This window comes from Sciurus carolinensis, chromosome 18 (assembly GCF_902686445.1).
Source record: "Sciurus carolinensis chromosome 18, mSciCar1.2, whole genome shotgun sequence".
NCBI lineage: Eukaryota > Metazoa > Chordata > Mammalia > Rodentia > Sciuridae > Sciurus > Sciurus carolinensis.
In genome coordinates, this window is record NC_062230.1 from 40,816,411 (window position 1) to 40,949,136 (window position 132,726).

A 132,726-nucleotide genomic window follows, 5' to 3' on the forward strand; every position below is an offset into this window, starting at 1 on the left:
CAGTGGAAAGAGCCTTGGCCTGGCTGGTTTCTCTGGAGCAACCAGCATGTGTAGAGGTGTCTCCTCCCTGCCCGGGCCCGTCCAGTGGCTGTTGCTGGCAGCCTCTGGTTTCCATGTCTCAGCCAGGCCTGTTTCCAGGGCTCTCTCTGGTTGTGGATGGGAGGCACTTAGTGCTGAGGGGTCTCCACCGTCTGGCCTCCAGTGACCTCCTCCTTTACCGGGCATCCTCCATGGTCCTCGGAGCTGCTGCTGCCTCTGGCTGTCATGTTACGGCCTCACATTTGAGACTGCGAGACCCAGCCCCTCGTCCCCAGCAAGGCTGTGGGGGATGCACTGAACTGGGGCTGCCAGAGAGGGCCCTGGTCTTGCCTGCAGAAGGGGCGGCTGGCTGGCCTTGCTCAGCAACAGCTGGGCCTGAATCAGCTGCTGACCAAGGACATGTTGCATGGACAGGGCCCAGGCTGGCCAGCCGGCACTGTATGCACAGCCAGGTCCAGTCAGGCTTCCCACCCCAGTCCCCAGTTTCCTCTCATGTCCACCCTGAGGGGCAGCATCCCCGCCCCCAAGTGTGTCCCGACAGGCTGCTGTGGGACTGCTGCCCTGCTCCTCCCGCCAGAGTCCAGGGCCCGGGTGGGAGGGCCCTGCATGGCCCCCACTCCTCGTGTGGGAAGGAAGCCGCTTGCTGGACTTGAGCAGGGAGGTTGTGGGCATTAGGAGGGGACAGTTGGCGCCCACCCCCAGTTGTTTGCACCAAGCCTAAGCCTGCCCTGGGCCGAGTTCCAGTTACCTGGGCCTGGCAGGGCTGCTGTGGGTCTGGGCACGTCCATCCTCGGGCGCCCACGCCCTCCCTGTGTGGACACCGAGAGCTATTTCAGACTCCTGGTGGAGACATGGGCCGTCTGGCCAGACCCGGCATGGCCACCGCCCATGGGCCTCCCCGCCAGGTGACTCATGCCTGCTGCGAGTGGAGGGCGGCCCCAAGGACCCCACTCTCCTGCCCGGATGGCGAGGGGCCCCTCCCTGCACTCAGTGCTGAGTGGGGAGTGGGCCAGGAGCAGCTGGCTGGGAGACCTTCCTCAGCCTCCCCAGGCCCCACGGCCTCTGTGAGGCTGCTCCCCAGGGGCTGCGAGGAGCCGGGATGGTCTCTGGAGGCCCATGGGGGTGGTTTGGTGAATGGGCCAGTGAGGCCTGTCCTCCCTGGGCATTGACGCCTGTTCCCACCTGGAGGAGGCTGATACTCTGGTGGCACTTAGTGTCCCCCAGGGGTCCCCTCCACCCTCCTCTCTCACTCTGCTATCCTGCTGTGGGCTAGGGCCTCAACGCCCCCCACTGTTCAGCAATTGAGCAGTGATGGCCATCAGTCCAGGATGTGGTCAGATGCGGGAAGCAGATGCTGAGACTGGGCCAGGGTGGTCCCCATGCCACAGGGACAAGACCCTGGGCAGGAGAGGGGTCATCTCAGGGGTCCCAGGGCCCAAGTCCTCTGCAGGAGCTGGGAGCTGGTGACAGTTCAGAGCTCTGCTCTCCTACTCCAAATGCCTCCCACGTGCTCAGCAACGCACCCCACACGTGCCTTATTCTCTGGAGCTGATTCTGGACCCAGCCAAGGCCCCTCCATCTGGGGATGCTTCTCAGAGTTGGCGTCACTACCTGGTCCCAGCGGGAGATGAGGTGGTCCAGTCCACAGATGGCACAGAGCCACTTCCTTGCCACCCAGCACCATTTTCCAAAAGACCAAATCCACATGGAATCCAGACATGTAATGACCACTGCTCATTTCAAATCAAAACCCCTTCCCACTGGTCCACTGGCTACTGGAGAGTGGTGGCCTTACCCAGCAGTCTTTGTTCTAGGAGAATCTGAAAGTACGGTGCAGAGCAGACCTCCGTGTCTCCAGCACCCCCGGAGGCTTTCTGCATGGTAGGGTCTCCTCTCAGCAGGGCCCTAATTCAGGGCTCTGAATCCTGGGCTGGAACTGCTGTAACCTGCCACCTTGAGGTAATAGCCACCTGTCCTGTGCTGGGACCTGGGGGTCTGTCTCCAAAGCAGAGCCCTCAGGTGAGTTGTAGGCAGACTCTCTCCAGCCTCTCTCCGAAGAAATTCTGAACCCTATGTCCCCACTTAAAATCCCTCCAGTCACCCACTCACCACTCACCACTCATTCATGCACCCACTCACCCACTCACCACTCATTCATGCACCCACTCACCACTCACCCACTCACCACTCATTCATGCACCCACTCACCACTCACCCACTCACCACTCATTCATGCACCCACTACCACTCACCACTCATTCATGCACCCACTCACCACTCACCCACTCATTCATGCACCCACTCACCACTCACCACTCACCCACTCATTCATGCACCCACTCACCCACTCACCACTCATTCATGCACCCACTCACCACTCACCACTCATTCATGCACCCACTCACCACTCACCCACTCACCACTCATTCATGCACCCACTCATCCACTCACCACTCACCACTCATTCATGCACCCACTCACACACTCACTCATTCACCCACTCATTCATGCACCCACTCACCCACTCACTCATTTACCCACTCATTCATGCACCCACTCACCCACTCATTCATGTACCCAACACCCACTCACTCATTCGCCCACTCATTCATGCACCCACTCACCACTCACTCATTCACCCACTCATTCATGCACCCACTCACCACTCACCCACTCACCACTCATTCATGCACCCACTCACCCACTCACCCACTCACCACTCATTCATGCACCCACTCACCACTCACCACTCATTCATGCACCCACTCACACACTCTTTCATGTACCCACTCACCCACTCACCCACTCACCACTCATTCATGCACCCACTCACCCACTCACCCACTCACCACTCATTCATGCACCCACTCACCACTCACTCATTCACCCACTCATTCATGCACCCACTCACCACTCACCCACTCACCACTCATTCATGTACCCACTCACCCACTCACCACTCATTCATGCACCCACTCACCACTCACTCATTCACCCACTCATTCATGCACCCACTCACCCACTTACTCACCCACTCATTCACCCACTCATTCATTCACCTATTCACCCATTCACTCACCCATTCACCCACTCATTCATTCACTCATTCATTCACCCACTTGCCCACTTACTCACTCACTCACTCACTCACCACTCATCCTCTCATTCATTCACCTTCTCATCCTCTCATTCACTCACCCACTCATTCATTCACCCACTGACTCATGCACCCACTCACCCACTCACTCACTCATTGGTTCACCTACTCACTGGGCACCATGTGGGGCAAGCCATGGTAACTGGAGATTTTTCAGACATGCCTGACTCTTGCCCCAGGTGAAAAGGAGGACAGCTGAAGGAAGAGGGAAAAATCAGAGAAACATTGCCATCCTCCAAATCTTCCAATGCCAGGCTGGCTCCCCTTGGAGCAGCAAGTTTTGGGGACCAGGTCTGCACGTGGAATGGAGCCTGCTTTTCCTCCTTCCAATAGCAAGAATTTGTAAGGAGCTAGCAGGCCAGGCCTAGGAAGGTGGGAGCTTGAACCAAGACACAGCCCACACTCAAGATAGCCCACTACCCTGCCTCGGTGGGTTTGCAAGGCTCACGGTTTGGAAGCTTGATGACTATTTGAGAGATGGTCCCTCCTCAACCACCTGTTGAAGGAGAGGGTCTGAAACCAGAAAGGCTCTTGGAGAGTGAGCAGAAGGTAGACACTCCTCCTGGGGTAGTCAGGTCCCTCTGAGGAAGGCAGATGCCCCAAACCCTCCTGTGGTGATAACCACAGTTGTTTCCTCAGGCGCAGTGGACTCTGAGTATGAGGCTCCCTCCTGGGACTGGTGGTCCAGCAACCCACCCAGAGGTGTCTGTCAGGACACGCAGCACCCATGATGCTTACATAGGACAAGGAGACATCCAGGGACCCCCACCAGCGGTGCCTACAGCAGGACTCTAGGACCCAGGAGGCCAATGGCCTGGGGCCACAGGCTGCGCAGCACTAGATGCACTTCCATGCAGGCAAGGGTTAGTGGCCTGCTGCTGACACTGCCGACTCCAGGAAACTCTGCTCCCCACCTTGTCCCCTTGCTGTCCCCAGTCTTGGATCCTAAACTGTGCAATGGGAAGAGAGCTTCTAATGAGAATATCAGAGATGCTGTGCACTCCAGCTGGGGAGCTGGGGAGGGAGGCCACCAGATGGTCCTTGCACTTGGGCCCTGCGTCTATCTGGAATGCCACAAAGTGCTCCTGGCCTGCTGAAAATACTGGGGAAGGAACTGAGACGTACGGGGACCTGGAAAGGGGAATTCTCAGCTCCGTGGTTCTGCAAAGTAAGCAAATCACCCTGCTGTATGCATGGGTGGGCCAGGAACTGAGCAGATCTCCTGGCAGGCCCACCTCTGCCCACAGCCATTCTGCCCACAGCCCACCTCTGCCCACAGCCCATCTGTGCCCACAGTCCATCTCTGTCCACAGCCCATCTCTGCCCACAGCCCATCTCTGCCCACAGCCCACCTCTGCCCACAACCCATCTCTACCCAAAGCCCATATCTGCCCACAGCCCATCTCTACCCACAGCCCATCTCTGCCCACACCCCATCACTACCCACAGCCCATATCTGCCCACAGCCAATCTCTGCCCACAGCCCATCTCTGCCCACAGCCCATCTCTGCCCACAGCCCATCTCTGCCCACAGCCAATCTCTGCCCACAGCCCATCTCTGGCCACAGCCCATCTCTGCCCACAGCCCATCTCTGCCCACAGACCATCTCTACCCACAGCCCATCTCTGCCCACAGCATATCTCTGCCCACATCCCATCTCTGCCCACAGCCCATCTCTACCAACAGCCCATCTCTGCCCACAGCCCATCTGTGCCCACAGTCCATCTCTGTCCACAGCCCATCTCTGCCCACAGCCCATCTCTACCCACAGCCCATCTCTGCCCACAGCCCATCTCTGCCCACAGCCTCATCTCTGCCCACAGCCAATCTCTGCCCACAGCCCATCTCTACCAACAGCCCATCTCTGCCCACAGCCCATCTCTGCCCACACCCCATCTCTGCCCACAACCCATCTCTGCCCACAGCCCATCTGTGCCCACAGCCCATCTCTATCCACAGCCCATCTCTACCCACAGCCCATCTCTGCCCACAGCCCATCTCTACCCACAGCCCACCTCTGACCATAGCCAATCTCTGCCCACAGCCCATCTCTGTCCACAAACCATCTCTGGCCACAGCCCATCTCTGTCCACAAACCATCTCTGCCCACAGCCCATCTCTATCCACAGCCCATCTCTGCCCACAGCCTCATCTCTGCCCACAGCCCATCTCTACCCACAGCCCATCTCTGGCCACAGCCAATCTCTGCCCACAGCCAATCTCTGTCCACAAACCATCTCTACCCACAGCCCACCTCTGACCACAGCCAATCTCTGCCCACAGCCTCATCTCTGCCCACAGCCCATCTCTACCCACAGCCCACCTCTGACCACAGCCAATCTCTGCCCACAGCCTCATCTCTGCCCACAGCCCATCTCTACCCACAGCCCATCTCTGGCCACAGCCAATCTCTGCCCACAGCCCATCTCTATCCACAGCCCATCTCTGCCCACAGCCTCATCTCTGCCCACAGCCCATCTCTACCCACAGCCCATCTCTGGCCACAGCCCATCTCTACCCACAGCCCATCTCTGGCCACAGCCAATCTCTGCCCACAGCCCATCTCTGTCCACAAACCATCTCTACCCACAGCCCACCTCTGACCACAGCCAATCTCTGCCCACAGCCTCATCTCTGCCCACAGCCCATCTCTACCCACAGCCCACCTCTGACCACAGCCAATCTCTGCCCACAGCCTCATCTCTGCCCACAGCCCATCTCTACCCACAGCCCACCTCTGACCACAGCCAATCTCTGCCCACAGCCCATCTCTGTCCACAAACCATCTCTGGTCACAGCCCATCTCTGTCCACAAACCATCTCTGCCCACAGCCCATCTCTGTCTACATCCCATCTCTGCCCACAGCCTCATCTCTGCCCACAGCCCATCTCTACCCACAGCCCATCTCTGGCCACAGCCAATCTCTGCCCACAGCCAATCTCTGTCCACAAACCATCTCTGCCCACAGCCCATCTCTGTCCACAAACCATTTCTGGCCACAGCCTACCTCTGACCACAGCCAATCTCTGCCCACAGCCAATCTCGTCCACAAACCATCACTGCCCACAGCCCATCTCTGCCCACAGCATATCTCTGCCCACAGCCTCATCTCTGCCCACAGCCCATCTCTACCCACAGCCCACCTCTGACCACAGCCAATCTCTGCCCACAGCCTCATCTCTGCCCACAGCCCATCTCTACCCACAGCCCACCTCTGACCACAGCCAATCTCTGCCCACAGCCCATCTCTGTCCACAAACCATCTCTGCCCACAGCCCATCTCTGTCCACAAACCATCTCTGGCCACAGCCCATCTCTGGCCACAAACCATCTCTGCCCACAGCCCATCTCTGTCCACAAACCATCTCTGGCCACAGCCCATCTCTGGCCACAAACCATCTGTGCCCACAGCCTCATCTCTGCCCACAGCCCATCTGTGCCCACAGCCCATCTCTGCCCACAGCCCCATCTCTGCCCACAGCCTCATCTCTACCCACAGCCCATCTCCACCCACAGCCCACCTCTGCCCACAGCCCATCTCTGCCCACAGCCCATCTCCACCCACAGCCCATCTCTGCCCTTAGCCAATCTCTGCCCACTGCCCATCTCTGTCCATAGCCCATCTCTGCCCACTCCCCATCTCTGCCCACATCCCATCTCTGCCCACAGCCTACCTCTGCCCCAGCCTGAGTTCTTGCTGGAACAGGCTCCAGGAGCCAATCTTGGCAGCCCCCCTGGGAGCCCTGACTCCCTTGGCCATGGGCTGACTGGTCTCCTTGACTTGAATCAGTCTTGACCAGCTCCGGAGCCTGCCTGAGGGCTGGACTCCAATGGCACAGCACAGGGGCCCACCTGCTGGGAAGTCCTGAAACCGCCCTAGCTCCGGGAGGGCACTCCTCTCCTCTTGGGAAAATCAACTTTTTAATACTAGAGACATTTACTAGTGGCTTCTGGGGCCAGGGACCTTGGGATTAGACCTCTCAGTGGAACTTACTGCTGTGTGCTACGCTGCGGGCAGGCAGTGCCAAGGGCGGTACCCCACTCACCCGGGCATCTCTTGCACAGGTCCCTGGGGATTTCAATCAAGGGTTTGACTTGGGGAGGGACCTGCAGGGAGAACAGCTTCCTGTATACACCATCTTGGGCTTTGTACATGGACAGCACAAAATTCAAATGGACCTTGTCCCCACAGAGGGACAGGAAACAAACCCAAGGGCTGAGAAGTCTCTGAGGCTGTCCACCTGCACACGCTCTCGCTGGGGCTGCAGGGACCATGGCGGGCACAGGGCACCTGCTGCCCCCCGCCTGGAAGGTGGAGGTCCTGGCAGGTGTTGCATGCAGGTGGCTCCTCCCTATCAGCCTCTCCATCGACCTGACCCCCTGCTTGCCTGCTGGATTAGGGGCCGCCCATCGGTCTCCCTTTGCCTCAGTTGCCTCCCCCAATGCCACATGTCCACATACGGTCAGGCTCTGAGGTCCTAGGGGGCCAGGACTTCTCCAAGCGATTCCTGGGGGCTGCTGCTCAGCCCAGAGCCGTGTCCATCTCTGATGACCTCCCAGTGGTGGTGTCTGCTAGCAGACTCTAGTCTCCCTCTGACCTGGGCAGGGACCTGCTAGTGTCCAGCAGGAGGTGCAGAAAAGGCACGTCCACTGGTTATGATTTTCCAGGCCTCCTGCCCATGGCAAGAGAGCAGGGTGGTGGGAGACTCCTGAAACTGGATTTTAATGCACCCCCACCTCCAGGTTCTGGTGCAGCGCCTGAGCTCGGGTTGCCCTTCTGTGGAATGGGCATAACCAGAGTCTCCACAAGGTGCAGTGAGGCTGAGCTTTGGGTGTGTCTAGGGCAGAGTGAGGCTGCTGAGCCTGTCTGCTATTAGGACCAGTGACCTCATGGATCAGGAACCGATGTCTGGACAGACGAGCCCACTGTGCCTGGATTGAGCCCCTAGCCACAGTAGCACCAGAACAGACCTGAGCAATAGGCACCTCAAGCCCCTCTTGCCTCCCCCTTTGAGAGACCGCCTGCTGCCCAGGCCTCTTATAGAGTTTGCAGGGTGCTGGACCTCCTGGCCCCTGCCCACTGGGTCTGCCTGGGGCTGGTCGCCTGCTGGGCCCATGCCCCTGGTTCCCCTTGGGATCACCTGCTTTGGGAAGAGACAAAGCTGCTGCCAGCCAGAGGGCTGCCCAATACTGAGGCCTGACAACCGTTGATCACTTGCTGAAGATGGACCTTATGTGGGTGGACTCTCCAGGGCACATTTGCCTTGTGCAGTGTCCAGGTGTTCTGTCTGAGGGTACAGGGCCTGGGAGCTCTGGGCTTTTCCCAGGAAGATGACCTGGAGCCCTCCAGGGCCGTGTCTGGGCTCTTGGCCCAGCAGGGCAGTATGAGGGCCCCTCCTGGACCCGGCTGGGTAGCACTTTCCCAGAGCTGGAAAATCTGCCTGGTGTGTGGCTATGGGGGTGTGAGCCCGAGCCCTGGGCCACGTGTGGGCAGGAGTGTGCGGGTGGGCTAAGGAGGGGCGGCCCTGGGTCCAGCTCAGCTCCACACTCTGAGCCTCTGTCCCTGCTCCCCTGTAGGGCTGCTGCACCAGGGTCCCCAGAGTGCTCCCCAGGCAGTTGTCCAACCCAGGAAAGCCAGCCCCTGCTGCAGCCGCTACGGCTTTCCTGACCAGCCCCTCTGTGCTGCAACAGTGGCTCAGGGAAGGCCAGGGCTGATGGCTACCCTGGCCCCCAGCGCAGCCTCCATCCTGGCCCAGGCCCTGGGATCCCACCCCACTGGCCAGCGCTGACAGCAGACCTGTTTCTCTAAACTGGAAGTGCCCCTGGCCTGGGAAGGCTGGCCCCTAACCTGTCAGCTGACCTGAGGGCGGGCGGGTCAACGTCCCCTGCGCCTTGGAAGCAAGCAGCCACAGAGCAACGCTCCCTCCCACTGGCCCTCTTCCTTGGCAAAAGCTTTGGGGAACGTCAGGCCTCCCTGTGACGGCAGGGTCAGTGGTCCTGGCGGGCCACCAGCAGTCACCCTCGCAAGTGGACCTTGGTGGGTATGGGGGTGAGATCCACGTCACATGGAGTCAGCTTTCCAAAGAGAAAACGGGGCCTCTGCATGTGTAGTGTCACAGGAATGCTGGTTGCTGGGCTCAACACGTTCCTGGGGCTGGTCCGTGAAGTGGCCTGCGTCTGAGCTGCTCTCCTTTTCGCATCTGAGTGATATTCCATGTTTGTCCATCCATCCTAGTGACGCTCGCGGGGTTTCTGGTTGTGGCCACTGTGTCTGCCACACTGGGGCCACTCGGGTCTCTGTCTGGACACCTGTTTTCAGTCCCCTGTGTCTGTGCCCTGCAGAGGGCTTGCACCTCCACGTGTCTCTCGGCTTGCAGAACTGAGTCACCACCACAGGTGAGCCAGGAGGGACTCAGCAGAGCCTGAGGGACTGAGGAGAGGAAAGGGCACACCTACCCCATGTCCCCAGAGAGCTCCAGTCTGCCTCCTCACCCACCCAGGCCACGTTCCACATCTGAGTTACCTATAAAATGTCCTCAGGCCACAGAGTGCCCGGGTAGAGCTCACTGTCCCTGTGGACGGTGAGCGTGAGCAGAGCTACTACAGCTTCTGAGGCAAGGTCCCACAGGGCAGAGAAGGTGGCAGAGGCAAGGTCCAGGGTGCCAACTGGACCCAACCCTCCTGGCTGCAGAACCCTGGGCCTCCAAGAAGACATATGGGGCCCTGGAGGAAAGGGTGCTTCCAAAAAATAAGTGAATTTGGAAGCTCGGGGGTTAGAACTTCGTCAGGGACCCCAGGACCACCTGGGTCAGGGATGGGCCTCTCAGAGGTCACTGGGGTCAGTGTTCGGAGATGGTCCCACAGTGAAGCCCTGCTGGGAGGAGAGATCTTGAACTTCACCCTCACGTCTGCTCCCTCATGGGGTTCATGGGAGAGCGAAGCAAGGTGAGGATGTGTATAGAGGGAAGACCCACAGCCCCAAGCCTGGTCCCTGTGACCTTGCTTGGGAGGTGTCACCTGATCAAGGGACATGGCTGCCTGGGTGGCCATGAACCCAGTGACAGTGTCCTCAAAACTGAAGAGGAGAAGGGGATGAGACAGAAGGACACAGGAGAGGCCCAGTGAAGATGGAGGCAGAGACTGAGGTGGTGTGACCAGAAGCCAGGGAGGCTAAGAGACCCCAGGAGCTGGACAGAAAAGGAAGCCCCCACCAGGGGCCTCTGCCCACACCTTGGCCTTGGACTTCTGGCCTCCAGGATTGGAGAAGGCATCTGTTGTCCCAAACCAGCAGGCATGGCACTTGGCAGACGGGAGCCCCGGGCAGGCTCAGCAGGGCCGAGGCCCTCCGCAGGCCCCAGGCCCCAGATCTGCAGGCCAGGCAGGAAGCCGGGCGTCAGCAGTCCAGTCCCTCCTGCCGCGCAGCCTGGGGAAGCCCACCACAGGCCCCTGGGGGAGCTTGAGAGGTGGCACCTCCAGAGCTGAAAGACCAGGCTGGCAGCCACAACCTGGGCCTAGTCAGAGTGGCCAGTATCCTAGGTTGCCAGGCACCCTGTTTTGGGGCTTAGCCCTGAGAGCCCCGTGTCCTTGGGAACCCCTCCAAACATTACTGGCTGGTTCTCCCAGGACCATGTGTGAGTAGTTCCCAACCTGGAGGCCTCACCTCACCCCCCCACCCACCACTCGACACCCCTGGTCTCTCCCAGAGGCACCAGAGCCAGGACTTTGTGGCCAGTGGCAGCTAAGATTCACCAGGCCTAGCAGTTCAGGTTGACATCGGGTCTGGGGGCCTTTGCGGCAGGTGGAATGGGGCTGTATGAAGGGCACATCTGGAGCACCGTCTACACAGGAGGACACCCCAGGCTGCACCTCCACTCGGGTCTCTACGTCCCCTCCTCCTTCCATCCCTAACTTGGATTCCAGCTGATTCTCTTGCTGACATTCGGGGAAAATCAAGGCCCCCCAGGTGGGAATGTCATCTGTCTACATGAGCTCTCTGACTCTGGGTCAAAACCCTACAGAAGCTTCAGGAAAGAAAGCAGGGCTTTGACTTCCCAGCACTGGCCAAGACCCTCAAATTTAACCCATGTGGCCTACAAGGCAGGTCTCAATTCTCGCCTAGACTCGGCAGGTTTCCTCAGGAGCGAAGCAGACCTGCCGTGTGGCCTCACTCCAGGGCCTGGGTGTTCCATTTCTTAAGTAGAACCCTGGGGCTGGTGGCCTGCCTGGTCCCGCAGTCAAGGGTAGTTTCCCCTGCCTTGGCCTGGCTGTCTCGGTTCAGATGATGGACCTTGGGAACTCGGGGGAAGGAATTCACTCAGACTTGGGGACATTCTCAGGATCAGGGAGGTACAACCCGGAGCCATCTGCCACGGTGAAATGGGGACAGGCTTGGCCACCGAGACCTTCCAACACCTGGCGGAGGGCGTGGGCCAAAATCCCACTGTTCGTCAGCACTGGTTGTCTCTCGGGAGTCTGTCCTCTAGCCTGGCCCACTGCTACCACCTGCTATCCCAGGTGGCACCAGATGCCCCTCCAAGCCTGCGCTAAGCTCCCAGGCCACAATGGGACCGGAGATCTTCCCTCTACTCCTCCCATGTACTCTGCAGGCTGACCTTGCAGACGAGGAGTCTGGCAGAAAGGAACCCACCAGAGCTGGATTTGAGTCCCGACCTCCTCTCCTTGTCTTGCCCAGGAGCTCAGGACTTGACTGGGCCCCTGTCCAAGCCCCAGACAGTGCCCATCCTCCACCCCTCCCAAAGGTTTGACCAACAGCACTGGACCTCTGGCCCTGCTCTGGCCACAGGTTCCTTATTTGCTATGTCCTGCCACCTTGATGGCCCAGGCAAGGGCACTTGGTGCTGACTTATCAGACTGAGTAAGCAGAGTATGAGACATTCCCTGGTATGGCCAGCCCTGGTCAACCAGTGGGACCCCCTGTGGCCACCTGCAGCTGAGTCCCTCCCTCCCTCTGACACTGAAACCAGGCTCTTTCTCCCAAGGCTGGGGGGCGGGGTGCATTCTGCAGACTGGAGCTTCACAGATTTAGAATAAAGGAGGATTCAAAGGGGGACTCTGGGGGCTTCATGCAAATGAGCCAGCTCAGGCGGCTTTGCAAGCAGCAGGCACCGCTGCCAGCAGGGAGCGGCAGCGCCCACACGCAGATCCAGATCCGCCACCGCCCACGGACTCTGCGGAATTAGCTCGCGAATGGGAGGAACAGGTGACAGGGCACCCTTGTGAGGGGAGTCAGCTCTTCCAGAATCTCACCTCCAAGGGTGTGCGGAGCAGAAGGTGGGGGCGGGACGCGGGCTGTGAGACCCCACCGAAAATCAAAATGCAGTTTGTCTCCTGCCCTCAGAAGACAGAGCTGGCTTGTCCCCACTCTGCAGGCACGTGACTTCCCTGCCAGATGGGCACAGGACACCCACCACCGCTCCAGCTTCTGTCTCCTTCCCAGCGACACCTCGTGCATTCCTGAAGTAAAGAAGACTCCCCACTCGGCCGTGGCCAGGGGACAGGCCTGTGACACTCATTGACTGGGCAAGGAGAGCAGGGACTGGTGCCTGAAGACAGGAAGTGCTCCAGCCAGCCGCTTCCTGCTCAGGCTGCCTGGCCTCTCTGAGCTCCCGCCAAGCTGGCAGGCCCCTGTGCCTGGACGCTGGTGAGGTGGCATCCAGGGACCCCCCACATGTACACCCAGCTGCTCTCAGGGGTGCCCCTGTCATGGCACACCTGGCAGAGCCCCACCCAAGCACCCAAACCTGCCCACTGGCCCTCTGCTGGGGCTTGGGGACTGGGGAGAAAATGCCACTCTGGGCCTTGGCATTGTCCTCTTCATGAAGACCTGATTGGGACCAAGGGGCATAGGAGGCACCACCCAGGCATGACCCAGGGGAAGAAAGCCCAAGAGGAGTCTGCTTCAAAGCCTCCTCCATCCACCTGATTCACAAGCCCCTTTCTCCTCCCAGAGAGGCAGGCCCCTGCAGAGAGCTGTGTGCTGTAGCTCTGTCGACAGCAGCAGAGCCTGCCCAGGGCTGGGGTCTCACTGAAGGGGTGGTCATGGCCAAGTCACTGACCTTGAGGCCATTGCTCCCTGGCTTATTAAATTGTGCAGGGACTTTACCAGCCCTGGAGCAAGATCACACTGGTGGAGACCAAGTACCATTCCTCACTGCCACACATCAACAATACCACTATCATGGCTTCTCTCTCTTCCTTCCTCATCCAGCTCAGCCTGAATTCTTGGGTGCTCAGGGGCCCTGGCTGAGCTGGAGAGGGGTGTCAGTCTCTTGTGTGCAGGGTTCCTCTTTCTAACAGACCCACCTTCCCCAATACTGGCAAGGAATTGGCAGCTGGGGTGGCCTCTGCTCCCTACCTCCCCTCTTCCTCAGCTCATCTACTGCAGGATAGTTTCTTTCCATCTGAAGAGTTGGGGAAATGTTCCAGAATGTGGAAATTTTGGGACAAGGATCTCTGGGTTCTGGGGTGAAGCTGGCCTGACTTATGTTGAGGTGGGGTGGAGGTTCACCCCAAACCCAGTGATAGGAACCACAGATAACTTAGAAACCAGCTCTCATGCAGTGGAGTGGACAATGGAAAGGACCTGATAGGGACCCTGAATGTTTTCTCACTGTTCTGTCTGAAAACAGCAACACCATGTTGCTTTACATCAGTGGGATCAGGCAGGTTCTCTTGGCCTGTGGGGGTCAACTTGTGGTCATTTCTGAGCTGTGTCCCAGCATGTGAAGAGACCATAGCAGAGTACTACCTGTTTGAGGTCTACAAAGAACTTTCTATGCTTATGAATGCATCACGCACTTCAGCTGGGGTACTGGGAGTGGAATCACCAGGCTGCAGGGTGGTTTCCTGGAGGTGATTGTAGGTGGAGACTCCTGTAGAAGATAAGGCTGTGCTTCCCATATCCTTGCCAGCACTTGATCTTCCCTCTTCTGAATGTGGCCTTGCTGGCTAGTGGTGAGATTTTTAGAGAAGAGATTTTGGCACTGTTTCTTGATAACTCAAGGTTACCATCCTCACATAGTCACTGTCCTAAATTAAATATCTCTGCAACACAGGAGTTGGTGGGCAGCCCTCCCTTGTCATGTGATCAGGCCCAGTTTCACAGCAACCCCACCTGTGTGACCCCATCCCAAATGACAAATGGAGCCACCAGGGCTCCTGAGGTTCCACTGTGCTCCCTTCCCTTTCAACTGCCCTATGCATTGCTGCTGGTGGCCCTTCTATATTTTTGCCCATGAGCAATGTGAAAGGGGACAATGATGACACTGAACCTCCTGCTATTGCTTCTGTCCATGGCACCACTGAAACTTCATCTGCAAGATCTCAGAGACTTTCTTTCTTTCACCCAGAGCAAGCCCTGGCTGCACCTTTGTTCATTCACTACTTGTCAATTCATCAAATATTTATTGAGCATCTTGTCTATGTTCAGGATAGTCTAGGTGATGGGTACGGGTCATAGACAGTCATGGCTTGACCTTGCTGAGCTCGTAAGGCCTCCCACGGTCACCCCCTGCTCATGCTTGATGGGGCTGCTCTCCTCCACTCCATCTACACCACAAGTGTGTGTTCTCCAGAGATGGTCATGAAAAATGAGGTGATTGCCCACCCTAGTTCACCTGGGACTGAAGGGTTTCCCAGGACATGAGACTTGCAGTGCTAAAACTGGAAACGCCAGGCAAACCAGGATGAGTTGAGCTCCCTACTTATCACCAGGACTCAGATTTGTGAGGAAGCTGCATTTGGATCTGGGACCAATGTCTCTGCCTGCCTCAGGATTGCTCAGGCCTGCCTCATGTGTCTCTTCACCACTCACTCAGGTCCAGTGAAAAAGAGCAGGAAGGAGCAGTCCAGGTGACTCCTTGGGGCAGGGTGAAGGAGTGAAAGAAAATACCATTTACCTGGATCAACAGGGGTGAGGGATGAACTCACAGAGCCTGTTCAGAGACAAGACTTGATGGAAACATCTTAGGGAGGTAAAACTTCCTCAGGAAACTCCCCTGACCACAGAGCAAGTTGGATTCCTGCACAGATCCTTAGGTTCGTGCACTTGTCTTATGGGATTCTCTCCTGCTGGACTCAGGGAGGACAGAGCTGGATCTCTCTCCTTCTCCTTTAAAATCCATCACTTGGTACCTAATGGGTACTGAATGAATGGAAGAATAGATGGAGGACGGAGGATGAAGAATGAATTGATGGAAGATGGAGGATGGATGAATGGATTGGAGGTCAGAAAGGTGGATGGATGGATGAAATGATGGATGATGGATAGATAGGAAGATGGATGGTTTGGTAAATGGATGGATAGGTGATAGGTTGGTGAGTTGAGAGTGTGTGGGTGAGTGGGTAATGGTTGGGTGGATGGACAGGTGGTGGAGGGATGAATGGAGTGCATGTCAGCCCTGTCCATCAGGTCAACTCCTTACTATTGACATGTGGGCATGAGTCCTGTTTCTGTAGCTAAGTGATGGCTCTAGGAGATGTGTGCTGAGTATTTGCTGCTATCCAAATATTATGCTGAGCACCTGACCCACTTACGTCCTCCATGCTCCTAAGCAGCATTCTTGGGGAGGTGAGTACAGATGGACTATGAAGCAGGGAGGCCGAGGCTGTATGCATGGGGAACTGGGGAGATGTATGTACATGTTGGGTGCTGGGCTGGACAGCCTGCTCCCCTCTCTGTCCAAGCCCCAGACACCAGGCACATGTCTCAGGGTGACCTCCCCAATTCAGGTAAAAACCCAAGCTGCTAGAGCCAGGTGCCCCAGGCCTCTGCCCACCTTCATCCACCCCTCCGCCATCAGCACACAAGCTCCTCAGATAACCTGAGTGGCCCCAGGAACTGCAGGAGGAGGGAGACGAGGCCCCTTTTAGGAGGTGACACAGAGGGTGCCAGGCACGCCTTAGTCTCGTGTGTGTGTGAGAAGGGTACACACATGCGCATGTCAGATGGCAGGTGGCAAAGGTGATGGCACTTCTGAGTGGAGGCTGGATGCTTCTCACCTGGAAACAGGCATGACCACTGCTAAGTGGAGCTGACCCAGGGCTTCCCCTACCAACTCCTCCTTGGTGTCACCCAGCACCTGTCCCTGCTGCCCCAGGTTCTCTGGGCAGGACGGACTCTCCCTGTGAGGGCCTTGCCCCCCAGCCAGGACTCAAGTCCTCCCTCAAGGTGTAGAACCTTGATGTTCTGCAGGTGCATGGTTGTCCCAGGCTGCTGCCCCTCCCCCAGAACCTCCCAGTGACTAAAGGAGGAACAAGTACCAGCGCATCACGAGCCCCATGCAAAACCCACAATGGCAGTGACACTGTCCCTTACACCGGCTGGCTAGCTCACCCTGCGTGGCCTCAGAAGTTCTCATCCCCTGGGGTGCAGGGAGACTCTCTTGCAACCTGTCTGTGTTTCACGCCCTCCCTCCCAGTTCTGTACCACACCCAGAGGGGGAAACAGGTATGACTTCCGGCAGAGAGAACCAGAGACCAGGGCTGCAGGCGGGCACCCCCAAGTTCAGGGGGTGGCACTGAGTCACACAGACAGGAAGGACCAAGTCTCCACAGGCCAGAAGCTGTGGGCAGCAGGACCCAGCAACATGCTCCTAATTTGCCAGCCTCTCTGCTCCCCAACTGGCCTGAACTCCTCCATTCTGGATGCTGGGTGGACACTGTGAAGGACACAGCCCAAGATGAGTTTGATTTTTCTGAGTGGGAGAGCTGGCCCATGGGTGGCACTTCTATCCTGGTGATCCCTAAATGGCCAGGGCAGCAACCACCATGGCTGGCACTGCCTTGCTCCTCTCTGCCCTCCTGTCCTCCTCCCCCTGCTTCTCCTGTCCCTGCCCCCCGACCCTGCTTCTAGTGGTGTGGGGGGTACCCTACCCGTGCCTATTCCCCAGCAGGGAGATAAAGTCAAAGGGCAGAACAACCTCCCTGAAGTCTGCTGCGTGTAAACACTGCCGGCCATGTCCGCACACAGGAACTGGCACATGGAGTCTGTGTGGGTCTCACTCCGTTCTGCCTGGGGAGTCAGGACCCCGTGTCTGCGCTGGCCCAGCCACAATGGCAGTCACAATGCCCGGCTCCAGGGCCTGCTGGTCATGCATACAAAGCGCCCGGCCAGCCATTATCATTCCGGAGCCGAAATCTGCCCCGGCGTGCATCTCATCGGTCATTCAGCAGCCCTTAATGACTTGTCAGTTCCTTGCCCTGCCATTTTCTGTCTAATTAATTCTTTTATTGTGCACCGGATAAAGAAAGACAAAGGCCTCCGTGGCAATAACGATTCATTAGAATGCAGCGCCTTCGCCTCCGCAGCTCTCACTGCTCCAGCCAATCTGCTCCGCCCGCTGTGGGCAAGGCAGCCTGTGCCCCTTAACCCTTTGCAGGGTCCCCTGGACCAAGTGCCCCTGAAGAGCCCAGATGTGAGCCAGTCAAGAAACCTCTTGGGGAAGGTCCCCTGAGTCCCTCGTGCTCTCCCAGAGTGGCCCTCGGGGGGCCAAGCCCTGTATCTGGGAATCCAGGGGCTCCCTGTCCATCCCCCGGATTCTGGCCCCCGCCTTGTTGGGAGGGAGAAGATCCAGAGGGGGGTACATCCTAGGGGAAGGGTCCAGGGAGTGGGCTTGAAATTTGACCTAGGGCAGGCAGGTGCCAGTCACATGGTCAGTGCGCTGGCTGCAACTGCAGCAGCCCAGCTCAGAGCATCCTCTGGAAGCCTCGGAGAGGCTGCTGAATCTGTGGGCATGGGGAAACTGAGGTCATGGACGGCCAGCTGGCAAGCAGCGGAGCTTCTCACCACTGGACTGTGGAGTCGCCCTGGTGCAGCAGCAGGAGGTAGGTGGGGAGGAGCAGGGCCTGTGGCCCCCGCAGGCCCCAGCCTGGGCATGCCCACGCTTTGCCCAGTAAACTAGCTTTCCCTGCAAACCCACCTCACTCCGCAGATGAGCTGAGTGGCAACGTGGCTCCGGGCAGTGTTGCTTCGGGCCACATCTGGCATGTGCACACATGCTCGGCCACCTGCAGACCCTGATCCAACGGGCCGCAGCACCCCCAGCGATCCTTCCTCCCCAAGGAACTCCTGTGCCCGAAGCCAGTGGGGAGAAGTAGAAGGTGCCAGGGCAATCAGAGGGCAGGGGCAGGCTGTGTGGCACTAGCTCGCGCCATTCCGCCCCGCGCCCTGCGTGCAGCGGGTGGGACCACAGGCCCTAGGGAATGTGCAGATCTGCTCCCTCCAGAACACAGGGGATCCCAGAAGTGGCCAGAATGAGCCAGGGACACACTGGTGGTGTTTGAAGACAGGGCAGGTGGGAAGAGGAAGGGACAGCCAGCTCCCTGTGCTTCTTCCCTTCCCAACTTGCTCTTAGGAAGCCAGAGTGCCGGGGTGAGGGAGTGGGGTGGGTCTCTGTGGCTTCCAGGGTCCCCCTGTCTGGGGGCCAGCAGGTGGTCACAAGGTCTCAGTGCCCCCACCTGCAGTGGCCTCAGGACCAGGCCAGCAGAGCCAGGCTCCTGGGCCCACAGGAAGTTGGGTGCCCTGACTGGCAGGCCTGACCAGAGATGTGGGCCAGGATGTTACTGTGCACAGGAGGGATGGCCAATGTCAGGTACTAGGTCCAGCTGCAAGTCTTCTTCCTTCCAACAGTGTTTTGCCAGGGCCCAGGCTTGGATGTTGGAAGGAAAGACAGAGGCCCAGAGTCCAGGCCAGGACCTATAGTCACCTGGAGTCACTTGGTGAGGCTCTGACACCCACTCCAGGGTCCCCAGAGAGGCCGCTGCAGGCCAAGTGCCTGAGTCTGGCTCCCTGAGAGCCCTGGAGAGTGGGCAGCTGCTCGGGGACACGGGTCCTCTTGGGAGGCTCATGCCAACGATGAGCCCATCCAGGTGGAGACCCAGGAAGACCTGCGGGGCTTTTCCAGTCATCAGGCACCAAGGCGATGGGCCTTGGCAGTTCCTCTTTCTGCCTGAACAGGCCCTTCTGTTCAGCTGAGGTCAGAGGTGACACTGCTGAGCTGGGCGAGGAAACAAAAATGAGGAACTTTCCCCGGGATGGGCTGATAGGATGGACCAGCAGCAAGAGACTCTCAGAGGCCACCAGACACGGGACACCTCTGGAGAATCTGCACTTGGGGTAGACTGCGACCTCTAGGTGTCTGCCCACCGGCCACAATGTCGGTGCATACTGGGGCCCAGCATTTTGAGAGTTCTGGGACACCTGGACTTGGGCTCGGTCTCTGAGAACGGTGGACAAAGCTACCGCCTATCCAGCCCAGGAAATGGGACAGAGTGGGCAGGCATACAATGCAGGGCATCTGCAGGAAGGGGAGGGGTTGTTGCTGTGCCCAGGCCAGGGTGTGGACTGCACAGGTGCTGGTACTGTCCCTCCTCAGGAAACTCAGATGCAGAAAGACCCCAGGAAGACCTTTGGGAGACACAGGCATGACCAGCCTGGGTTACTGAGATAGGCCCGGACCCCCAGGAGTTAACACGCAGGAGCCCTGCCAAGTCCAAACTGGCAGGGCAGCGCAGCCCTTGGGAACCTGGCAAGCCCCGAAGCAAATCCCAGCACGGTGAAGGCCCCACGGCTTTGTCCGTGAGCCGGACACCCGGGGCTCTCCTTGGTCTGGGACGTCAATGCGGGAGCTTTGAGAGCCATATGGGCCTGGACAGCCCTTGGCTGGACACAGGAGGCTGGGCCAGTTTCACACAGGCAGCAGTCTGCAAAGGCCACAGCTGTCCATGAACCTGGCTCTCAGTCCCCTCCCCAGCTCCCTCCTTACCCAGGGGACCTGGCTTACCTGACCTCAGGTATGAAGCTCTCCCTGAACACTGCTCCTGGTAGGCCCTGGACTGGGTGTCCACTGGGGTGAGGGAGGCAGCGGTGGGGCATGCTGGGGATGGGTGGGGGTCTCCTACCAGGGCCACCCTTTAGATCTGCAGCTGCAGCTGCCTCCTGTCCTGGGTTCCTGGAGGAAGCACAAGCCTGTGCCCACCCCTAGGCCGGGAAGCCTCAAGAAGTTGCATATGCAGCTGGACACAGCCAGTCCAGCCGCAAGCAGCCCCCGACCAGCCCTGTGCACCGAGGCTTGGCAAGGGGCCTGCTGCCCCGTTGCTCTTGCTCCCCACAACCATTCTCCCCCTGGAGCCTTTCCTGAGGCAGGCAAGCTGGCCCAGCTCCTGCAGGCCACCTCTATCCATTCCAGCCTGGCACTGAGCCAGGGCCTGACAAACACTGTCAGCGCGGGGCCCTGCACAGCACCCAGAGACAGCCCCATCAGCCTGGGCACACAGTCCAAATGCCGCCCATCTGGACCTGTTTTGTCCACAGGAGGCTCCGGGAGGGAGCTGGCCTATTAGCTCAGGGCTCAGGGGACCTGGTGGGCTCTGGAGCCACACAGTCACCTCCTCACGCCTTGGTCAGGAAACCTCAGGCCCCAGGCTCATGGAAAGCAACCCACAAGACACAGCCCATGTAGATAAAAAGCATTTTTTTTTTAATTTTATGAAATCGATCTGTACAAAAGTTAGGGTTGCTTGGTCAGAAAGTAGCAGAACGCAGCAGGCAAGTGACAGCAAAAGTCTTTCTGAACTTGACACTGAAAAATAGATGGCATAAAAAGGAGTTTGCTGCAGTTCCCACCCCCAGAAGGAGATATGCAAAAAAAAAAAAAAAAAAAAAAGGGAAAAAAAAGACCCACAATTTTTTTTTCTAGAAAAAAGTAGGAAAAGTAGAAAAAGTAAAAAGAAGCAACTTCTCGACTTTACAAAGTTTCAAAGGCACAAGTTTCCATGAAGTAGACAGTTATATGCTCGGCACACAGCGGAAGCAGGGTGGCGAATCAGGTCCAGTCTCTACAGCTAGGCACCCGGAAGACTTTTAGTGGAGGGTTAGTTTCACAGCTTGGTAGGTGGCACCAGGGCCTCAGAGCCAAGATTGTCCCGGTTCTGCCACTTCCAGGGAATTTCTGTCGTACCACTTGGCACAGCTGCAGGCAGGGACAACGCCCTGCCGTCCCGGCCGACCTGATGCCAGCCAGGGCCATCCACTCTGACCAGCCCCACAAGGCAGCTCATCCCTCCCTCCGTGGCCCAGGCCCACCAGCCTCTGCAGCTCAGGCCCTCCCAGGAGGCCTCCCAAAGCTGCCGAGCGCCGCACCTCCCTCCTGCCCCCTCGCGCAAAGCTTCCTGGCTTTCCTGTCGTCTTAAGTTCTACTCTCTGCACACATCACCTCATTAATTAAAGATAAAATAATACAGAACATAAATACATCCTTAACAGCTTTGAAAACAAACAAGTTTAAGCTTTAAAAATAAAAATCACTGAAAAAATTAAACACAAAGAGAGAAGTGTTCGTCACAGCCAAACCTTGCTGGGAAGAACTCTGACTACAAGGAACACCTTCAGCTACAGGCTGGTCCCAAGAGACAGCTGAGGGGGTGCACTCCCAAGTGTCAGGACACGTGGCCACCGCAGGAACACATCCCATGGTCCCAGGGGGCTCTCCATGAGGGACAGTCCGGAGACCTCAGGCCCCTTCCCTCCTGTCCTGGGTTCCCAAGCCAGGCGCTCTGTCCACAAGTCTTCACGGAAGGGGACCAAACAGACGCTGTCCGTGCTCGGAGAGATTAGCCGCGTCCATCGGCAGCAGTGTGGAGGTCGGAGGCAAAGGGCGTCCTGTGACGAAGCTTGGCTTCCACCCTCACAGGCACCTGAGCGTGGCCACGTCACCCGCTGCTGCTGACTGGCACAGGCCTTCCAGGGTGCCCAGGGACCCGGCTGTCTGATGCCAGGCCAAGTCCCCACACACACGCCCTCAGGGCCTGGTCAGGGTGGTGTACACGGGCTGGTCCCAGCTGCCACTGGGGCTGTGGGCCGGCGGCACAGAGAGGCCGTTGAGCAGAGGCGAGGCGTAGGGCCGGCGTGAGGAGTGGAAGTAGGGGTACTGGTAGAGGCTGGGTGGGTAGCTGGCATAGGGGCTGTAGTAGTTAGAGGCCTGCAGGTCGGTGTAGTCACACTGCGCGCTCCCAAAGGAGCTGGCAGCCGCAGCAGGGGCAGCCGTGGTGACACTGGCCTGGGCGCTGTAGGAGCTGTAGTCGGAGCGACCTGGGGAGCCATGTGGCTGGTCACCATAGTGGCCGGGGCTCAGCTGCTCCGTCTTGATGTGTGGCCGCGGGGGTCCAGCCTCGGTGGGTGACGCTGAGGCTGATGGGGCTCCCTTGTGAGCCCACACTGGGGATGCCCCGACACTGGCCCCAGAGTGGGAGTAGGAGGTGCCCCCATAGGAGCCAGCAGCAGCAGCCTGGTTGGGCTCTGCTGGCAGGGTCGAGTGGCCATTGAGAGGCAGATACTGGTCGAACTCATGGACATCGAAGGTGTCCATGTTGCTAATGACCTCACTACTGAGCTCGGAGATGTCCACGTTGCTGAAGTCAATGTTCTGGCGCCCGCTGTCCACCAGACGGCGCCCTTCCGGCTTCAGCTCCTGTTTGCCCCCGCCTGCAGGGTGGTGTTGGTCCGTCTTGGGGGTGGTGGGCGGGGTGGGCGGCCCGTGGGTCTGGCCTGAGGAGGAGAGCACATAGCAGATGAATGCCCCTTCTGTGGGGCCAGGCAGGGCCGGAGGCCGACACCAGCAGCCGGCTAGCTGCCGCAGGTAGGAATCAACGAGTTTTTGTTCCTTTACACTTCCCAGAAATTCCTGCAAAGTCAGACCTAGACCTCACTCCTCGGCAAAAGAAAATTCCGCTAAACACTGCTCTACAGGAAGACCCAAGCCCCCCCTAAAGACCAAGGTGGGGGAGGAAGACGGCTGGCCTGGCCCCACCAGAGCTAGCAATGCTGCTAGCAGAATGCCCGCCCCGTGCCCACAACCAACGTGGATACACACAAAAAGACTGGTTCTTCCCTATCCGGGCTGAGCAAGCCAATGCTCACGGGCTCTGGGCAGCTAGAACGAGGTTGCTTGGCTGCAGGGACCTCACTCCCTCGGCCTGATTCTGGGCTGTGGACCCCATGCAAGCAGAGGCTCACTCTGCAGTATGGAGAGTGTGGGTAGGTCCAGTTGAGGTGTCTGCCTGGGGCACTGGCCACGCAAAGCTGGACCCTTGGCAATCCTGTGGCAATAAGGCCCCCAGTGTGTCAGAAACAGCTGCACCCAGGGACTCTGGGGGCTTTCCCGGGGTACCCAGGAAGGTCAGCTCTCTGGAAGGCGCCTGCCTACCCTGCAGTAAGCCCAGGCACAGGCCCACTGCTGCCTTCTCCCAGGGGGTCAGATGCTCAGGGACCTGCAGCCCACCTGTGTGGTCACTGTGGTGGTGCGTGTCACCGTGGAGGCCCCCATCAGCCTTGTACATGGTGCCACCAGGGTGGTGGCCCAGCTCGGCCCCTGAGTCAGAGTCGCTCTGGCCAGTCTTCACGCTCTTTCTCCGCCGAGGCTGGTACTTGTAGTCCGGGTGGTCCTTCTTGTGCTGGACCCGGAGCCTTTCTGCCTCCTCCACAAAGGGACGCTTCTCGCTCTCACTCAGCAAGCTGCAGAGCACACAGCAGGGCAGGGTTGGCCACGGTGCCTGGTGCTGCCGAGGTGCAGCCGGCCCGGCACGTACACCACTGGGAAGCGGGCTGGGTGAAACACGGCCAGGAGACAGGCTAGGGCACTGGCACGGACCAGGCCTCCCTCTACCAGGGAACCCTGCCATGCGTACGTGCCTTCCAGGCCCCGGGCAGGCAGCACTCCCCACAAGAGCCTGTGGGGCCAGTTGGGTCAGGTTTGTGTGCTCACTGTGGTCAAAGGAACAAGACCCAAACTCTCCATCCTCCTCCTCTGACTTCTCCCTTTCCAAGCCTGCTTGCTCCCTCCCTTTGGGGGCTTTCTAAGGAGGTGGGTAGGACCTAGCTGAGAACGACACTGTGAACAAAAGTCCAGACGGAGTGGGCTCAGCTGGGCGGGCTGTCCCTCCACAGCCAGGTTTCCAGAAGCAATGGCAAAACCCAGCATCTGTCTCCAGAACACATTCCAGCTGCCTCTCTATCTGCTTGTGGGGCAGGGTTCAGGGGTGCAAGCTGGGGTCCTGTCCAATCCCATCCAGAGTGCTCGACACTGTGCCCCGGACCCAAGGAGAAGCCAGGAACCACGAACAAAGCACTCAGTGGTCAGGTGAGGAGCAGAGAAGAAGGCAGTACCCCAAACCCGAAGTCGTCCATCTTAAGCCCAAGCAGAGGACATTTGGCAGGGTGGGCTGTCCTGAGCAGCAGGCCTTCCTGCCTGTTGCCCTGTCTTCTGAACACACCCAGCGAGCACGCCAGAGTGCACAAAGCCTTCCCCGCACTCTTCATCCACGCCTTCCTTCTCTGCTTTGGGACTGCACAGCTGGGGAAGGGGAGAGTGCTGACTGCAGAAGCCAGCAGACCTTTCTGGCACCCTCTCTGTGGGAAGCCTCAGGGTTCCAGCCCTTCCGCAGGAGGGGACACCTTCGGCACCAGCTGGCTGCCTGCCCCTGTGCCTTACAAGCCTCCGGGTGGGGCTGGGCCACTCCGGGTGCCAGCTACAGTCCCAGCAGGGTGTCTTGGGAGTGGGGGATGCACTGGGAACCCACACTCCAGGCACTGCCCTCCACTCACCCCAGACCACACCTGATGCCTGGTTTGGGCTGACCAGAAGGTGTTTTCCCATTGGAACCCACCCTGGAACGGTCGGGAGGGGGCACTGCCAGAGCCTGGGATAGACCACCACCTCCACCAGCCCCTGCGCTCCCCCCGCGGAGCAGTGGTTGCCCAGTGCGCAGCATCCCGGCTCCTGCCCGCCTCGCCTGACCCCGCACTCACCGCCACAGCTTGCCCAGCGTCTTGCTGAGCTCTGCGTTGTGCAGGTGCGGGTACTGGTCCGCCAGCTTGCGGCGCGCCGCCTGCGCCCACACCATGAAGGCGTTCATGGGCCGTTTCACGTGCGGCTTGGCCTTGAGCGCTCCGCCGCCGCCACCGCGCACGGGCATGGGCACCAGGCTCCAGTCGTAACCCTTAAGCACCTGTGACACCGCGTCGCGGATGCAGGCCGGGAAGCGCTCGTCCGCTGCCTCGGCTGCGTCGCCCCGGCCGCCGCTCCCCGCGCCCGCCGCGCGACCCAGGCCCTCGGAGCCCGCGGGAGACGGCGGCGCGTCCGAATCCGAGTCCTCCACGTGCGACATGGAGCTGGCGGTGCCGGACGGGCTGCAGGGCGGCTGGGCACGGGACTCGCTCATGTCCAGCATCGGGGCCGCGCGCGGACAGGCGCGCGCTGTGGAAAGCGCCCGGGCCGCCCTCCGGATACGTTGCGGCAGTGGCGGGACCCAAGATCGCCACGCGGGGCCCGGCCTTCGTCCCCGCCGACGCCCCACTCCGGCTCCTCGGCCGCCGCAGCAGCCCAGCAGCTCAGACCCGCCGCCGCAGCTCAGTCCCGACTCCGCGACCCGCAACAAGTTTCTTTAAGCGGAGGACGAGGCCCCGCCCCGCCCGGTCGCGGTTGGACGGCGCCCCCTCCCCCAGGGCGGAGCCTGACCGAAGGCCCCACCCGAAAGCGCCCCGGCCCCCGCCCCGCCGGGCGCACCACGTGGGCCCGCGCGCCCCGCAGCCTGCGACCCTCCCGCCTCTGCTCCCTGCCCCAAAACCCAGAGGGGAGAGGGGCGCGGGCGGGGCTCTGCGCCGCTCCGTCCCGTGCGGCTCCGTGCGTCCCACGCCGGGAGAGGAAGTGGCGCGCTGGGACCCGCCTCAGGCACACGGCGGGTCCGGAGCCCCAACACCCCGCCCGCAACTGGCGGCGCGGGGACGGCTGCTGCCGGCGCCAAAGCCGGGGCTCTTGGCGCAAGGCCGCGCGACGGCGGGAGCCGCCGGCTGGTCCAGGTAGCGCGCGCCCCTGAGCCGGGGGACCTGGGTCGCCCGCCGCGTCTGGGGCAGCCCTGGGGACGCGGTCTGCCGGGCCCGGCAACCGGAGGGGCGGGCACTGGGCGGGGCCGACTGACCGCTGCTGCTGTGGAGTCCCTGGGGCCGCTGGCGGATGGGCGGCCGGACGCGGGGGCCCGGGGCCTTCCGGGCGTGACCCGGGGCGGGGGTGCAGACCCAAGGCGGACGGTCCTGGGTGGTCCGGCGGAGGCGGAGGCCACGCCAGGCTGCTGCGCCTCGGGCGCCTGGAGAGGATAGGAGGGGGCGGGTGTGCGGGCCAGGGTGATGGCAGGGTCGGAGAGGGGACATTTCCCGGGCGAGCGCCGCCTGAGCCCGCCCCCGCGAGCTGGCCCCAGGCCCGGCAGTCCCTAAAGTTGGCTCGGATTCTTTTCCCAAAATCTGGGGAGGCGACCAAGCTGGTCGTCTCCTCTTAGGTGACCTACGGGAGCTTCGAAGTGTGGCCTGCGAAGCCCAGGTGACCCTAAGCAAGGCCCCGGCTCCCGACCACGCAGCCCCAAGCCCTCCACACTAGAGTCATAGCTGTCACATTGCAATGATTCTCTTTCCTTCTGGGGCAGCAGAAGTGATCGCTCTGTTACAAAGAAAAATTCCAAAAGAAAAGCCCACTGACCTGGTGAGGGGGCCTTAGATGCCCACCTCACCAGTTGCCTCACCGACTCAGCAGGCACCGTTGGAGACAGCCCAGGACCCACCTCCTATCCCACTGCTGCCACGCCCAGAGGAGTGCCACCTCTGGAGACCACCCGGCAGCCTCCAAGTTTGGGAGCCACCTCTCCAGTCCACTCAGGAAGCCTTGGTCCTCGTCTCTCTGGGCTGGGGAACCCTGAAGACTTGTTTTGGAATGGGCCAGTGCGTGGTAGTGACATAGGGACAGCTTCCAGCTTGCCAGGCATCTTGCCACCTCCCAGGCTGACAGCTAACCAGGAGGTGCTCTTGTTTTTACCTTCCCCATGACAGCAAGGCACCATCTGTGCAAACCACTGACCTTCACAGATTGGGGTGGGGTCCTCAGCACAGGTGGGGAACTGGCTCCCTTCCCTCTGCCCCCTGCCAAGAAAGACCCTCCCTGCCAGTCTGTGGTGGCTTTCCTTCCCCTCCTGGCTCCTCTGTGGTCTTTGAAGCATCCAGAGGGGTGAAGACCACCAAGGAGGTGCAGGTGAGGCTATTTCCTGGGGCATCTGTGGGACTTACTGTTGGACTGAGATTCACTCAAGCAAAAGAGGTGCCAGTGGAGATGCTGAGGATGGCCCTGGTCTAGCCGGGCTGCCTCTCAGCCTCTGTGCCCTGGGGACACGGCTCCTACCCCTCCCTGGCCCAGGTGTGATTGGGGTCACAGGTCTTAATGGTGAGGTCCTTTTTGCCAAGAAAGCCAAAGCAGAGCTGGGGTTGGATGCTTGGGGTGGGCAGGGCAGCCTCTCTCTGGCCCCCCAAGCAGCATCACAGGCTCATTTCTCCAGTCCCTAGGACACAGATGAGGTGGCTCCTGATGCTCTTGAAGGAAAGGAGGCTAGCCCCAGGAGTCGAGTGCCTAGCCCAGGTCACTCTGGCCCCCAGGGAACTGGTGGGCAGTGCCTGTCATGCATGTCCAGGCCATCCCAGGATGGCACGATGGGGCTTGTCCCTGACTGGCCCAGGATCAGGCCTTCTGGCCCAGTACGGTGCAGGCCGCTGGCATGTGGGGGTGTCCTGAAGTCCACCTTCCAGGGTCATCTCTGGGCCATCTCAATGGCTCTGGGAAAATGCCAACTCCATTAGTGCTGACATTGGTTCCCGTCCTCAGCCACCAGGCAGGTGCTGAGTGGACACTGGGATATGGCTTCCAGAGGGGGAGATGGCTAAGGTGAGTCATGTGTTCCCTGGTACAGAGTAAGCACAGCTTTGTGCCAGTACTTTCCTAGGTCGTGTGTTCAGGACCACACAACACAGCCCCTACTCTGAAGATGCAGGTGTTGAGCAGGGAGGCAGACACTTCCCTCCCACAGGGGAGGGGGCTTTAAGAAGGGTGATCCCAGAAGCCTTAGAGAGGGGACAGTTCAGCTGAGTGAAGCCTTCGACTTCAAGGAAAGGAGCAGAGAGCATTCTCAGGGTGCAACATGTGCAAAGCATCCCGAGGGGTAAAGACCACTGAGGGAGGGTGCAGGTGAGGCAAAGACCCTGGGGCAGCAGAGAACACAGGCCTTTGAGAGTAAAGAGAACCACAGTGATTTAAATCTCAAGAGGCAAGCTGGGCACCATGGCCGTGGCTGTAATCACAGTGACTCAAGAAGCTGAGGCAGGAAGATCATAAGTTCAAGGTCACCCTGGGCAACTTGCTTAGACCCTGTCTCAAAATAAAAAATTAAACCTGGGGAGGTAGCTCAGTGGTAGAGCATCCCTGGGTCAACCCTCAGTACTGCAAAAAGAAAAACCAAAAAACCCCCCAAAATACCTCATGGGCCACACATGCTTGTCCTGGTGGGGACAACCCTCCCTCTTCCTCTTAGCTCTTCCTGCCCACAGCCTCCTCTATGGTACTGGCCTGTCCACATGACCTTATCTTGGTCTGGAGGGCTATGTGGTTTCAGAGAGAGGGTCTGACTGAACTTAAACCAGATACCCACTGCTGGACCACTGACCCTGGGACCTGGGAAAGCTGATGGAACTTGGTCACTGGACCCACACCCCAGCAGAGCACCATGGGCAACTGCCAGGACCCAGGGTGGGCTGGCGGGAAGGGGGGGCCAGTCCTAGCCTCGTGAGTGCTTCCAAGAATAAGGACCCCCACCCGCCACTGCCTATGGGAGGCCTGTGTGCTCGAGGAGCTGGGAGCCAGAGTGGCAGTGTGGACCGAATGTCGTTGAGGAGGAGGGTACCCCACTGTCCTGACTGTCCAGTGCTCTTCTCCCAGTCAGTCTGCCCGGCCTGTCCTGGGGTCACAGAGGCTGTTTGTCCTTGTGCAAGCTTTAAAAGAAAAGCATTGGAGAGGGTGGAGTGGCCTGTGAGCTCCAGGCTAGTATGTCCCCCTGTGTCCACAGCCCTGACCTGGGCCTCCCTTGACCCCTTCATCCAAAGTGGCCCATGAAGTAGTTGGCATTGTGTCCCAGCACAGCATTGGAGATTAATTGGTGCTTTTAATTACTTGCTGGTCTGGCAGAAATAAAACCTGGCAGCAGAGAAGGGTGAACTGCTCAGAGCCATGGTTCCTAGAGACAGCTCACCCCGTCCTGCCGGGTCACAGACAGGCAGCAGAGGGGCACACAGGGGCCCTGCTTGGCCCCACCCCAGGAGTCTCGCCTCCCCATAACAGATATTCAGGGCTCTGGGATGAGCTGTCTCAGGGGTGCTGGTTGGAGTGGAAGTTCTGGTTGGGGCCACAGCTGGCCCCTCGGTTGAGCTGACATCTTCTGCCGGCTTGGGAGCGGGGAGCTCCATCCTTCCACGTGCACTCTGAGGGTGACAGAGCGCTACCCCATGCTCCTGCCTCTTGGCCGTGCAAGAGCAGCATTTCCTGGGCCCCTATGCCAGGAGCTGCCCCTCTGCAGCTGGCATGCTCCTAGCACTTTGCCAGTGCCAGCAGCACCTCCCCAGAGGCAGTAGAGTCTGTCGCAGGTGTTTGGACTCAAGCAGGGACTTCTTTGGGACTTCTGCACGTCCTAGGCCCATGCCTGCCCATGCCCGGTGGAGCGGGTTTGGTCTGACACCAGAGCCTGGGCCTCCAGCCCCAGCCCTGTTCCTGCAGCCCCTCCCCTGAACCCTGCTCCTTTTCACACTTGCTCCCCTGGAGCCTTGTTCCATTGCAGTTCTTGCCCCCCTGGACTCAGGCTGCCTGGCCACCTGACCCTGCTCACTGGAACTCTGCCCTTCATCCTCACCAGCTCAGTGCCACACTCCTCTGGGCACTGAGCTCCACTGGGAAGTGACACATGGGCTGGGAGCAGCCATCTCATCCACATGCAGGAGGGGAGCTGGACACTGATAGGGACTCTTCAGAAAAGGAGCCTTCTGAGCCCATGGCATGCCGAGACCGGCGTCCACCCTTCCAAGCCCAGCTTCCCAACCTGAGGAGGCTTCTTGTGAATGATGTCCACATTTGCAATCCCTGAAGCGGAGCCTGTTGAAAGTATAACCAGGAAGGCGAAGGGTGGCTTAAAGTAGAGCTATCACAGAGAAATAAGTAACTTCTTGGTGAGAGGGGCTCTGTTTGGCTCTGGTCCTGGCCTCTGCTGAGATGGAAGGTTCCAGACACACATCAGTGCCAAAGGCAAATTAAACACACCCATGAAAAGATCTCTTCTGTCTCCCAAGCACTTATTTTCTTGAATATGGTGAGGGAGGCTTTAGTTCAGTGCCTCACTGGGTCTGTGGGGGACATGGCTCCCCGGCTGCAGAAGGCAGGGTGCTGCAGGTGCGGGAGCCCGTGTTGGGTGAACCTTTGCTTCTGAAGGGTCCCACAGGTCACAGGCACAGGAAACTGGCTGTGCCTCTGAGCCAAAGACCGCAGGGCCTGGCACTGGGTGACACTGGCCACAACACACGCCAGTGGTTTAGGGCTGTTTGTTAGGCAGCACTACTGGGGTGACTGATGACCAATGGAGTGACCAGTCCAGCCCACAAGCAAGGCGGTTTCCAAGGTTTCTTCCAATTCAGAATATAATTACTAGTAGAAGAAAAGGACACGTCCATTGGCTGCACAGGACTATCACCGGGACGCAGCTGCATGGAGAAGCTTAGCTCTCCACCCTGCCGAGAGCTGTGGCTCACCAGCTTGCAGGGCACCCAGGGCCACATCTCCCAGGGTGTGTGGCAGGGGGAGCAGGGATGCGCGAGAGGAGACCTCCGAGCCAAGCAGAACAGCTGCCAGAGTCACGGTCCCCACACAGCCAGCAAATGGCACAACACCTGCTTGCTCACCCCCACCCCCACCTGCCAGCCTCCCACAGGGGTTTGGCCACTGGACAGTCAGGGTGGGATCAGGCCAAACTGACCACCCCTCCCGGAGAAGCCGACAGATGTTAGCGTCGACAGGTCCTGCTCCCCTCCCACAAACAATCTTCAAGACATGAAAAATTGGGGTAAATGAGGGGTGCACGATTAGATTTGGACCCAGGCTGGGTTCTTGTGGGTGCCAGAGACAGCTGCAACCACATGTCGGGGACAATGGCCCTGACGCGGTGGGGGCTGCCAGGCTGGGGTGCCCGGGGACAGCTGGACGGGGTGCTGACAGAGGGCTCATTCCTCTGTGAAGCCGTTGCGCAGCTGTTGGGAGTGTGGCCAGCCATGGGCTGTGTGCCTCGTCCCGGGGGCTGCCCTGGAGGAGGCTGTGGGTGGCTGGGGTGCAAGGCCCACCTGGGTCAGGCGTGCTGTGGTCCCCTGACACCAGCCCTCTTGGCAGCTCCTCTTGGGGCCCCTCCCTTCCCCATTTCCCTTTTCCCGACTCCTCCTCCCATAACCCTGGGGCAGCTCCTTCGGGCCCCTCCTGTCAGCTTGACATTTCCTAGTTCTTGCTTGAAAGTGAAGCTCAGGACCCTCCCCTGCCTGCAGAACAGCACCCCCGAGGGCTTCACCTGGCCTGCAGAGCACCTCTACCCCCACCCCAAGTCCTGCACCAGTCTGCTGGCCACGCAGCTGAGTCTGGGTATGCAGAGGTTTTGTTTTTGATGTGGGGCATCTTCCTAGGGCCTAAGACACAGCTGTACCTTAAACCAGATACTGCTTAACAGAGGAAAAGGTTGAGTTTGGTGGACACGATGGGACTTTCCCCCACTGACAGAAGCAAAGCCTTCCAGGTGATTATGAGACATACTACTTCAGGGACATTCTTTGTTTTTGTTTTACTTTTTGAATTTTTGTTTGTCTGTCTTGCAGTACTAGGACGTGGACCTAGGAGTGCTCTGCCACTGAGCTCTATTCACATTCTTTTTATTTGAGTCAGACAGGGTCTTGCCAAGTTCCTGAAGCTGGCCTTGAACTTGTGATCTTCTTGCTTCAGCCTCCTGAGTCACTGGGATAGTCACTCTGCCTTGCTCTTTTACTTTTTCTTTTAAAATTGAGGTGAAATTTACATAGTGTGAAAGGAATCACTGTAACTGGAACCATCTGGTGGCACTTCATACATTCACAATGCTGTACATCCATCTTCTATCTGGAAACCCATGCCCACCAAGACTCCCATCCCCTGCCCGCTCAGCCCTCGCGACCTCCAGGCTACCTTCTCCCCCCCTGGAGCTGCCCATTCTGAACGATTCCTCCGAGTGCAGTCACACATGTGTCTCTGGTCTCGCTTAGCCTGGTGTTTTCAAGGCCCGTCCACATTGTAGCACATGTCAGAATGTCTTTCCTCTTTACGGTGTAGTTTCAACTACATTCAGGCTGAAATGGTGAGATCTCAGTCATCGGCCCAACGCTCCTTGGTGGAGCTCTGCCCTGTGTGACCTGTGCTTGGCCAGTTCCAGACAGCATCCCAGGAAGGCAGACCAGGCAGGAAACTTGATCTGCAGAGGATGCAAGCTCCCAGCAGACCCTTCCGCTGGCCTCGCCCACCCTGGGCAAATCCAGACAGGGAGCACGGAGCCAGCCTAGCGCTGAGAGCTGGATGCCAGAACAAGGGGCCCTTTTCTGCTCTGCACAATGCCCCATTGTGCCCTCCTGAAGGGAGGACAATGCAGCCCCAGCAAGGGGAAGCTGAGGACAAAGGAGCCCTTTGTGAGGATTGTCCCCACCTGAAAGGCAGCACCCAGGGTCACACCTGATGGCAGAGCTGTCCTGCCTCGCCTTCCGTCCAGTGCAGCTCTGGTATCCAGACAGGGACCCAGGGAAGCCGTGCAGGCTTGGCTGCCTTCCCAAACAGCTGTACTGTCGTCTCTAGCCCCCAGACAGCGAGCAGAGGTGCAGGGCCGTCCCCAAGCTTTGAGACCTTGGGCACACACTGCTGCCCTGGAGGCACAATAGGATGTGGCAGGTGTCCGAGCCGTCCACTGCAACATGTGTCCACTACAACCTGTTACAGGTCACAGCTGGGCTCCTGAGGGAGGGTTTCTCATAGGAAAGAAAGGCAAACTTTGAAAAAATGACTGTACAATGTACCATTAGTGCTGTTATCCCAGCAACAGGGGAAGGTTGGGGTTGGGGAGGGGTCCCAGAGTTACCTGTCTGGCCTAATTTGGGGAGGGGGTGCATCTGTCCACAGAAAACCCCTCATGAGGCTCTCACTGCAGATGGGCAAAGGCGTAGACAGGCACTAAATCTGGATCATTTGACCGTGCAAGCATTGATAAGTTACATGTCAAAACACCAGGAACAAAATTCAGAGACTAAAGACAAGATGTAATACCAAATAGAATCAAGATAAACATTTGCAATACACACAAAGAAATAGAATCTTTAGTAAGTAAAGTGTGCTAACAAATGAAGGAAAACCCCACACCTCACTGTTTCTTCCCAAGAACCACACAGTTCACCCGGGCACTCGAAGGGTTGTCGTGCCCACTGTCCTGCACAGGGCTTCTCTCGTCTAAGGAATGCCTGTGAACCACTGATCTAGTCTCAGAGCACCCCTGAACAGTGACTGAGTGGCTCCTACTATCAGAAGCAGAGTTGCTGGCTTTTGTGGGGTCCTGCTCTGGTCAGTGTTACGTTCTTCCCTCTGAGTTCTAGATGCCCCTCTTCACCCCTCTGAGATCCAGCCCAGAGCCTGTAGGAATGCTGCCTGTCTATAGTAGGGGTTTAGAAGGCTGTGCAGACACCCCGTGGGATTTCGGGTGGGTGGGGAAGCTGGAGTCAGCCCTGCCCACCCGGTGACCCACCAATTGTGTCGGCTGCCCAGCCTCCTCCGCGGAGAATGGAAAGGAGGGGCCTGCATCCCAAGCGCTGCCCGTGCGGGGCTCCCCTGCGCAGGCACGGGACCCACACCGCAGGGCGCGCAGGACGCACTTTCCACTCGCCTCCCTTGGGCTCCTTCCCTAGAGGACAGGGCGCCCGGGGGCTTCTGCAACACGGACTGGAGAGACGAACCAACGAATGAACCAGGGAATCCCGGGGTGCGCAGCAGCCCTCCCAGCCGCAGCGCCCGCTAGGCCTGCGCGGAGGGTGGGCCTGCCCACGCGCGGGCGTGACCGATCAAATCGTGGGCGTGGTCAGGGCGTGGCCTCCGCGCCCCGTCCTCCCCGCGCATGCGCCGAGACGGTAGTAATGGCGGCGCCCGAGGGGTCACTTAGGAGGCGGAAGGCCGGGGACTCGGACTTGGGGTCTGGGTCGCCGCCCGCGCAAGGACGTGATGACGCTAGCTGCTCCGCCCGCCTACGCGCAGGCACCTTCTGGCTGACCAGAATCGTGCTCCTGAGGGCCCTCGCTTTCGTCTACTGTAAGTGCCCGGCAGGCCCGGGAAGCCGTCTGCGTCCTGCGACCCCGCCCGTGCTTGCACGAGAGCTCGCGCTCCGCCCCGCCCCTGCACGAGCCCGCGCCCCTGCACGAGCCCGCGCCCCGCCCCTACACGGGCGCCCCGCCCCTGCACGAGCCCGCGCCCCGCCCCTACACGGGCGCCCCGCCCCTGCACGAGCCCGCGTCCCGCCCCTACACGGGCACCCCGCCCCGCCCCTTCCCGGGCGCCCCGCCCCTGTATAGAAGTCTAGTTTTCCTCCCTGTGCCCTTCCTGTGACGCTGGACCTTTGCTAGGCTACCTGTGCCTATATCCTGCCTTCTCCACACATCCTCGTCCCACCCTCAAGGTTGTCCTCGAGATTGTATGAACTTGATGCACTTCTCGCACTTGTTTCCTCCGCCCTGCATAGGGTCCCAGCGGGGTGACCCAAAGGGTTAGGGGAGGATAAGGGTTCTTGGCTGGTGACTTCCACTGGTCATCTTTGCCTTGTGTTGCCCCTCATGCCCCTGCCGTGTTGGGTGTGGGGGCAGCTGCCAATCCCAAGTACCTCCCACTTAGGTCCTGAAAACCTGGAATTTTAGCTGAGGCTATGGTTCTGTGAGCACGTGGTCCGGCATGTTGGTAAGAAAAACCAAACTGAGCCCCAAGTAAACCTGGAGGCCAGTGAGAGGGCCAGGCCAACCCTGCTGGGCTAGGGCAGCTGCCCTTCCGGAGAGCTCGAGAGGGGCTTCCCTGGTCCTGCTCAGGATGGGGGCATCTCTGCTTCATTTCCTCACACGTGAAAGGAGTTGCTGCAGCTTGCTTGTGGGAGAGTGACGTCCACTTTGGGTTCTGTGTGAGTGCAGAGAGCTGGGACCCTGCCCGTAGTCACTGGAGTGACTTCCACTCATTCTTTCTTTAAAGCTGCTGTGGAGTATGGCCTTGTTCAGTGTCGCCGCATCCTGCGCAGCGCTGAGCAGTTGTTCTGAAAGTTCGCAGGGCTACAGAGATGGGACCAACGTTGTCTGTGAAGCTTCACTAGCATGCAGCAGGGGAGCCTCCGGCATAGCTCTAAGTTGGGGCTCAGGTTTCCACATGAGCCAGTGGAGCTTCCGGTCTCTGGGGATTCCCTGTTTCCGAAGACGGGTAGATGTTTTCAGCCTGGTACCCAGCACAGGGCAATTTGCTATGATATGTGCATTTCTTTCCTACCTTGAGAGTAAGTGCATTTAGGGAGAGTCAGTTTTCAGTCTTCCTGGGTTGTGGTGTCTGGCTGAGAGTCCTGGACAAGTGGGCAGTCCTCCTGCATGGGCTCTTTCTAGGAGGTCCTGGATCTCACTGGCACTCTGCACAGCACTGTTTCCCAGGATCCCAGGGCTCTTTCAAGGTGTCCTAGGGGCTCTCCGGGTGCTTCACTGGAATGTTGGGTTTCACAGTGCTGCTAGCTACTGAAGGACGCTAACTAAACATGACTACGTGTGTTGTGTAGAAAGCCCCCGTTGAGAGGCGTTGCGTTTAGACGAGCTTAACCTCATGTACGCTGTCTTAACGAGGCAAGTGTAAAGCTGTTGATCAGGAAGACGTGCTGAGTGAGGAACACCTCCCTGGCCGTGCGGAGGTCTGCAGTGAAGCCTTGCGGCGGCACCAGCAGTCCTGTCCCTTCACCAGTGCCTTCCTCAGTGGCCTGAGTGTTCATCTGTAAAGTGCCGGCAGGTGCAGGTGCTGGGGTGAGCGCTACCCAGGGTTCTGGGGTCAGCTGCTGGGGATGCTAGGGAGCCAAGGCCAGCCACCCAGGCTACTTGGAGTGAAGGCCCATCACTGTGTGCGTGGACTCACCCTGGAGCATGCTTGTGGGGCTGAACGAGTGCTGGCAGGCACCACATCTGCAGCCCATGGTGCTCTGCTGGATCCCCGTCATCCCCAGGGGACAGCAAAGAGCAGCCCCAGCCCTGGCCGTGAGCCACCACAAGTGCGATGGCCCCTGAAGCCTGTCCCTGGGCCCCAGCGCTTCCCTGCACCCCCCACCTTTGCCAGTGTCTTGAGCACCAGGTTCACACCCAGGTGGTGGGAGCCCCGGAGGACTGAGGCTTTGGAGGAGGGCGGGCACCCCCGGACCCAGCATGCTGTGCTCCTGCGATGGGACTTCGCAGCCAAGTTGTGGGAGAGTACTCTCTAGTGAAATGGCGTCCCCTGTGTACAGCAAGGACACAGCCTGCATCTCTGAGGAAGAGGGAGGCTGGCAGAGGCCCTCAGAGCCTTCCTCAGGCACGGCAGGGGGGTCTGCGGCTGCCTCTCGCCAGCTGAACCCACGTTGGCTGCAGCGCAGGGCTGTCACGCCATTGCCCACTCTAGAAATTACATGGAAGTGCCAAAAGCCCCTTTCCACAGGGTCTCTAAGCAGTAAGGGAGTCTAAAGCACACAATGAGAGGACGTTGAGGAAATGACCACTGCCACGGGCCCCTGGCCTCTGTGGCAGTGCAGCGTTGCGAAGGCTGAATGAGGAAGGCTGATTCACTGGGCGCAGGAGGCGTGGCCTGGGGCCTGTGAGGTGCTGGCCGTGGCCTGGATCCACACTCACGCTAGTGTTCCCTGGGCTGGACCTGGGACTCTGCAGATAAAATCTCTTTAAGAACCTGGTATAAAGGCGAGGAGGAAGACAGGGCTCAGCGGTTTTCTTGATGAGCTGCAATTTGGTGGACTTTCAAGAAACATTCACTTTTTTTTTTTTTTTTTTTTTTTTAACAAATAGCCAAACTGTACTCTGGGTTTTTCAGCAAAGCCAGGACCCCATCTAGAGATCCTCATGGCATCAGCCCTCACCTCTCCCTGCCTGCCCTGCTTTCTCATGACCTTGACAGTGTGCAGGATCCCTGGCTACGTGTTCTACAGAACATCCCTCAAGTTGGGTCTCAAGTGGGTTCTGTCTGATGTTTTCTCCTGATTCCACGGGGGCAGTGGGCTTGGGGAAGATTCTTCCACCAAGAGGGGCTTTTCTTGTGGTACCCACACGGGTCATCTGGTTAAATTGTGGCTGCTGGGTGTCCCCTTTGCCTAGCCACTGCGTCCTGCCCACTCCGCCCAAGGCAGCCAGTCCCTGGGAGGAGGGACTCTCATTACTTCCAGGAGGGGGCGTCTAGGGAAACCAGAATCCTCAGAAAGGAGGACTGTGTCTTCTAGCCTCTGTTCATAACTGAACATAACGTGGTCACCATGGACCACGTCCAGTCTGCACCTGGGTTAAGCTCCCACAGGGTCACCGGCTGTGCTGCTCCGGTTGTGGGCTGCGGTCACTGGTGGTCTCTGCTGGTTGCAGCTCGCACCTACCATGCCTCCACCTCTTCTCCTGGTGCCGCCCCCTGTTCTGGCCACAGGGTACTGTAGCTCTGCTTCTGTTCCCTGCCCAGCCCTGGAGTCTGGCTGCTGGGGACGCAGAGCCGTGTGTATGGAAGCAGGCCATCGTGCACACACTGGAGCATCTCCTCCCTCTCCATGGACAGCTGAGGCCAGTGTTCATGCACGTTTCTCCAGAGGGTTGGCTTTTGTTTTGTCGCTCTTTCATCAGCTGCTTAGTGCTTTCATGGTCCTCTCTACCTGTGGACAGGGCGTGGCCTGTCCCTCCTGGTGCTGACTGGCCTGGTCCTCTCCTAGGTGGATAGGGTGTGGCCTGGTCCTCTCTACCTTGGGTGGACATGGCATGGCCTGTCCACTGGCCTGTTCTCTCCTCCCTGGGTGGACCGGCATGCCTGTTCCTGTGGTACTGACGTGGCCTGGCTCTCTCCAGTGGCTAACCTGGGATCTGAAGCCGTGACTGCCCTGTGAAGGTGTGGCCTCCGGGGGTGAACTCAGACTTGCCGTTGGAGTTGGTGCAGTGTGGCTTCCCTGTGAGCAGCGGCGCAGCCTTTGGCTCAGGGGTCACCCTGCCAACAGACACCAGGGCAGTCAGGATGGCTCACAACGGGGGGGTGCCAGCTGCACATCTGCATGTAACTATCAGCCTCCTCTGAGTGACAGGTGGCACACAGGTGTGCATACCAGAAAAGCAGTACGTTTTCCCTGGACCTCTCGAGCATGGGTCTGGATGCTGAGCCGCTGGTCCGAGGCCCCGCCCCCACCGGGCCCCGAGCTCTGAGACCTGCTGCTGAGGCCTGGGGACTTGCTCCCGCTCACATCCCTTGGCCCCGCCCTGCCCCCAGCTCTGAGACCCCACTGCTGAGGCCTGGGGGCTTGCTCCTACTCACGTCCCTTGGCCCCACCCGGCCCCCAGCTCTGAGACCCCGCTGTAGAGGGCTGGGGGCTTGCTCCCGCTCACGTCCCTTGGCCCCACCCGGCCCCCAGCTCTGAGACCCCACTGCTGAGGCCTGGGGGCTTGCTCCTGCTCACCTCCCTTGGCCCCACCCGGCCCCCAGCTCTGAGACCCACTGCTGAGGCCTGGGGGCTTGCTCCCGCTCACCTCCCTTGGCCCCACCCGGCCCCCAGCTCTGAGACCCCACTGCTGAGGCCTGGGGGCTTGCTCCTGCTCACCTCCCTTGGCCCCACCCGGCCCCCAGCTCTGAGACCCCACTGCTGAGGCCTGGGGGCTTGCTCCCGCTCATGTCCCTTGGCCCCGCCCGGCCCCCAGCTCTGAGACCCCACTGCTGAGGCCTGGGGGCTTGCTCCCGCTCATGTCCCTTGGCCCCGCCCGGCCCCCAGCTCTGAGACCCCGCTGCTGAGGCCTGGGGGCTTGCTCCCGCTCACGTCCCTTGGCCCCACCTGGCCCCCAGCTCTGAGACCTGCTGCTGAGGGCTGGGGGCTTGCTCCCGCTCACGTCCCTTGGCCCCGCCCTGCCCCCAGCTCTGAGACCCACTGCTGAGGCCTGGGGGCTTGCTCCCGCTCACGTCCCTTGGCCCCACCTGGCCCCCAGCTCTGAGACCCGCTGCTGAGGCCTGGGGGCTTGCTCCCGCTCACGTCCCTTGGCCCCACCCGGCCCCCAGCTCTGAGACCCACTGCTGAGGCCTGGGGGCTTGCTCCCGCTCACGTCCCTTGGCCCCGCCCGGCCCCCAGCTCTGAGACCCCACTGCTGAGGGCTGGGGGTTTGCTCCCGCTCACGTCCCTTGGCCCTACCCGGCCCCCAGCTCTGAGACCCCGCTGCTGAGGCCTGGGGGCTTGCTCCCGCTCACGTCCCTTGGCCTTCCTCTCCTAGCCGTGGCGTTCCTGGTGGCTCTGCATCAGAATAAGCAGCTGATTGGCGACCGAGGCCTGCTGCCCTGCAGGGCATACCTGAAGAGCGTGCAGCACTACTTCCAGGGCCAGGGTGCCTGGGGCGCTTGGAGCTATGCACCCACCGTCATCTGGCTGCTGGACTGGTCAGACATGGACTTCAACCTGGACCTGCTGGCTGTGCTTGGATTGGGCATCTCGTGTTTTGTCCTGATGACCGGCTGTGCCAACATGATCCTCATGGCTGCTCTCTGGGGTCTCTACCTGTCCCTGGTCAATGTGGGGCAGGTCTGGTGAGTAGAACTGGTGCCAGGCCTGTTGCCTCGCCCAGTGGGCGTAGTACCCTGCACACACACCACAGGGTCTCCTGGCAGCTCCAGAGGGCGCAGACTTTCTTAAATCAATCCGGAGGAATGTCACGGTCACTTAGGAGGTGGAGGGGCTGCTGGTTGCCACTGCCTCTGCTTGGAGATTGATGGCCCTGTTGAGACCACATTTCCTGCCTGCTTGAGCCACAGCAGATGGGGACGTGGAGGCAGAAGTCGCGTTGGGCCGCTGGAAATGCGCTGAGGCTGAGGCTTGACTTTGAGGCACCCCTTCTCCCCAGCCTCTTCCCCGTTCCAGAGGAGCCACACAGCCAGCAGCAGACACTGTTGGTGTTACAGATTGGCCCTGGCCACGGCGAGAGTTCCGGGACCGTGGAGATGGGCTGTTGGACTTGTGAGGCCGGAGTCCTGTGAACCACAGATGGGCATGCAGGCAGCCTCGTGGGAGGGGACCTGGGCACTTGTGTGAGATGCAGGCTGCAGAGGACTTCTGGGCTCCTTGCACTGTTCCATTAGGAGCTGTTCATCCCTGGGAAGTTTGGCAGTGGGGGCTCCCCACCAGAGGGCTGGTCCTGGAGCCCACCTTCCATGCGACTCTGCCGCGTTATCTTGGTGCACTCCAGGCTGCCCCTGGGGTCTTGGCCTCCCCTTCAGCATGGCCTTTTCTGGCTCCTGTGCTCCACGGGTGTGGTCAAGGGCTTTGCAGGCAGGGATGTGACCGGCACTCGCTGCAGGCTTGAAGGCAGCTCTCCCCAGAGCCAGCCTGCAGAAGAACAGGCTCTCCCCTTCTGCCTGTCGCTGGCCTGTGTGTCCACGTGCCACATCTCCACACTGGCCATCGCTCTGTCCTCTCTGAAGGAACTCGGGCCATTCTAGCTCGTCCAGGCGTGGCACCAGCCATGATGATCAGGATGCTAAGCTGTGTTATCCGAAGGAGAACCAAGGAGCTTATTACAGGTGTGGCTCTGGCCTGGTCATGCTTTATTAGACCTTCCCACGGGTCACTCAGTGGCCAGCAGCATGTTGTGGTGCATACATGTGGAGACTGTTGTTTCCTGGGCAGGACTTAATCTGATCAGTCACAGTTTTTGTTGAAGGGTGAGGACAGAAACAGTTCTCTCACAGCCCCTTGGTGGATGCATAGTCCAGCAGCTGCCCACCCTGCCCAGGCCCCAGGTGGACATTTGAGTACAAAGTGCCATGAGCTGAGGGGGTCTTGCCTTGTCGATCGGCTCTCCCTAGGCAGGATCCTGGGCTGCTGCCCCCTCATGACTGACCTTTCCATTCTTCTGGGTGGTGACAGTTGACAAGCATGCGATGATTCTGGCTGCATTTTTCTGTGACACCCTGGAGGCTGCTGTGACTGAGACATCATGATTTTAATCTAAACCAGTGGAGAGAATTTCAGGTAGCTCTGCCTGATCACAGCAATGGAGTTTATGGTGCTTTTTACTCACCTGTAATGTATTGGTCAGGAAAGAGTCTACGTTTAAGTGTTTGGAAACCACCCTGAGGACTCATGGCCAAAAGCAGTCTTGTGTCTTTTTCATTTGAGAAGAGGTTCTGTCCCCTCCCCTGGACATGTTGAACTCGAGGTGCCCTCCTGCAGCCTGGACCCTGGCTTGCCCTGTGGTGGCAGTTTTGTTGACTGCACTTGTGGAAAGCAACACAGGGCTGAGCCAGGCAGGTGGACCTGCCAGGCAGGCAAGCTCGTCCTGATGGCCAGGTTGGCAGTCAGACGCCGCCTCTTTCTTGGCACCGCACTGGTTTTGTTGAAGAAAAGAGCATTCGTTTGGGGCTAGGCTGCTCAGGGGATGTGCATTTTAGTGACTGTGCCCCTGGCAGGTAAGTGTCATGCTCCCCCAAGATTGGGTACTGCCTGGGATCAAGCCCTGGCAGGGGAAAGATGTGTCCGTCTGTCCAGCTTGCACTGTTAGAAACATTGCCTGGCACGGCTACCTGGAGACCTGTGAAGGAGCTCCTTGCTGCATCTGTGGCTGCCACTGCTGCCCTTGGAGCCCTACCCGGTTCCCTCTCAGACGGTGACCTGTCACCTCCCTGATTAGACCTCAGGAGTGAGTGTTGGCAGTCAGATCTGGAACCTGCTGCTGCCGCCGCCGAGCGTCCCATTCGACGTGCCTCCCCTGGTGCTGAGTTGTTTCCCACAGGGCCTGGCAGTGCAGTTGGGTGGCCCCACCCCAGTGCCCTGCAGGCTCCTCAGCAGCGCTGATTCTGTTCTCCACTGTGTCCAGTGCTCCAGCTTGCGGGAGCTGATGAGACCAGTAAGTGATTGGAGGTGCCCAGTGGTGGCACGTGCTCTAACCATGTGGCCAGTGCCTTGAGCTGGAGCCGCTCACATCTGGGGCCACTCACATCTGGGGCAGTGAGGAAGTGTGCTCCCCAGCCCCTGGGAAGACCCTGCAGGAGCTGCTGACAGTTCCAGGAGGCACCGTGGGTGAGGAGGGTCCCTTGCCTCCGAGGAGGAAGCAGTGGAAGGCAGGCCAGGGCACCAGGGGGGAGCCCAGCCGGTTCTGCTTCCAGGCTCCTGTCCAGCTGCTCTCTGTGAGGCTCTGGGAAGGCATCTCTGACTCCTTTGTCCCCAGCAAGTTCTGTCCTTGCAGTGGACCTTCCTGGCTCTGTGACCAGACAGGAGGTTTGGAGCCACCTCTGACCCATGTCCCTTCCCTGCAGGGGCCAGTCAGCCTCGGCTGGGGCTGCTTCCCCCTCCATGGTCGCGGTTGGGCTGGGTTGGAACACCTGGGAGGATGCAGGCGTGTCTGCATGTGGCAACTCTCCCCCAGACCCTGCATTCGACCCAAGCCTATAACCCTGTGACCCAGCCCTGGGGGAGTCAGCAGGGCGAAGTCAGAGACTCGGGAGTGGTGTCCACCATCCATCACTGACACTTTCTGCACAGTGGATGAGGACCCTGCCTGACCCGCAGGCAGAGGGGTCACACTGGGTCTGGGCCGTGCTCTCTCAGTATGGCCTCAGGCCCGTCTCTTTCCGGCATCAGGGCCATGCAGGGAGGGTGGAAGCTGAGGAGCCTGCAGGTGGCCGTGCCCCACTGTGTGGTCCAGCTGGCCTTCTGGGTATCTGTCTCTCTCCACCCTCTGACCTGCCCAGCCAGAGATCAGACGGGGTCCCTGCCGATCGCCTGCTTTCAGGGAGGCAGGAGGCCTGGGAACCGGGTTGGTCTGTGGGGTGGCACTGGGCCTGGCTCCGTGGAGGCACTGTGGGGTCAGGATAGTGTTGGGGCTGGGGTGGTCTCTTCCCAGCCAGCTAGAGGGACGGGCGTGACTGCACCCCTGTGCTGTGGGGTGGCTGGGTAGGAGCCTGGGCCACGGTGAGCAGGCACTGGCTGGCTGCTTGATTTGGAGGGCCACTCTGGCCAGAGGCATGAGGCAGGGTCCCTTTCTGGCTGGGGCATCTCCATAGTATTTGGTTGTCTTGAGTGACCGAGGCTGGCACTCAAGGTGTGTCGTGATGGACACTCTCTGCTTCCATCTGGCCACCCTGACTTTTAAAGCTTATCAAGCCAAGCTGTGAAACCAGCCTGGTGTCCATCCATGGACGACTGGGTAAGGAGAAGGCGGTGTATGTTCAGGTGGAGTTCTACTCAGCCATGAAGAACAAAACTGGACGTTTGCAGGGACATGGTGGAACTAGAGACCATGACGTCGAGCAAAGTAAGCCGGTCGCAGGAGGTCAGGCTTGTCTGGCTTCTGTCGTGTGCAGAGGCTGGAGAGGAAAAGGAAAGAGAGGAGGGCGTGGGTCTCACAGAGACCAGAGGGAGATTGGTAGCAGAAAGGGACCAGGGAAGGCAGGGCAGTGCTGGGGAGGGACATTGGCGAATGACCTCAGGTGTCACGTGCGTGGGCGAATACGTAACAAATCCCGTCACCGTCCAACGGCTGCGCGCCAATAAAAAATGGTGGTGGAGAAGAGGCTGTTTACCCACCCTGACATCTCTAGAGCGGTTTAGGATCCAGGGTTTCGTGAGGACAGCACCGTGCCCCGCCCCACACCATTTCCTGTCACTTGCGTCTCGTGTCAGCGTGGGACATACTCCTGGGGACTGGCATGCCTTGATTCTCGTCTCCCTGGCTTCCCTGGCCCGGGGCCCCATCCAGGACCCCAGGGGACATGTGGTCCCTCGGGCTCCTCTCAGACTAACTTGTTTCTGAGGCCGGGGTGGTTCAGGAGCCCATCGGGTCTGGAGGCTGCCCCTCCACCCGGACTGGCCTGTGGTTCCCCCAGCTGGACAGGTCTGGGCTTGGGAGGAAGACTCGGGGGTGCCTCTGTGGCGCCCAGCAGGCGACTCTCCCCTTCCCTCCTGTGCCCTGGGCAGGAGGGCCGTGCAGCCCACGGGGGACTCGGGCTTGTCGACGGTCCCCCTTGATCTGTTCAGCTGTCGGTTGTATTGGCGTGAACTGACACATACTTGCTTTGTACCCCGGGTGTCCAGGCTAGGAAGGTAAACGCTTAGGATTGGCGGCATAAGACGGAGAAAAGCTTAACAACTATGATCACATAGACTTTTAAGTGATTTCAAAGAGGAATCCACCCTGATCAGAATTCGCCTTTCTTGCCAGGCATGGTGGTGCACACCTGTCATCCCAGCCACTGGGGAGCCTGAGGCAGGGGGATGGCAAGTTCCAGGCCAGCTTGGGAAGCTGGTGAGGCCTTGCCTCAAAATATAAAAAGGGAGGGAACGTGATGTGACTCAGGGTAGAGTGCCCAGTGCCACGGGGAAAAGACTCGGCCTCCTAAAGCCACACATGCCCCGCGGTGGGTGCCTAATTGTAACTGGGTTCTCTGTTGATCGGCTTTTCCAAAAGGTGGTGTTCTTTTATCTGTACTTGGTTTGGCACTGACCCCAAAGTGTTTCTTTGCTGCTATTCAAGATGACACACAGCTATTCTTCTCTCCTGCACCTCCCAGCCCCTCGCAAGGAAGGAGAGAGCCTCTCAGGAAACGTGGGACACGCCAAGAGTCTCAGGGTCCTCTTCCTCTTTGGCGCTTTCTTCCCTGCAGAGGAATGGAAATCCTCTTCAAAGGGTGTGCGGGCAGAGGCTCGTGGTCATTTCCTGCTTCTGAGCCACCAGGAGGAGCTGGGTGGGCTCTCCCGGCCTGGGTGTGGACTCCTGCCTGTGAGTGACTGCAGGTGCACCAGGCTCCCCGCATGGGGAGCGGGGGCTGCCTCCAGGGTAGCTCTTCACGGGGACCAGGCCGCCCCCTCGTCCCGCAGGTCAGCACAGCCAGCTCAGGCTGCTGGGACCTAGATTTCTTTGTGACAAGTAGGCTCTTGCTGCCTGTGTCCTTTGTTCTCTGTACATTTATTTCACTTAAAGTGTGTGTGTGTGCGCACGTGCGTGTGCACGCACTGAGGTTTGAATCCAGGGCCTCCTGAATGCTAGGCAAGTGTTCTGCACAAGCTGCATCCCTAGTCCCTTTTTAATTTTATTTTGACACAGGGCCTCACTGAGTTGCTGAGGCTGACCTTAAATTTGGATCCTCCTGCCTCAACCTCCCGAGTAACTGGGATTACAGGTGGGCTGCCACACTCATCTTAAAACATTGTCACCTCAGAAGCAGCCTGTATCTGGCACCTGACCCCAATGCCCCTCCTAGCCCGTGACCACTGGCCGCTGTCTGGGGATCTGGCTGTCTGGATCCGCACGCAGGTGAGGGCACAGGTGTGTGGCCTTGCGTCTGGCTGTCTCCACACCTGTTCCGGATGCAGCATTGGTGCGTTTTCCTTCTGGCAGCTGCAGGCACTCGTATTAAGGATGGTGTGGAGGTTTCACCGCTGATCCCAGGCAGGCTCTCGGTAGGGGTGCAGCTGGGCTGGAGTTGCTGGAGGTGGGCATGAGGTGTCTGCTCCAGCCCAGGCCCGTGCTGCTGCTGGCACACGGGGAACGCCACTCTGGTTTGGGCCCTCACGCGTGCTGGGCCGCCCACCACAGCTGCACAGGAGAGCAGGCCCTCCCCAGTCCCCCGAGGGCCTGACGCTCCGATTCCCGGTGTGGACGGGGTGCCCTTGAGCGTTCCGCTCCAGGCTGCAGCGCTTCGGCAGCGCTCTGCTCTGTGAGGATCAGGCCTTCCTCCCGCTCATCTGCACAGTGGCTTCTGGCCATGCTGGCCTGTGGCCCAGTCCTGCACAGGCCCCGCAGACAGTCACTGTGTGCCCACCCGGTGGGCACCTGGCCCCACCTGGCCTGGGCCTGTGGGTTGGCTTCACTTAGTGGGAAACACAGTGGTTAACCTTCTAAATTTCTGGTCAAAGTGAGCCGATTAAACTTAATACATTTTTTCTTTTGTTTTTCAGGTATTCTTTCGGTAAGTGAAATCCTTTAGGAACAGACTTGGAGAGTTGGTGTCATGTTTGGGGTATGTCTCCTTATGCATTTTTCCTGGCTTTTCTCTTTGCTTGAGCATCTGCCACCAGCTTTTCCGGTATGCTGGGTGGCCGGGTGCAGCCTCTGTCGGCTGACCTGAGTCCTACACAGGCAGCTCTTGCCCAGTGCGTGGCTGGCGAGGCGTGGGAGCCTGGAGGCCTGAGCCAGGACCCCCTTCTCTGGTCCTTGAGCCCAGTGTCCACCTGCATGTGGCGCTGACACTGCTTATATGTTGTGTGGGAAGGGGATTCTGGGTCCCCAGGCCACGCTGGGTGGACCCTGGAGTGGGCAGAGGGCAGCCAAGGTGGACGGGCTGGCATGGACAGTAGGTGTTCTCCCAGTGGGCTCACGATGGGATTCTAAGTCGACCTGCACCTGGACCTCAGGGAAAGCCAGAGGCAGGTTTCCAGTCAGCACCTGTCACCTGTGGCCCTCAGCCAGTGCCCTGGCCCCACCGGGACCTCCCTGCAGTGGGTGGGGACGTGCTGACAGGCGGACCTGCCTGCACACAGGGCGCCATGCAGCCACTTGCTTCACGCTTCCCCTGAGCGCCAGTCAACGTCCCAGCGTGCTGGGAGTGTGGGTCCCTCAGAAGCGAAGCGCCCAGTCTCTTGGGGTAGGGTTAGTGCAGACTCTCCTGATGGACAGTCCCCGAGAAGGCAGGTACCTGTGAGGCGGACGTGGCCAGGCTGCTGTGGCCAGCGTCTCGCCAGCTTCTTTTCTTCTTCTGTTGCTGTTGAACCCATGCTGGGAAGGGCTCCACCTCTCAGCTGCACCTCCAGCAGCCCTTTTCCTGGTGTGAGATAGAGGCCTGCTGGGTTGCCCAGGCTGGCCGGAACTGGCCATCCTCCTGTCTCAGCCTCCCGATGGCCAGGAAAAGAGGCATGGCCCCCACGCCCTGTACTCACCAGTCTCTGGGTGTGTGGGGTGGAACCCATGGCCTCGAGCATGCTGGACAAGCCTCTGCCACCGAGCCACCCAGCCACACTCACCAGGGCCACAGGCCAGCCAGAACGTGGAGGCTCCACGACATCCACACTTGCTTCTTGGTATCGGGTTTCAGAATCCTCTCGGAATCCTACACCCTCCCACGCTGAGGGCGACACATCCTCAGTACATTGTGAGGGTGCTGTTTTTCCAGCTGTCCCGAGGACCAGGACCTGGAGGCCTGAGTGCTTCATCAGGGTGGGCGTGCCTGCTCCTTGGTGCTGAGGTTCCAGGTTGGTGAGACAGATCAGGTGCATGCTGTGGTCACTGAACGCACAGGCCCATGAGCTGGCCGGGCTGCCCCGCCTCAGGATCCCAGGGTGTGGGCGAGCAGTAGGAGGGCTGGACTCACACCCAGGTCTTCCAGCAGAGAATCCCTGCACTGAGTCTCGCACCTCTGACAAGACAGCCGTGGCAGGTGGCAAGACCTGAGGCTCTGTTGGCCACGTCCTGGCAGGGACTGCCAGGGGCGTGGGCACTGGGCCACCTGATGCCCCATGCCAGAATGGCTCCCCTGTTCCTGCTGCCGTTGGTGTTGTCTGCATCTGTTACACGGGGGCCCCATTGTCTTGCGGCTGCTGATCACCTCAGGGACTCTGAGGCCAACGGCTAACTTGTCATGCTTTCTCCGAGGGTCCCCCAGGGAGAGGGGTTTTATCTCTCTTGTGTCACCAACTGGTCACGTTCCAGTAGGGCACACAGAGGCTCGTGTGCGAGAATGGCTGCAGCCATCGCGCCTCAGCACAGCCCTCCCCCTCGCCATCGGGAACACGGCAGAGGAGGTGGGTGTGGCGCCAGGAGGCCAGGCACACTTTCAGCCTCTCCTCTGGCCTTTCTCCTCCAGCCCTGCTTTTGCACTGAGCTCCTGGTCCCGTGGGGCTGATTCTCACGTCATCCTAGTTACGTTGATCACGTGGTCTGCCTGTCTCTGGTGAGCCTGGAGCAGCTCTGTGGAGCTGCCTGAGAGACCATGCCAGGGCCGCACCCCTCAGGAGCTGGTGGTTTGGCAGGAGCCCCACTCCCAGAGCCTCATGACCGTGTGGCGGCCGCTGGCCACGTGCGTTAAGATCAGCGGCATGGACCTCAGCAAGGAGGCTCGCTCTCAGTTGCACAGCTGCCCTCGGCCTGCCAGCAGCAGCTACACAAGGTCAGCAGAGGCCTCCTGGGTGCAGAGGGGAGTGCCTGGGCCGCCTAGAGCACCAGCTCCTCCGGCCAGCTGGCCACAGGCTGGGCACCCCCTGTGCTCACAGTGCCAGTGCACCCAGCCACCCTGCTGTGCCCTCCTACGCACCCATGAGTCCTGCTGAGTCTGCCTGGAGTGCCTGCTGCTGGTGTCTTCCTGTCCCAGATGACCGTGCTTCCCCAGAACCTGTATTTCTGCAGCGTTCTTGACTCTTAAGTGACCCCTCTTCATAGCGGTGGCTGGGGTCCTCCTGGTCAGCAGCAGATGCAGTCCCCAGGTGAGTGTAGGTGTGTGACGGGAAAGCCACGCTGGTTCCTCTGCTCTAGTACCCATCTCTGTGAAGGCTGGCCTTGCGGAGCTCTGAAGCCGCTGTGTTGGTGACACACCCTTCCAGGGCTGACCTGGGACGTATCCGCTGGGTGCCCTGTGGATGCTGGGCAGCAGCGGGCTTCTCGAGGCCTCTGCGCGGCCAGGCGCCTTTAGGAGCTCCTCCTCCCCATGCTCAGCAGCCACGCGTCTAACTGCCAGGCTCCACAGGCACCTCCCGATGCATGCTGGCCCCAGCTTGGTTTACTCGCTGGGCTTCCAGGCCAGCCTGACTGTCCAGCTTCCACGTGTAGAGGGCTGTCGCTGTGTCCAAGGCGAGTCCTGTGGTGCCCTGAGGGCTCTGCAGTCACACCCAGCCTGGGTCCTGGAGGGCAGGGTCCTCCTGGAGATGTGATGGACAGGGCAGTTCTGGAGAGCTGGGCTGGCAGAGGGCCGAGCGTGCTCCAGGGTGGAGGCTGTGGCAGCAGGGGTCTGCCAGCCAGGTTCTGGAGTGCAGTGCCCTGCAGTGCTGCTTCCTTGGTAGATGCATGTTCTTTCTGGGATTGACACTGAAGGTCTGGAGACGCTTGGTTCCTTTGTTGTAGTAAGAAGCTCAGTTGGCAAATGATCAGTTAGCTCTCGTTTGACGCCAGGCAGGATAGCGAACCCTGCCACACCCCTACGGCCACACACAGCCCTGGAGCAGAAACATGCTGGAAGAGCCTGGGGCATCTGCCTTGATGGCACTGCAGTTAGCTGTGGACACAGTGGGGTCCAGGGGAGCACTGTCCACGTAATGAGCACGAGGACTGCATCTCTGCTTAAAATAAGCAACCAAGGTGGCCACAGGCTGGGGACGGGGACCAGGCGGGTGCACAGGCCGGCAGCTCTCTGCAGCTAATGGTGAGCCCACACCTCCCTGCAGGGCACAAGGCTGGGCTTCCCTCTGCTGTTGCCCTTCATTTTAAGTGTCTCCAAGTGCACGTGGCCCTTAACAGCGTGGGGGCCTTTCTTGGCCGAGTGAGCAGCTCCCCGCCCCACCATCAGTCTGTCTCTGACTTTGCGTGGCAGGCCCGGCCATTGGGACGCTTATGTGGCTGAGACACTTGAACACCGGGCCCCCGTCACAGCAGCGCCTCCCGCCAGCTGTTGTGAATTACGTGCTCCGTGTGAACCTTCGCCCTGGCCACTCCTGGATTCATGCTTTAAAAACAGCTTAACGAGGGGTTTACTGCCCCATGGAAGTTTTATTAAGACCTGTCAGTGCTGGAGCAGAGCCTGCCTGCAGGAAGCAACAGCCCCTCGGCCCAGCCCCGCGGGTTCCAGGGGCACCGACACCACGCTCTGTGGGGTTCTCACGCTCTGCCATGATCCTGGCTCATCTGACCCCCTGCCCCACAACTGAGAGAGCAGCCCCATTGTTAAGGAAGTCCTGCACTCATAGCAGCTGCAGCCATCAGGCTGCACGTCCAGCCCACCTCACGCCCCCTTTTGGGCCTTCTCCTGCATCCCTGTGGGTTTAACCATTTGGCATGTCACAGGGGGTAGGGGAAGAAGTGCTCTCGCAGAGCTCAGCTCCCAGAAGTGGCTTTTCAGACTGACTGGAAACAGGCGCCCATCCCACAACGGCCACATCCTCTCTGGGAGCACAACTGAGCCCTCATATCCTCCCTGGGAGCACAGCAAAGCCTGCACATCCTCCCTGGGAGCGCAGCTGAGCCCTCACGTCCTCCCTGGGAGCACAGCAGAATCCGCACATCTTCCCTGGGAGTGCAGCTGAGCCTTCAGATCCTCCCTGGGAGCACAGCAGAGCCTGCACATCCTCCCTGGGAGCACAGCTGAGCCTTCAGATCCTCCCTGGGAGCACAGCTGAGTCTTCAGATCCTCCCTGGGGGCATAGCAGAGCCTGCACGTCCTCCCTGGGAGCACAGCTGAGCCTTCAGATCCTGGGAGCACAACTGAGCCTTCAGATCCTCCCTGGGAGTGCAGCCGAGCCTTCAGATCCTCCCTGGGGGCACAGCAGAGCCTGAACATCCTCCCTGGGAGCACAGCAGAGCCTGAACATCCTCCCTGGGAGCACAGCAGAGCCTGAACATCCTCTCTGGGAGCACAGCTGAGCCCTCACGTCCTCCCTGGGAGCACAGCAAAGCCTTCAGATCCTCCCTGGGAGCACAGCAGAGCCTGCACATCCTCCCTGCGAGCACAACCAAGCCTTCAGATCCTCCCTGGGGGCACAGCTGAGCCTGCACGTCCTCCCTGGGAGCATAGCAGAGCCCGTACATCCTCCCTAGGAGTGCAGCTGAGCCTTCAGATCCTCCCTGGGAGCACAGCTGAGCCTACACATCCTCCCTGGGAGTGCTGTGCAGTCGGGTGCAACCTGGGAGCTGTAGGCTGGCTCAGCCCATCGCTGCAGCATGGTGTGGGGCCAGCGTTTGCTGCTGCCCATTGGGGACGTGTGCATTTCCTTTGTGTTCTCTCTGCTTAGTCATGTCTGGTGAAAGTGGCTTTGTCAAATCCAGAAAAGGAATGGCAAATCCTTTTCCTTATCCGCGTGATCATTACCATTTTGTGTGCTTTGGTTCTCTCCCATCATGTCAGTTTCCCATTTCTGTTAGTAATTTGTGGTGGTTCGTGTTTTATTTTGTTTGGTAGCCGGGGTTGTACCCAGGGGCATTTAAACACTGAGCCACCCAGCCTTTTTTATGTTTTATTTTGAGATAGGGCCTTGCTAAGATGTCACTGAGTTGCTGAGGCTGGCTTTGAACTTACGATCCTCCTGCCTAGCCTCCTGAGCTGCTGGGATTACAGGCGTGCACCACCACACTTGGCTGGTTGTTCGTAGACCAGCAGACTCACAGAGCACCAAGTGCTTCCTCTCTGTGCTTCCTGCTTGCAGTCTTGGATGCACTTGGGTGGGCTCCCTCCAGAACTCATCCAACTTGCTCTTGGTTTTGTTTGTGCTGAGTTGTGTAGTTGTGGAGCATCAAGCTGCTGTTGTCTCTTCAATCCACAGCATCACCCTGGCACAGTGCTTGACTGTCAGGGTCTGTGTGTAGTGGCTGGTGCCGAGGCTGGTTCTGTCCCCACCCCTTCTCTGTGTTCTGCTCCAGTGCCCTGCAGTGAGGGTCTGTCTGACTGGGAGCTCTCTCGCCCTAAGCCTCCTGCGGCTGTTGCCCTAGCTGCCCCTCCCGACTCTCCTGCATAGCCTAGGGTGCTGTTGCCCCTTATCCCCTCCCCGTGGTTGTCTTCATTATGGGCCTTCAAGGAACTGGTGTTATTTATCAGGTTCTTTTTTTTTTTTTTTTTTTTTAATGTTGGAGTTGATGGACCTTTATTTTGTTTGTTTATATGTGGTGCCGAGGTTCAAACCCAGTGCCTCACACACGCTCTGCACCTGCTCACTGAGCCACGACCTCAGCCCCCAGGTTCTTTTTCTGTGTTGCTTTAAATTTCCTTTAGTGATGCCGGACCTGGAACCCAGGCCCTCACAGTGCTGGGCCGGTGTTCGGCCACCAGGCTTGCTCCGTCAGGCCTTTCACAAAAGCGCTTTAGTTCATGAGCTGTTGCTTTTGTAGGCTGCCTCCTCCCTGTCGGGGGCGTACCACTCTCCTTTCTGCCTCTCCTGGTCTCCTGGCAGAAGCACCCACATGGCACTGCCTCAGCTGTGCCCGTTGCTCCCGCAGCTCAGTGCCAGAGCCTCTCTGGACGAGTGCTGTCTTGAGCAGTGCCTGCCAGCCCTGCATGCTGGGGTCCATCCGTCTCCTCTGCTGGCCAACCTGGGTTCTTTCCACCCTCCAGGCAGTGGCCCGAAGACTGTTCTTAGGATGATAAAGAACTTAGATGTGGGTTAGCCAGATTGCATTGTGCAGCTTCTAAAAATCTGCAGTACCCTGTTTCACCTCTGTACCCCGAATCCTGCTCGCCTGACAAACCCATTTATCTCCGCTAGTACTTACTCTGTTATTTGCACTGTCTCTCTTTTTAAAATGTTTTTTAATTGTAGATGGACACTGTTTTTCTCTTACTTTTATGTGGTGCTGAGGACTGAACCCAGTGCCTCACACGTGCACTACGTAGTGTGTGCCTAGGCCGTTCTTGGCGTACCACATTTGGATGTTGTCTGTGCACTCCCTGTTTTGAGTGGTAAGAGCGATTCTCACACATCCCTCGTGTTGTTCTCCCCGTCTTGAATCGCTGCATCATGATACGGTGTTTTATTAACGGAGCAGTCGTTCCTCACGCTGTTGTGACTGTGCAAGTGTTGTTGACTCCTGTTTCAAACAAGTGTCTTCTGCCTCTTGTTATGTGGTTCACTTAGTTTCCTCCTTGGATCCCCTCGCGCCCATTCATCTCACATTTTCCAGTGCCACTGCTCACCCCTCCCGGCATAGTCCCACCAGAACCAGGTACCTTACGTGATCCTGCGTTCCTCCTTCCCACGTGTGGAGCTTCCTGCTCAGTCCCTGGCATCTTCAGGCCTCTGGAGTTGGAGACGTGGAGCAACTTGCCCCCAGTGCATGTGTCCCCTTCTCTGTGTGCTAGGGACCCTGGTGACGCACAGGGGTGGGTGAGCAGGTTGTGTTGGCAGTGCTCAGTGCTGATGGCCACTTTCCACTGCCCGCTCCCTCCTCCCTCCTGTGACCTGCTGCGGTACCTAATGCAGGATCGCTTGCAGCTCTTGGCCTTGCCACTTTTAGAGAGAGACCCCAAGAAGCGCAGGTGAGCTGGACCTTGTCACTGCTGGCAGCGTGAGCTGTCACTGTCTGAGCAAGGGAAGCCACTGCTCTTTTCACGTTGCCCTGGTCAGCTTCCTGCCAGGTGAATGCTGAGTCCTGGTTGTGGTAGCAGCCAAGAGCCCAGAGAAGGGCTCATGGTTCCTTCAAAGAGTGCCCCGACTGCCAGCTGACTCCGCACCTCCAGAACTTGGTGCACGTCCCTAGAGCCTCCTGGATGCGGGGCCCATTGCTGGAGGCCGTCAGACGCAGCACTGGTGAGCCTGACCCTTGCCAGTGTGTGACAGGAAGGGGTCCAGTTTCTTTCGTAAGTGCTTTGATGTTTGAAGACACAAGGTGAAGGTGGAAGCTACACTCCCTTGCTGCCAGGGCGGTAGCTCTGGTTGTGCGGGTTTCTCAGAGGGGACAGGTGGGGTGCAACCCGCCCATGGTTCCCAAGTGTGCTGCGGCCCCTTCTTGAGAGTGGCCTTCTCCTGTCCAGAACACGTGCCTCTTCTGAGCAGGGCTCCCTGCCTTTGCTGCAAGCACGCTGACTGCCTGTTAGGCAGACTGCTCGCTGCTGGTTCTGTCTGGTCCCAGCCCTGACGGGTTTCTCTGAGCAGGAGCACACCCCTACTGCCGCTGTGCACCTGGAGAAGTGGGTCCAGAGCACCAGAGGGAATTGTCTTGTAGTTCCTTACTCACAGGACTTGGGAGTTCAGAGAGCCCCACTCGCCCCACCCTGCCCTTTGTCATCTGCATCACTGCAACCAAGACAGAGACCCATCTGGTTCCAGAGGAGCTTCAGACCTGTCGGGCTCTCCAGCTTCCCACCAAAGCCCAGGGCCCCATGGCCCACGGAGTGCCCCACACAACTCCACCAGGTGCTCCAAGAGCGTCTGCATTGCCCAGATCTAGATGAGCTCTGCCTGGGAGCCTCGGCCCTGTGCAGAGGGTGCTGGACATACTGGCCACTCCTGGGCCTCCCTTGGATGCAGGTAGAAATCACAAGGCTGTTGCGCTCACACAGTGAACATCGGCTAAGTGGACATCACACCCTGTGACCCCTTTCTGTCTGCTTCTGGGGAGAAGCCGTAAGGGGACAGCAGTGTCACCAGGCTGGGCTGTGAGGAGGCCGACCATTGCTGGCCTGTGGGGCGTGATCTGTGCGAGCATCAGCGCTTACAGGACCTGCCCGGGAGTTCAGGAGCTGTGCACCTCCCACAAGTCCAGGCTCCCAGACTCCTGGAGCTCCCCGTCCCAGGCTGAAATCCAGCATCTGTGGAGTTCTCACATATGAAAATGAAATGTCAGAGGAACCTGCTTGCAAATCAGTAAGCACACACGGGAAGCAGGTAACATGGCTGCACTAGATTTGGTGGTTTAAACCTGAAACCACGTGGACGTCGAAGTCGTCATCCTCAGCAGAGGCAGTGGAAAGCACGGCCTGCAGAGGCCACTGTGGAGACTGAGCAGCTGTTGTGTAGGTGGTCAGTAAGCACGTGAAATAATTCAGCGGTCATGAGGGGGATATTTCTTAACCAACCACAAGCCACCATCTCCTGGGCCCCTGTTAGGAGGGCTGTTCTTGGGCATTCTGGAAGTGGCTGGCTCAGTGGGAGCTCGGAGTAGGGCTTCCCTGGAAGATAAATGGCCAGCGGTCAGGAACCTTGAATACACAGGCCTGTGGGTCTGCAGCCCCACATCAGGTTTCCTGAAGCGGGATTGAGGAGGTGCAGACAGACTCAGATGAGACTCCCATCTCCAAGTGATGGAAGGAGAACATGGAAATCTCAGAGCTGAGGGGGCCAATAGTGACCCATGGCTCTACTTGGGAACAGAATGTGGTGGAGGCCTCTCAGTTACATGGAAGCTTCATTCCTTAGAGAATGAGGCCATGGTGCACCAGGAGATAGATCTGTGGGAAGAGCTTTGCCTTGGCAAGTGAGCCGGTCCTAGGCAGTATCCTGAGCTGCAGTCCAGGTCTGCAGAGCAAACCTTGCTTCTGCACAAGGTGGAGCTGGGCTGATCACCATCAGGACTGGCTGAAGCTCCCCCATGCCTGTCTCAGTGGGAAAGGCCTGAGGAAACTGGTGGTTGAGACAGATCTCCCATTTCAGTTCAGAAAGACCTGCTTTCTGAGCTGTCCTTGGAGTCACCTAACGGGATGCCATCTGTAAGAGCTCACGGGGCTTTTTGTTTTTCTGTACCAGACACACCCGCAGCCGTGGGGCTCTCTTAGTGCTTGAGCTGGACAGCAAGCTCACTTCCCGGAGGCCTGCAGCTGGCACCTCCACAGTGCTTCCCCTCGGTGGCCCCAAGAACAGTCACCATGTGTCAGTGACACCGGAGAGTGCGTGCGACCTGAAGAGCGAGGTCTGAGTGTGCCTTGTGCACGGCTGCAGCCCTGCCCCACGTGTGGAGTTGATCCGAGGCACAGGGCACAACCTCACCTGTTCTTGTCTGAAAGAAGGCAGCCTGGCGTTCAAGTGCCTGCAGCGGCAGGGGTTTCCTGAGTGTGGACGCCGCCTGCAGACGGCCCCAGAGTGGCTGTGGGTGATGGCCGCCGCCCTCAGAACTCCACTGGGAGGTGCGCTTCGCTCTGCGGGGTGGAGGTCCTGTTCCTGTTGGCTTGACTGTGATGTGCCTGGGAGGCTTTTTTGTGTGAGTGCTTATGATTCACTGAGGTTCTTGAATCTTAATTTGTACCTTTGCCACATTTGGGTGCTTTTGCCAGCTCTCTTCCACTGCGCGGCTCTGCCTGTGCCCTCTGGCTCCAGACCTGGCAGGCTTACTGTCTTCCTGCATCTCCATCCTGGGCTTGAACAACCGGCCCCTTCCTCTTCACTGTTACGCTTACCCAGTAAGATGATCAGTCCCGTATTTTATTTTTCAGTTCTCTGATCTGGTTCTTCTTCTCATAGCTCTTTCTCTGCCATGAGGTGGGGGCAGCACGGTGCGGGCTGAGGCCTGCCGGCAGGGCTGCCTCCACCCCTCCTGAGACGGCCCGGAGCTTGGAGGAGACGCAGGGGCCCTGGCCACAGTCTAGCTTCCAGGGACACCGCCTGAGACGGCCCGGAGCTCGGAGGAGACGCAGGGGCCCTGGCCACAGTCTACCTTCCAGGGACACCTCCTGAGATGGCCCGGAGCTCGGAGGAGACGCGGGGGGCCCTGGCCACAGTCTAGCTTCCAGGGACACCTCCTGAGACGGCCCGGAGCTCGGAGGAGACGCGGGGGCCCCTGGCCACAGTCTAGCTTCCAGGGACACCTCCTGAGACGGCCCGGAGCTCGGAGGAGACGCGGGGGCCCCTGGCCACAGTCTAGCTTCCAGGGACACCTCCTGAGACGGCCCGGAGCTTGGAGGAGACGCGGGGGGGCCCTGGCCACAGTCTAGCTTCCAGGGACACCTCCTGAGACGGCCCGGAGCTCGGAGGAGACGCAGGGGGCCCTGGCCACAGTCTAGCTGCAGTTCCTGCCTCTCCTTGGACAACCCATCACCTGACAGGAAGCATGATCTCAAGTGTCCTCCAAAGGACACATTCTGGAAGCTTCCGCTGGCTCCAGTGTGAGATGCCCACCTCTGTCCAGTCCCTGCTTGCTGCACTCCATGAGGCATGTGCTCTAGCCTGCTTGGCCTTGATGTCCATAACAGTCTGGGAACATTTGCCAACATGGATGCAGGTGCATATGCATTGGCCCAGCTGTGGTTCTGGAAGTGACCCACACACCACTCAGGCACTCCCCAAGACAGCTGGAAACGGGTCCAGACCTGTACTGCCCACCACAGAGATGCTGGCTCTGTGCAGCCACTTACATTTACATTCAGCTGAATTGAAGTTTAGAACTTAGAATTTCCTTCCCTGGTCACCCAGCTGCATTTTGAGTGCACAGAGGTCAGTGGCCAGGGGCTGCTTGACTGCCTTGGCTCCAGTGAAGAGCACTTCCATTCTCACAGACCTGGCCACCACGTGCCAGGCTGAACCTGCTCAGGGTCTGGGGTCCCTCAGGCTGGGTGTGCACACTCGCACCCCTGCGAGGGAGGTGAAGGGCAGAGCGTGCTGCAGCCCAGTGATGCTAGCTGTTTGGAACGGGTTCATAGGAAGGAGTCTGATCCACGTGTGATTTCTGCTGCTGGGAAGCCTTTTGCATTAATCCAGAAATGAAAGGCCAGCTAGGTCTTACCGTGGATCTTCCTCCCAGGCTGGCTGGCGACACCTGCACTGATCAAAGCAGCAGGGAAGCCCAGGCTTGGAAGTCTGGTCATCACAGTAGCGAGGCATTGACAAGCACCGTGACAGGCCCAAATACCCCGTTTCTGCTAGGGTCACCATGAAGGCATGTGGGTTACAAGGTCACTTCCTTTGTCTCTGGAGTGCCCAAGGACATCCTTAAAATACGTATTAACAATTTGCTAGATGCTTCATAATTAGGAGCATGCAGTTCATTGTAATTGTTTAGAGCATGAAACCTCAACCAGCTCTCAGAAGTATCTGCTTCCTAGAAGATCTGAAGCCTGGCTAAGTCCTCAGTTTCCCCAGTGGCCAGCTCCTCCTCTTAGTAGGTCAGGCTGTGCTGAGTTTCTCCTAGGCCACCCAATAGCAAGGACAGCAAAACCCCACAACCTATTCCCACGTCATGACCCGTGGCCAGGCGGCCAGCAAGGCTGACAGGGAAGTTGCTGGGCAGAGCCTGCCTCGGAGCATCCTGGCCTAGGGCACCGCAGCTGGCTCCACATGTGGGTAGCAGGGGTGGGCCACAGCAGCACTCCCTCCCTTAGAAAGTCCTTGGGGTCAGTCCTCCTGGCACCCCCAGGGCAGCCTTGGTGTGACGAAGGTGGGACATCTGTTAGGGAGGGGACAGTTCTGTGGCCATCCAGCAGGGAGGAGGTCAGCGTCCTGGGCATGGTCCCTCAGGGGTACACCTGCTCTCATGGGTGCAGGCAGCATCGAGTGGGCACAGTTGCCCAGGGCCACTGTCTACTCTTGGGAGTAGATGGTAAGGGCCCACTCCCAGATGACAGGCTCCAACTGACCAGGTCAGACCGCTGCACACATGCTGTGGGCCGTCCTGGCAGGCCCCCGTGACTGCAGCCGCTTCCAAGTGCAGTCAGACAAAGCATCCAAACCCTGGGTGGAATCTTCACAGGAGACACAAGCCCAGGCTCAGGCGTGGCTCTGCAGAACAGCATGAGCAACACAAGCACAGACTGAGAGTCAGAGCCCTTGGAGGAAGCAACAGCCATGAGTCTGTCGCCGGCCACTTCCTCCATACCACCTGCGGCTGCTGGGAGCTGGCCTCCGGCAGAGCCTCCTGCCCTATGAAAGCTCGTGCTGTGCAGACGTGGACCGCAGAGGGCACCAACCCCAAAGTCAGGCACAGAGAAGTGGGGTCTGGCTCCTTCCTGATGCCGCAGCTGGCCACGACTCTCATGGCTCTGCGCCATCCAGACCAGGCGTCTCTGTGGCTGAGAGCCCTTCTTTCCATGCTAGCAGTAGTGTGAAGCAAGGTGTTGGTATGCTATTTCATAACTTTCCATCCTAAAATATAACCTACAGAAATTAAGGAAACTTTTAAAAGCTGCTGGCTCCCTCCTGGGCCATCATTAGCAGCCCCTGGGGTGGCAGAGGGCGGGCGGCTCAGAGCTGGAGTGACAGCCAGTCAGAAGGGAGTGCTTTGCCCCTTTCTCCCTGTTTTTAACGGCGAAGCTAATGGATTTCCTGTTCTCACGTGGATGGTGGCTGTCATTTTTGAAGGATCCATCTGTACTATGCTTAATTACCTTAAGTAACTGAAAGAGTTTTGACAGAGCTTGTGAGGCCTGATTTTCTTTCTACAGTGGCCATTGTGGGGACTTGGGTCTCTGACTTGTTTTAATAACATTTCTTCTGGGTCGGAGGTGGCTCAGCCTTTGACATGGTGACTGGTCCAGGTGATGCTGTTCGTGCCTCACCTGTGCATGACACCTGCTGGCCCATCCAGCCCCCACCTAGCAGCTCACCCCGAGCCTCCACTCCTCCCCATGGCTGAGCACATCTGCATCCCAGCTGTCCCTGTCCCATGCAGAAGTGACACAGGGCCACACCGTGACTCGGCTGCATCCTGCCGCCGCGGACCTGGAGCAAGCAGTCCAGAGCGCGTGCCCAAGCTCGGGCCTTCCGGATGCTCTGCTTCTCCCCACTCTGCAGCCTCTTCCCAGGCTGCTGGGCCTCCCTTGTCTCTGCCTTCAGCAGCCCTCAGGCCCTGGTCTGGTCTCAGGGTGGCCGCCTCCTCCCCACTGAGTGCGGTTCCGTGGAGCCCATCATCCTGAAGGTCTGACCTGGCCTCTTCTCCTGTTGATGCCATGGCCTCCTGGTTGCTTTCACACACAGCTCAGCGTGGCCTCTGGCCCAGTGCTTGCTTGGCAGGGGTGTGCCCTGGCCCTCGGACAGCACTGCTCCCAGGTCATGTGGATGAGCCTCTCCACCTTTTCCTTCAGAGCCACTGTCCAGCATGGGTCTGCCCGGTTCCTCCCCTCGCCGGGCCCTCCGGGTGTTGGTGGCCAGTGCTCCGGCTCCTGGGTGCCACAGCCAGAGCAGAGCAGACGCACTTCTGCATTGTTGTGTGGAAGCAGGTGACTCGGAGCTCAGCCAGGGAGCAAGAAGACAAGGCTCGGGCGGGTGCCGGTGCCCCCTCCAGAGGCTGCCAGCTCTTGTCCTACACTGGCCACTTGGCCTGAAACGCCCCCTACTGCCCCCGTCTCCAGGGTTCTGTGCAGCCTACTTTGAGTCCTGGATCCAACGCAAAGCTCTTCCTTGGTTATTAAAGAGTAGATGTTAAGCAGGGCATAGTGGCAGATATCTGTGATCCCAGTGATTCAGGAGACTGAGGCAAAGGGATTGCAGGTGCTGGGTCAGCCTCTGCAACCTAGCAAGACCCTGTCTCAAAATAAAAAGGACTGGAGATATAACTCAAAGGTAGAGCACCCTGGGTTCTATCCCTAGTACTGCAAAAAAAAAAAAAAAAAAAAAGAAAAATTAAATAACTTGGGACCTCATCCTCCATGAGGTGGGTACTGTGAGCCCTCAGAGTTGAAAAGGGACCTTGCTGGACCAGTGCTAAGGGAGTCGCCAAGACATTCCCAGGTCTGGTGGTTTTGTGTGGGCAGCTGCAGAGGAGCTGTTTGATTCTAGTGGTGTGTGACATTAGTGACTGCACTTGGAAGCTTAGTTCAGAGAAGCCGCACAGCAGCCTGCACCTCCCCACTGGGTGGAGGGAAGGAACAGGGAGTGAGCACAGCAGTTCTGGGCCTGGACCTAAGCAGGGACAGGAAGTGTGGATCCTTAATGGTAAGGGCATGTGGTCTAACCTGGTTGCCTTGGGGCTCCCATCTCCTGCAGAGGTGCTGGTTTCTGTGCTACACAAGGACCCCTGTGCTGGGTGAGAACTAGCCATAGAATGCTCCCAGCATTTGGCTATTTGGCCCCAGCAGCCACCCTGGGCTGCACACTGGTGGTTTGTATTCTCTTCCACACCGACGGGGAGAACAGTGGCTTCCTATGCACTCAGCACAGCTGCTGAGATTTGACAAGGTCCAAGCAAAGAAAACAAACAGGGCTACAATAACCCTCCCCTTCCTGGTGTGTCCGTGAAGCCACAGCCACCAGGCAGCTTCTGCATCCCTTGGGAAGAATGGGCCCACCTAGCCAAGACCATTCTGAGCTGGGGCAGGGCGAGGGCAGAGTCTCCTGTTGTAAGGACCCTGGGCTGTGCTCAGCAGGGCTGCTCTGTCCAGACAGTACAGGAAAGTTCCGTCCGAGAGAAGCTGCATGCAGCTCCTTGCTGGTGGAGACAGCTTGTCTTTGTCTCCATGTCTCTTGGCAGGTGTGTGTCTGTTCTGCCATTGCGTATCAATCACTTTGATTGGTGTCACTCACATTATATGTTAAAATTGTGCCCCTCACGTCTGCAGAGTGAGGTGGCAGGCTCCAGGCTCTAGGGAACACCCCCAGAAGCTGTGGGTACACAGCAAGTGTCACTAAACCAGCTGCACCCCGGCCCAGGGTTGCTGGGAGGTCTCGGCAAGCCCTGGGTCCTGAGGGTGGCTGTGTGGGCTGCAGGCGTGCTCTGCTGCTCCCGGGGCCTGAGGTTTTTCTCACTGTGGCCGAGGTTCTTCTCAGAATGTGGCATCTCTGCAGCAGCCCCCTGCCGTGTTTATCAGGTGCCTCCCTCGCACCCCATCCACGCCTGTGTGCAGCACAGGCAGATTCAGTGCATCATTGGACGTGATCATACAAGGAGCGACCTGGGCTGCTGTGAAGCGAGTCTCAGGCTGAGCCCAGGCCCAGCTGTGGTTTCTGGTGGAGTGCAAAGGTCCAGCCCAGGACTCGCTGGCTCACCCCATTCCTGCCGCTTGTTCTAAGGGCGGATGGGGCGTGGGGGACAGGGCTCACTGCCTGCGGTGGTTTCTCTCACCTGCACCAGCCTTGCTCGTTCTAGAACCTTCCCAGGTGCAGCGGGGAGACCCTGCGTAAAGCATGGCAGGCTGGGCAGGCCTTGAGGATTGGAAGGCCACGTGGTGCGGTGCGGCTGGACTCCCTGCACAGAGCCCAAGCTCCGGCTCCGCACACCCAGAGGGACTGCTCAGGAGCAAGCTGCCGCCTCCAGCCCTGGGCGCTGCTCTGACGCCGCCCTGGAGGGTCGGCCATGCCTCGGTGACCTGGGGCAGTGCCTGTCAGACCCAGTCAGTGCTGCCCATCCTGTGCTGGCTGCTCCTTCTGGGGGCAGTCGTTGTGAGGTTGGCAGGCTCCCGGCTGGGGGCACGGGTGGCCCTCTCTGGGACAGACTCCTACGGTCCCCCTTGGTCTGTTCAGCCACGTATGTCCGTGGGCATGCCCGTGGAGGGCGTGGGGCAGGCTCTTGCTGTCTCGCCTCGAGAGCAGTTTAGGATCCAGGGTTTCGTGAGGACAGCACCGTGCCCCTGCCCCACACCATTTCCTGTCACTTGCGTCTCGTGTCAGCGTGGGACATACTCCTGGGGACTGGCATGCCTTGATTCTCGTCTCCCTGGCTTCCCTGGCCCGGGGCCCCATCCAGGACCCCAGGGGACATGTGGTACCTCGGGCTCCTCTCAGACTAACTTGTTTCTGAGGCCGGGGTGGTTCAGGAGCCCATCGGGTCTGGAGGCTGCCCCTCCACCCGGACTGGCCTGTGGTTCCCCCAGCTGGACAGGTCTGGGCTTGGGAGGAAGACTCGGGGGTGCCTCTGTGGCGCCCAGCAGGCGACTCTCCCCTTCCCTCCTGTGCCCTGGGCAGGAGGGCCGCGCAGTCCACGGGGGACTCTGGGGCTTGTCGACGGTCCCCCTTGATCTGTTCGGCCACGTATGTCAGTGCAGACTCATTACTTCGTTATGGTTTCGTACTAATTGGGTTCCGTCGCACCAGCTTTTGATCTTAGAACGATCTTCCCTCCTGGAAGAGCTCAGGAAGGCTTGAGAGAGCGCTTCCCTGCCTCCCGGTTCCCGCACGGCATCCGGTGCCTCTGCACACACACTCGTGTGTAGGTGTGGGTCTTGCTGTGAACCCTCAGAGCCACAGCCCTGTCCACAGCACCCTGCAGGGTGGCCCCTCAGTGGGGAACCCCAGTCGCCATCCATTTGGGGGCCACCTCAGCAAGTCCAGGAGCACAGGGACCACCCAGGCTGCTCTCCTGCTCCTGGGGTGCTGATGGGCAGCAGTGTGGACCACCATCCCCAGCTTGGGCCTTGCTGGTTCCCGGCTCCTCCTGGGAGCAGCCTCCTCCCCTGCAGTGGTTTTGGCAAGCCTCTCTCAGGGAAGGTACACCCAGCCACGCCCTCCCACTCCTTCCTCTTGAGCAAGAGGTTTCCACAGACCCCTGTGGGCGGCACAGTCCATGGTGGGCTCAGACGCCATGCTCCCGAGGCATCCTCACAGGTGCAGGGAGAAGGGCCACCGAGGTGCATGCCCACCGGGCCCCAGGCTCGTCTCTCCAGAGCTCCCAGCCTCCTTTCCACGGGGCACCTGGTGACGGCACACCTCCCGCCTTGGGGGTGTTTGAGGCTCTGTTAAACTGGGCGTGCGACGTGGTTTGTGTTTGCTCCTGCTGAGTGTACCTTTGTGTCTTGCTTCCCCAACCAGGCTGGGAGTCGCAGCTGCTGGAAACAGGGTTCCTGGGAATCTTCCTGTGTCCCTGGTGGACTCTGTCCCGACTTCCCCGGCACACCCCTACGTCCCGGATAGTGCTGTGGGGCTTCCGCTGGCTCATCTTCAGGATCATGCTTGGCGCTGTGAGTAGAACTTCCGTTGGACCTATTTGGGAACGATGTGCACAAGACGCATCATGGCTCCCCTGGGTCGTTGGCTCCTAGAGGGCAGGGCACCTCCTGCGGACCTCCAGCCAGGCCCCACGCAGATCCCTTTCTGTGGGAAGCACAGGCCTGGGGCCCATTCTGGAGCAGGTGCAGGAGGAGGCCCATGGGCTTTCTCTGCCCTCCCACCGTAGTGTCAGGCTCTCCGAGGACAGAAGTAACCTACCATCGCAGCCAGGGGATGTTCTGCAGTCCCAGCACCCAGGAGCTGCTGGCTCCACCCCTCATGTTTTCTGTCGGTCTCCCTGGGACCCGGCTTGGCTGGCCTCGGGCATCTCTCAGACTCGGGGGTGTGTGCGTGTCTGTCGTGTAGCAGGCGTGTGGTGTCTGGTGTCCTTTGCCTGGCCTGGGGCTGCTGTCTGTGCCCTGCTGTGCCTTGTGCAGCATGCTGGAGTCACCTGGGAGTTCCAGAAGCAGGAGTGAGGCAGGTCCCCGCAGCTCCTGACTGTGCCACTCACCCTGTCTGCCGCTCCTCTTTCTGGTTAATGAGATCTTTGTGTTCCTGCTAGAATTATCATAGGAAATCAGCCTTCTATGTTGGAAACGTTGCTGTGCAGGGCTCCTCTGTGTCTGCTTGCTTTAAGTCCTCTAGGGATCAACCCCTGGTAGTTGAGGCACAACACCAAGGACAAGTCCTTGTGCCACCTGCTGCAGGTTGCTCTCCATCAGAGCTGCCTCCATCTAGAATGTTCCACATCTTTCCTTGCTTGGCATGATCTTGACTCTGGCTGATCTGGTGGCCCTCCCTGGGCAGTTCATCATGGGAGGTGACCCTGCCCACCCTGTGGTCATGGGAGTCTGCCATCCACTCCCTCTGACCAGGCATTGGTGCTGGGTCAGGAGTGTCCCCGTTTTGTGGGAAGCCCTCTGGGCCATGGGGACATTAACTTGCAGGACCTCCTCACATCTCCTTGAGGCTGCCTGTGGTGACCAGCCCCTGGCCTGACCAGTTTCGTGGAATAGCTGCTCTGTGAGGGAGAAGTGGGCCAGTTCTCAGGAGGGACAGGCTCCCGGGGCACAACCGACGGCTCCTCTGCTACCTTAGCTGTGGTCACCAGTGGTGGGGCTCAGTGCGTGTCTGCAGCTCAGCCTGTCAGGAGACCGTGGAGGGGCTTCCTGTGCCTGCTCCGCAAGGAGACCGTTCTGAGCCGCTTTTCCATCACTGTGACTAAGGACCTGACAAGAACAAATAGAGGGGGGAAAGTGTCTTTGGCTCAGTTTCAGAGGTCTCAGTCCATAGATGGCCGACTCCATAGCTCTGGGTCTGAGATGAGGCAGAGCTTCATGTCAGAAGACTGTGGTGGAGAAAAGCCGCTCAGTATGTGGTAGTCAGGAAGCAGAGAGAGAGCTCCACTCACAGGGACAGAATGTAAACCCAGAGGCTTGCCCCCAGTGACCCACCTCCTGCAGCCACACCCACCTGCCTGTGCCCACCACCCACTTACCCTCCAAGTGGGTCGATGCACTGCTGGGTTGAGGCGCCCGTGACCCGGTCACCTTGCCTCTGAGCCGTCTCGCGCCGTCTCACGTACGCGCTTCTGGGACACCTCACGTCTACCACTGCAGGTGTGCAGGTGAACGTCCCCAGGCTGGCCGCTGTGCCCTTGCCTTCCCGCCTGGACTCCAGTGCTCCTGCCCAGGGTGTTGCTGCAGGCCCAGCAGCAAGCAGGTGCCTCTTGTGCTGGTGGTCACCGGGGGCACCCGAGAGCCTGCCTCTGGGAGTGGGGTCCCCGTGGCTCCCCAGATCCTGCTGTTCTCAGACGTGGGGTGGAAGCAACCCCATTCCCAGGAGCCCGCGCCCTTCGCTGCCTAAAGCGTGTCGTCCAGGTGCTGACCCTCTGCAGCTGGCTACCTCTGCGTCTCTGCCCTGTGGACGGGGCTTCCAGGAGGGCCCGGAGGCAGCGGGGCGTGGCCTACCACATGCTCTCACGGGGCGGCCAGCAGCCCCCAACTGCCCACACTGGGCTGTGAGCTCCCCGGGCTCTGTGTCCTGCCCCGGTCAGGGTGCGTGGGACCACGGCAGCCAGGAGAGGGCAGGCAGGTGTGGGGCCCATGCAGGAGGTGCGGGAGGTGGGGTGTGCACGTCAGGTGGCTCAGCCGTGGCCCTGCCTCCAGCCCGACCAGGCTGCTGCTGTCTGCCCGCCCGCGCTCCATTTGAGGAGGAGGGTGGGTGCTTCCTGATGCTCCTGGCCACCTCTGGAGACCATGCTGTTGTCCAGCAGCTCTGGGCGCAATTCCCGCTCCTCTAAGCGCAGATCTGAGGAAGCTCTTCCGCCTCTATTTGGTGGCGTTTCTTGGTGAGGTGCTGCACAGCCAGAGCCTGGGGTGGAGGAGCCTGGCCTGCGGGGCTCTGGGGCTGTTTGTGCGTGGCTCTGGTGCAAGGGTTGAACAACCCCCGGGAGCCTGACAGCCGTGCGAGTCATTAGCACTTTCACAGGCGCCATTTAAGGCATTTTGATTGACTGTTAGTGCCAGCTGGATAGAAATTGCCAGGTGCACTAAAAGGTATAATTACTGATACCGTCTTCGGTTGGATATTATTAATCTTCAGTGGGAAGCAGAGCGCGTTGGCTTGATAAGCAGTGACAGCAGCTGTGAGTCCCTGCGTGTGAGGCAGGCAGGCAGGCGTGGCCAGCGGCCCTCCCGTGCTCTGCCGCCAGGGCCACGGGGACGCTGGGAGTCTTCCTCAAAGCCAGTGCCAGGGGCTTGCGGTCAGGCATTCGATGTGCCCTGGAAGCCGGTCGGTGCCAAGCGAGGAGAACTCAGAAGGGTACCGTCCTAGCACCAAGTGCCCAGTCTTCTGACCCTGGGGATCTCCGCACTGGGCCCAGTGGCAACACAGGCCACCCGCTCCCTGTGATGCGGTGTGGCTCCTAGGGTGGGACCCCTGGGTGGAGGGCCGTGTGGGGAGCTGACGAGACCACATGAGGCTTTGTCACAGCCGCCTGACGGGCCCCAGGCCTGGCTTGGGGTCCCTGAGGCCTGGCGATGACAAGCACCTTCCACTCACTTGTCAGTTGTGCTTGTGTGTTTTCGGTCCTTTGCCCATTTTCTTTTTTTCTTTCTTAGCTGACTTGTTTGTATTTGGTGTTGAGTTGGAGGGTTCATTCTGCATTCTGGTTGTCAACCCTTATCCTCGGTGAGGGTGGCAAATGCCTCTCACCTTCCAAGACTGCCTCTTCACCACTGAGGCTGCTGGGCCCAGGGACCCGCCACCCTCCACGGCTCCTGTGCCGGGGACCGGGACCCGCCACCCTCCAGGCTCCTGTGCCGGGGACGGCGGACTGCTGGGCTCATGCGGTCCCTCTGTCCAGCTTTGCTTTCCTTTCCTGTGCTTTTGATGTCAGACTCAGGACTCATCACACAGACCAGTATCAGCATGTCTTGGGCCATCTCTTCTGTGAGTCTTCTGGCTTCAGCTTTTAGTCTTTAGTCCCTTGGAGCTGATTTCTTGTACAGTGTAAGGGTCCCACTTAGTTCTTTCACTTGTTCCCACCTGGGTTTTCCAACACCCTGTGGAAGAGACTTTCCTGCTGTGTGTTCCTGGCACCCTTGTTGAGTACCAGTTAACAACAAGTGTGGTTTATTTCTGGGCTCTCCCCTGTTAGTCCTCAAGTCTGTTTTTATGCCACCATCCTGTTCTGATTGATGTGCCTTTCTAGTGGAGTCTGAAAGCAGGAAGTATGAGACATTTGGCTTCTTTTGTTCTTTCTTAGGAATGCTTTGTCCCTTTAAAAAAAAAAAATGCTTTATCCTAGCAGTTCAGGAGGCTGAGGCAGGAGGATGGAGAGTTCAAAGCCAACCTCAGCAACAGCAAGGTGCTAAGCAACTCGGTGAGACCCTGTCTCTAAATAAAATACAAAATAGGGCTGGGGCTGTGGTTCAGGGTCAAGCGCCCCTGAGTTCAATTCCTGGTACTAAAAATATTAAAAAATGAAAAGTAAGAATGCTTTATCTATAGCTCTCTAAGGTTTGTTTATATATGTCTCCATGCAAATTTTAGCATTGTTTTTCTATTCTGTGGGAAGTACCAATGGGATTTCAGTAGAAATTGCAGTGCACCTGCAGTTGACTTTGAGTAGTACTGTCAAGAGGTAAAAAGTACTGGTGAGGATGTGGGAACAGGGGACCCCTGGCACTGTTGGGAATGTCAGTTAGCACAGCCATTGTGGGAAACGGGGCGGAGGCTCCTTGGAGTCCGGATAGACCCACGTGATGCAGTGTCCACGTCAGGCACATCTGGAGGAGATGGTCAGCATGTTGCAGAGATCTGTCTCCTGTTTCTTCACCGTTGTGCACAGGAACCGGATGGGAAGAACCTCAGCATCCATGCACAGCTGGATGGATGAGGGAACCGTGGTGGGTATCCAGGAGGGGAAGCAAGTCGTGCCCTGCTGCAGCCTGGTGAGCCTAGGCGAGGCGAGCCAGGCTCAGAGGGAGTACTGTGAGATTGTGCTCCACTCGGGCAGAGCAGAGGGAGGTGGTTGCCAGGAGTGGGAGGAGGGAGCAGGAGATGATGGCCACAGGACACATTCCCATCAGAATGTGCCCAGCAGCATGGCACTCTAGGTGGTGGCCCCCGCGTGGACGGGGAAGCACCAGGAAGGTGGACCCACGAGCTCTCACTGCACTCGCTCAGCTGCAGGGCCCTCTAAGGAGCGGGTGTGCTCACCAGCTTGATGGTGGCAGTTCGTCCAGCGTCTGTGGTGTCAGACCGGCATATTCTGAGCCCTCTGTGTACATTCTGCCAGTGGTTCCTCAGCGAAGACGGGAAAACAAAGCTAAAGAACAGAAACAAACACTACATTTAAGTAGTCTGGTAGTCGAACTAGTAACACTGGATTAATTGTGACGGGAACTCCATCCTGTTCTTACAGGCTTACTGCAGATCTCAGGTTTCTAGACATGGATCACTAAGGCTGGGTGTGGTGTTCACTGTAGTCCCAGGGACTTGGGAGGGTTGTGAGTTCAAGGCCAGCCTCAGAAATTTAGCGAGGCCCTAAGCAACCTGGCTGGGGATGTAATTCAGTCCATCCCCAGTACCAAAAAGTATAAGTAAATAAAAATAAATCATTAAAGGAAGACATATGTAACTTTATATGCATAAATTAAGCAACTTAGATGAAATGGTTATCAAAACTGACATAAGAAGAAATAAAAATTCTAAATATTTCTGTAAATTGAAATGATTCAAATTAACAAAATGTGCTTCCAGCTAAGAAAACTCTTAGCCCAGGACACTTGAGTAATGTGTCCTACAAAGTGTCTCAGGAGGAGCCCTCCAGCTTCTGACACAGGCATGCTTAGGGGCCAGCAAAGCCAGGGCCATGTTCTTCAAAAGCATAGACAAGCACTCTCCAGGAGTCTGGTGGACCCAGCAGGACATGAAAAGGTAAGGCTCAGTGGCCAGTGGGTTTCTCCCAGAATGCACAGTTGACTCAGTAGTCAAGGTTGATGCCATTCACCCCATTTACAGATTAAAGAAGCAAGAGATAAGTAACTGATTGTCTCAGTAGATGCAGAGAAGGCATTAGACAGAATTAAACATTCACGGTTAACAAAAACAAGTTCTTGGCCAGCAAACAGAAGGCAACTTCCTCAAGCTGATGAAGACAACTGTGTGGACGGCCTAAGCTAAAGCCATGTTTAGTAGTGAGGCTGGGAGCAAGGCTGGGCGTCTGCTCCCGACAGCTACCAGCAGGCATTGGAAATCTTAGCTTGCACAATAAAGCAGGAAAAAGAAATAAACTCCTGAGACTGGAACAGAAGAAGTAAAACGGCCTTTATTCCCAGAGGGGATGGTGGGTGCAAGGTCGTAAGAACAGTGTGAGGATTTATCCACAGCACGGGATCCCAGGCCAGGGCAGGAACCTCTGTGTCCTGTGTGCTAGAGAAGCTGGCAGAAAACTGAATTTTTAAATGTAGCATTTTCAGTGTTTAATGAAGGAAGTGCTGCTGTGTCCCAAACACCACCTAAGGTTGCTGAGAGGAATTAAAGGTGACTTAAGTAGGTAGGGAGATATACCCCATTCATGGTCCTGAGTTCTAGATCATTCCCAAGTCAATCTGCAGACTTCATGGAATCCCAAACACAAACCTGAAAAGAACTTCTCTTCATAAGTAAGTGTGGAAATGCCAGGACTCTACATAACCAAACGGCGGATAAGAATGAAGCTGTAGGAGGCACACTGCTTGGTTCCAAGAGCAGCTGTCAGGCTGCAGTGACAGGCTGAGGCACCACCACTGGCCTCCAAGTCACGCTGAGGGAGCCAGACTCAAGGGCATGTGCCCACCAGCCCCTCCATGAGGGCTCGGCATGTGCAGAGCCCAGTGGCCGGGAAGCAGCTGCTGGGGGGGGCCCACAGGGTGTTCCTGGGCACTGGGAGTGTGGGGCTAGGGGTGCAGGCCACACGGGAGAGTGCATTTACTAATCTCTGGCTGTGGCTACAGGCTGCAGGCACATTACCCTGACCTAAAGAGGCCGGGCCTCAGCCGGGGAGCCCAGGGAGGATGAACTGGAGAGCCGTAATTCACCAAGCCAGCTTACCAAGAACCGTGTGTCTCGGGTCCTAGGAAGTCAGGGTGCTCAGTCACATCCACCAGCCCAGACAGACACCGAGGGTGCTTCCCGTCTGCAGCAGCAGCAGCCCGGGGCATCTGCTTCCTTTTCTGTGTCGGGTGTCAGTGACATCCAGGTGGCCTTCAGGGATGGTTCCTCCATGACGGGCAGGGCAGGGACCTGGTGTGTCGGGAAGAACACAGGTGTGTTCCTGGGTGTGCTGCAGAGGCTGCTGTGGCTCCTCCTCGCCCATCCTCTGCTCACAGCCGCTCGCCCTCAGCATGCAGCCAAGGGAGCTGCACGGACATGGAGCAGTGGGCAGTGGCCCCCTGACACCTGCCCCAGACAGGACAGAGCAGGCCTCCGCCTCCAGGGAGCAGCAGGACCCTGCAGAGGGCCTCAGCAAGGAGCCCAGTACTGCCCCTGCTGTGGTCCTCTTCCCCCAACTCCAGGCAGCCTGTTGACTCCTGGTCTTCAGGTCATGCACGTGCTTCCCAGCATCGCAGGGCTGGCCAGGGCAATAAGGAGCCCAAGGTGTTGCAGGGGCAGAAGTGGAGCGGTTTCCACCCACCTCGCTGTTTTGGGGGATGGGCCTGCCTGTGTTCCTAGTGGGCAGCCCTGGGCGCATATGTGCAGGTGGGCTTGCTTGGGAGTGGGGAGCAACTTGGGTGTCTGAGCATGGTGCTGAGGGTCTTGGTCACCTTTAGTTCTGTGTTTTAAAGAAGGGTGCTTGTGCACCAGGTTATACCTTGCTTCTCATGAAAGGTGATTGTGGCAGGTCCGTGTTCTTGTCCAGCAGCACCTGAGCACCTGTCCTCAGAGCCCAGCCTTCTTATAGGGGCTGCTGTACTCTTGAGTGGGCAGAGAATGGATTCTCCATGGCCCTCTGTAGTCAGAGCTGCCCTCGAGTGCTCTGTCCTGATGAGTTGTTCTGTATGGACGGGTTAGCGCTCAGTTGCCGAAACACTGGGAATCGATCCAGTGTCTGTGTTGCTGGGAATTCTCAGACCTGGACAGTACCCAAGGGGACACTTCTTTTCCATTTTGACCCCTGGATAATTGAAAAGCCGAAAGCCTGCATCTCCCCACACCCCTGCCAGACCCCACTGCCTCCCGTCAGGAGGCTGTATGCATGTGTCCTGCTGAAAGTAGGAAGTGTGGAAGCGTCTGCATGTCTCCTCCCACCCAGTGGGACCTGCTTTGGGTGCGTTTTAGCTGAAGAGGGTGCAGGCCCCTCAGGTCACCAGAAGCAGGAGAGATTGTGGAGAACAGCAGGTAGCGTGCAGCGGTGCCTCAGAGCAGTCAGCTGTGCACACTGGGCTCACCCGGCTGCTCTTCTGTGGGGGCTCTTCACCCACTTTGCTCTGCATGTCCCCTCTCCTGTTCTGGTGGTGCGTGCTGCGCTTCAAAAATGTCTTCATGCTGTAGAAGCTCAGAAGCCAACATCCTCAATTTCTATGGAGAAAGACACGAGCCAGCTGGTGGTCTCCACGGGAAACGCACGTTGCTGCAGCTGAGGCACTGATTGTTGGCAATGCGGACTTGCAGCCTGGAGGGAGAAGGGGCAAGAGTGTGGCCTGAGGAATCGGTAGGGACGTGGGGCTCAGCTTCCCGTGTCCTTTGATGAGGCGATGCCCCAGCTGCGGGCTGTGGAAAGCAGCGGCAAGAGGCCCCTCATCCCCATACGGCTCCGGGTTCCTCCTGATTCACACGCGGGGCCTCAACTGCTGCACACCTGTGGCCACCCTGCTGTGGTGCCCACCCTGTGCATCACCCAGTAGTTGAGCCCTCTGTGCTGCTCATGAGCAAGCTGTCGTGGCCCTTGTTGACCCAGAAAAGCAACAACATCTGAAGTGGAGCTGAAACAGGCCCAGGTGATCAACAGCCTTCAGGTCAGAATTGGCGAGGCCGGGGCTGCAGCAGGCCCTGTGCCTGGAGCGGCTGTGAGAGACAGCCCCACGGCTGCAGTTGTGTCTGATATGCTGCCACAAAGCTCTGGGCATGTTAGGGAAGCTTTGGGCCAGAGGATTTGACCATGCAGACGAGATGGGCAGATTCCTTGAAAAGCAGCCATCAAAACTGATACAAGAAAAACAGGAAGTCTGGGTTGCTCCATGTCTGCTAAAGAAATTGAATTTGAAATGAAAAACCATTCCAGAAAGAAAGCCTCAGCCCCAATGGCTTCTCTGGGGAGCTCTGTCAAACACGTATGGAGGAAGGAACTGCAGTCCCACGCAGACCCGAGCAGGTGGTGGAGGAGGGACACTTCCTGAGTGGTTTCATGTGGCCAGCGTAACAGTGATGCGAACCCCGAAGAGGACGTTACCAAGGGAGGTCAGCCCGCACCCTGAGCACAGAGGCACCGCAGGCTGATGGCAGAAGGTGTGGTGAGCTCTTGGACATCAGTTGGGGGTGGTAGAGCGCTGGCCAAGCCTGTGTGAGGCGCTGGGCTCCATCCCCAGCACCCCAGAGAAATTCAAAATAAATATATGAATAAATACTTTTTTAAAAATTGTTTTAATAACTTCATTTTTTATTCATTTATACGTGGTGCTGAGAATTGAACCCAGTGCCTCACACATGCTAGGCAAGCGCTCCACCACTGAGCCACAACCCAGCCCCACGAACAAATACTTTTACAAATCAGTTCATGTCATTCGCTGTAGTAACAGTGAAGATGAAGACCCATTTTATTAGATCAGCAAAAAGTGATAAACTTGATGTCATTCCTGATGAAGACTCAACAGATTAGTATGAGGTATTTAAAGGGCATCTGAAGAACCCACTGAATGAAAGCTCTTACGTGAGCTGGAAACAAGCGTGTCTGCCCACGACACGCTTCCACGGCATGCCACGCTTCTCTGCAACGAAGCAAGACGTGTGAGACTTGGGATTGGAAGAGAGTGGAGCTGTTAGTCACAGACGTGATCGTGTGTGTAGAAAACCCAGTGTGACCTAAAAGCAGCTGCTGAGATGAACGGGAATTCAGGAAGGTCGCAGGCTGCAGGTCATCATGACAGACGGAATTTCCTGTACTATTAAACTTGCTATGATTGCATCAAAAAGCCCCCAAGTACCTCCTGATAAGCTTGATTAAGAATGTTTAAAACGTGTGCATTAGAAACTGAAACTCCACTGATGTGCTTTTCAAAAGACCTAAATAAGCGAGATGCCCTCTCCACAGAGCAAAAGACCCAGTATTGTGAAGATGTCTGTCTCACCCAATTTTATCTATAGTCAAGAAAATAAATATGTTCCAAACCCTTAGCTTTCTTTTGAGATACTGGAAAACCGATTGTAAAAATTTATGCATTCAGGATCTTGAACAGAGTTGGAGGGTTACACACCTAATCTTACAGCTTTCTTTAAAGCTGATGTGCAGTCTTCCTCTAAGCTAGAAACAGACCCACGGCACCACCAGGCATGGAGGTTCGACCCTGGGGCAAGTGGCTGGCTCTGACAGAGCCGGAGCGACGGGGCATCTGTGTCCCCGGAAGAGTGAAAGGGCGCTCAGGCCAGTTTTCAGGAGCTCTGTCAGCACAGAGTGGCTCCTGTGAGGGGCTGGCAGGACCCGGGGGGTCAGGGGCTGCACCTGTGCAGTCCACGGCAGTCCTGGGATACCCAGCGCGTCTATCCAGACCGGCACTCCCAGGGCTGGGAGCAGGAGCTGGGTGCCGCCGCACACAGGAGGCTGGCTGGCGTGTTCCAGGACACGAGTCCTCTGCCTCAGAGCAATGTCCACACCACCTCCCTGGAACGCCGGGGCTGGGGTCCAGGAAGCGCGTTGCTGGGCTTGAGCCTGTTTCTGCAGGCCCAGCGACTGTTCTGAACAGGATGAACCAGGATCATTTTAAAAGCTGTTTCCACGTTAGAGTATTCCACCCCCGGAGCACTCTGGGAGATGCTCGGGCCCCGGGGATGAGTCGGGGATCGTGGGCGATGCTGAAAGGTTAGTGAACAGGGTGGAGATGCCGTTAGCACAGAGCAAGGAGTTTACTAGGAACCGAGAGAACAGGCGAAGCTGCCGGGCAGGAGTGTAGCGTCTAGACCTTGGAGTGCAGCGCACCCCTGTGAACGCCAGAGCAGCGAGGTCCTCGGCCCTCCTGGTCCTGGCGTCCTGGGACGAGAGCAGTTATCCTAATGTGTCTCATCACACTTGCGGCTTCTTCCCCGCTCTGTCACCCTGCACGGAGCGCCCTGGAAAGGGCAGGCCTCCCTCCCCGGCAGCCTTTTTGTGCTGCTGTCGTCTGCTGTTAGTCTGCCTGCAGCCCATGGCAGGAGGACAGCCCATCCTTGGGGCTTGAAAGGGCAGCAAGCCCCCGATGTGCTGCAGCCTTTCAGAGCTGCCTGGCCGCAGAGCCAGGGAGCTCGGGGCCCGACGTTGCTCAAGTCAGCCTCTCCCTTTTGGTGCAGCTGGACTCGGGGGTTCTGCGTATCTGGACCAGAGAACCCATGTGATGCTTCTGTGTAGCACAGCACCCTCATCCACAGAAGCACCAGACGGACTGTGGGACGAGTCGGCTGGGACACCAGGCCGTTGGCCGGAGGTCTCTGTAGCCTGCAGGGTGACACCTGCCCCGTCCTGCATCTGAGAGCAGCAGGCCCCGCCCCTGCTGGTGGGGGCCCCAGGGCAGCTTAGCCCCCTGGCAAGAGCTGAGCCAGAGGATGGGGGCATCCAGGCCACACTGGCCTTCTTTTCCGTGCATGAGGCTGGGCATCCCCACGTGCAGTGGAGCTTTGAGAAGCAGTCTGGGACACGTGGGCCTCCGACAGGAGCACTGGGGTCCCCTGCTCCTCACACGAGGCCACGGCGTCTCCTGTCAGCCCTACGCACGTCCCTGGTGGAGAGCAGGAGGGTGGACGGGCAGCTGTGGCAGCGTGGCTCCCTCTGGTCTGCCATGCTGTGGGCCCAGCGTCTGCAGCGCGGGGGAGGCGGGAGGAGCACCATTACCCTTCCCTCCAGCAGGAGGAGTTCAGATTTAAGTGTCTCATCTGCTTAGCATTTGAATGACATTTTAATTATTTTGTTTTTTTCTCCTTTTCCTGGTTTGAATCTCCAAGGAGTCCTGTTCTTGAGTTCTGAGGGGGTGGGGGCACCTCACCAGGCTCATGGTGTCAAGGGTGGTGGTAGAGCTTCCCTGTCCAGTGGGTGCCTTCACCAGAAGCCAGCAGGGCCGCCCACGTGGGTGCAGGACAGGGTCTCCTGCAGCAGGCCGGCCCAGGTCCTGGTCAGACAGACACACCGACAAGGCCAAGGTGCCCTAGGAACGTGACCTGGGCGTGCCAGGCAGGAGTCCCAGTTGAACACTCTCCCCATCCCTGTTGCTTTGTGGTCCAAGCACACCCGTTTCCAGAGGCACGGCTTGTCCAGGTAACTCCTCCCGTGAATCCACACAGCAGTGCTCCCGGCCCCGGGCAGGACTGACTCCATGCTACACGTGGCTCCTCTGCAATGTCGAGAGCCAGCAGGAGACTCGAGCTGACCCAGGGAGGGGCTCCTCCAGAACCAGCTTTGCAGCGGGTGCTCCTCAGGGGTCCTGTGCAACCTGAGCTCGCGTGCTCCTGCAGGTGCCCGGCTGGCTCTGCTTACCCAGCTCCCCTGCAGTCGCTTGTCTCTGTCGCCCAGGTGTTGGTCGCTGCACCTGCACACTGTCCTCTAGCGTCCAGGCCACAGCTCCATGTGGCCGCAGCCCTTCCTGGTGCTCCCGCCACTTGCCCATCCCCTGGACTCCACGTTTCAGTACGTCCCACCTGCACGCGGTTTTGCCCCAGTTACCCTGCCTGGATGACCGCAGGAGCTGTGGTCTTTGCCGACCCCACAGCAGCCAGAGAAACCGCAGGCCGTGCACTGCCCCTGCAGCAGACCCTCAGCCACCCACTTTGTTCCCATGTGAGAACTGGTTGGGTCGACCTGGACCCGTCCCCCAAATGCTGGCCCACGTAGCTGGGATTGTGTTTTTGTGGTGTCATTACAGTGTGCCATCAGCTGGCTTCAGTAAGCGAGGTCGTCCACTGAAGGCCTTGGGTGGTGGTCCTAGCCCCTTCCCAGAGGTCTGGCTGCCCTTCCTAATGGCTGGCCAGCCCCCCGGCCTTCAGTGACTCTCCCTGGTTGTTTCTCTGGTCTCCCTGCCCACAGACTGTCCCGGGTTCCTGGGAACCTCCTGGCTTCTCTGCCCTGGCCCTTCCCTGTCCACTCTGCTACAGACACCCTAGCCCGTGCCAAGCCTCATGCCCACTGTGGTCATCTGCACTGCACTCTCCCTTCCTCACATGGCAGCCCCCAGCTCTGAAGGGCTGCTTCTCACTCAGGCCATCCGTCAATCCATCCACTTGCAGGCCAGCCTCCTGTGTGCCCCCAAACTCATGTGAATTCAGTTCTGCTCCCCTGCCTGTGGTAATGTTAACACCTCCCACACCTCACGAAAGGGATTAGTGCCCTGACAAAAGGGTCCCCACAGAGATCCTTCGTCCTCTTTCCTCTTCATGAGAGCACAGAAAGTGGTTGGCCATCTATAAGCCAGAAGTGAGCCCTTATCAGAACCAACCATGCCCGTTGACTTCCAGTCTTCAGAATGTGAGAAATCCGTGTAGTTGATAAGCCACCCACATGTAGCACTTTGTCATAGCAGATCGAGGTACCTGCTCCAGACCTTTCTTCTCTGTACCTTTGATCTTCCTGCCCAGCCCACCCCTGCAAGGATATGGCCTTCTCTGTGCCCAGTTGGATCTCACTAGAACTCACTCTGTGAGTGACGGATGAACAGGTGGATAGATGGATGATGGTTGGATGGAACAAAGATAGGTGGGGGGATGGTCAGTGACATTATGGATGTGTAATAAATGATGGATAGTTGAGTCAGTGAGTGATGGATGGGCAAATGGATGGAATGATTGGTGAGTAGATGGACAATGGATAGGGGGCTGATGGATGGATGATTGATGGGTAGACAGGTGAATGGCCTGTGGGTGAAAGAGTGGATAGATGGGTGAGGGATGAATGATGGGTAAATGAATGATGAATCATGAATGGATCAGTAGACATTGGATGGGTGGATGATGGATGAATGATTGATAGATGATAAATGGATGATGCTTGGATTATGAGTGGATATTCAATAGGCGAATGGATGGTGAATAGATGATGGATGGGGGATGGATGCATGGATCATGGTTATAGAGATGATGGATGAATAGATGAGTGGATGTTGGATAGATGAGGGATGCATGAATGATGGGTAGATGGATGATGAGTGGGTGTTGGATGGATGATGGAGAGATGATGGGTGGATGAATGATGAGGATAAATGGAAGATGAATAGTTGGTGGGTCATGTGTGAGTTTGTTAGATGGGTGAATGACAGAGGGATGCCTGGATAGATGAGTGTAGATGCCTGGATAATGAGTGAATGGATGATGAATGAGTGGATGGTGGGTAGATAATGGAGGAATGATAGATGGAAGGGTGATGTATTCTTGTTGGATGAGTGGATGTTGAATGGCTGTGGATAAATGATGAATGAGTGATGGGTGTTTGGATGATGGGTGAGTGAGTGGATACTGAATGCATGGAGGAATGGTAGATATATGATGGATGGGTAGGTTGGTGGTTGTTGCATGCATGAGTGGGTGGTGGAGAGTTGATGGGTGGATGATGGATTGTTGGGTGAGTGAATGTTGGATGGGTAGATGGATGGTGAACAGGTGATAAATGGATGATGGGTTGATAAGTGGCTTTGGATGGATGGCGGAGAGCAGATGGGTAGATGTGTAATGGATAGATTATGGATGATGAGTCTTTGTTCAATGTGGGAATGGAGATGGATAGATGATGGAAGGATGGTGAATGAATGATGGGTGAGTGAGTAGATGGTAGATGGTGGATGAGTGAGTGTGGATGATGGGTAGATGTTGGATGGGAGTATGAATGGTGGATAAATATTGGATAGATGGGTTATGGATGGAAGATGGGTGATAGATGCATAAAGAATTGGTGTATTGATGGAGGATTGATGGTTGGAAGAGGGGATGTTGGATTGATGGTGGATAGATTAAAAGCTGTGTGATGGTTGATGAGTGATGCATGTATGATGAATGAATGGATGATGGATGAGTGGTTGATGGTGAATGAGTGATGAATGGATAATGGATGAGTGAATGAAGACTGATGGATGGTGGATAAGATCTTTTTTTTTTTTTTTTTTTTTTTTTGCAGTGCTGGGGATTGAACCCAGGGCCTTGTGTTTGTGAGGCAAGCACTCTACCAACTGAGCTATCTCCCCAGTCCTGGATAAATTATTGATGGATGAATGATAGATGAATAATGGATATGTGGATGATGGGTGAGTGAATGTTGGATGGATGAATGAATGGGTGAGTGATGTATTATATAGTGTGGATATTGGGTGTACGAATGATGGATAAGTTGACGAGTGGATGTTGACTAGGTGGATGAATGGTGGATAAGACCTTGGTTGTATGAATGATGGATGCATGAATGATTGGTGGATGGTTGATGTACTGATGGATGCATGAAGGAAGGGTGGATGGATGAGTGATGAATGGCAGACAAAAGATGGGTGGGTAGATGGTAAATGATGATGGGTGAATGGATGATAGGAGGGTAGATGATGGATGGGTGGATGAGTGGATGTTGGATTGCTGGTGACTAGATGATAGATGAGTCATGAATGGATCATGGGTGCATGGGTGATAGTGGATAGATGATAGGTGGATGTGTGGGTGTTAATGGGTGATTTGATGGGTGAATGATGAATGGGGCAAATGAACAATGTTTGATGGATGGTGGATAGATTATTGATGGATTAAAAATGGATGTGTGGATGATGGATGGGTAGATGGTGAGTATTTGATAGATGATTGATGGTAGTTACATGATGAATGAATGATATGTTCATGCGTGATGGGTAGATGAGTGGATGTTGGATGGTGGAGCCATCATTTACAGATAAACGATGGATTGATTATGGGTGAACGGATGGTGGATGTTGGAATGGTGGATGATGGATGAGTTATGGATGGGTAAATGATGGATGGAGGAATAATGGATGGTGAGTGGATGGTTGATGGATTGAAGGGTGCTTGGATGATGAGTGGATGGATGAATGAACAGATGGATGAGTGATGAATGAATCACGAATGATGAGTGAGTGGGTGTTGCTTGGATGGTGTTACGGTTTGGATATTAGTTATTCCCCCAAAAGCTCACGTATGAGACAATGTAAGAAGGTTTAGAAGGGAAATGATTGGGTTATAAGAACTTCAACCCAATCTGTAAATTAATCCCCTGACAGGGATTAACTGAGTGGTAACTGCAGGCTGGTAGGGTATGGCTGGAGGAGGTGGGTCATTGAAACATGCCTTTGGGCTGAGCTTAGAGTCTCTACTTCCTGGTGTAATGTCTTAAGATGCTTCCCTCTACCACACTTCTGCCATGATGTTCTGCCTCATCTTGAGCCTTGAGGAATGGAGCCAGCTGTCTGGACTGAGATCTCTGAAACTGTGAGCCACCAAATAAACCTTTCCTCTTTTAAAATCGTTCTTGTCAGGTCTTTTAATCATAGCAGTAAAAAGCTGACTAAAACATGTAGGTAGATGTTGACTGTGTTGATGGATGGGGGTGGATGATTGGATAGATGGTGGGTGGATGAGTGGTGGATAGATTTTAGTGCACGGATGATAGGTGGGTGATGGCTATGGATTGTTGGATAAGTGGGTGTTGGATGGATGGGTGAGTGAGGGATGGGCTGTGGATGCATGGATAGCGGGTATATAGCCAGTGGCTGAATTGAGTGGATGTTGGCTCTGTGGGTGAATGGTGGACGGGTGAGTGATGAGTGGTGGCAATGGATTGCTGGATGGGTGGGTGTTGGATGGATGGTGGGTAGAGCATGAATAGGTGAGTGATGGAGGGATGATGACTGAGTCGATGAGTGACGTTGGCCGTGTGGCTGGACGGTGGATGGACCGTGGGTGAGTGATGAGTGGTGGTGGTGGATTGCTGGATGGACTTTTCCCGCACTTCGAGAGCAGCCTGGGCTGAATGGCTGTGTCGTTTCTTGCCCTACAGCTCAGGCAGTGTGGAGGAGACTGGGCTGGAATGGAGTCTCTACATCTAAAGCTAAGGTTTCAGTTCTGGTGGGGGCAGTTTTTTCTGACTCGTGAATGAATCACACCTAATGCTTCTAGTGTCCAAGAGAAAACAGATGGGGTGCGTCTGCTGTCCTCCTGCCTGGACACTAGGTAGCCAGGTCAGGGCCTCTGGGAGCCTGCTACCTGGTGGCATCCCTGTTCTCCACAGCCACGCTGCCTAGGGTCTCGTCTGACCAGTGAGCTCCTCGCTGCTCTGGAAGCTTCTCCAGCCAGAGCCATGTGCTCCCACCACCAGTGAGTCCCTGCCTGCCCCCTGGGTCCAGGACAGCAGTGGCTCCTGGGGAGACCCTGTTGGCCTGAGTGTGGGGTCCCCACGCGCGCTGTCCACAGCAGCTACAGCTGTGGGTGTGTGGAGCGGAGCTGCCCTCTGGCCCTGGGGCTTCATGTCTCTGTCCGTGGCGCAGACGTCTGGTCAGCCTGCAACGTCTAGAGCATGAGGTGGACACGTGTGGGCCAAGAGGTCACCCGTGCCGGACGCCCAGCTGGGCGGGCTCCGGCTTTGCACAGCGGGTGCTGTGACGTGGGCGGGCCAGCAGGCGCTCCTCGGCCCGTGGCTGACGCTGTTGCTGTCTTGCCTCCACAGGGCCTGGTCAAGATCCGCGGGGACCAGTGCTGGCGAGACCTCACCTGCCTGGACTTCCACTACGAGGTGAGCAGCAGGGCGCGGCCCCAGGCCTGCCAGTCTGCGCCCTGGGACGCCCCGCGCTCCGGGGCGGGTCTCCAGGCGCGTGCAGAGCGGCTCATGCCCGCGGGCTGGTGGAGAGGCGTTGCACCCGCCTGGATGAGGTCCAGCTTGCCCTCTGGGGCGGCCGCTCTCCACTGTGCTGTCCCTGGTGTGGGGTGGGGCTGCTCTGCACCTCGTCCCCCGAGCAGGCGTGGCTCCACCGTGCTGCAGTCTCCGGGGCCGTCCCTGGCCTTGGCCCAGGGCTGCCCTTCGTCTGGCAGGCCATCGTGCCAGGTCTGGTGCTCCTCTGGGGTGAGCACAGGGGCGGCATGTGACTTGGTGGCCTGCCTGGCGTCGGGTGCCACGGCCTCGGCGCGTCCCGTCCTGCAGGCTGTCCTCCGAGCCCTGCCCCCTGCCCACATCCGAGTTCACTGCTGGGCTGCCTGTGGCTCTCACCGCTCCGCGGCTTCCTGTCAAGCCTGAACACCTGGCCTGAGCACGGGCTGCTGCTGCTCAGTGTCCCTCATCCTGCGTTGCCACGTCGGCTGCCCGGGCACAGGGACACCAGCGGCCATGCTTGGTCGACCAGGGTGTCTTATTTTTTAAGGCCTCGAGGTCTCTGACCAGTCAGATGTCCCCCAGAAATCCTGTCCTGCTCGTCCAGGGCTCCCCAAGTACCCCCATCCTAGAGCCAAATGCCAGAGAGGACATGTCCTCAGCCTCGCCCATGACAGGGAGGCAGCCCCCAGGAGCAGGCTGCATGCTGATCAGCCCTTCACGTGGACGGCCGCAGTCGGGCCCTGTCCCCAGGGGCCAGAACCGTCCATGGCAACCTCTCAGCAAGGCTCTCCCACGCCCGAGCATGGGTGGGTGGCAGCAGGGACTGTGGACACGGGACACCTGCAGGTCAGGGCTATAGACCTGGGAACCGTCAGGATGCAGCTGCAGCGTGTGCAGGTCCCCACCAGAAACACAGGGTGCATGTTGCAGACCCCCAGCATCCCAGAGCTATAGATCTGCCGTGGACCCACCACGACCTGGACCCAGGGCGCGTGCCACAGATCTGCCGTGGACCCGCCACGTCCTGAACCCAGGGCGCGTGCCACAGATCTGCCGTGGACCCGCCACGTCCTGGACCCAGGGCGTGTGCCACAGGACCCACCACGTCCTGAACCCAGGGCGCGTGCCACAGATCTGCCGTGGACCCGCCACGACCTGAACCCAGGGCGTGTGCCTTGGACCCGCCACGACCTGGACCCAGGGCACGTGCCACAGATCTGCCGTGGACCCGCCATGACCTGGACCCAGGGCGTGTGCCACAGATCTGCCGTGGACCTGCCACGACCTGAACCCAGGGCGTGTGCCTTGGACCCGCCATGACCTGGACCCAGGGCGTGTGCCACAGATCTGCCGTGGACCTGCCACAACCTGAACCCAGGGTGTGTGCCTTGGACCCGCCACGACCTGAACCCAGGGCGTGTGCCTTGGACCCGCCACGACCTGGACCCAGGGCACGTGCCACAGATCTGCCGTGGACCCGCCATGACCTGGACCCAGGGCGTGTGCCACAGATCTGCCGTGGACCCGCCACGACCTGAACCCAGGGTGTGTGCCTTGGACCCGCCATGACCTGGACCCAGGGCGCGTGCCACAGATCTGCCGTGGACCTGCCACGTCCTGGACCCAGGGCGCGTGCCACAGATCTGCCGTGGACCCGCCACGACCTGAACCCAGGGTGTGTGCCTTGGACCCGCCACGACCTGGACCCAGGGCACGTGCCACAGATCTGCCGTGGACCCGCCACGACCTGAACCCAGGGTGTGTGCCTTGGACCCGCCACGACCTGGACCCAGGGCACGTGCCACAGATCTGCCGTGGACCTGCCACAACCTGAACCCAGGGCGTGTGCCTTGGACCCGCCACGTCCTGGACCCAGGGCGTGTGCACTAGAGGACACTTGCATTCTGGAGCTGGGGCTCTCGTCCCCTGGAGTGAGCCCCACTGTAAGTGTGGCACTCGGGGCTCTGAAACATGGAGGGTCCTTGCTCCTTCCCCAGGGCCAGTTGGCTGGGCCACGTGCTTGGGGCAGGTTCTCCCATTGGACAGGACCATGTCCTAAAGCCCCGTGGCAGCTGCTGTCTCGGTTTCAGAGGGTCAGGAGGGAAGGCTGCACATCTGTCTGGGCTGCTTTGAACCCAGAGGCCTGGGGTGAAAGGAGCCCCTTTCTCCTGCGGCTCAGCCACACCCGCCACCAGCGCCCCTGGCCCAGGCTAGGCCCTGTGGTGCTGGCTGGCCCAGGGGCTCTGGAAGGGCAACATGGGTCAGTCCCCGGGTGAGAACTGCTGAGGGCTGGTGCCTGCGTCCACCCTGTGACTGTGGCCCTGGGATGCAGGCTGAGCTCTCTGCGGCAGGGGGCGTGGCGTCGGCCTGGACGCAGCAGAGAGGCCCGTGAGGGCCGAGGGTGCTTGTCCTGACTGGGCGCAGTGACAGTGGGGCAGCTCAGGCTGGCCCTGGGACGGCAAGCAGAGCTGACTGGGAGGAAGGACCATGAGGCTGGGGACAGGGCTCTGGGTCAGCCTGTGTTGCAGAACTTTCTTTCTTCTGGGTAGCACAGCGAGCGCTTGGCCCAGCGTGCCCTCCCTCGGTCGGAACCTTCTCCTTGGCTTCTTGTCAGCCCATGTCTGCGCCTGTGCTGAGGCTCACGGGGCAGCAGTGCAGACGGGCAAGGTACTGCCCAGTCAGCTCTGAGAGCAGGTCCTCTGTTGCACAGCCCTGTGGGTCCACCTGCCCTGAGGTCAGGTCAGGCCTTGTGGACAGCACGCAGGGACCGGCTGAGCCAGTCCCTGACAGCCAGGTGCTGAGTGGACCACTCCCCGTGGGGTCCAGAGCCTCAGAGCTGACGGCCCCTAGCTCATCTGCTGCCCTCACACAGCACCTAGACCCTACAGTGAGCTGGTGAGCCATGCTCCAGCAGGTGATGGTGACTGCAGGTGTCTCAGCAAAGCTGTCCCCAAGTGCCCCCGGGAACAGCTCAGCTTCCAGACACCACAAGGGAAGAGAAGTCGCTGCAGTTTACCTGCTAGCAGCCTTGTGTCTTGCTCACTTACCCTGAATCGCAGTGTTCCATCGTGTACATTGTTATTTTTTAAATTTTCCTTTAAACAAACCCTTGTGTCAAGGGCTGACTTTCAGTAGATCGCCGTGAACGTGCGTTGCATGGTGGGTGAGAGGGTGGCCTCTTTTCCGACCACACCCCGTTTTCCAGGATGAAGGGCTCTCTGCCCCAGCCCCAGTCCTGGTAATGTTCCGTTTTGGACAGCAAGAGCTCTCGGTGGCCAGCTTGCGTCTTGTATCAGCCTCTGCTCTGCACAGGTTGGTCAAGATCTGAGCTGGCCGGGTATGTGGCCACACCTGTGGTCTCAGCCACGTGGCAGGCTGAGGCAGGGGGATGGCAGTTCCAGCATGGGCAGCGTGGGGAGACCCTATCTCAAAATGAAGATGGAAGGTGCTCCAGATGTGGCTTACAAACAAACAAGAACAAAACAGCCACTCTTTACCCCTGGACACGCAGATTCCTACCTCAAGGCTCGTGTGGCGGGCAGCGCAGTTGGAAGGGCCGCAGCACCCCCAGGGTGGCCTTGCTGTGGCTGTGGCAGAGCTGTGCCTGCTCGCCCAGGGCCCGACTCTGCCTGTCTGCACCTCCTCTCTCCATCTTCCTCTCTGTCTTCTCATTTCTCTCTCCGTCTCTCTCCATGTGCCCCCATCTTTTTGTGTCTCTGTCTCCGTCTGTCTGTCTCCATCTTTCCCTGTCTTTGCCTTTCTGTTGCCATCTCTCTCTTTGTGTCTGTGTCTCCGTCTCTCCATCTTCATCTCTCTGTCTCTCCGTCTGTATCTGTCTGTCTGTTCTTGTGTGTGTCCCTCTCTCTGTCTCCATGCCTGTGTCTTCCTCTGTCTCCGTCTTCCTCCTCCGGCCACACCACCTTGCTCTGCTGGCCTCGCCCGCCTGGCTCTCACTCTGGGAGATGTGTCCGCTTCCTCTACTGCTGGCGTCCAGCAGGCTGTGTGCAGGGTTGGTTCCAAGTTGAGCAAGAGCAGCTGACCTGCGGTCATCCCCATCCTGGCCAGCCTGGCGCTCCCCGGCCGGGACGGCAGGTGGGGCGTGGCCTCTGCCTGCTGGGGCAGTGCACCCTGGCCCCACGCTGGGCGGCAGTCTGCCCCTGGGGCAGCTGCACACTCACTCCCCTGTCCTCCTGCGTCTGACCAGGAGCCTGAAGTTGCTGCCTGGGGGCAGCTTCACACAGCACTTGTGGAAGTCTCTCCTCTGGGATGGGGCGCTCTCACCCGCGGGCCCTCTCTAGCTCTGCTGGGTGGGACGTGGCGAGGCGGCTCCCATCGCCTTGGGCTCCAGGGCTGGAGCTGTGTCCTCAGACACTGTCTCCACTCAGGCTTAAGGCTCACGGTTGCTCAGACGGTTTTGATACAGGAGAGAATGTCCGAAGCTGGGTCTCCAGTCCAGGGACTGCAGATTTGCGAACAGCTGTGCAATATTTGCAGGGGAGTTGGATTCTGTTGCTCCAGACTTGGGGAAAGTAGAACCCCGGCTTTAGCCCTGCTGCACAGAGGCTTCTCTCCTGCCCCCTTCCCAGGCCGGGGCGCAGCCCTGCCCAGGACCACACTCTCCAGCAGCCCACAGAGCCTCCTCAGCCCGTCTCCCAAGAGCTCGCCCAGGCCAGGCAGACAGACAGCACCTGCTCCAGGGGGTCTCGGGGCCCCCAGACTCCCTCTATGTGCCTTCTCCATGTGGGGGGTCACTTCTGCCAACCAGCATCCAGACCATCCCTTTCCTGTCAGCCTTAGAAGGTGGCTCTCTGGGCTGCAGCAGATCCCATGACGGGGTGGAGACTGAGGGAGGCCGCTCACCTCATGGGCCTGCTGGGACTGTCCTTGGCCTCAGGGTGTCCCCTGCACTTGGTCAGTGTCACCTGATACCCTGAGGCAAGACCTCCATCTGCACCCCCACCTGCGTCTGCTACCGGGCCCCCATGGCGAGGGGTTGGAGGTAGCCGGGGTGTCCACGGAGAACTGTTCTGGCACCCCAGCCTCACACCCAGTACCACGGTGCCCATCACTGGCTTCACCCCGTGCCCACCACCTCTCGCACCCCGACCCTGCACCCAGGGTGGCCCTGCATGCTGGTTCCCAGGGTCCCAAGTGACTGTCGTAGGCCCAGAGTGGTTGGCGGCCCCAGAGGACAAGGCCCAGGGTGACTGCTCTGGAAGCTGTGGCTCGCACACGCCCCCCATCCCACACACCAAGCTCCAGTGCCAAAACTGCCTCGCACTGCTGCAGGAATTCACGCTCACGCGTGGTCTGGCCCAGCCGCCTTCCACACGGGCGTGCTCCATGATCCAGGGCAGCCCGCTGTCCGGAACGCCCCTTCTGGCCCACACCCTGGAGCTCTTGCCGGCACTCAGGGTGCAGAGCCTGCAGCCGGGTTTGCTCCCCAAACCCCTGCCAGGAAGCTCTGCACCTCTTCCGCCCTCCTGCTTCCAGAGCTGCCCTGTGCAGGGCCTCAGGCCAGCAGAGCCTCTTTAATTGTGACGGGGGGACTTGCATGACCAACTATGTTGGGCTGTAATTGGACAGGGATCACCGAGCACCCTAAGATTAGGGATCCGCTAACTTGGAAATGATCTGCACTCAGACATTACCCTTGAAAGCCGCGAAGGTTAGCCCTCTCGAGGCCACGACTGGATCGCATCCAGTGAAGAGCTGACTTGTTGCTTGTCCACTCGCAGCTCCACTGATTTCGCAACAGTGTTTCACGTGTGCCCAGGAGCGTTGGGGCCCCTGGAGGCACCACCTGGCTGGCGGCGGACCTGAGTCAGACCCATGTCACCCACAGGGGCGACACCAGGCCGACACTGAACCTCCGGCAGCGTGGGAGACGCCAGCAGCTCCCCCGGCGTGGATTTCCACTCGCCAGCCCCACCCACCCCAGGGATGAGCCCATTTGAGGATTGGTGATGGCGTGGCTGTCATGGCACAGGGGCTGGGGACAAAGGCACCCAGGGAGCCCCTCGCTGGCTTTGTGGTCCTGAGCAAGTTCTGTGTCCCCAGCTTTGTCCCAGGGAGGCTGTGACAAGATCAGAGGACGCAGCATGCACTGAGTGGATTCCATGCAGAGCACTTAGAAGCGTGGTCATGTTTCCAAACGCGTGGAGATTCTCCAGATGCCTCACTGGTTTCTCACTTAATTCCTGTACTGCTGGAGTGTCTTACAAGCCTTGAGTCTGAACAGACCAGTTTTGAGGCTCAGAATCTGCGCCATCGTAGAGGGCCTTTGATTTGAGCCTACGAGTCTGTGTTCTGCAGACATGAGAGGTCATGCTGGCTGACAGGGTTCTCAGCTCTTGTGCCCCAACCCTATTTTCTGTCTGCTTGTGTTGTCTACTGAGCAGAGGAGGTTGAGGTTTCTGTGTCTGCCTGCAGTTCTCTCTAGTTTTGCTTTGTGTATTTTGGACTTCTGTTGTGAGGGTCCTACAAGTTTGGGCGTTGGACCTCTTTGTGGCCACTGTGACCTGGCTTCTTCATCCCTGATCTGCTCCTGGCTGAAGGTGCCTCTTGTGACACCCTGCAGCTCTCCTGCTTTCTTGGGTGCTGCCTGTGTGGTGGGCCTGCCTGAGTCCTGCGTTGGAGGTGGCCTCCGTGGGCAGCTTGTCTCTGAGTGCCGCGCTCCAGTCTGACAGATGCTGCCTTGCCATCAGGTCGGACTGTGCGCCTGATGTGGTCTTTGACGTCAGCAGTTTCAGCCTGTTATCTTGCCACTTGTTCCGTTTCTCCCGTCTGTTCTTCTCTTGAGCTCTCTTTCATCTTTCTGCCTTCTTTTGGAGTAATTGACTATCCCGTGACCCTAACATTCCTTCCTTGGTCCGTTAGCTAGTACCGCCAGTCTTCTTTCTGTATTCTGCATGTTATATGATCCCTGTGTGACCTGGAACCTGCAGGTATCTCTGTAACCGCCAGTCCATCCCAGTCTACCTCCACGGGATGCTCTGCTCCTTTCAAAAAAGCTAAAGGAATGTGACGGCGACGCCCTTCCACGCGCTCCGGCCTTCTTGCTGTTGCAGCCTGCAGTCCACTGTCAGATTCAAACCAGGACTGCGTTTCGCTGCCAGTCTAAGTGGCGCAGCCTCTCAGTGTCCAGGGAGAGTGGAGAGAGCCTCCCAGGGCTCGCCTTCCCACGGCGCGCCTCCCGTGCTCTCCCCTCCCACGCAGACTCGCTGGCCTGCCCTGCTGTCTCGGGCATGCTGGGCTGAGCTCAGGCACATGCTGCCGGGTGTCCTGCGTCCACCATGCACCTCCCAGTGGGCTGTCCTGGTCTGCGCTCTGTGACCCTGGCCCTGCTGGCTGCTGGCTTCCTGGCTGCTGGTCTGGAGTTGGGTGGTGGTGTGCGTGGCGAGCACCTTGGGGCCATGGCTGTAGCTCATGGCGTCAGTGCCCTCTCCTCTCCCAGGAGTGGACCGTGAGGCTGTTGCGCAGGACGTGGATACGTTTCCTTTCTGAGCATCTGTGAGCGTTTGGGTTTGCTCTGGAGGGTCTCGCTGCTGTGTCCTCAGACCCCTGATTACTCCTGTCTGGCCTCCTGGCCGATGACCTGGCGCGGCTGTTTCAGGTGGAGTCTCCGGTTGCTCCGTGTCCTTGTGATTCCCGTAGTTGTTCCTTTGCACCTGTCCTGGGGACTGCGTCGCCACCCGAAGCTGGTGCCCTCCAGTCTGCCCTGCACCTGGCTGGCACCCGCTCAGCCTCTGCGACGTGGCGCTGCACGCTCGCCGTCAGCGCTTGGGTCACAGAATCGCGGCTTCACGCACGGCGAGCCCCGCGCGTGGCCTGACAGTTTCTAAACTGCCGGTCTCTTAGGCCACGTGGAAGACCAACGGCAGAGGCTGCGGAAAGCTCCCAAGAGGCAGCCTTCAGACTCACGACCGTGCCGAGTGGCTCTGCGTGGACAGCGTGGGCACTTGGGCGCACACCCGTCCTCACTGTAGCCAGGGCTCGTGCCGCGTTGCCACGCCAGGCTTCACGCTGCCGCTCTGGGCTGCTCGCAGCCCGTCCTCCGTGGGGAGGGCTGCTGGACTCGGGTTGACTGGCCCGGCCGGGAGGGCCTCCACGCGCTGTTGGGTGGGGAGGCGGCTGGCCCGTGGGCAGCTCTCCGCCTGCCCCACCTCCCGGCGGCCCTGTGCCAAGAAGTCCCCGAGGGCCCCTCGCCCTGCGCTCTTCAGCGGAGGCGGGGGCTCCAGTGAAGCGGCGGATGCCCCTCGCTGGGTTCCTGGGCGCTCAGCGGGCAGAGGCGGCCGGGGGCTGCGGTGCGGGAAGCGGACCGTGCTTCCCGTCCCAGCCTCGTTCGTGTTGCTCGTTTTCTTCCTTTCCACGCGCCTGGGAGGTGGGCAGCAGCGGCGCCTCCTGTCAGGCGAGCGCGTGGAGGCAGCGCCCTCGGGCCCAGGCCGTGACCCGGCGGCAGCACCACTGTCGGTCTCAAGCTGGGACACCAGCCAGCCCTGGGGTCTGTCCTGAGGCCTCGTCTGGGCAGCGCAGGCCGCCTCTACCTGTCAGCTCAGCAGACGCCTCTGACCCGGGACCTGTGGGCAGCACCGAGGGGCCAGGGAAGAGGCTGGACTTCGGGCATGGCCCCTCCTTCAGCATGCTTGCCGACTTCCTGCCAAGGCCTCGCCACCTGGGCCCTGAGCTGTGGGGCCGGCATCCCAGGAGTGGTGGGCGGTGCCGGGTAGGCTGTCCGCCAAGTCGGCGTGTGCAGCTAGTGCGCCTAAGTGAGTCGCAGCATCACCGTTCACGTTGAAACCCCAGACACGCTTCACAGCATGAAGCAGGAAGATGGTGGCCCAAACCTGTTCCCTGACCTCCCCGCGGAGCCTGGGGGGTCCTCAAGCCCCAGCGTTAGCCTGGGAGGCGCCCTCCAGCTCCCTGGGCCTGCGGAGCCACCCCGTGTTCGCCTCGGGTTTTTCTTACTCCCGATTGCCCCCTGAGGGTAGATCTGCAAAGCGCCTGAGCCTGAGGGCAGCCTGGGCCCCAACAGGACCGCAGGTGGGCTGGCTCCCACCACCCACCTTGGGTGCGACGTCGAATGCTGGCTGCTCCACAGCTCACAACCAAGCTCAGTGCAAACAGCGAGGCTTCCGTGGCGTGGGGACGGCGTGGGGCACTGAGCAGGCCCTCAGTCCAGAGGACCGGAGGCCACACCCCTCAGAGCCCAGCATGGGAGGGACGCGCCCTGGAAACCAGGCCCCTTGCCAGGGATCACAGCGCAGCGCACCCTGGTAACCTGCCCTCGCCGCGCAGGCCCTGACCCCGAACCCCACTGCTGAGCTGGCTGTGGCCCCCTGACTGGATTGACCTGCACCTGAGGCTTCACTCCATTTCCCTTCACCCTCCGAGCCGATGGACGTGGACAGTGAACTTGCAGGGCCCTGGCCTTCCCCAGTCCAGAGTCCCCACAGAGGGACTGTACGGCCTCACCTGCTCCTGCTGGTCCCCCTCGCTGGGATGTCTGGGCTCTGTGGGGTCTGGAGGCTGCATCCCTGCCCCGCGCTGCCCCTGGTACTGTCCTGTTCCACCCTCATGTTGCCCCTCCTCAAAGGTCCTGTCCACTTGGGGGACACACTCCTCAAATCCCCTCCGCCCCGGGAGGTGGGGTCGGGCGCCGCAGTCGCCAGGCTCCACCACAGCTGCAGGGGTGAGCACGCGGCTCAAGCAGGAGTGGGACAGAGCCCTGTAAAGGACGCCCAGGACCCCGGGTGTCAGGGCCAGGGGTCTGCAGCTGCGGTGGTCCCCAGCGCGGGGCCGCTGCTCCCCTTTCTGCGCAGACCGGGTTGCTTGCTTCTGTTGGAAGGCGTCTTGAGGATGGAGCCCACCCTGGGTGCACCTGCCGAGGGCCGGAGGGCGTGGTCTTCCCCACCCAGCCAGCTGCGGGCTCTAACACGGGCTGCCCAGCGGGAGGGCAGATGCAGAGCCCAGGAGGTGGGCACCGCCGTGGTGGCAGTGTGGCTCACGCAGGCAGGGGCGCCATGCACTGCAGCTGGCTGGCAGGGGCCCGGGACCCACGGGCATCACTACTGCCCCAACGTTCTGTGGTCAAGACCAAACCCCGGAGAGTGGCGCCTGGAGGGCGTGGGCCCTTCCTCCTGGGCAGTTTGCGCTCTGCGTGGATGGCTCCCCTTGCCTCCTGCTCACTCAGGTCACCTGTGCTGTGTCGAGGGCCCCGTCCCGCACTCCAGCTCCTCCTGGGCAGCCAGCCTGCCGAGCCTGGACGAGGGCCAGCCCCAGCCGGGCTGTGGCCCAGGAAGCCGGGCACCATCCTGCTGGAGGTGAGAGGGGCCGCCCGCCGTCTGCCTGTGGCTGGCCGTGAGCCCCAGGACCCCTCGCGGCCTTCATTTGGCACACCTGCAGCTAAGGAGGGTGCTTTGTACTTCGATAGTGGCCGTTTTAAAGCAGGCAAGTGCTTCCTACGTGCTGCCTCCAGCAGGCCCTTCTCAGAATGCCAGGGCCGCTCCATCCAGAGCCCTGCCACCTCGTCCACCTGGCAGCTGGGCATCTCACAGGCCCCTCTTGTCCCTGCAGACTCAGCCGGTGCCCAGCCCCCTGGCCTACTTCCTACATAGGACACCCTGGTGGGTGCACCGCTTCGAGGTGCTCGGCAGCCACTTCCTGGAGCTCCTGGTGCCCTTCTTCCTGTTCCTTGGGCGACGGATGTGCATCCTCCACGGGGTGCTGCAGATCCTGTTCCAGGTGAGCCTCGGCCACCCACCCTGGCCCCACGGGTCACTGATCCAGCTGACCCCCTCCCGGGGATGGCTCCGGGGTGCCATGGGCCCTGCCCCTCCCAAGGGGGCATCCCAGGGGTGGCGAGGGCAGGCAGCTGGCCTGGCACGGGCCTTGCTCTCCGTAAATCCTAGCAGTTCCCTTGCACATGCAGCCTGTCCGCTAGGACTGGGCTTCCTAGAGCTGGTCTCCTTTCGTCTGTGCGGGGGTGAGCGCCTGGACGGCAGGTGGGCCCATCGCTCTGCCCTCCCAGGCTCCCCTGCGAGAGGCGGCACCGCCCCCCGAGCGCCCCGCGAGCGCCCTGCGAGCGCCCCGCGCACCTCGGCCCAGCGTTCCCGTACCCGCTGGCGGCCGCTCGGTGTCGAGGAAAGCGGCTGGGCTTCTGGACGATCTGCAGGGCAGTGCTGGTCTCGCTGGCACAACAGCCCGCGGCCCCACGCCACTCTGGACGGGGCCTGAGCCCTCCTGCGGGCTGGGTCTCGCGGCCTGCAGGTCCGCAGAGCACCGCGGTCAGGGTGGGCCGGCGCCCGCCTATGAGCGGGCTCTTCCTGCCTCTCTGCCTTGGTGCTGGATGTTCCCGAGACCAGCCTGGGGATGCTGCACGTGGCGGGTGGGGTGTGTGACTACAGGGAGCTGCCCTTGTCCACAGCAGCGTCCCCTCCCATCCCAGCCAGTGCAAGTCTGTCACCGCGTCCTGGTGGCCACACCACCGTGGGTCCTCGTGCTCGCCACGCGGGGCAGGAGCTGCTCCTCGGGCGGGCTTGGTCCTCGATGGCCAGCGGTGTCCAGGGAGCCCACGGGAGAGGGCTGTCCCAGCCACCCACACACGTCTGCCCGCGGAGCCTGGGCTGACCCGGTGGCCGTGCGCGTCCTGGGGCTTGGCTCACGTTGGGGCTGTAAGTGGCCCTCTCCCGGTTCCTTGCTCGTTGCTTGAGCTTGGAACTTGCTGTTGGCCCTCAGCCTGGGCCTCCGGGGCAGCCTCTGCACCAGGCAGGTCTCCGTGTGTGCGGCAGGCGCCCAGGACACTGCCGTGGGTGCCGCTGGTGTCCCCGCTCATCCCCTGGGTGTGCGCAGCGGGCGGGGCCTCTGCTGTGCTGCCCGTGGGCTTCGAGGCTGCAGCATCGGGCCCTTCCCCTCCTCTGCGGCCACCGTGGTGCTGGGCCTGGGGGCCTTCCCCGCTGATGGCAAGGGCCCTGGTTTGCTCCCCTTCCGTCTGCTGAGTGCTGAGTGTTGAGGTGGAGCCGGCCGCACGTCGTGTCTCACGTGTTCCTGGGTCTGTGGCCTCGGCGTGGCTCCCGTCCTGCTCGCCACACGTGGCCTGTCCCCAGCCTGGTCGGTGCTGCTGCAGGGTTCTCCACCAACACTGGCGTGCCGCCTCCCGAGGCTGCAGGACGCACAGGGACGGCCCCTCCTCGAGGTGGCTTCGGGTCAGCACCGTCCTGGGAGCAGGTCCACTTCGGCCGTAAGGTTCTCAGGTCTGCGTCTGGACCTGCGGGCTCTTTTCTGCTCGTCCCATGGCCCCGGGGAGTGGGGCGTGTGTAAACTGGGCCTGGAGCTGGCCGGGAGTCCAGCTGTGGGGGTGTCCCTGCAGTGACGGCCTCAGGCGCCCACTGTCCCTGGAGGCCCCTGCTCACGGGCTCCCTCTCCGCCGCTTCGCGTTGTTCTCAAGACCTCTCTCGCGACAGTCCTGGGCTCGCAGAAAGCTGCAGAGGCCCCGAAGGTTCCTGGGCTCCCGTGCAGCCCCCAGCATCCCACAGCTGGCCCAACCCCGCACTCCTGCAGGCCGCCCTTGCTGTGCCCCGTGGGCCTCGAAGACGCAGTGCCGGTGTCACGCAGGCGCGCCTCCCGCCGTCCTCCCGCCCAACCCTGCACCGTTTCCCGTCTCCACGTCTGCCCTGCACCGTTTCCCGTCTCCACGTCTGCCCTGCACCGTTTCCCGTCTCCACGTCTGCCCTGCACCATTTCCTGTCTCCACGTCTGCCCTGCACCGTTTCCTGTCTCCACGTCTGCCCTGCACCGTTTCCTGTCTCCTGCACCGTTTCCTGTCTCCTGCACCGTTTCCTGTCTCCTGCACCGTTTCCCGTCTCCACGTCTGCCCTGCACCGTTTCCTGTCTCCACGTCTGCCCTGCACCGTTTCCTGTCTCCTGCACCGTTTCCCGTCTCCACGTCTGTCCTGCACCGTTTCCTGTCTCCACGTCTGCCCTGCACCGTTTCCTGTCTCCACGTCTGCCCTGCACCATTTCCTGTCTCCACGTCTGCCCTGCACCGTTTCCTGTCTCCACGTCTGCCCTGCACCATTTCCTGTCTCCTGCACCGTTTCCTGTCTCCTGCACCGTTTCCCGTCTCCACGTCTGTCCTGCACCGTTTCCTGTCTCCACGTCTGCCCTGCACCGTTTCCTGTCTCCACGTCTGCCCTGCACCATTTCCTGTCTCCTGCACCGTTTCCTGTCTCCTGCACCGTTTCCCGTCTCCACGTCTGTCCTGCACCGTTTCCTGTCTCCACGTCTGCCCTGCACCGTTTCCTGTCTCCACGTCTGCCCTGCACCATTTCCTGTCTCCACGTCTGCCCTGCACCGTTTCCTGTCTCCACGTCTGCCCTGCACCATTTCCTGTCTCCTGCACCGTTTCCTGTCTCCTGCACCGTTTCCCGTCTCCACGTCTGTCCTGCACCGTTTCCTGTCTCCACGTCTGCCCTGCACCGTTTCCTGTCTCCACGTCTGCCCTGCACCATTTCCTGTCTCCTGCACCGTTTCCTGTCTCCTGCACCGTTTCCCGTCTCCACGTCTGTCCTGCACCGTTTCCTGTCTCCACGTCTGCCCTGCACCGTTTCCCGTCTCCACGTCTGCCCTGCACCATTTCCTGTCTCCACGTCTGCCCTGCACCGTTTCCTGTCTCCACGTCTGCCCTGCACCATTTCCTGTCTCCTGCACCGTTTCCTGTCTCCTGCACCGTTTCCTGTCTCCACGTCTGCCCTGCACCGTTTCCCGTCTCCACGTCTGCCCTGCACCGTTTCCTGTCTCCTGCACCGTTTCCTGTCTCCTGCACCGTTTCCTGTCTCCACGTCTGTCCTGCACCGTTTCCTGTCTCCTGCACCGTTTCCCGTCTCCACGTCTGCCCTGCACCGTTTCCTGTCTCCTGCACCGTTTCCTGTCTCCTACACCGTTTCCTGTCTCCTGCACCGTTTCCTGTCTCCTGCACCGTTTCCTGTCTCCTACACCGTTTCCTGTCTCCTGCACCGTTTCCTGTCTCCTGCACCGTTTCCTGTCTCCTGCACCGTTTCCTGTCTCCTGCACCGTTTCCCGTCTCCACGTCTGCCCTGCACCGTTTCCTGTCTCCTGCACCGTTTCCCGTCTCCACGTCTGCCCTGCACCGTTTCCTGTCTCCACGTCTGCCCTGCACCGTTTCCTGCCTCCATGTCTGCCTTTTCCGAAAGGTCGTGGGGCGGGGTCACACCGCCTGCCTCCCTGCCAGGCTGCCCACTCCTGGGCCTGAGTCTGTGAGTGGGGCGAGTCCTCCGGCTGCGCAAGGCTCAGGGTCACTCTGCAAGACCGGCCCAGGCGCCGGGCTCCCCTCCGGGCCGCACAGTTCCAGCTTGTCCCTGGCGCCCTCCCCAGCCCACACCGCCCCAGGACCAGGCGGAGAGGCCTGACTCCACGCCCCGGGGCTGGCTGGACGCAGGCAGGGTCCTGGGGCGTCAGGCCAGCCTTCGCTCTCCTGAGAGCAGGCGCCCCAGCAGGGGCCGCGGCCCGTCATCCACAGGCATCTGAGCACAGGCCTGTGTGGAGCCGGCCCTGAGGACGAGTTCCCGCTTTGCGTCCTTCAGGAGGGAAGGGCTGTGAGCACACTCACCTCCTCCCGCGCCGTTCACACTGGTGTTCTGGTGGGTTCCGCAGGCCGGAGCGGCCATCCTCAGCTCAGAGAGGGGAAATGCTGGAAGGGAAAGAGCTTGGTGCCCTGCTACAGGTGGCCACAGTCAACCTGCAGCAGGGGACCAGGGGGACGTCCATGGCCTGCCTGGGTCTGTGTCCTGGCTCGGAAAAGCAGGGAACAGGGCTGGTCCTGAGACGGCCGGTGACAGGTGGGCCCAGGGGGAGTCTTGGGCTGTTTGCAGCCCTATGGGGTCTCATGGGGCCTGCCTGGCTGCCTGGGACCACCCTGCCCGGTATCTCCTGAGACTCCCCCGTGGCCTCCAGAGCCGTGCTGGCCCGAGGCGCCCCCTGGATTTTTGGTTGTGGTCAAGCCCACGTGACATAAGCTGTGCCGTTTCAAAGCACCGTCCAGCGCGTTCCCATCATGTGGCCCTCTGTCCAGCCCAGGTTCCCGTGCACCCGAGCAGCACCCGCTCCTGCCCTGCCTCACATCCGTGTGCTGGTCTGTGGCCTTGGTCAGCACGTGCCTGGGCTTGCCCCGTTGTACCACGTGCTGCCTTCTAGTCGTTAATGCTGGTCATGGGTCCTGGCCATGGGGAGGTCCCCAAGAGCAGTCCCGTGACAGCACCTGTTCCCTGTGGCAGCCGCGAGTCCAGCAGGAACATCCAGAAGTCCACCTCCCTTCCTGCTGCAGGACGCCTGCTGCTGCACCTCGGGCTCGGGGCCCTGCTGCCTCCCGTCCTCTCCCTTGGGCACTCCCAGGGCTCCCGCAGCACAGGGCCCTCTGCGGTCTGGGTGACTACAGGAGACGTGGACTCCTCCGTGGCCAGTGGTGGATGCTGATGGGCTGGAGTAGGATTTGCTCCCACAGATGGGACAGGCTTAGTGACCCTACCAGAAAAGCAGCTGAGGTCATCCCTGGAGTGCTGGGCACACCTGGACTCTACTCTTCTGACTGAAAGCATGGCCAGAGGGAGGGAGGGTGGCCAGCAGCTGGCAGGGGCCTGACCTCTGCCGGGGCAGCACATCACCCGCAAACTGCTCTGTGGACTCCCGTTAGAACAGCACTTGGGATAGCTTTGGACATAGCCTGGGCCAGGGCCTCCACCAGGGAGCCAGGAACTCAGCTTCCTAGGTGTTTCTGATGTGTGGCCAGGCTGAGAGGTCACTAGGCAGGGAGTGCAGGGCTGCAGGACGTCCATGGGACAGCTCGCCTGCAGCTGCTCGCGGGGGCACTGGGAGGACGGCTTGGCCACAGACACCCTGGCTTACCCCGGGGAGGAGACCAGGGGTGAGGCCGCCGGAGCCTCACTGAGCCTGGGCGTGGACACGTGAAGAGACGCCCTCTCCCCCGCTTCCCCTGCGCCAGGCAGTTTCCTGGGGGGCGAGGAAAGGAGGCCACAGCAGCCCGAGTTCACGTGGTGACTGTGGCCAGCGGACGCTGAGCTGGGCCTGAGGCCTTCCCCACGCCCTGGGTCTCCCATCAGACAGAGAGGAGGCCTCCAGGCTCAGGACCTCGGGGCGTTCCAGATCCAGAGCATGTGGACAGGCACTGGGCCTCAGAGGACTCGCTGCCGCAGCCTGCAGCACGTGCCCGGGACGGGGACGGCGCCAGCTCGGCCACCATTTCTCGGGCACTGAGCACGCAGGCAGTGCCACATGGCTCCTGCCCGGAAGGTCCAGGCAGGACCTTCCTCCCCAGTGCATCTCAGGAGCTGCGTCTGCACCACTGTCGCCAGGTGACCTGAGATGCCACGGGGCAGTGGCCAGTGGGGCTGGACTTGACTCTGGCAGGGGCAGCTTGGTGTTTAGTTCTCTTTATCCAAAGTGGAGAAATTGCCCCTATGGGGAAAGAGAAGCCCCTGAGCTGCCTGGTCCCCTGCTGCCAGCCACCCCTAGCCTGCAAGAGCTGAGGGTCCTGCTGGCCACCACGGTGGGTGGGTGGGTGGGTGTGGACTGCCAGGGTGGCCTGGAAGGAGCTAGTTAAGCCAAGAGGTTCCCAAACCAGAGCCCAGGGGCCTCCGTGGAACCTCCAGGGAGCTGGGGTGCCGCAGCAGCGGGCGCTGAGGAGCCCCCACCACGGCCGTGGCCGCTCCAGTCACCGCAGGCCCGTGGCACTTTCCCTTCCTTTTCTGTCTCACGTGGGAAGAGTTCCCATGGAGGCTCTGCTGGCTTGGACACGCCACAGGCCATGGACACAGTCCACACACTCTCCTTGCTGTTTCCACATCGGGAGACACAGTCCACGGCGACCATGCAGGATTGGCCCTTGCTGCCCCAGGATGGGAAGTCAGCACCTGCCATTGCAGGCTGGAGGCCCAGAAAAGCCAGGTTGTGTGGTTCCACTCCCAGCCCAAGGACCCAAGAACCAGGGAACCAGTGCTTGGAAAGCCCAAGAACGAGGAGCCCCACGTCAAGGGCAGAAGAGGGACGTCTCTGCCCAAGCAGAGAGCAGTTCGCCCCCCTGCACATTTTTGTTGTGCCCAGGCCCTTGCTGGGTGGACTGTGCCCAGTGTCATTGGGCAGGGGACCTGCAGTCTCCTGGTTCCAATGCCAGTCTCTCCTGGGAACCCCACAAATGCCCCAGAAGCGCCTGTCAGCCCGCGAGGGTCAGCAGGTTGAGCTGGCTCTCACCGCCCGCTCTTCACGGACCGCGTCCAGCTGCAGCCATGGGACGCCCTGCTCTGAGTCACGTCTCCAGAGCTCCCCAGCTGTAGGGCCGCCTGCCTCTTGCTGTCCTCAGGACTGCCGCCCCGCCCAGGCATGGTGTCCTGCACTGACGGCGCAGTGGGTCCTGAGGATGCCCAGCATTCTGGTGTGGTGGCCGCCGCCCCCTCGGCCGCCCTCCCGCCACCCCCATCACCCCCAGCACTGCCGTCCTCGCCAGGCGGCGTGTCCTCCGCAGGGTGGCTCCCAGGTCTGGCTCCCAGGTCTGGCTCCCGGGCTGACTGCGCTGAGCGTGTTCCTTCAGAGACACGGGCTCTTCCTTTTGTGAAGGTCCTGTTGTTTGCTGTGGTACCGGCCAGGGACCCCGGGGCCTGGGTGCCAGGCCAGCGCCTTGCCGCCGCGGCTCCCGGCCCTGGCTGCTCCAGCGCTGCCACCCAGTTCCAGACTGCTTGTCGCTGCTCCTGTCTTGGCGGCTCCCTCCTAGCCCAGGCCCTGGCCAACAGTCTCCCGTCCTGCTCATAAGACTGCCGCGTGTCCAGTGTGGTCTTGCTCTTCTGACCAGCAGTCCACTCGGGTGTGAGTCGGCATCACCCTCTCGCCAGGTCCTCGTGCCTCCTGAGTCCCTGCTGGCTCCGCCTGCGTCTCCCGCACAGCCCCTCCCGGCCGCTGGAGGGGGCTTCTGGCCAGAGGCTCCCGGCACCTGCGGGCAGATTCCTGGTGCCCCTGTCCCTGCGCCAGGTCTAGGAGATGCCGCTGTGGCACCACAGGGCTTGCTCTTCTGCCCCGGAGCTCAGAGTCCTGCAGTGCCCGCAGCTATCTCAAGGGCCCTCCTGGGTGGTGGTGGCAGTGCAGGCTCTGGCCCCTGGCCTGGGGCAGGGGTCTAGCATGACGTCAGTCTTGGGCTGCTCGTGCCCCCCAAGGTGACAGCATTGCTGGGGGACCCAGGGCTCCGTGCCTGGGGAGGCAGCGGCTCTCCAGCAGGTGTGTGGAGACCCGGAGGGGCACACTCAGCCCTGCAGCTGTGTCCTGAGGCGTTTCCTGGGGCGAGCTGGCCAGAAGGGCCTGTGTGCGGCCGTCTCCTGGTCTCCTCGTCCTGGTCTTCAGTGTGCTGTGCGGGTCAGCATGTGGATGCAGGCGGGAGCCCACCAGCCTAGTCCTGGGAGCCTCTGTGGCCATCGCTGCCCTTCCATGGGTCACTGTGTACCCATGGGAGGGCAGCAATGGGAAGAACAGGAATTATTTTTAAACTTGGAACCAGGAAAACTAGGTCTCCAAATGAATCCAGAGAGAGCCGTGAATCCGTAGTTCATAAACTGAGCCCTGCTCCTCTGCAAAAGGCCCATTCCACCCGCACCGGTAGCCTCAGCGCCTGTCCTTCACAGGACGAGGCTGAGACCCAAGTCCAGAAACGAGGGGCTCAGGGTGTGGGCACCTGCCCAGCCAGGCAGAGCTGCACTGACCCACTCCTACCAACTGTACATGATGCTGGCCATTGGAAAGTGACCAGAGCTGTCCTGAGGAGGACATGCCTTGACCCGCTGGCCAGCAGCAAGTATACCCAGTGTCTGTCACTGGAGGTCATGAGCACCTGTCCTCCTGAGCTTGCCCTCCTCCTCCTAGACTTACAGCGCAGCTCTGGCAGGACTCCCGCAAGTCCTGGCCGCCCCGTCACTCTGGCTGGGCCACAGCCCCACGTCACTTCTCCCAGCCACCTCATCCTAAGCAGGGGGTCAACTGTTCTCCTCCCCCACCTTGGGGCTCGGTCAGCAGCTGGGCTGTCTGTCCACAGCTGGATGTCCATGGGGAGGGCTTTGGAAGCTCAGCACATGAAGAAACTGAGTGGAGCAGGGACAGGCCCCCAGAGCTTTGCGAGGAGACCACAGCCTTGGGCTGGGCAGGCTGCTAGGTGGCCCACGAGGCCTCGCAGACTGTGCTGGGCAGGAAGGGACTTGAGCGGGTGCTTCCCGGAGGAGGGACGTGTGCCTCTCAGCAGGGGTGGCCAGCCAGGAGCCGCTGCCCGGGGTGACAGACGCTGGCAACACCTCAGGGGCAGCACCAGGCCCTTGTGGCCTGGTCCAGGCCAGCTCTTCTGGCAACAGCGAAAGCTGACTACACCGTGTCCGCCGCAGGAGAACACGGAGCTCACCCCCCCGCCGGGGCAGGTGCCATCCCAGAGGTACACCCCGCTGCATTCTGCTGAGCAGAGGAGGCCAGCAGCACCATGTGGCTGCCTCCCTTTGAAGCCCCAGAAAGGCCGGAGGCTCCAGGGAGCTCTGTGGGGCTGACCATCCTAATGGAGCGAGCCCACGGATGGAAGCTGGCCAGAGCCCCACTGCACCCGACTCGAGGGCAGGCCGGCCCACCACGTCTCCCACCCAGCCGCCATTGCCGGGCTGGCTGCCTCCTACGCGGGCTCCATGCAGGACGGCCTGGTGTGGGCGTGGTGGCCACTCCTGTCGTCCTGGCTGCTTGGGAGGCTGAGCAGGAGGGCCACAAGTTCCAGGCCAGCCTCAGCAGCTTAGCACGACCCTGCCTCAAAAAGGCTGGGGACGTAGCTCAGGGGTAGCATACCCCAGGGTTCAGCCCCACACCAAAGACGGGCAGGGCCTCGAGGCCCGGCTCAGAGGCTCCTCTGGGGCTGCACTCTGGCTCCATCCGTTGGGGCTGCCTTCATGCAAGGTAAGTGAGATGTGGGCAGCTGCAGGGGATGGGCACAGAGGAGAGTGGCTGTCCTGAGGCCCTGCCGGGCACTGGCTCGGCCCTGCCCCACAGGTGGCCCTCATCCTCAGTGGGAACGTGAGCTTTCTGAACTGGCTGACCATCGTGCCCAGCCTCGCCTGCTTTGATGACGCCTCTCTGGGATTCCTGTTTCCCTCGGGGCCAGCTGGCCTGAAGGACAGAGTCCTGAGACTGCAGGATGGAGAAGCCTCAGGGGCCCAGCCCCAACCAAGGCATGTAGGTAGGACACAGCAAGGACAGCCGCACACTGGCCAGCCCCAGGGCCCCCCTCACCTCAGAAGAGCAGGGCAGGGGCCCTGGGCAGTTGGGAAGGCCTCTGCGGTGTCCCAGGAACTAGGATAGCCAGACCCCTGCAAGGGACCGGGATGGGGAGTGGGCAGCCAGCTGGGGTGTTCCTAGGCCTGCTTGAGCCTGGAGAGCAGCAGCCAGGCTCCCAGGGATAGGCCGAGGGGCTGGGAGCCGGCTGAGGAGGCCCGCTTCCCTTCGCAGGCCGCGCGGTGCGGAGTGTGGTCCACCTCTCGCTGGGCATCCTGGTGGCCTGCCTCAGCCTGCCCGTGGTCCTCAACCTGCTGAGCGCCAAGCAGGTCATGAACGCCACCTTCAGCTCGCTGAGGATCGTCAACAGCTACGGGGCCTTTGGAAGGTACCGGAGGCCCTACGTTGGCCTCCGAGCCCCCAGCCCCCCCGGGGGAAGCGGAGCCCACACCCCGTGCGGCACAGAAGCGCTGCAGACCCACGGCCCTGCCTCACTCTCCCCGCAGCATCACCAAAGAGCGGACGGAGGTGATCCTGCAGGGCACAGCGAGCCCCAACGCCAGCGCGCCCGGGGCCGTGTGGGAGGACTACGAGTTCAAGTGCAAGCCGGGCGACCCCTGGCGACGGCCGTGCCTTCTCTCTCCCTACCACTACCGGCTGGACTGGCTCATGTGGCTTGCAGCCTTCCAGGTGAGGCTGCCCCACCGTCCCTCCTCCCGGGTGCACTCCGGGTGCCTGCCACAGACCAGGTGGGGTGCCGCTGTGGAGAGGCCCAGGCCCAGGGCCGCCTCCTGCCAGGAGGAAGTGGCCTCAGCAGGGCAAGGCTCGGGGGCAGGCGACTGGGCCCCACGAGAGGCTGGGACAGTGGGACCAGGCAGGGGAGCAGGGCTGTACACAGGCGAGTGGCCCTCAGGCCAGCAGGTGGCCCTGGAGGAACCCAGGGGGCCTCGGGCAGCAGAGCCTCAGCGACGGTGCTCCAGACAGCTGGAGAGGAGGGGGACACACAGCCTGCACCCCAGACTCACGGCCCGTCCCTGCAGACCTACGAGCACAACGAGTGGATCCTGCACCTGGCCGGCAAGCTGCTGGCCAACGACGCCCAGGCCCTGTCCCTGCTCGCCTCCAGCCCCTTCGAGGGCAGGGCGCCCCCCAGGTAAGCCCTCCCGGCCTCACAGGGCTTGGGTCAGCTGAGAACTGCCCCAGCCTCCGCCCCGAGGGACCCGTGGCACGGGCTCCAGCAGGATCACTCTGTGCAGTGACATGACGACAGCCCAGGGGTCAGGGGCTCGCTGGAGCCAGAGCCTTGGGTGGTGGGGTGTGGACGGCTGCCAGCCCCCACTCTCCAGGCACCTTGGGGCAGGGGGAGGGCACTGCTGTGGAGGAGCGGGCAGCCAGGGCACAGGGGAGGCGCTGCAGGGCCAGAGCAGGAGCCCCCAGCGCCCACACCGGGTCTGAGCTGGGCGCTGGACCATGTGGAGCCAAGTGGCAGCCGGGGACGGGCGGATGGCACGGTCCCAGCTGGCCGTTGATTCTGACAGAAGATGCCCCTGTTTCCCCCAAGAAGCCTCAGGGCAGCTGCACCGTGGAGCTGCCCACAGCTGGCCAGGCAGCGGCAGGGTCTGCAGCTGCCGCCTGGCAGCCCAAGCAGGGGGCCCCTGGCCAATCACAGCTTCTAGAAGCCCTCCCAGCACTGCCCAGCACCCTTTGGGCAGGCCCCCAGCAGACCTGAACCAGTACAAGCCCCCAAGGCCCTCGGTCCCCAGGTTTGCCGGTGTTCCAGCCTCTGATCTGGGAGCTGTGTCCCTCCAGACTGGAGGCCAGCTTCCTCTGGGCCTCTGGCACGCCTGCTGCCCTGGGTCCTGCCATCCCAGCGAGGCCTGCTGGGGCCGCTGCAGCCTGTCCTGAGGGCAGAGCGCGGGTTGAACGGCTCACTTACCAAGAGGCCTGGACCCCAGAGGTGGTGGTGGTCTCGGGAGCGCTGGCCTCCTCAGGTGGAGGTGGCTCTCGGAGATGCCAGAACCAGCTCGGCCCTGCTGTGTGTTGGCAGCAGGTTCACTTCTAGGGGCCGTTGAAAATGGCCGCAGAGCACGTCCTGCTGCTGGGCCCTCCTGACACGTGGCAGCCTCGCTGTGGGACAGGGAGCAGGCGCTTCCCTGTTCCCGAGGGACAAGCGTGCCCGAGCAGAGGTGCCGGGTGTTCCTTCTGCCTCATTTCCCGAGTCAAAGATGAGGAGGGGGCGACTCGGCACCGCCAGCCAGAGGTGGACCATGGCAGCCGGCGGGACAGTCCCAGCGATGAGGCCCGCAGAGTAGTGCCCCTGCCCGGGACCAGCGGCCGGGCTGCGTTCTGAGCAGGGAGCGCTGCCTGGAGGCCTCCGGCTGCCCTGCATGGCCGTGGCCCCGCCTGGGACCTAGGAGAGACTCAGCGCCAGGCCGGTGCCGCGCAGACCACCGCTCAGCCGACGGAGGCGTGCCCCTCCCGCAGGTCCAGGTCCAGGGCGGGGCGAGGAGACCCCAGAAGCCTCCTGCACTGAGAGCCAGCCAGACGTGGGCCGCGGGGAGGCGCCGAGGCACATGCAGCCTCCGCGGGTCTCCGCACCGCCATGACCAGGAGGCCAGCGTGGGGAAGGTGTCAAGGCCACGGTGTGGCGACAAGCAACCATAGTAGAGCCAGAGGTGGCACTCGGCGTCCCCGACAGCAGGGGACAACCCCAAGCCAGCAAGATCAGAGCGGCACCAGCCGGACCCAACGTTCACACAGCGCGGAGCAGAGGGACCGAGGGACACAGTGAAGCCGCAGCAAGGGAGGGGCAGCCTCAGCTTGAGGGCACACCAAGGAGGGCGTGGTCACAGCCACCCAACGGCGCCAGTGCTGCCGTGGGCCCCGCCGGTCAGAGCCCGTCCGTGAGGGTGAAGCCCAGAGCCACCACTCGGCCCCGCAGTGACACACAGCGGGCCAGGCGGCTGTGCCAGGACCAGTGTCCGTGTCCTCCCCGGGCCCGTCAGAGGCCACGTCAGTCCTCTGCTGGCGCTCTGAGACAGGCACGTGGAGGCTGCGTGGCTGCAGGGGCTGCGGGGGTTCCCATAGAGCCCTGCTGGACTCAGGCTCTGGAACCTTCTGGGCACAGCGCACAGCACTTCCCGGCACCCCACTGACCACTGAAGGGTGCGGGGACCCCCAGCCTGGTGGACGAGGGTGTCTGGGAACAGCCCCCAGGCCTTGGACCTGTGCTGCAAAGATGACGGGTGACCCCACCACAGGAGCCGTGACCCTTCCAGGGCCATGACCCTTCGGGAGGGACCTTCACCGGTTCTCCACAGACCTGCCCCCTGCTCCGTGTCCAGTACTGCTGGCCTTGGTCCCCATGCTGGCTATTGCCTGTCCACATGGCCTCAGGGAAGCTCCGACAGCCCCAGGGCCAGGTGCTGAGAGGACCAGGAGCCCCAGCATGGTGGGCAGAGTGTAGGCGGGACCAAGAGCCCGTAGCTGCCAGCTGTGTGCCCCTCCTCGGGGACCCTAAGACCCACGTCTGCCCAGCTGCTGGCTCCCCCATTCCCAAGGGGCCAGGCAGGCTGGAGCACAGCGGGCCTCCTCTGCAGGACGCAGTGCGTTTGCCATCCCGTGGCCTGGGGTGCAGGCTGGACAAGGGCCCCCGGTCACAGCCACTCGGGGTCAGGGTGGGGCCTCCCTCGCCCGGACCCCACCCACGGGCAGCCTGGGCAGGCAGAGGGGCTGTGGCCGCAGAGGGGGCTGGCTGACTCCCTTCCCGCAGGTGGATCCGAGCAGAGCACTGGCGGTACCGGTTCAGCCTCCCTGGGGGCAGGCACGCCGCGGAGGGCAAGTGGTGGGTGCGCAGGAGGATCGGCCCGTACTTCCCCCCGCTGCGCCTCCAGGACCTGGAGGGCTACTTCAGGGAGCGCAGCTGGTCCATCTAGATGCAGCCGCAATAAAGGCCAGAGACCAGCCTGCCGCCTGGAGTCCGGTGCCGTCGTCCCTTCCCCAGCCTCAGGGCAGCCCTGGCCACAGGTCCGCGGGCGCTGCGCCTGCCCACCCGCCACTCACCCTCACCGGGGAGGCTGCCCGCGGCCCACAGCCCATCTCGGGGCAGTGCCCACGCGCCCACGGCCAGACCTCGCCCAGATTGGGTGCGCCTGCCGCAGGGAACACGCCACGTCCAGAGGGAGCGGCTCTGCTGTCCCGAGCACCCCCAGCCCACACTGCACCCCGCTTCCTCCCCAGGTGGTCAACCTTGGGGGCGTGGACAGCCACCGTCCGCTGCCTGGTGACCTGCGAGGCCTGGGACAGCCGCGCCGTGCCTGCGGGTGCTGGGACGCCACTTCCTGCTGCCCGAGTGGGTCAGGCCGCGAGGCTCCTGGAGGGACCTGCCCCACCCCAGCCCTGTGCCCACGGTGCCGCGCTGGGCCACCCGCAGAGTCATCAGGGATGAGTGGGTCCGCCACCGAGGCCGCCCAGGCTGGGCACGCGGGTCTGTGCAGAGCCCCCCTCGGCCCAGGTGGGAACAGAGAGACGGTGTTCTGGCTCCCGGGGAAACAGGCGCCCTGTGTCTGTCGGGGACAGACGGGTCTCAGAGCAAGGGGGCCAGAGCCAGCAAGTCTGCCCACAGCAACCTCGGAGCTGACTGGCAGCCACAGCCCGAGGCCCTTCCTGGGGGCCCTGTGAGGGGTCTTGGCAGGCACCACAGTTGCCCGCACCGTCGGGGCCCCTCCCCAGGAGAGGCTGGCCCCAGGAGTGCCCCTGCAGGTCCAGCCAGGGCGAGGCGGCTGGAGCCCGGAGGGGAAGCCACGGCCTGGCAGGAGAGGAGGGCCCGAGGCAACCACGAGGGCCGAGGGGCTGCCACTTCCCCACCGGGGCTGGTGGGGGGCACCCTCCAGCCTGGCAGCGGCCTAAGGGGAAGCTGGGGAGGGCACCCAGGCTGACAGCCCACCGCGTGGCTCTGTCCTCCAGCTCCAGTGTGTCTGGGAGCCACAGGGAGCTGCGGGGTGAGGACACCCACCGGACGTCTGGGGTGCAGCCGCTCTGTGGGAGCAGAAGGGCCCAGGGTCCGCTGGTGCGCTCCTCCCACGGGCAAGCACTGGTCTCAGGACCCACTCCAGAGGCCCCTGGGCTCTGATTCCAGGTGCTCAGCCCTGTTCAAGGAGACCCCCACCCCAGGGTCTGGTCATCCTGGACATCTGTACACCTGGGGACTCCACAGGGGCCCAAGGTCCTGATGATGACCACAGTTGGGTCCTACCCAACTGGCCCTGAGACCCCTAACACCCACCCCCTGGTTGTTACCTGCCGGTGGTCCCCTACTGGGGAGTCCTGTGTCCTTCCTCCACCTGGAAGTTTCCCGAGGACCCCCGAACACGAGCCCCAGCCACATTTCTACCATGACAAGGCCACAGGGCCACATAGCCCGTGCCCCTCGTGGCCTGCGCTCCGCTCCCCGGCCACACTCCAGCTGTTGGGGTCTGGGGTCTGAGCCTGGCTCCAGCCCTGCGGTCCTGGGTGAACGGGCCCTGATGAAAGTGTCCGTCCCACTCCGCACGCAGTTCCTCTGGTGGGAGTGGTGCCCCTTCCTCGCCAGCCCGAGGCTCCTGGGCGGCTGCCACCTGGAGAGCCGGCACGTCCGTCCCTGTGCTCGCTCCCCACACCGTCCATGCCCAGCAGCACTTGGTCCAGAGTGGGTTGGCGGACAAGGGACCAGTGGGGTTGGACTCGCCCCTGGGTGCAGACAGCACGGGAGTCAGCACGGCGTGGGCGGCATTGTGGGGGAGTAGAGGCCAGTGCTGCCCCCTGCTAGGGGCTGTGCCTCGGGTGACTAACACTGAGGATGCGGCCCATCCCCTGGGCCACCAGGAGAGCTGGGTGCCCAGGAACAAGCCCAGCCAGGACGCATGACAAGCAGTGAAGACTCGGCCTCCCAAGAGGCAGAGACGGGAGGGTGGCCTGAGGCTCAGCCACCCCTGTCCACACAACGGAGCCCTGATTCTCAAGCTCCTGTGATTGCAAGTAACGAGAGTCTGGGCAGGAACACGCTAGAGGCTTCACACTGATTCCAAACTGGCCTAGAAGCTGCAGTAGCCAAAACTGGCGCTGGCCGGGTCAGGGTAGGAAAGCCCTTGCAGGTGGCTTTTGACGAGGGTGCTGGGGGTCCCAGTTTGAAGAGCTTGCTGGGCCCTTCACATCAGGTGCAGAGGTTAAACAGGAGAAATCCCAAACGAGCAAAACCAGAGGCACAGATGGTGAAGCCCAGGGACACGGACAGGAGTCTCCTACCGAGCAGGTTCAATCCCAGGCGCCCCCGGAGGCACTGGGTGTCCTCGCCACAGGGAGGTGCAGATGGACCCACTGAGGACAAGGAATGGAGCTGCTGCCTCTGCGGCCTACTCTGGTGGCACCCTGAGACCAAGCTGGGTCCAGGAAGACTGGGGACCAAACATTCCCAGCTTTGTTCACAACAGCCAGAGGCTGGACAGCCCAGCTGCCCGTAAGTCAACTGATGGACAGTGTGGCCCACCAGATGAGGGACAGGCCTCGGCCACAGGGGGACCCTGGCATGAAGCTCAGGAAGGGAGCAGGTGCGGTAGTGCCCGCTGCGACTCTGCTGTACCTGCTGTCCAGGGTGAGCAGTTCAGCAGCAGGCGGGGTGGCCGGGAGGAGGCAGCAGCCACGTTTGAGTGGACTTCGTGGGTGTGTCGGTCTCACCCCCGGGTCCCAGAGCACAGCGGTCCCCACGAGTCCTGAAAGCCTGGACTCTGCCCACAAGAACAGCAGCCGCGGACAGGGGACCAGTGGGGCCGGACTCGCCCCGCCACCTGGGCTGCCCCCAGCCGCCCGAGCCCCGCCACCCAGCCCCACCCACGTCCTGCCGGCACGTGGAGGGGTCTCCACAGGCATCAGGCGTTGGTCAGCGGTGGGGCCGGCTCACTTGCTTCCCGCGTGCTACAGAGGTGAGGAGCAATGACCCCCCTCAGTCGCCCCAAAAGCCGCACCTTGAGGCAGAAGGAGCCCCTGGGCCCTGCGGAGGCGTCAGGCATGGGGGGGGTGCACGTCTGCCTCTGGTCAGGCAGCAGGGGCCACCTGGTGGCCTGCAGAAGTGTCCTCAGTGACGCCAGCCCTGCAGGACCTGGGCAGCCACCCTGCCGGCCCTCACCCGCCAGTTGTCCCCAGGCCTGGCACAGCCGTTTGCCTCCCCCGCAGGCGCGCTGCCCCTGGCCTTCCTGGGCTGGGGGCAGGTCTGGACAGGCAGCTCCCTGCTCTAGGGCTCTGCCCCAGCCCCGGAATCTGCGGTCTCAGCCACGACGCTGCCCTGACTCGCTGGCCACTGCTGGACCCCGCCTGCCAAGGGTCTGTAGTGCTGATGACCCATGTGTGACTGGGGATCGGGCCCCTTCAGCACCCTTCATGCCTGTCTTCCCCTCCCTGGAGGATGTCCCAGCCCTGCAGCAGAGCTGGACATGGCACAGAAGGAGAAGGGGACACTCAGTGCAGGAAAGAGAAGGCACCAGCGGCCAGAAGGGCGCTGCCTGGGGCACAGAGCCCTGGAGACCTGAGACGCGTGACCTAGGACTGAGTTGGGAACTGTGTCCATGAAACCTGTTCGGGGCCATTACGGAGCCCGCGGACAGATGGCACGCAGCCACGGAGCCCATGGACAGATGGCGCACAGCCACGGAGCCCACGGACGGCGGCGCACAGCCACGGAGCCCACGGACGGCGGCGCACAGCCACGGAGCCCGCGGACAGATGGCGCACAGCCACGGAGCCCGCGGACAGATGGCGCACAGCCACGGAGCCCGCGGACAGATGGCGCACAGCCACGGAGCCCACGGACGGCGGCGCGCAGCCACGGAGCCCACGGACGGCGGCGCGCAGCCACAGAGCCCACGGACGGCGGCGCGCAGCCACGGAGCCCGCGGACAGATGGCGCACAGCCACGGAGCCCGCGGACAGATGGCGCGCAGCCACGGAGCCCACGGACGGCGGCGCGCAGCCACGGAGCCCACGGACAGATGGCGCACAGCCACGGAGCCCACGGACGGCGGCGCGCAGCCACGGAGCCCACGGACGGCGGCGCGCAGCCACGGAGCCCACGGACAGATGGCGCGCAGCCACGGAGCCCGCGGACAGATGGCGCGCAGCCACGGAGCCCGCGGACAGATGGCGCGCAGCCACGGAGCCCGCGGACAGATGGCGCACAGCCACGGAGCCCACGGATGTTGGCGCACAGCCACGGAGCCCGCGGACGGACGGTGTGCAGCAGGGAACGGCTCAGGCAACTCCTCCACAGTGGAGCCACGTCCTGGATCGCGTGGGAACCCAGCAAGGTGCTGCTGCGTGCGATCCTGGACGCGCCCTCTCATACTTCCCAGGAGGAGGAAGCTAGGCAGAGACGTCTTCCCTGGGGGCCGTGTGGACAGCTGAGAGCGGCGGGCACCACCCACGTGCACAGGCCAGGCAGTGACCCGCAGCCCCAGGGCCAGCCTGAGACCCAGCACTACCCCAGGGCCTCCGCAGGAGTGAGCACAGCCCTGGGGGCATCCACCAGGGGGAGCAGGAGCCTGGGGTTCTCACGTGGTTCCTGGTGGCACCATCAGGGCATCTGATGCCAACGCTGGCTCAGCTTCTGTGAGGAGGGGTCCCCACGGAAAATGCAGGGCCAGTGGGGACCCACCAGCAGGCGGGGTGCTTGGCGCTGACGGGCAGTGGGCCCAGGGTGAGCGTCCGTCAGAAGCCGCCACTGTGGTGTGAAACAAACCGTGCCTGGTCCTGGACAGCCCCGGGGTCCTGCCTCCCGCCACGCAGGCAGGGCTGACCACGAGCACCCCACACCTGAGCGCCTGCACCCACAGCTGCTCCTGGGGAAGCCGACTGGTGGGGGAGACCCTGCCGCACCCCTGGGCAGAACAACAGGTGGTGGGCAGAGGAGGGAGGGGCGGGTCAGGGCCGCACTGCTCACGGGCCAGGCCCAGAGACGCGCCCTGGCGCCCTCCACAGCTACCAGGGCTGCACAGCGCCTGCGGGCAGGGTCCTGGCTGTAGGGTGAGCTGGGGGCCGCCAGGCTCTGCCCGCTACACTCTTGACCTGGTGGCCACGCCAGTGTCCCCCGTGGACGTTGCCTGAGCTCGGACGTGGCATGTTTCTGCGTGCGTTCCCAGTCGCGGTGCACCATGTCACTCGGAGCCCCGTCTGCCCCGGGCCTGCTGTGCGGGCACAGGAGGCGCTGCCTGAGTGGGAAGGAAGCGGGCCCCGGGCGAGCCCCACGCTGCCCAGGCTGGCCCGCCCGCTGGTGCTCCTGCAGCTTCCTACAGTCAGCTCTGGGCCTGGCGGCTCAGGCGGGTTGGCAGACAGCCTCACCTGCCGCGCCAGGGAGGCTGCCACCGAGCAGAGGAGCGGACGGGCCAGACGGGACCACGCCACCCCTCCAGGTGGCAGGCAACACCCACTTGTCCTCAGGGAAGGTCAGGCCCCTCGCCTGGCGCCAGCGGGCTGCACCTGGGCCCCGGCACTGGTGCCAGCCCTGCAGCTGTGCCCTCCGTGGTGGGCACATTTGCATCTCAATGGCCTGGATTGATAGCCAGGGAGCAGCTGTCTGGGCCCAGGAGAGGGGGCGGCCTTGCTCCTTGGGGTGGGCCGGGCCGTCAAGTGGCCCCACTCATGGCTCTGGATGGAAGAACACCAAGCGCCACCAGCAGCAGCCCGGACGGCTGTGTCCCTGCAGCGTCCGCCCCACGTGGCAGACACACAGCTGCAGGCTGGGCAGCGGGCTCTGTTCCTGCCTGTACGCTGAGCGGAGGTTGATGACCCAGGTCAGAGGTCGGGCCAGGCACCAGGCCTGGCCAGCACCCACCAGCCCAGGAGTCACGGGCTCTCCACTGGCCCCGGGGGAGACTCCCAGTCTGCACAGCTTGTCCCTCTCTGTGATCACGTCCCCTCACAGGAGCCTCGGCTCCACCTGATGATCAGCCTTGTCCCCATACGACGCCACTGTAGTGAATGAGGTGGTGTCCCCAAGTTCAGATGCAACCGGGACTCGGGGTGTGACCTTGGGGCTAGAGTCCTTGAGGAGCCATCGAGGACTGGGAGGTCAGCCATCCCGGGTCAGGTGGTCTGCTGGGGCCTCGGGGAGCCTCGCCTGCCCACCCCGATTCCGACCTTGGGCTCTGGCCTGCAGGAGGGTGGCCTCCCATTGCTCGAAGCCCCAGGCATGGCCTTTGCCGTGGTCCCTGGGAGAGCCTCACGCACTGCCAGTCTGGGAGCAGGGGCAGGATATGGCCCGAGTGCCCTCAGCACACATGCAGCCAGGGCCAGGCCCCCACTCCTGCTGGCCCCTCCCCAGGAGGGAGGGACGGGCCAGGCTGCCGGGCCTTGGGGACGTGACCAAGGGAGGACCGCTGGAGGAGCGGCGTCAGCACGCATGAGCACCCTGGAGCTGATAGCCTTGCCAGGTGTGGTCGGCAGCATGCTCCAGGACGGGCCGGCTCTGCCCGCGGCCCTGCTGGGCCGGGATGCCGCTGGGCCACCTGAGGAGCACCCTCGCCCCGGCCAGCCCCACCTCCCATCCCGTCGGGGGTGCATGGCCCCCAAACACCGAGGGGCACAGAGCCCGGATCTGCCAGACATGGGCTCTGGGCTGGCAGGGTGCAGCCTGGAGCTCTGGGAAGCAGTGGAGGCCACAAAGCCCAGAGGGCCCCCTGGTGGCGGCCGCTGACCTGAGGGCCTCAAGCAGTGCCACGCTGATCCGCCAGCATCGCTACGGACTCCCCTCCTCATTCCCAGGCTGTGGAGGGCACCCAGGAGGCCCTGTAACCTCCTGAGTTGGGCCCTCCCTCCACTGCCACAGCAAGGGGGCCCTGGCCAAGCAGTGAGGGACGCCTCTGCGCCTGCTGGGGACGGGACAGGGACAGCTGGGCATCACCTGTCGGCCTGGGCGCCACAGCTGCGCTGTAGCACAAACCCAGGACGCTGGACTCCTTGGACTCGCTCCCTGAGCCTCAGTGCTGGCGGGAGTCGGGGACAGGACAGTGGTGTGGGCGGCATCCACCTGGGCCCTGGGAGCCCCGTGCTGACGGGGACAGTGCTGAGCCCGGTCCCTGCAGGCACAGCCAGGGAGCATCCCGCAGAGACAAGCAGCAGCTCCTGCCCGTCCCTGGGAACCAGGACAGGGACTCGCTGCCAAGCCAGCAGCAGTCTCCTCCACTTGAGTGACGGCAGCAGATCGTCACGCTGCGCTCGGTACTCGCTCCCACAAGGCAGGCACCCTGGAAGGAGCGGGCGGCCGTGCCAATCTCACGCGCTGACCTGGCTGGGAACCGTGGGTGCCGCAGGCTGGAGGCTGTTCCCTCCCACCCTCACGGTCTGACTCCAGCTGGGGCAGGAAGGGGACAGCGGGAGGTAGGGAGGCCAGCCCCAGGGGCTAGATACCCACCATCATAGAGGGGACAGTGGACCCCCAAACGTACGTGCCCATCCCGATCCCCAAAGCTGAGAAGGGCCTTATTTGGAAAAGGGCTTCGGAAGTATACTTAGGTTGAGAAGGGATCGTGCTGGCCAGGTGGCCCTGAAGCAATGAGACAGGCAGCGCCCAGCCACGTGGCCACCAGCCAGACACCGGGGCCCTGGGAGCCGCACAAGGTGGGAAGGACCTCCCGATCCTCAAGGGAGCACAGCCTGCCCGGACCTCGGGTCGGCTTCAGGTCCTCGTTTGGATACCTGGGGTGTTCGCCTGTCAGAGCAGCCCCTGGAGACTGGCCTGCCTGGTGGCGGCAGCCCCTGATGACCTTCTCCCGTCAGCCCCGGGGGCTCCACACCCAGGGTTGAGACTCATCCTTGGCCTCTGGCTGCACTGGACACAGTGGTCTCTGAGTGCAAAGTGGGAAGCCAGGCGCCTCCTGTACAGGCAAATGCGTGAAAGACAGGGACGGGGCTCCAGAGCTGCCCCCAAGACCAAGTGCAGCAGGTGCTGGAGAGCCCGTGACTGCTGAGGAATCCAGACTTGCAGTTAAGGATGCGAAAGTAAGTGTCCAGGATGTCCAGGTCCAGGTGGCCTCAAGCTGGATCCCACAGCAAGTTCACGGTCTCTTCATCGGGGCATGAGGAAACACCTCCCAGTCCTAGGCCAGGAGAGGACAGTCCATACAACCACAGGCCAGATCCCTCCCGACAGGCAGAAGGCAAAATCCCACGAGGTGTCCGCAGGTGAGTGAGCCACGCAGAAGCAACATCGCGGGCGGGTCGCGGGCTGCAGCCCAAGGCAGGGCCAGAACCGTGCGTCCCGAAGACCAGCCAAGACTGCGCCTCTGGTACAGGCAGGAAGGAGGCTGGGTGAAAGCCAGGTCCCTGGGCAGGAGCTCTGCAGTCTGTGCTGGGGGGACTTCCTCACCTACAAGGGCAGCCACAGAAGACCTGCCTTAGGACAGCGAGAGGGCTGGGGGCCCTCGGAGGAGCACCCCTGGCCAACCCCCAGCAGGAGGAGAACCAGGACGCAGCGGCACCCAAGCCAGAAGCCTCCAGGCCAAGAGGCCATATTCCAGGAGCCGTGGAGGCCCAGACTCCACCGGATGAGTCGGCCGAGGGAAGCCGTAATCGAGGCTGTGTGTTCCTGGCCTGCAGTCTCTTCCTGGGACCGTGTGTCCGTCTGGGTGGCACCCGGGAGGCCCATGCTGGCACTGACCCCTCGGCTCCCGGCAGACCCAACACCGTTCTGTCTCCTGCCGCCTCTGAAGACGGGACCCCAAACTGCTTAAAGCAGCAGAGGCAAGATCAGGTGTGGGCGGCCGCCCTCCAGGGCTGCGGGGCTCACGCCTGCCCCGCCAGCTCCGGGCGACCTTCCTGGGCTCCCTGCTGCCGTTGCCCAGCGGCTTGTCTGCGCCTGCCCGTCCTGGCCTCTCCTGTGTTTCCTCTCTCCTAGTGACACCTACCACCGCTGCACCCAGGCCCAGACGTGGCCTGGGGCGCGGAGGTGCAGAGCCCCCTGTCCAGGGGCGCCCCAGTCCTGGCGTGGGTCCCATCTGAGTGACCCCAAAGGCCTGCGTGTCAGGGCTTAGTCCTCAGCTTGGAGTCTTCCTCTCTACATGCTGACCACAGGGGAGTAGCTCTGGGCCCCCACTCCTGCTCCCGCCAGGCCGTGAGCGAAGATGGCCCTGCGGCGTCCCGCGGGTTGACCTCGGGTGCTTGCTACAGTGGGCCACAGCTCCCGGGCCAGCGGGCCTTCTGTGCTCACCGGGGGGGCCCCTCTTGGCCCTCTTTCCTCCATGTTCCTAGGTCACTCTGATAAGCCCTGGGCCACCGCTGCCCCGGGAGTCCCGCCTGCAGATGCCCTCTGCTGCCCAGAGCGCCCCTGGCAGGCACCCAGACCCAGAGGGCCTGCCCGGGTCGTGGACTCGAGCCGTCCCTGAGTCCCGTTCCCAGGTGGGAAGGGAGACCGTTGTCACGGGTGGGGCAGCTCCTGGGCCCTGCCCAGGCCGGCACTGAGCCCTGGTCCTGAGGCAGGCCCACCGTCCCCAGGGGGTCCTCAGAAGCGGGGCCTCCCTCAGGTCCAGGCCCAGCCCAGCCCAGCCCAGGCCCAGGCGGGACATGACCCCTCCAGGACCCTCTGGCGGCTCTGGGCTCGCGGGGCGTCACGCCCATCATGGAGACAGCACGCGAGCCCTGACGTGCTCCTGCCCCGAGGGCCTGGGCCAGGCGGCTCCCGTGTGCTGGACAGGCCATGGGAGAAAAGGCTGGGTTCCAGGCCACCCGGGCACCCAGCGTCTCCTCGGGGCCTGGCCCAGCAGGGGGACGGCAGAGGGCCCTCTTCTCCCCACCCCGGCCGCCTCCTCGGCAGGCTCGACCATCCCGGCCACACTGGCTCTGGGCTCTGTCCCCAGATCAGGCAAGGGCCTGGAGGACAGGGTTTTGTCCTAACAGACGATCTGTGACAATAAGGCCACAGAAGTCCTAGAACAAAGAGCACCGGGACCGAGCCCTCTGGAAAGCCAAAGGAACCAGGAACCAGGACCCCGCACCTCATGGGAGGAGCGCAGCCGTGCCGTGGAGGGTCCCAGTGGCCACCCTGACCACCCTGACCACCCTGACCAAGCACCTGGCACCACAGGGACGTGGGCGGGACCCACTTGTCCCCAGGGACGCAGAGCCAGGGGCGTCCGGGCTCAGCCCGCCACGCAGCACGCGGCCCCGGGCCCCTGGGCACCGCCAGGTCTGCGTGGCCCCTGCTCCCCCTGGCATGGCACGGTCCCTCCACCTCCGCTCCACCTCGCTGGCTCCACAGCTCATCCCAGAGGCAGCTGCCCACCCGCTGACCTCGGCCCTGGCTCTTTACGAAGCTTTGAGAGATTCAGGGGCCAGAGCTCCATCCGTCTGACTCCAACCTGCCCATGAAACTGTGCCCACCCACTGCCAACCCCTCGCAGCAGCAAAGCCACCCCTCCGCCTGCCCCCTGCCACCGTGCCCGTTAGAGGTGGGTGTCCAGCTGGGGCGTGGGGTGGGCGGAGTCCAGCACACCCGTCCTCCTGGTCCGAGCCTCCTCCCAGGCATCCATCAGTCGGAGGCCCTGGGCACCCATCGACTTGGCTGCGCTGAGGTGGAGCCGCGGCCTGGGGCAGGGCTTGAGGACGGGTGCCCTGACCCTCATCACCCCTGGGCACACGTGCTCTGCGAGCCCTTGGCCCTGGGGCGTGAGAAGCGAGAGGCAGACCCCACAGTCCCTGCCCTTGGCGCTTCCGGCTGCCCAGGGACCCTCTGGGGGGCAGCGGGTGGACATGTTCCAGCCCAACCCCAGGGGCTCCTCACCCCCCCACAGCACCACCCCGGCCGCCACACCCCTGTGTCTGCTGGAGGTGGTGGGCCTCCCGGGCCTCCCACCCCCCAGGCCTGAGAGCAGACTCTGCTCCCTGCTGCCCGCCTGACACCCAGGCTCCAGCTTCTGTGGGACCCTCCTCACTGGCAATCGGCCACGGCACGGGAGTTCACTGGCCGGCCGGGGCCTCGGCCTGCACTGGACGGCTCTGCAGCTGCTTGCTCGTGGACACTGGAGTTTTCCTGAGGAGCCCCACCCGCCTCCCAGGCCAAGACGGTCACTGCTGTTTGCAGACTCCAGGCGGCAGCAGGCTCCTGGGGACACCCCGTCCGATTGAACGGACAGCGGTGCTGCCAGGCACTGCTTCCCTCAGGGGACCTGGACAGGCCCACCACCCCCACACCTCCCTGAGGTGGACAGGCATCCTGAACTGTCCAGCCCAGGGCAGGAGCCTCCTGGGCCCAAGGGCTGCTCTCCCCCACCCCACCGCAGACCCCTCCTCCAGCCCAAGCTGCCACCGGGAGGACCAAAGGGGTCTGTCGGAGATGACCAGTGTGGTGGCCCCCGTCCCCCTCTGGCCACAGTGGCCCTGGCCTCCACCTCACAGCCAGGGTCACACACGTGGTCACTGCTGCTGTGGGGCACAGGGAGCGCCAAGCAGCCCCGACCCCCGTTAGCACAGGGAGCCGGGCCATCTGCAGGCAAGCCTGCTGCTGCCCTGCTGGCCGGGAGCCGGGCTGCTCCGGGAGGCAGAGGAGATGCCGGCTGGGAGCCCACGGTCAACCTGCGGCCGAGGCGTCTCCGCCACAAGCCTCTCACACCCACAGCAGCTGGGCCTGCACCTCAGAGGGGCTTCACTCCCACCAGCCCAGCGTCCTGGTTCAGCCGTGGCCAGGATGGACGGGCAGCCGGTCGACCGAGGGTCCCAGCACAGGAGGTGGCTGCCGCACCTGGGCAAGTGCCGAGGACAAGGCGCCAGCTGGAGCAGAGGCCACTGTGGGAGCCAGGGCCCCCACGCAGGTCCCCAGCCTGTGTCCCCACCCACCCATGAGGGACACCAGCAGCTCACAGCCCGAGTGAGCCCCTCAGTCCCCAGGGCCAATGTCCAGCAGTCACCGCTGGCCCAGCTGTCCTGCACCTGGTGCCACCCGGGGAGACTCGCACAGTGCACACACCTGGCCACAGCAGCCAGAGCCCAGGGCCACTGGTGAGTGGTCCAGCCCCATCTGGAAGAGGATGAGCCACAGTGCCACAGCATGCTGACCCAAGGGGGTCACACAGGGGGAGAAGCTGGCCGCCAGGACCAGAGGGCCAGACCAACTGACCTCACAGAACCCAGGGCATTCAGACACCAGACTGAAGGGGCAGCCGCCCAGGCCAGGAGGGAGCAGGTCTCCAACCGGGCTGCAGACATCTGGACCTGAGCAGAGCTGCTGGCCACAGGACCCTGTGACTGCCCACACGGAGCCCAGGCTCACAGCACCGACACGCTGGCCCTCAGCCAGGGGCATTGAGGGGGCCGAGCAGGGGCACAGGCCAAGGGTCCCGCCGGCCCCACTGGCCCTGCGGGCAGCCTGACCACAACCCCAGGCGCCCTTCGCGCTCCACCCCGCACACCCGTGGTCCCAGCCGTCCCTCACTGCGGTGGCACAGGGTCCAGCACGGGTGACCTGAGGACCCCACGTAACTGCTCTCAGGACTGGGACGCCGCAGCGTCTGTGGGCAAGGGGTCCCTGAGGCCGGGTGTGTTGGAGTACCCAGGGAGGAAACAGGCGGGCAGTGACAGTGGACGGACGGGAGAGTACGTGGACACCACAGGGCAGTCCTGTGAGGAGGCCTCTGTGGAGCTGGCCCTCCGTCCTGCAGCCTTCCAGTCTCCATGTAAGAGCCTCTGGGGGACCTGGACACAGGCCCCTCTGCAGACCAGACGCCCACTCCCCAGCCCACAGCCCTGGCCAGGCAGGTGCCCTGCTCTGACCAGCCCTCCCTTCCAGACGCCCACGCGCCAGGACAGGTGTGAGTGCCACTCGTGCCAAGGTGACTGACAGGAGCAACATGCGCCTTCCGCCAAGGCCCATCCAGGCCGGAACCTACCCAGGGTCCTCGGGACCTTGAAGAGCCCGGCGGGAGGCAGGGGAGCCTCTGCCGGCACAAGTCTCGGCTCTGCGGCCCTGTGGGGCTACAGCCGCGGCTACAGCCGCTCCTCCAGGCTCAAACGCGAAAACGGCCTGGGATGCGCATTACTGGCTTCGAAGCTGAGTCTGAGCACAAACCCGCGTCCCTCCACCCAGGATCCCCTCCGGGATCGGCCGAGCAGGTGAAGCCACAAACCCGCGTCCCTCCACCCAGGATCCGCTCCGGATCGGCCGAGCAGGTGAAGTCACAAACCCGCGTCCTTCCACCCAGGATCCCCTCCGGGATCGGCCGAGCAGGTGAAGCCACAAACCCGCGTCCCTCCACCCAGGATCCGCTCCGGATCGGCCGAGCAGGTGAAGCCACAAACCCGAGTCCCTCCACCCAGGATCCGCTCCGGATCGGCCGAGCAGGTGAAGTCCGGGAAGCCACAGCTGCCTCCTGCCTTATGCTGCTGCAGTAAAGCCCTGGGGGCGGGTCCAGGCCGGGGGCGTGGGGGTCTGGGCCTGAGGAGGGCTGTGCCCTCCAGGGGCGTCTGGTTCCTCCCGTGGAACAGGACTGGTGGACAGGCTGCGCACTGTGCCACTCTTCCATGGGCTCCTAAAGCCACTTTTGAGGGAGGTGCCCCCGAGTCATCTCTGAGCCCTGGCACGTTGACCGTGCGGATTCTGGAAGGGCACGTGGAAGCTGCACAGCAGCCGTGCACAGAAGCAGACCTGTGTGAAGGGCTTGTGCACACCTGCACACAGACACGCCAGGGACGCCCAGGTCAGGAGGCAGCTCTGTGGAAGGGCTGCGGTCACTGCTGGGGGTTAGGGACCAGCAGAGGACCCTCTCCTTCCTCCTCACATCCACGTTCCACAGTTTAATCGCCAGGACGGGTCACCAGGAAAGCCAGGCATTGGTGCCATAGTGGCTCCAAGAACACACTAAGTAACTCCGATCCGTAGCATTCACCAAGAAGAAATCCCTGCGCCCCACACAACGGCACAGCCTGTGATCCCAGTGGCTCCGGAGGCCAAAGCAGGAGGAGCACATGTTTAAGGCCAGCCTCAGCAACTTGTTGAGACTCTGCCTCAAAAGGTAATAAAAAGAGCTGGGGTGCAGCTCAGGGTAGAGACCCTGGTTCAATCCCCAGGACAGAGAGAGCACCACACTCCTGAGGGACGTGAGGCCAGCCCCTGGCTCCCCGCGGGCAGCCCCGGCTGGTTGGGAGCAGCCTGGCCCTGGTGAGTGGGCGTGGTCTCCTCTGCTGTGGCCCCAGCTGCAGCCCACTGGCCTGTAAAGGTCCTTCTCCAGCAAGAAAGAGATACGGCGACGCTCCTGGGACCCTGCATGTCCCCAGAGATGGGCGACGCCCTGGGCCCTGGGCCCTGTCTCCTGGCCTCGTGGAGGCAGGTCACTGCAGGTCCGTCTGTCAGTCCCTGAGAAAGGGAGGCAAGGACCCTCTGCAGAAGATGGGGGTCTTTAGAAGGCCTGCAGGGGCGTCATCCGGGGACCCCACTGTAAAGAGCGTGAGGCAGAAAGTCCGGGGGTCCATCTTCAGGACAGTCTGCACCTTCATTGGATCCAGTCGTAGCCATTTTTTATATCCCTTCCCTGTTCTCCCCATTTTAAAATCGGCCAGTCGCACGGATCGCAGCCCGAGTCCCCCGACAGGACGCAGGCGGCGCTGCCCGGGTTGGAGGTGGAAGCAGCGGACTGCCCAGCAGCCCTGGTCCCGGCACAGCGGCCCCGCCCGCCTCTTCCCAGCGGGCGTTGGTCTTGGGCCTCCGTATTTGGAGGAGAGTGCTCTCCAAACCCCCAGGGCCCCACAGCGTCCAGCCGTGGTCCGTCCCAGACACTGCCCCGTCGGGGGTGCAGGGCGGCCCTCGATGGCCCCAGCTGGCCCCTGCAGAGCACGGGTAACAAAAGGGCCCAGGCCGCCCTCCCCGCGCTTTCTCTGGTACTGTGACCAGGCCGTGGGGCGTCCACAGCCCTGGGTTGATCCGCTCTTGAGAAGAGTGGCCGACCCGGGGCCACCCAGCAGCAGCCCCAAGAGGCTGGAGGGGCCTGGGCCCCCCCAGCCCCGGACGTCAGGCCCCGGAGCTGCGAGAGGTGCGTTTCTGTTGCTTTAACCCCACCCCACACAGATGCAGGGGCCAGTCCCAGGTGGGGCCAGTCCCAGGTGGGCACCTCACCAGGCGGATCCGGCTGCCTTGACGGGGGCAGGAGCTCGGACTGCGCTGCCCCGGCCGCAGGACAGGATGGTGGGTTCCGGGAGAAGGCTGGGAACCACCTCTGCTGGGTAAATGCAAATGTGACTCTTTCAAATGCTAATGGACGCACAGGAGGCCTCCAGGATCCGAGCAACGGACACAGCAGAGACTGCCAGAGGAAGGGGAAGAGGAAGCACCTCGGGAGGGCAGGCCACGCTGTGTGCGACCCGGCCAAGCAGGCGGGGACAGGGCTCCACTGGCCAGAGGCAGGGGACAGCCACAAAGTGCCACTGTTGACCAGCACGTTGGCAGATTCAAATGACCAGCAATGCCTGTTGCCGAAAGCTCAGTCCTTGCTCTCAATGTCGATCCAATTACAAGGACACGGTTTTGAGAAAAAGGAAAAAGGTGTATTGCTTTGCTGTGAAGGAGAAGCACAGGGGTCTGTCCCAGAGGGAGGCTGATTCCGCCCACCATGGGGAGCAGGGGGCTGCTGCAGAGGCGCCTCTGAGGCCGGGCAGTGTGCTCTGCTGGAGTCCAGCTCCCTGTTCTCTCGGGAGACGGCCATGCTGAGGGCTCCCGGTGCCTTCCCCACGGTCTGGACCCGCCCGGTGGCGGGTGTGAGTCAAGGACAGACAGCTCTAGGGCGGGAAGCAGGAGGGGGACGGCCGGGCCACCTCCCAGGACACAGCACGGCTTGGTGGGCGGCCCTGGCAGGATGACCTGAGAAGTGCCTGCACCCTCTCTGGGCCCAGCAGGTATACTGAATGACCCTGCCCTGAGGGCTGGGGGTGCTTTACCCTGGCAGCTGCTGGGTGCCAGGGCCACCTGCCGAAGGGCAGTGGCCAGCCTGCCCACCACAGCAGCGTGTCCACCCAGAAGGGGACACGCTGGCACTACAGCTCCAGGGGAAGGAAACTGAGGTAGGAACAGACAGCCCTGCGAACGTGGGCTCCCCCGACGTCTCCATGAGGGAGGCCCCGCTCTGCCTCTTCCTCCTCCCTTTCCAGTGGATGGAACCAGATGCACCCTTGCCCATGACAGAAGTCACAGAGTCCTGTGGTCAGTAGGGATGAAGCCTCACAGGCCAGGGAGGACAGGAGGTGGTCACACCACTCTTCGTTAATTTTTCTTTTTCTCTAAGGATTCAGTGAAGGCCCAACCCCAGCTCCACTCGGGGCAGCCAGGGCCAGGACACAGGAAACCTCCAAGGTCGACCCTGGCCTGTCGCCCAGGGGTAAGACTCTCCCACAAGAAGCAAGCCCAGGCAGGCAGGGGCACATAGGCCGCAGGGCAAGGTCACAGTCCAGACCTCAGCTGACCAAAGGCTCCCTGCTGGGCAGTTCTCAGGTGTCCACCAGGCCAAGAGCCCAGGCCTGGCCTTCCACTGGCCTGACCCCTGGTCCTTCAGAGAGAGGGACAAGGAGGGGGACTGACCTAGCCCAGGACAGCCCAGAGCCCTGCCCTGGCCTGCAAGAGCTGGGTCTGGCTCTCAGTGGACACCGGGCGCCCGCCCCTCCCGCCCCAGCCCGCCTGCCCGCAGGGCAGAGCCAGCGCCATCGGAAGCCGGCCGTTCTCTCCGTTGTGTGCTTGTTCTGGAGGCCGACCCTCGAGGTGTCTGCATCCTCTGAGATAACAATCAGAAGTGAATCTTCAAGGCCACCTCAAAACCACAGGAGGAGGCTGTGGTTTCCTCTGGGAACTTCCTGCTCGGCCCAGAGGCCCTGAGTCAGCTGCACCTCCTGCCTGGGCCCGGGCCGGGGCCCAGAAGGAGCCCTGCCCTGGGCAGCCAGCCAGATGGGGCAGTGGCCAGATGGACCCCACACAGGTGTGCGTGGAGCTTCAATGGCGTCCCTCAAACACACACCTGCCCGAACCTCAGACCGCAACCTCGTGGAAATGGGGTTCTTGCCAGTGCGACTGAGACAGGACTGAGCCGTCCTCACGGGGCAGAGGCGCGGCCTGCCCAGGAGGAGCAGGGCACTGCCCGGGTTCTCGATGGCAGGATGTGGTGGCAGCCTCGGGGCGCTGTGCACTCACTCTCCAAGGTGAACCCCTGTCCTCAGCGGAGATGCTGGTGGAAACTGCAGCCTGGACACCCCCGTTTCCAGGGGCCTCGCTTGGGAAGCCTCCGCATGATGCGGGGAGTTTTTCACTGATTTACTAATGTTGATATGGCTTTATAAATTTATTTGCGTTGGTACTGGGGATTGGACTCAGGGTCTCACACCTGCTACACAAGCACTCTACCACTGAGCCACAACCCCAGCCCATTTAATAGGGTTGCTGAGGCTGGCCTCAAACTCACAATCCTCCAGCCTTAGCCTCCTCAGCTTGGTCCATCAGCAGGGTGGAATAACACCCAGCCCATGGGGAGGCACTGAGAGCAGCAGAGCCGAGGATCCCAGCAAGCACAGGGCTGGGGAGGGCCAGGTGCGGGCCACACGTCACCAACTCCACCGTCCGTCCAACACAGCGCCTGTCCATGGGAGGTGGGCGTGGGAGCACCCCTGGGGGACAGCCTCCCTCTGGGGTGACGAGCAGCCACACAGGGCTGCACATCGCCTGCTTTGACCTGACTGATGTCATGCAAATGTCACCACAGTGGCAGTGAAGGGCCCAGCCTGGGGCTTGCACGGAGCTGGCCAGGAAGTCCTGCGCCTGCTCTGAGGAGCGTCCGGCTGAGGTCAGATGGGCCAGTCTTTCATCTGGCAGAGCAGCGGCAGCCCTGGACCTGGGCCTGCTGCCTGGCTGCCCTGCGCAGCCTTGGGACAGGCACCACGGGAGGCAGCGGAGGAGACGCTCCCTCAGGCCACGTGCTGGGCAGGACCACCCGCTCCCGCCTGCCTGGGGCTGTGCCCCGTGCGCCCTCGGCCTGCGGGACCCCGGGCTTGAGGTCATCAGCGCCTGCTGCAGTGATGTGGACGTCTGTCCTGGGGGCACCTCGCCGTTCAGCCACCAGGTACAGGACGGGAGCGCCTTGTGAGCCCGTCGCCCCCGCTGGCCCCCAAAACCACGTCCCCCTTTCGGCAGGGAGAAGAGGCCTTGTCGACTGGCCATTCCTAAGATTTCCTGTCTCGTTACACAGGGGCAGGTCCTGATGCTGGCCAGCGCCCAGGGTAGGGGCAGAGACCAGGCAGCTCTTCCAGGGGACGCCAGGTCACTCCGGCAGCAGCCCAGGGTCGCTGCTGGATGTGGGGACCTGGTGGACACAGCTCGCCCTGTCCTGGCACAAGGAAGCAAGTGACGGCCACGGCCCCAAGAGTCGTCTTTGTGGCAAATCCTCGGCAGCGGGCAGGACCAGACCCAAGGCGCCAGGCAGGCTGAGCGGGGCCCCACCTGGGGCCAGGGACCTCGAGGAGCCTCTGAGAGACTGGGCAGCTGGAGGACAACTCCTCCTGGCCCCAGAGGACGCCAGGAGCCCCCGTTCACCCCTCACGCCTGGACGTCCTCTGCTTTCTTCTTTCCCATAAAGCCACAGTAGGAAGCTGGCCACCGAGCGCCGGCTTCGGCCACGCCCCCGCCCTGGCGACCACCCGCCCACCTGCTCTGTGGGCTGCTGGCCCGTGGCTTGGACAGTGGCTGTCCTGAGCCAGGTGGTTGCAACAAAATAAGACTCAACAAACACAGACTCACTGTTCTGCGGTCAGCCAGGAGCCCCTGAGGCCCTGGGTGTGGGCTCTCCTCACCTGGAGGCCCTGACTCCTCTGCTCAAGGCAGAGGTGTGTCTGGCGCCTCCTCTTCTAGTCCTCGGGGGCCCCACCCTTAGCACCTCAGCTAAATGCATCTAAGGAAGAAACCAGCAGGGTCGGTGGCCACACTCCCGGCAGCCAGGGAGGCTGAGGCCGGAGGATTGTGAGTTCAAAGCCAACCTCAGCAACTTAGTGAGAACCTGACTCAAATCCTCCGTCTTGAGATCCTCCCACCTCAGCCGTCCGAATCTCCAGGATTACAGGTGTGGCCACCGCGTCCAGCGCCCCATAGGTCTTGAGGAGCCCCTCACTCCCAAGGCCTTGTGACAGAGGACACAGAAGGAGAGCGAGGCCCCGGAGCCCGGGAGGGAGGGGCAGGCAGGAGAGCACAGGGCGCACAGCTCAGGCTGTGTCCTACAGGCCCGGGGCTCCCAGGAGCATCTCGCTGGTGTCCGCTGCCCCCTCCTACCCAGGACCCGATGCCCAGTGCACTGTGACCGGCCCTGCACACGCCCGCCTTCCCGCCAGCAGCCACCTTCCAAGTGGCCCCTGGTCTGAAAGCGCGGCCCGCGGGGACTCGGCTGCACGCAGCCTCTCCTAAGGAAAGTGACTCCAACGCCCAGCCCCGCGTGGAAGAGGGGTCCGCCGGCTGCGGCCAAGATGGTGGGGCCACCACCCCACTTCGTCACCACCACCACCATCGCGTCTGCTGCGGGCGACACGAGGTGTCCCCCAAAGCGCGTGTGTGTGAGACAGCAGGGTCTCCGGAGGCAGAATTCCTAGATCAAGCGAGGTGCAATGGGGTGCAGTTTTGACTGACAGGTTAGAACCAGCCCCAGGGCTGACTGAGTCTTCCCCAAGGGTATTTAGGACTCCTCTGCCGGGGAAGGTCAAGGTCAGTGTCCGCCCCTTCCCCCAGGGCCCACGGACCAGGAAAGGTCCTTTGGCCGGTTTCCCCTCCTCCTCCCAAGCTGCACCGACCCAGTTTTCTTGGGGAGCTCTTGTAGGAACACTATTTTCCATGACCCTCCAAACCTGGCAGCAGCGGCGGGCAGGGCACAGCTGTGATACCGCTCTTTACCGGTGACGAGTCCTGCTTCCTCAGGTGTTGAAGTATAACGCCGGAGAAGCACGCCGAGGCAAATGGAGAGTGGAAATGCAGCTTTATTAAAGAAAAGTAAAAGCAGACTTCTCCCGGGGGGAAGGAGGGGACCCAAAGGCGGAATCCATGGGATGAGCAAATCTCGTCCTTTTTATGGGTTTTATTCTCCCATTCGTTCCCCCTTATCTCCTCCCTTCCTGCCTACGGGATTAGGCCTGGTTTTGCAGGTGAGATGTAAAAAGTGAGAAGCGGATGGGGAGGGGGAGGGTCAAGGTGATTCAGCCAGGCAAGGGCCCAGGGGCATCAATCAGCCCCTTCCTGCCCGCAGTCTCTGACAAGGGCAGGTAAATTTGGTGATCAATGGGCTCTGCAGGTCCGTGACGTTCCTTTCTCCCATGGCAGTTTCCAACTTCCAGAGGCAGATGACTTTATGGCCTCCATTTTCTTGATCTGACCCGATTCCCTATTTCTACACTAACTGCCTGTCCCCAATTCTGGCTTCAGCTGGAGGAGGTGGGTCCCGGGTGTGCCACCACCACGACGTCCTCACCACCCGGGGCTCATCACCGACGACGCTGTCCCCTCCCTCCCTCCCGGTACTGGTTACCTGATCCTCAGGCCCTGAGAAGGAGGAGTCAGGACTCCAGTTTGCAGGTGAGGAACCGGGACAGGAATTCGTGCCTCTCAGCTAGGGGGCCATGCCAGGGCCGGCGTGAACCAGGCAGTCCAGCTCCAAATCAGCCCTGGCCCCGAAACCAGACAGGGCACGAGGAGCGGGTCCCACCCCAAACTGTGCCCGCAGCCTCTGCCCTGCACTGCAGAAGCACCGCCGCTGGGGAGGGAGAGGGGCCCGCAGGAAGGCCCTGCTGCCCACCCATCCAGCTGGCCCCCTCTTCCCTGCATGTGCTCAGGGACACGGGGCGGGGGCAGGGCACAGCGGGAAGCCCTGCGGAGGAGCCGTGGACCCAAGGCCCCGGGAACGCTGCCGTCACCCCGCCAGGGCCACACCGGGCTGCCCGGGCCAGGGGTCCCACAGACGGCCCACCCCTGCCCTGAGGAGTGCTGGGGATGGAGGATGGCCAAGACGTCCATCACGCCCGAGGACCTGTGGGTAGAGCGTGACCACAGGCCCTTCTCCCGGGGAGGAGAGGCTGTCCACTGCGCTCCCCGGAAGGCCCGGGGCTCCCGCCTCCCTACCCCCCAGGCATTGCCCCCTCCGGCCACCTCCTGTTCAGTCCAAGCCTCAGCAGGAACCCTGAGGGGCCAAGTGGGTAAAAGCGCCCCTGAGTCTGGAGCAGGTGCCCAGGAACCTCTGCCAGCAGGGCAGAGTCCTTCAGAAAGGCCAAAGTTGATTCTGGGGAAGGTGGCCGAACGCTGGTGCCCACAGACCACCTGAAGAGCAGCCCACGGGGACAGGCAGGCTGGCCGGCGGGGGTGCCCCAGATTGCGGGGGACACGCAGGGGTCAAGGACTCTACAGAGGCCAGGGAGACACCTGAACCCAGGACAGGGCCTGGCCAGAGAAACCAGGCAGCCCTCGTAAAGACAGGCTCTGCTGCCCAGCGAGGCCCATTCAGGAGGGCTGCAGGACCCTGACCCCCACCCTTATACCAGGCAGGAGACTGGCCAGTGCCATGTCCTCTGCACCCGCATCGGAAGCCTGAGGATGGGCCACAGCTGGGTCCACAGACAAGATGGCCTCATGGCCCAGGCAGCACGGGCACCTTGCACCCTGGCCCTCAGCCTGGACAGCCCTGAGAGGACGCAGGTCAACCAGGCACCTGCGCAGCCTGGGACCCGGATGGTGCACGAGGCAACCCAGAGGGACCCGTTTGAGGCTGGACTTCCACCAGCTGAGGCCACGAGCCTTCTTGAGGTGCTGGAGGGGACACAGCCCAGGCACAAGGACGGAGGCCTCGCAGAGGCCGCGAACGCTTGGCCAAGGTAGGAAACAACCGAGGGAGGCCAGCCCGTGGGGCCTGGTCGCAGCTTCCAAAGCCACTGCCATCATGCACTCGAAGGCTCAAAACCAGAGCAAGTATGAAAAGTTTGGCCAAGTTGGGCAGCGGCCACACCTTGATCCCAGTGACCGAGAGACTGAGGCAGGAGGGCGACAAGTTCAAGGCCAGCCTGGGCAACTTAGGGGCCTGTCTCAAGACCGGAAGAGAAAGAAAGATGGCAGGGATGAAGCTCAGGGGTGAAGCCCCTCCGTTCAGTTGCTGGTGCCGCAAAACATAAGTAAGTAAGATAAAAAATGAAAGAATAAATAATCCAAATTTCCAACGCTTCAAAAATAAAATAAGGTCAAGAAACAAAATAGCAACTAATGATCCAGAGAGAAAAAATACACAATTAGCTTTAAGACAAGAGAAGATGAAATCGAAGGAACCACGAAAAAGGAGGGGCGGGAGATTCCACAGGAAGGGCCTGGAAGTCAAGGTCAGCGATTTCCTACAAGAACAAATGGCTGAAACGGCCCCAAGAAGTGGGGACGCGGGTGGACAGCAGCTGAGACAGGTGAGTTGGGAGCGGGAGACGGGCACCCCTGTCGGGCACACCAGGCTCCACCAGGGCAGCCCACCGGCCGGCTGCGGGGCTCACACGTGTGGGGACTCATCTGGGCCTGTCCTTCAGGGTCTCTGATGTGCCCTCGCACTGGGGACATCACTGGGCCCTTTACCACTGAGCTTCACCCCAAGCCTTTTTTTAACCAAGTCTCCAGCCTCCCAGGGTGGCCAGGGACCTGTGTCCTCTGCCTTGGCCCCCAGAGTCCCTGGGGAGCACCGGGCCATTGCCCTCGTTTTGCAAGGGAGCCAACAAGCCAGGCCTTGATGGTGGTCACTGTGAGGCCAGCACAGGACAAAGTCCACCAGCACACCAGCAGCAACACACAGGTGGTTCCAGGAGGGGACCCGGTGCTCTTGTCCGGAGTCCCGCGGGCCCGGGGCTCAGGAGGGGCGTGGGGTCTTGTGGCTTCCTCCTCTGTGCCACGTAGACCTACAAGGACCTCCGTGAACCCAATTCAGAAAGGGGAGAGCTAGGCGGCAGGCGCCAGCTGCAGCCTGACATGGGCCTGATGGCCGCTGGCCACACCCAGCACTGCCAAGGGCCTGGGGCGGGTGTCCTCTGGCCGGCCGTGCAGGCAAGGCCGAGGGCCACCTTCCTGGCACAGCACTGAGTGCCTGACCCGGGGATGCCGGTTCCAGGCTGGGCAGAGTTGCAGGCCCAGAGCAAAGGGCCACTGCAGCCTGGTGGTAGCCTTCCTGCCCCTCCCAGCACCCTGCTCTCTCTGTGAACCCCACCCCTCCATCTGCCCCAGCCCCTCTGGTGGTGGGGGGCACCCACAGGTGATGGGCCCCTCGAGCCCCGGACCTTCTGGAAGCCCTGGCCAGCGGGCCTCAAAACCATGGCTGCATCAGGGACAGTGCACAAGGCCACAGCCCAAGCCAGGCTGGGAGGAGCATCCTGGGTGGAGGAAGGACGCTGGACCCACCGTGAGGGAAGCTGGGGCGGCACGGACTCAGGCAGCACAGAGCAGTCACACAGCACCAGAGCAGGGCGCAGCGGGCCGTGAAGGGACTCTACCACCCGCCTGCCTCAGCCAGCAGCCGCGCCTGCGCGTGTGCGCGGGGTGCCGTGTGTGTGCGCATTGCTCACAGGCAGCACGTGAGTTGTGTGTGCATGTGTGTAGTGCGTGCCTGCGTGTAGTGCGTGCCTGCGTGTAGAGCGTGCCTGCGTGTAGTGCGTGCCTGCGTGTAGTGCGTGCCTGCGTGTAGTGCGTGCCTGCGTGTAGAGCGTGCCTGCGTGTAGTGAGTGCCTGCGTGTAGTGCGTGCCTGCGTGTAGAGCGTGCCTGCGTGTAGTGCGTGCCTGCGTGTAGTGCGTGCCTGCGTGTAGAGCGTGCCTGCGTGTAGTGAGTGCCTGCGTGTAGTGCGTGCCTGCGTGTAGTGCGTGCCTGCGTGTAGAGCGTGCCTGCGTGTAGTGCGTGCCTGCGTGTAGAGCGTGCCTGCGTGTAGTGCGTGCCTGCGTGTAGAGCGTGCCTGCGTGTAGTGCGTGCCTGCGTGTAGAGCGTGCCTGCGTGTAGTGAGTGCCTGCGTGTAGAGCGTGCCTGCGTGTAGTGCGTGCCTGCGTGTAGAGCGTGCCTGCGTGTAGTGCGTGCCTGCGTGTAGTGCGTGCCTGCGTGTAGAGCGTGCCTGCGTGTAGTGCGTGCCTGCGTGTACAGTGTGCCTGCGTGTAGTGCGTGCCTGCGTGTAGAGCGTGCCTGCGTGTAGTGCGTGCCTGCGTGTACAGTGTGCCTGCGTGTAGTGCGTGCCTGCGTGTAGAGCGTGCCTGCGTGTAGTGCGTGCCTGCGTGTAGAGTGTGCCTGCGTGTAGTGCGTGCCTGCGTGTAGTGCGTGCCTGCGTGTAGTGCGTGCCTGCGTGTAGTGTGTGCCTGCGTGTAGAGTGTGCCTGCGTGTAGTGTGTGCCTGCGTGTAGTGTGTGCCTGCGTGTAGTGTGTGCCTGCATGCACGTGGGGCTGAGGTCCAACCCAGGCTTTCTGGGCCAAGCTCAGGCTTCACCACTGAGCTGCCTCCTGGCCATCAGCTGATTTAGTGGCAGGGTCCTTCCATGACTGCTCCCTGACCCAGACGGAGGACTGGCCTGGAGGGGCCTGTGGTCAGCCCTGCAGATGGGCCTCTGGGGGTCTCTGGAGAGGGTGCCGTGTGGGACCACAGCCTGGGCCTCAGCGAGATGAGGGCAGGGGTCTTGCTCCCGGAGGGACTGGGATCATACAGCAGAGCCCCCAAAACCACAGAAAGCAGTCCATGCTGGACCCCATCTTCAAGCACAGCAAATCACTTCCATGGCTCCAAATGGGCACACTGCACAGGGCCGCAGCTCCCAGGCTGGGTCCAGAGACCCCCCCGGGGCTTCTCATTCCCGATAGTGTTGTGGACTGTTCCAGAGGCACAGCCGATGTTCTGTGGAGGCAGAAGCAAATGCTAGAACCCAGCAGCCGCCCATGAGGAGGTCTGCAGAGACGGCCCACCTCCTTCCCTGCCAAGCCGGCACAGGGAGCTGTCTCTGGTGGACCAAACGGTTTACATGCTGTGGATTTACTGTTGCTATTTTTATATTTTATAGTAACACTTTCTTTTTTTTTCTTTTTTTTTTTTTGTGGTGCTGGGGCCTAAACCCAGGGCCTTGTGCTTGCAAGGCAAGCACTCTACCAACTGAGCTATCCCCCAGCTCCTGTTGCTATTTTTAAAACCTCCCATTTCGTGCCTGATCGACTGAACTCCGCAGAGATCACCCACATACACAGGAGCACAAAAACTTAGGAGTGTGAGAGGGCCCGAGACCAGGGTCCTCGGGACAGACGTGGCCACTGAACCTGCAGAACTGAAATTCCATGGCCTGTGGCTCCACCTAGTGGCGACAGTGAGGGCAGCAGGCACAGGTCCTGGGCACCTAACAGGAGACAACAGACCAGGGCCCGCCCACTGCTGCTCAGGCAGTCATGAGCCCTGCTGGCCCTGGAGCTGCTCATCTGCCAGAGTGGGGCCTCCTGCTCTGCCTCCACCAACCAGATGCCAAAGCAGCCCCTGCAGGGACCACAGTGTCCCCAGGCAGTCCCGTGACCCCGGGGGATAGAGCTGCCCCTCTGAGGGCTGCTCTCTCGGTGGTGGAGCATGGATGCCTTCATGTCTCAGCTTTGGGACATTTCTGGCTCTGTGCCTCCTCAGGAGTTGCTGTGCATCCGTGATGGATCCAAAGGGGACCTGGAATGGGTTTGATCCTACTGGTCCTACTCTGGTCTCCTCAGGGTTTTTGAGGGGAGTGGGCACGGGGGATTAAACCCAGGGGTGCTCTGCCTGAGCTATGTCTCCAGCCTGCTCCCACACACACCTTTTAATCTGTTTTTAGTTTGAGACGGACCTTACTCAGTGGCCCGGACTGGCTTTGAACGTGCAAGCCTCCTGCCTCAGTCCACAGGGCGGCTGGGCGGGCAGGCGTGCAGCACCACCCCTGGCTAGTCGGCTTGCAAGAGCAGCTCCCATGTCTTTCCACATCTCTTCACCTGCATAGCCTCTTCCCACGTCCTCTGACCCACCCCAGCACCCTCACCGACTCTTCGAGGGTCAGCCCAAGTTGACCGTCCCCTTCATGTGGTCACCTCATCCTGAGGGCCATCTCGGCTCTATGTTCAGGCTCACATGCTCTCTTCCTCTACCATCCTGAGGGAGATGTAGAAAGGATTAGGCAGACTCATACTTCAGATAGAGGGCTAATTTCCAGAATATATAAAGAACTCAAAAAACTCTACACCAAGAATACAAATAACCCAATCAACAAATGGGCTAAGGATATGAACAGACACTTCACAGAAGATCTACAAGCAATCAACAAACATATGAAAAAATGTTCACCATCTTTAGTAATAAGAGAAATGCAAATCAAAACTACACTAAGATTCCATCTCACCCCAATTAGAATGTCGATTTTCAAGAATACAAGCAACAATAAGTGTTGGAGAGGATGTGGGGAAAAAGGCACACTCATACATTGCTGGTGGGGCTGCAAATTAGTGTAGCCACTCTGGAAAGCAGTGTGGAGATTCCTTAGAAAACTTGGAATGGACCCACCATTTGACCCAGCTATCCCACTCCTCGGCCTATACCCAAAGGACTTAAAATCAGCATACTACAGAGACACAGCCACATCAATGTTCATAGCTGCTCAATTCACAATAGCCAGACTGTGGAACCAACCTAGATGTCCTTCAATTGATGAATGGATAAAGAAGCTGTGGTATATATATATATACAATATATATATATATATATATATATATATATACACAATGGAATATTACTCAGCTATAAAGAATAATAAAATTATGGCATTTGCAGGCAAATGGATGAAATTGGAGAATATCATGCTAATTGAGATAAGCCAATCTCAAAAAAGAAAAGGATAAATGATCTCACTGATAAGCGGATGATGACACATAATGGGAGGTGGGAGGGGGGCAAGAATGGAGGAAGGAGGGACTGTATAGAAGGAAAAGAGGGGTGGGAGGGGTGGGGGGAAGGAAAAAATAACAGAATGAATCAAAC

The 132,726-nt window shown here is 60.8% G+C and overlaps 2 protein-coding genes across 3 annotated transcripts; one reads left to right on the forward strand and one right to left on the reverse strand.

Annotated features, from left to right (window-relative positions):
- Positions 1 to 20,891: 20,891 nt before the first annotated feature.
- Sox8 (SRY-box transcription factor 8) lies at positions 20,892 to 25,616 on the reverse strand. Its single transcript, XM_047533682.1, has 3 exons — positions 25,022 to 25,616; positions 23,496 to 23,728; positions 20,892 to 22,762 (listed from the first exon to the last, which is right to left on the reverse strand). Exons 1-3 carry the CDS (start codon positions 25,441 to 25,443, stop codon positions 22,017 to 22,019), a joined length of 1,401 nt encoding a protein of 466 aa, XP_047389638.1. The 5' UTR covers positions 25,444 to 25,616; the 3' UTR covers positions 20,892 to 22,016.
- An 8,631-nt stretch (positions 25,617 to 34,247) lies between these two features.
- On the forward strand, positions 34,248 to 105,664 carry Lmf1 (lipase maturation factor 1). Of its 2 annotated transcripts, none has more exons than XM_047533464.1 (11): positions 34,248 to 34,469; positions 39,647 to 39,956; positions 46,321 to 46,331; positions 63,712 to 63,860; positions 81,254 to 81,319; positions 91,970 to 92,137; positions 101,480 to 101,666; positions 101,936 to 102,089; positions 102,208 to 102,391; positions 102,742 to 102,854; positions 104,186 to 104,369. In XM_047533464.1, exons 1-11 carry the CDS (start codon positions 34,298 to 34,300, stop codon positions 104,232 to 104,234), a joined length of 1,563 nt encoding a protein of 520 aa, XP_047389420.1. In that variant the 5' UTR covers positions 34,248 to 34,297; the 3' UTR covers positions 104,235 to 104,369. The 2 variants fall into 2 exon arrangements, with proteins under 2 accessions (XP_047389420.1, XP_047389419.1); XM_047533463.1 differs by lacking the exon at positions 104,186 to 104,369 and adding an exon at positions 105,474 to 105,664 and having other exon boundaries at positions 34,252 to 34,469.
- The last annotated feature ends 27,062 nt before the right edge of the window (positions 105,665 to 132,726 follow it).

Bases quoted from the DNA above. Each gene is read 5' to 3' on its own strand.
- Lmf1 (XM_047533463.1), top strand. From the start codon at position 34,298: ATGGCGGCGCCCGAGGGGTCACTTAGGAGGCGGAAGGCCGGGGACTCG. The intron at 34,470-39,646 runs GTAAGTGCCCGG...TTCCTCTCCTAG, and splicing joins GGCCCTCGCTTTCGTCTACT to CCGTGGCGTTCCTGGTGGCT. The intron at 102,855-105,473 runs GTAAGCCCTCCC...CCCTTCCCGCAG, and splicing joins GAGGGCAGGGCGCCCCCCAG to GTGGATCCGAGCAGAGCACT.
- Sox8 (XM_047533682.1), bottom strand. From the start codon at position 25,443: ATGCTGGACATGAGCGAGTCCCGTGCCCAGCCGCCCTGCAGCCCGTCC. The intron at 23,729-25,021 runs GTGAGTGCGGGG...TGTGCTCTGCAG, and splicing joins ACGCTGGGCAAGCTGTGGCG to CTTGCTGAGTGAGAGCGAGA. The intron at 22,763-23,495 runs GTGGGCTGCAGG...TCTCCTCCTCAG, and splicing joins CCACCACAGTGACCACACAG to GCCAGACCCACGGGCCGCCC.